The sequence below is a fragment of the Carassius auratus genome, chromosome 17 (assembly GCF_003368295.1).
Source record: "Carassius auratus strain Wakin chromosome 17, ASM336829v1, whole genome shotgun sequence".
Classification (NCBI taxonomy): Eukaryota; Metazoa; Chordata; class Actinopteri; order Cypriniformes; family Cyprinidae; genus Carassius; species Carassius auratus.
This window is the reverse complement of record NC_039259.1, coordinates 22,811,933-22,933,855: the sequence shown is the minus strand read 5'-3', so window position 1 is coordinate 22,933,855 and position 121,923 is coordinate 22,811,933. Positions and strand designations below refer to the sequence as shown.

Below are 121,923 nucleotides of genomic sequence, written 5' to 3'. Positions count from 1 at the left end.
ACTCCGTTTTTGTATTAATAATTAATATATTGTGCTTGTAAATGAAACATTAAGAAGCTGCTTAGTTAGTAGCTAACTGCTCCTCTTTGACCACTAGCTGTCAGTCTACACTAACATATCTCATCTGCAAACACATACCCTTTATGAAAATGTTGATGAAAATGAAAATTGTTTATGTTATTCATTAATTTTACAACAATAAATAATAATGAACATTAACGTAATTCACTATATAGCAAGTATCTTCTCCAATGCATATGTCTTTTTATTCTGCATTTATTGACCCTTTCTGCGTTTATTGACCTTTTTCGTGGTGGGAGGAGCTAAAGTGTAGTTTATTTTGGTACTGTGAATATAATTTGCACTTTGGAACCACGTATTTGCTCTTTGTACAAGTATCCTACATGGTTGTCCCAGTCATCCTGTTTCCACACCTCTGGTTGTAGCTTATTTAGAATTTTTCCACGTTTCAATATAAAGTTAAAGAGTAAATGGAGACTCTTTCCTTCTCCTCTTCCTCTTCTTAATGCTAAGACTGAGCTCGGAGGTTATGCAATTCACATTTCCCTTCCCCCACACATCCTCGCTCTTGCCCATACATCACTCGATTGTCAAAGTGAATAAATATGAACCCTGAAGAGATGAACTAACGTGTCCATCACAACAGTGTTTATAGTAAGCTTTACAAGTAGGGATACTATGTGTACAATATGTATTCAGATGATTATTCAAATAATATCTGATGTACAAATGCATTCAGACTATCACAAAAAGCCAGTGAGTCAGAGTTAGAGAGCCTTTGGAGCTGCTGTCAGTGTTTGTTAATGGGTTCTGGCTAAAGGACGCTGGAGACGGTGTGTGTACAGAAGCGTGAACAGAGGATGAGGAGGAGCTGGGTTGGGGATGAAGAAGAACAGGCCAGCAGAGGGCTGTGACTCAGAAGAGAGGGTGTGAGACTGAGAGTGGGTGTCAATCGCTGAATAATGATCCAGTTCAATCAGCACCTGCGCTGAAGAGCCAATTATGTATCAAAGAATTGTCACATCCCATCTGCTTCACAAGCTAAATAAGGTTATCGAGAACAGGTGGAAAAAAGGGAGCGGGAGCGTTAAAATAGGCTAGAAATCCCTGGCAGATACGCAATTAAGAATATTAAGAAAATGAATCTGCTAATGCATTTAAAGAGACTGTGAAATGCATTTCACGTGGAGTTTTGTGGCTTTTAGTCTTTGTGTGTAATTTTTGAGGCCATCTACCTCAGAATGTTCTGGAACGGTTGACTTAAAGGTCTGGTCAAACAATAGTAAGGTTTACAGAATGCTCATTCAAAGTTACTTAATATCTTTCTTAAAACATCAGCACAAAAACACTGTTTGTTGTTTAAAAAAATAATAATGTTTGCAAAAAATAAAATAAAACATTGCCCTTGTAACCAAGAAAAAATGTTCACAAACATCTATTATAAACTCCATGAGAACAATAAAGACGTAAAACATATTTTATGTAAGCTAAAAGTAAACCTTAAAAAAAGTAAAACTATATTGAGCACAAAATATGCAGATATGCAGTGATGGGAATAACGGCGTTATAAATAACGGCGTTACTAACGGCATTACTTTTCCCAGTAACGAGTAATCTAATGATTACTCTTCTCATCTTAATAACGCCGTTACGTTACTGCCAAAAAATGCGGCGCGTTACTATAACTGATGATGAAGCTGTTTTTTTTTTCATCAGACCAACTAGATCTCTGAGCGAGAGGCAAATACTTTTTTTTACTGTTCTTCCTTGGTTAGTGGGCAGAGCACGAGACAAGCGCATAAATGCTGACGATTGGCTGAGGTAGAGTAAAATTTCATTGTAAGCCAATCAGAGGTAGAGTTGGGCGGGTTTTCGAAAGCACGCATAGTAGTGATGGGAATTCGGCTCTTTTGACTCAGCTCACTGAAAAGAGCCGGCTCTTTGGCTCACAACGGCTCTTTAAATGACTTTGACTATAATATTTCAATTTTTATTACATAATATTTTAATTTCTATAGGCTAAAATTTGAAAAAATAGAGTTGGCTCTTCAGATATGCGAGCCAGCTCCCGAAGTTCAACTAAAAAAGCCGGCTCTTAGAGTCGGCTCATTCGCGAATCGCGAACGACTCATCAAAAGCTCATTCGCGAACGAGTCGATCCATCATCACTAACGCTCATTCGCGAACGACCCATCATCGGACAGGACAGGACACACAACGAACAACACAAGCCAGTCAGTCAACCAGAGACAGGTATGGCGACGAGCCCAAATAATCCAAAAGTAGCCTTCTCTAAATGGAAGTATATACATTACTTTTTCCTTCAAGAAATTAAAGAAACAATAAAGGAAATATCAAAAGTTCCCAAAAATCTATCGTGTTATTTGCATTGATCCACTATATAAACATAATATCTACATACATGCCATTTGATTGGAGGCTAGTCTCACTTTGTCCCACAGCAACTTTTTTTTTTAGATGTGTGTACAATGTTTCATGTTTCTGTTAATAATGTATTGTATTAAGTGTCCATTTCATTATAATATTCAGATTTATCATAAATAATTGAACATGCACATGTATTTTAAGTTCCTTTAAAGAGGGGTAGAGGTGGGGTCACGTTTGAGCATTTAAAATTTAATTTTACTTGAAAGTAACGCAATAGTTACTTTCTTAAGTAACTAGTTACTTTAAAAAATGTGTAACTGAGTTACTAATTTAGTTACTTTTTGGAAGAAGTAACTAGTAACTGTAACTAATTACTTTTTAAAAGTAACTTGCCCAACACTGCAGATATGCATTTAAAAATGATAAACTGCTTACTTTAATGAGAATATTTTTTTATGTAAACACTGCCTGCTTTTGATTAGAAAGTTACAAATAGCCTATCCAATGCATGTTTTATTTTGTTTTATTATATTATTAATAAAAATATTATTATTATTATTATTATTATTATTATTATTATTATACAATTATTAATATGTTATACATTTTTACTTGTTTTCCTGAAAAGAAATCAACAAAATAATTAAACTATAACATATAAAATACGATTTTATTATATAATATGAATATTAAAATTAATTATTAATATAAATAATTCTATTCATAGATTGTATGTTGAATTTAAGCATACAAAATGTATTTTTTTAAAATATACTAACAGTCTAGTTAATCATTAAGAATAAGATGTCTTTTGCGGAGTGGCTGTGACTTAAATTGACTATATAATAAACAACTATTTTCCAACGGAAATTTGTCAACACAAAGGAAGCTGTGCTTTTGTCAAGGGATTTCACAAGCTCTTTAGAGGCTTTTAATAATGTCCATTCAGTTTCCAGAAATGAAAATGGAACCTCTTGATTATTGTACTCATATGAACTCATTCAGCATCCTCTACTCACCGTTTTCTAACTCAGCAGTGTAAAATACTGTATCAGTGTACATCTAGAAGTCACTGATGCATATCTGCCAAATGCATTTCCACAAATGTGGCAGAAGAAAATCATCAAGAGATTGCCAGAGCAGTAAGAAGCACGTCTCAGATAAGAGCAGAAAGATATTGCAGTCTTGGCTGATGATGCTTTCTTGTGTGTTTTGCTTTTGAGGATGTGCGACAAGTGTGTCATGTGAAAGTCAGGACTCAGGCTACGCTTGAGAACATCTCTTTCAGCTTGGACAACAGAGGACATTATCTCCATCTGATGAGAGCAGCATTGTGCTTCTCCACAACAAAGAGAAAAACAAAAATGGATTCATATTTCTGGATTTATATTTTGGTTGATTTGCTTCTCAGCCTGGTTGTTTAATAGTATCAAAAGTGAGACCATGTTTCTGGACCACTGAACATTTTGAACTCTGTAACATGAATATGCTCTTGTTGTAAGAAGTATTTCTAGGGTGCTTTCAGAAAAGAACAGAAATGCAATATGTAATAAAATTTCTGAATAGGAATAAAATACAGAGCTGATATTAGTAATTTCTCAGTGAGGGACTGAAAATTGGTGTATAGGAGGGTAATTTAAAACATTTTTAAAAGCTTTGAAATTGAAAGAATGCAATTTTATCAAATGTTTTAATGTTTTCAGATGAGACAAACCATCTAATAGCCACAAAAATCAACAAAAATAATTAATCAAATCTAAAACTTACTGACCTTTGTGCTGTTTTCCAACCAAAAAGTTTGTCACTTCCTGGACAGTGATATTTTAATAATTTAAGGGAAATTGCAAAAAAGACTATACCAATTATTCTAAAACAAACAAAAAAACTTTTTTATTTCATTAATTCTATATAATTCATTCATACAATTGCAAAAACAACCAATCATTATATTTTCTTTGAAGATAGACTTGAATGTGCATGGTACAAACCTACATTTTTATAATTCATGACTGAAAACATTTTGTAACATGATATTGAGGTACCATTCACATAGTAATGCAATGTCTGATTTTAAAATGGGTTTTAAAGGATGAATTTTGCAATTTGAAGTTTTCAACTTCTGATGATTTCTAAAATGTGACAGAGAAAAAGGCAACGAATAAGTCTTTTTTTAAACAAAGGTCAAAACTCCTTTTATAATTTAGATTTTTTAGGGTGCACTCTTGTCATAAATGAATCTATTACTTTTCCTACATCATTTTTTAACAAAAAACATTGGTAAAATATATATTTGGGAGTCTTAGACCTTTCCAACGATATATAGTTTGTCAAGATTTGATTAGATTTGATTGTAATATAGTGAGGTAACCGTAGGTGTCCCGTATTCGGGACGGTGTGACAGATAAGGGGTTAATCACAGGCCAACATGTTAGGTCAATATAATATATATTTATTTAATTTGGCTTTAAACAACTTCATTTCACCATAAGCAAAAGCAAAATTAGCTGTAATATGACAGAATTTTTCATTTAGGATAATAGTAAAAACATTTTGTGAGTCAACGTTTAATTTAGTTTACTATAAATAAAAACTTAAAAAAGACCTTAATGTTAAATGTGATGGTTTTTGTTACGTACAAACCAGAAAAAAAATCACCATACCCATAACAATTAATGCAATCAGTAAAGCGAGCCAGAAAATACAAAAAATAAAATAAAAATAAAGAAATAAAGAAATATATATATATATATATATATATATATATATATATATATATATATATATATATATATATATATATATATACATACACGTTATTATTACTATTTTATTATTTAAATTATTTTTAGAGAAGTGTTTGTTGCTTTTAGAAAATGTGACCATATGAAAAGCAGATTTAAACTTTTTATTTATTTATTTATTTATTTTTTTTTTTAAATGTATAAGGGAAACCTTTTTTTTCAAGTATATTATATGGTTAGAAATTAGTGCACTACACAAGCAACATCTGTTCAAAATTCACCCCATGTGCACATAATTAAGCTGTTATATATAATTGTATACATAATTAATTAATTTGTAATATAACTAATTATTTAAAAATTTTTAGTTTAATGTTTTAACCAATATATTAAGCCTTGTTTACTATGACCTGTCCATTATGCTGTGTAATCTTCTCACATAATTGACATTTTTCCAGCCTGTTAATAATGTTGCTGTACATTATTGGCAGCTGACTTCAATAATCACGATTGGCCAGCCGTCCCCTAACACCCAGGTTTACATTTGTTTGTGTTTATCCATTTTGAATGTATTGCACCAGTGTGTGTGTATTTGTGTTATCAGCATTTGGAAGTACTTAGTGACGTTGCCAGGCATAATCCACGTAAAGCCCCTGGTTCAAAGAGGATCTGGGTTAGCACAGCACACAGCTACTCTAACACTCATGAATCAACAGCAAACACTTGCTATTGTCTCTGCATTGGGAAGATATTAAATCAGATACGAAACATCACACAAAAGAACCGATGCAGAAAACAATAGATTCAGGTTTATTTAGTTTTTATTGGCATTTAATTCCAATTTTACATCAACTGACACATTTTGCAGATGTATAGAAATAAAAAGTGGCACTATCGTGATGTTGCTTCAAACCGAATGCATATACATGCCCATGCTGTATGGTAATGTCTACACTTAGTGAACGACGCAGGTAAGAATACGTGAAAGTGACAAGCTGTTTACAGTACATATGTTGACCACTTTAGGTGGAATAATCATTGCTGAACACTGTCTAAAGGCGATTACAAAATGGCAGGCTAAGATAAGCAATCGGTCATGTGATCTCCTGCACCTCACAGTCTAATTCGTCTCCTGTCTCGCTACATCTGAATATGAAGCATGGCTTACATCGAGTAAAACACAGAGCATGGACACACAGATGACTGAAAACCTTTAAGAAACTTCATCCTAAAAATGTGTGTATATGTATATTTAATAAATATACACTTTAAAAAACATAAAGAAACCAACAAAAAGAAGAAGAAGAAACTTCACGTGAGCTCTAGCCATCAAATATGCAAAAATGTACATTTAACCTTTGGAGAGAAAGATACAGAGTAAATGTGACCATTTACTAGACTATCAGTCAAGACAGACGCACAACGACACTTCCTAGATAGAGCGTAGAGGGGCTGATAAGTGCATGAGTGCAAACCGGTCGGGTGAAAAGCACACGTGCACTGTTGCAGGTATACAGCGGGGAGGGGAGAGGAAGCCAAAGCACTTCTCGCAGGGGTTTAGCCGCTGCCCAACATCTTTGTGGCGCGCTGGTTGGCTTCGTCGATCCTGGTTTTGTTAGAATCGGCCTAGAAGACAAAAATAATAGATACAGATACAATAAGTGTTTTAATACAGTAATTTATCAAATATGTTTTTGTTAAAATTAGTAAAATATTACAACAAATATTACCTAGTTTATTACTTTAAAATGTAAACAATATATACATTTCTTATTGTATTATATTGTGATTGATTGTCATGAAAATAATGATTTGAATATATAAGAAAGTGCAACAAATGCTACCTGATATATTACTTTACAGGTTTTACTTTATAATATTGGAGTACTGTCAGATTAAATTAATAAGAAAAAAATAATGATGATTATTATTATTTATGATATATATATATGCTTTATAGTGCTGAAAATTGGTCATGCTTGATTGTCTTAATATTTATTAATAATTTAAAATGATTAATTTTGTGATTCCAGAACTTTTATACCTGTTATTCAATTAATGAATAATAAATATAATTTATTTTAATATCTTAACATATTATATTTTATTACTGATTCATAGTTATGTATTTATTTAAGCCCTGAAGGAGAATCACAATTCATTTGGTAATTTATGAAGCTTCATGAACTGCTGGTCAGTAAAATTAATATTTATTGAAAAGAAAACTAACTTGATTTTAGTTTTTTTAGTATTTTAATGGAGTTAGACTACTTTAATATATTAATATGAATAATAATATTAATTATGTTTATAGTAATATATTAACTGAAATCCTAGAATCAAGTTGAGAAGAAAAAATATTATTAATTTTTTCTTAGCATTATGTTACATTAGCATTAACATTAACAATTATATTTATTATATTCATTATAATATATTAATTGTAATTATTTAAATAAATAATTAATATATTAATTTAATCAATTTCATGCTGCAGCCCCCTTGGAAATTTGTTGAAGATACCAGATTGAAAACTAATCTTCTGAGTGAGAAATAGCAATAAAAATGCACAATAATGATGAATACAGATGCCCTTATAAAATGCATTTATGATCCAAAATTCATAATTGCTCTATTCCAAACAAATATTGATCTCAGAAGGTATTTTTGCAGTGGGATGTGACATTACAAGCACAATCAAGCATCTTGTGGTATGATTAGAAGCTCTTATCTCATGACAGAGTTTGCAGTCTCTATTGATGCTCTTGTGTTGAGGAATAATTTCTCCAATATTACAGTATCATGATCTTACCATGTCCATAATCCTGTCGATTTGACGGTTCTGGGTGTCGATCTCATTGCCCATGTCGAGAGCCATGTGGCGGAGGTTACCGATGATACTTCCCACCTGCTCCAAATTCTCATCCATTTCATTCTCTCGTGCGTCATTTGTTACCCTGAAGACAAAAAAACAAACAAAAGAAAAAAACAAAAAACAGACTGGGTTTATTGAGAGCACTGATTGAGATGGACACAATATCCTCAGGATGATTTTTACATCAAAGTCAACATAGAAATGCATTCACAACCCATTTTACTTCCATAATGTGACATAAAGCATTATGAAATAGACAGGAAAAGATTTTAAAACCCTTTTTTTTCCCTGTGAACTAACATGCACTAATGAATCACAAACGTAATAAAAAGTAATAAAAGTAATATTTGATTTCATAGTAATCCTAATCTGTCCAATATGGAAGCCTTGTCATAGATAGAAAAAAAAGAAGGTATTTTTGACTTTTTATTTTATGCTTTATACTATGCAATTATGATGGTTTTTTTATGTTATCTCAGAATTGTTTTAGAACTGAGTTAATTAAACTCAGTAATGAGAAAAAAATTGTGACATTTTATCGCACAATTCCAAGTTTTTATTTATTTTTTTATTTTTTTATTGCATGATATAAGGTCCGAATTGTGAGATAAAATTTCACAGTTAGCTCTTAAATTTTTTTTATTCTGTTGCGGAAACATGCATCCATAGTCTGAAAGGTTTTCAGGACAGAAAAAGGACATTAAGCACGTGATAATACAGTGGGCGATTCTGTTTACTCACATTACCTAAGCCAAGGATCTGTCTACACGAGAATGACTAGAACAACTGTCTAAAACAATTAAGTTGTATATGGACTCTAGCTAAACATTTCATTTTGTTTGCGGACTGACGGGATATTTTGAGACAGCAGACCAACAACAGCTCAGTGGTTTCATGACCATTCCTGACGTGCCTGAAGCTACAGTCTGGCACAGAGCGGACATTCGTCTTCAACAGACAATAACAGAGTTACTTACTGCTAATACACTAGACAGATGAAAACAACCGCAACATAATTAGCTTTCGCTCATACAGTCAGAGTTTGGAACTGACAAGGGTATTTAACATGTCGCTCAAATTGATCTGTCCACACAACAGCAGACAAGAGCTAATGATCGAAAAATGTCTGTACTAACAGGTAACTGAAGTCAATACACTGCTCTAATTGGCAGGTGATGCCTGTAACCATAGCAACAAATAGCAATAGTAAACACCAAGAATTTATATCACGATTTTATTTTGATACCAAATATTTTGGAATATTTCTGCTGCTTTCATCTTCTCTAAAACTCTTTAGTTTCATTTTTTTTCTTGCATTGTACCTAAAATAAACCTGAGAATTCTCAGAAGCTGATAGTAAATTTCATAATTAATGACAAGTCTGTATTGAATTAAATGAGAAAATCTGAGGTAGAAAAAAAAAGAAAAAGTATCTTCTTAAATCAAATACTCTGCAATAATCTTTGTTTTATTTACAACTTTGAAAAATCATTTTACAGTGTACACTACATATCACACTGATACAGTAATTAATACAATTATATGTTACAATTTAAAAATATATAATTATTTTTGGATTACATTAATGAACAAGATTTTACCAACATTACCATTAATAATAATAATAATAACAATAATAATAATAATAATAATAATAAAAATACAGTTTTGCATTACTGTAGCATACTACAAACTAGTGATTTGCTTAATTGTCTTGAAAATTATGTTGCAATGCAAAGAAGTCTTAATGAATTTTAATATATTATATAAGACAGTAACACTTCATATATAAGGCAGTACAACAAATATTACCTGATGTATTACTTTACAATTTAAATAATATCTGAGTATTTCGTCACATTAAATTAATGAATTAAAATATAATAATACATTTTAAATAATTAAATATTATAATTATATATGATTGTTGTTATTATTATGCATTTCCATACTAAAAACTGGTGTGACAACAGACTACATACATTGGTATACATTTTTCCCAGTTGGAATCAAATTCATGATGTTGGTTAACAACAAGGTTATAAAGTAAAATTTAAAATTTATATAATTTGTCAAAAGATAAGAAAAGGACAACCTCAAAAGTCTACTCACCAAAGTCCACCGAACTCTTCTGTATTTGCAGTAATCTCTCCTAAGTAACTGACCTGCGGATGAATCCTCCGCTGATGGCCATCTGCTCACGTTCATCAACCACACGGGCCGGCTGGCTGGACACCACCCCATCCTGGTTATTACCCCATGACTGGCCACCACCTTTCAGCCTGAACAACCACAGGAAGTGAGAAGGACAGTGTGAGAAGACGAACAGTGTTCAGTACCACTATAAAGCACTAAACATGCACTGACAGGAACTACATGCAGATAGAGAACACTTAAGACAGGAAACGGTGGTCAGGATTAACTGCATGTTATGGAATTACATGCATTAAAGGTGCTCATGAATAAATGAACAACACTTTCCTGGAACTAACGTACACATGTCACGTACAGTGGGGTGTGACAGACAATTACATTGACACTGATGGAGATGTGACAGTTAATTAGAGGAGGTTCACAACAATTATCAAGGTGAAGAGACAAAGAGAAGCATTCAGAAGTAACATGTTCTCAGTGAGAACATTCCAAATGTCTAAAGTCTGTTCGATTAAACATGTAGATACAGCATGTTATCATACAGCAGTTAGCATACAGTAAAGGTCTAAGACTTTGTTCACACTGCACCCACTTTTCAAATGCAATCTTTAGTAAGTGATTCTGTAAGTGATGAAATCGGGCCTGCTTGTTCAGATAGTCAATATCCAGTATGTAACAGTCACAATAGTAACTTAAAGACATACCATTTTTTTTAAATTCTGCCACCATTTACTCATCTTCATGTAATTTCAAACTTCTGTCTTCAGTGGAACACATAAGAATTTTTTTTTGTCCTTATAACTGCTGTTATTGTTCAATAAACAAAAATAAATAATTAAGATGAGACACTGCAGGCAAAAACACTTTTTTTTCAAGCACCTGTCAATTTTGAGATTTTGGGCTTTTTGGTTTTTCATAAAGTGCATTTTCAAACTAGTGGAAGGAAAACATCCAAAAGACACTGTTAAGTGTTTCTTTTATAGCACTTTATCTGTTTGTGTCAATAGATTTCAATTACAATACATATTTGCCTTCAACACTGAGCCATAAATCTCCACTTCAGTAGCACTTACACACACCAAACTTGACATTTTTATTCCTGTCTATATTCTGAAGGTTTTTACAGAGGGATTTGTTCATATATATTTTCCTTGATTATATACAACATTTTATTCCCCCCAAAATTGTGAAAATATATTGTTTTCTGGCTGTTCAAAGTATTTTCTGAATTATTGAGTGACAAAAAAAGATAACCAGAATCCCCTCTTTAAAAAGATTTGACTCTAATTGTCAAAAAAAATTTGATTGAAATTAGAATTTTGAAACTGACTTCATCTAGTGTTCAGATTTTTGTACTAGACATTTATGCAAATTAGCACATATTTCATTAAATAATGCCTCATTTGCATATTTAAACATAACATATTTGAAAACCTGTAATACAATTTTTTTTTTGCAATAATCAATGCAATCAATCAACTGGGTAAGTAAGGTGATAACTATTAGTTTTTTTTTTTTTTTTTTTTTTTTTGCCCTATTCACCTGCAGTGTCTCGCCTTAATAATCTTTAAATAAAATAAAGGCAAAATTAAAAAATAAATACTAATGAAAGGCTTATATTAAAATCAAATGTATAATATATATAAAATTATTATATATAAAATATTATAAGTAATAAGTTTAAGTACTAAAATAAAAACTGACATGAAAATAAATTAAAGCTTAATAAAAAAAATGACTAAAACTTAAAATTAGATAAATAAATAAAAGCTAATCAAATATATTGTAATACATACTATAACAGTACATAAATAATACTGCCACTGATTTAAAATGAATAGAAACAGTTTATTTTGTGTTCCACAGATGGAAACTCATACAGGTTTGAAACAACATGAGGGTGAGTATGACATAACATTCATGCTGGTGTGAACGATCCCTTTAACTGTTACATTATCTCAAGAGAATTTCTAACACTAAACTGAGAAATGTTGCAAAAATTCAAGAGGACCAGCATATATGTATGTTTTATTGGTGAGCCCACCCTCTCACAGGTTCTTTGAGAAGGCTGTACCATAATGGACCTTAGTAATTCCCCCTCACAGGGCCCAAAAACGTTTACCCACAACGACATCCCAATATTTTTTTGGAAAGTTTTGCTTCATCTCCTTTGGTACTCATGTGTACTAAACACATTTTAAAATCTGATTTGAAACAATATATGACTGTGATTTGAATGGGGCTTTTCAAAACTTGTTTTTAAAAGGTTTGAGGTCCAGATACAAACGTACCTAAAAAATAAGATTATTTTTCTGCTTGTCTGAACAAAGCTCACAGCAACTCTCTAAGCAATGCAGGTGATTTCCTATAAGCTATCACCTTTCATTTCAACCTTTTATGTAAGATAGGGCTGTTTCTACAGTATATGGATATTTTATGGTACTCATCGCCTTATGCCACTGCCATTGTGACTACAGGAGTTGATATTAAAAGCTCTGACCAGAGGCAGTGAGACTCAACCATGACCTTAATCCTTATGGACACAGGTGCGTGTTTTTAAAAAGAAACATTAATAAAAGTACTAAGGTTAGTCAAAATCTCCTTTACATTAATCTGCGCATGCTTTAAAGTCAACATGAAATCAAAATTGACCTTGTTTACCTTCTTAATACACGTTCTTGTAGTACTGTGCATGATAAATTATCTTTCATTAAATGTAATAACTTGCATCACCCTTGAAATGACATTTCTTTTCGGCTTACAAGCCCTCTAATCAAGTCACCTGTCATAAAAAGACCAGTTTCCCAACCTAATCAATTTCTGATGCATAAAATCAAGCTCCCACTCAACATTTTCCCACTGGATATTCATTACACACGCGTTCCTTTCATGTTGACTTTAAAAGTAAAAATAAATAAATAAAGCAATTTACTGTTTTGCTCCGTTACATTTTGATTACTTCAACCCCAAATACATAAAAGGAATAAGCATCTACCCAATAGTTAACATTCATAAATACTTGATCAAACAACTGGCGTTTGACGATGGCCTGCATTACCGTTGATGACGGTTCAACACTTTTCAGCCAGTGACAGTTGCTCACATGAGTATTTATGCAGTGCTTGCGCCATTATGCAAGAGTTGGTCACACAGAATATTATTAGCATAATATTTGCAACTCATGAAACAGAGAATAATAAGAACCAATGTCTGTGCCCACTTTGATACTGTTGAAAACTTGATTGAATGAGCTTGTACATTTACGAGGTTTAAGGGTACACAAAGTCATTTTTTCCTTTTAAATAACAAATCATTTTAAAGTTGATTACAAAATTCCCAGTGAAGATTGAATCCACCCATAATGAGCAAATATGTTAAACAGTGACCGTCTATTCCTAAATAAAGCATTACTTAATTAACTTATCTTCCTATACAAAGTATATAACCATGTAAACATTTAATAATTTATTCAAATAATCTTTGTATGCCATTTAAAAAAATAAGAAGTTCCTACACTAAATTCTGATTGGATGAGCCATACAGTATTTGAAGCCATACAGTGCTACAAGCTCATACTGTTGTTTTCTGCATCAGCAGTGGCTTTCTGATATTGGTAGTCAGTTTTTTCTTTTCTGATTAAATCAGTGTTTTTGAACGGATTGGTTGCTAAGTTAATTAGTTACTTAGCTAAATGATTCAAGGACTTACTCAAAAGCAGTCCCTAGTTTAGTTCCTGGATGAATCATTTTTTATTTTTTATGAACCAACAATTCAGTGACTCTTAAACCATTTCAGTAAATGATTCAGTGACTCAATGACAGAGAGTCACTTGTTTTGTTCCTGAATGAATCCGTGATTTTGAACAAATCTGTTGAGAAAATGATTCACTGACTCACTTTCGGTCAATTGTTTCCTTCCTGAACGAATCAATGAATTGTTTTTTTTTTAAATGAAGTGACTCACTCAAAGAGAGTCATTTTATTGTCCCTAAATGAATCAGTATTTTTGAACAAATCCATAAAAAATCATACAGTGACTCACACATTGTTAGTCTCTTGTTTCAAGAGTACATCAGTGCCTATGAATGAATCACTGAACAAATAACCAGCAGATGGAGTCACTGGAAAATCCTCACTGTCTGATTGTCTGTGTAACACACGAACATTGAGGATACAAACAAAGAAATGTCCCACTGCTGATGGACAGTTTATGCTCATTCTTGGAGTGCCACTTAACCAATCAAATTTCGTAGACTAGAACTAAATGACTTAGTCCACCTTTAAGGTATGAATAGCACAAAATTATCAATCAGCTGTACTATAATCAGTTACACAGACCACCATGTTACCCCAATGCAGTGACATGCTTTGCCTTTCAGGAAACCAGCTCTGCCAGCCTCAAGTAAATAAAGCGTGAATTTCTAATCTGCGGTCCACAAAGTTCGTTCATGCAGTGTGTAATGCTTGCATTTCAAAAAGTAGCACATGCATATTAAGCAGGCACTTAACATTTGCGAACAACAGTCCTTGACCAACGGATCAGTGAAGCATAGAGCCCAGCATATTTGCGCATTCAGCCGGCAGAGTGTAGGGCCTACAACTATAACTATGGGTTAAAGAGTGGCACCGCATACGGACTTAGCTCTAATACCATCCCCATGCACAGAGAAGTAGTCCAGGCAGAGTGCAGTGGGGGGAAATGGCAGCTACAGAGCGAGCAAGAGCGAGCGTGTAAACTGGCCACGTGCATTTTTTCCTATTTGTCGGGTTCAGGCAGGCAAGCAGGCAGGCAGGCGACAGGCATCACCTACTTGTTACATGGACATGGACATAGACCACAGAGATTTCCTAGATCCGTCAAATTCTTTTCTGCTTCTTTCATGTCCTTATTGATCTGATCCATTCCCTCTTCGATGCGCTCCAGTTGCTCTGATTTAAACATTAGTCAATTACGCCCCCAAAAGAAATAAAGAGTGCGGAAAAGCAACAAGGAGAGAAAGAGAAAGGGAAGGCAAGGAGGGAAAGAGGGACAAAAAGAAAGAGAGAGGCTTAAACATTCACAGTGACAAGAGACAGTCAGACAGCAGCAGACAGGTGAGAGCCTTGGACGCTTCACCAGTACCTACTTGTCGCAGGGACATACAAGTCCACAGCATTTGCCTACATCTTTTAAACTTTTCTCAGCTTCCGTCATGTCTTTGTTGATATGGTTCATGCCATCTTCAACACGCTCGAGTTGTTCTGGTCAGGACAAAGGGGTGACAGTAATGAAATGAGACTTTGCATTCTTGCAGACAAACGATGATGACAGATGACATCTAAGTTGTCCAGAAACACATCAACTCAAAACGTGAGACATTTGAATGATGCAGTGGGTGGCTAGGTAGGTTAGGTCATGCCAAGAACATGGGCTATGAGACGTAGAGCACATATACAAATAAAAAAAGACTTTTCAACCCACATGCATTTAACTGTTTAATACATGCTCAAATGACAATATGGATCAATTACAGCAATAATTAAATAAATAGTTCACCCAAAATTAAAAATCGTCGTTTACATTGTCCCAAACCAACACAAGTTCTTTGTCCTCCACAAAACACACACAAAAAATATTTTTTTCATCTATAGTTTCATGAAGAACCTTTCCATTCCATAAAAGGTCCTTTAGATTTTTTTTTTATATTCTTCATTCTAGGAAAACACTTTTTTTCCACACTTTTTTTAAAGAAGAAGAAGAAGAACCAAAACTTGTTCTTCTGTGGCATCGCTGTGGAAACCCCCTTTTGTAACCTTTATTTTTGAAAGTCAAAATAAAATTGAAAGGGGAAAGACTTGAGCTGTCAAGCTCTAAAATCAGCACTGTATAAGACATTATAATCAATCAGTGGAAGAAGGTTCAGGTTCAGAACAACATAAGAGTGACTTTATTTTTGGGTAAACTATCCCTTTAAAATCAAAAAGCATATGCTAATATTTTGTAACAGGGATGCTCTTCTGAGCCTTAAGGGAATCCAGTGGTTGTTGGCATGCATGCTTGGCATCACTGGGCACTTGCTCACTGTAACTGAGCCACCACTGTCTGAGCTAAACTGAAAAAAGAAACAGTCAGGATGATTATGAATGTGTGAACATCGTTAGCAAATGCCGAGAAAGAAAAAAGATGATTAGAAACAGAACAGAAATAAAAAGCAAAAGAAAATTTGGAGCAGAAATATTAGTTATTGCGTGGTAAAGGGAAGTAAACTGAAGAATTTCATGGTTGATCCTTTATGAACTGAAATGAACAACAGACTGAAGGGATATGCATTCCTGTAGGGCTTTAGAAAACTGTAAAATCCCTGGGGGAGCACAACAGATGTTGCAAGTTTATAAAAATGAGCAAATATGATACTATGATTCAAGTGTCTGTTCATCTGTCCTTAATTTAGCATAAAAGCTTTTATTCTTTATGCTATTTTAAGTACAACTGACAGGGTCTAGTGTGAGGTTTCCACCATTTACCGACAACAAGCCAAATGGCTAATTGGGTTATACTGCTAATCTCATGAGCAAGAGCCGCGTGACTGAAGAAAGAGGGGGAAGGAGGCAAGAAAGAGATGGTGGGGGCCTCGTCTCATCATTGGTTGACAGTGATATGAAGCATATCATCACTTTTTTGCATCTTGAGTAGAATAACACCAGGACTGACCTAGTGTGCATTGCATCCACTGAGCTATTTGAGTGCCTTTCCAAACTACTAACCAGGATGGCAGAGTGGTTAAGGTGTTGGATTTAAGATCCAGTAGACAAATGTCCTTGTGGGTTTAAATCCCCCTTCCCTGTAGCAGAATTATTTCTATATCAATTTAATTTTCTGCAAATGGTACTCAACATGAGAGCAGGTAGGTCAATTTGTCTGTCATGACAGGGATTCCGAAATTATTCTGATTATCATCAATATCTGAATTTATGACATTTAAGTAAGTGGCCAAGTGGTTAAAGCAATGGACTTATGATCCAGTGGACAAAGGTAATTTTGTTTGAGCCCCACTCCTGCTAAATAAATGTACAATTTATGTAGAACAGTAATGCAGCTGTATGTGGTTGTTACCAACAAACTGGTTTGTCAAAATTGATTATGAAGTTCTTCTAAAACTAATAAAGCGGGATTTGTCACGAGGATGGCTGATTAAGGCGTAATATACAATAATTACAACCAGAGATAGCAACCAGGATGGCCGAGTGGTTAAGGCGTTGGACTTAAGATCCAATGGACTAATGTCCTCGTGGGTTCGATCCCCACTCCTGGTAGATAAATGTGAATTTTAAGTAGAACAGTAATGCAGTTGTAGGGTTCATTATACCAGCTTTCTTAAAACTGATTGTGAAGTACTTCTAAAAGGAATAAAGAGGGTTTGACTTCCACAAAGTCACCAGGATGAATGAGTGGTTACGGTGTAGGGCATAAGCTCTAATTAACTAATTTTCTGGGGGGTAAAACCACACTTGTGGTAGTTAATGTCTATTCTAGCATGAATTGACAGAAAACAGACCTTTGCAACCATATTACAGGAGCAGTCACTTCAACTACCTCCTCGCAAAACAACCAGGATGGTTGAATGGTTAAGGTTTTGGACTTTAGATTTAATGGATGTATTGTCCTTATGGGTTCGAACCCCACTCCTGACAATTAAGCTTATTTCAAACATTACAATTTGTGCTTGGTTAATGTTTATGTCATGACATATTCTATCTGCAAATAAAACAGATGGAGTACCATGCCTTTTGGGACAGTTAACACTGTAGGCTGATACCCAGAGGTTGTTGGTTTGAAGTGCTGAAAATATGTTTAATGAGTTAGACAACTGACATTATGTAGTTATTTAGTTAAATAAGGTACATTCTTTATAAGTCTCTTTATATGTCTCCTGAAGTGGACTTCTAACTGGAAGTCTTCTGAGCTCTAGGAGACTATTACATCCAGCAATCAGAGCACAGCTTTACGAGACATGCTGTTGTTCTGCTCTAAAACTGGAGGCAAGAAAGGTAGCAAGATCATTTAAAGTAAGAAATGGATTGTCCTGAGGCAGTCTGAGAAACACAACATCCATAATTTAACACAACTATAAGAAGGACTGTGTGTTGTTTTGACAGACTAATTAAACATTCTCTTCCATGTGGAAAGGAACTCAAAATTTCTTATTATCCACATACAACCGTATAAAGCCTCAAGCATTATAAAGGCTTAATTTGTCGTTGTTATGTTATTACTATAGATAAATCAATTATAGTTTTACTTTTTTGATATATAAATGTCTAAGCTGTTTGTTTGTCTAATTATCCTAAAATAGCATTGAGTGTCAACTGGAAAGTCTTTCGCCCCAGGGATTGTACAGATATATTTCATCTGGTGAAGAGGAAAGCTGTTTGTCATTACCAGCAACATCGATCGTTCAATTTACCTCTTCACATGACTCTCAAAGCTTCACTTTTGACATGACTGCCTGACGTTTATAATTGTTTCAGATCATTTCTTTAATGAGTAGCCTATAGACAGTTAAGTTAAAATAAGCAAATACTGCATGACCTCATTAAATGATTCCATGAGTTTTACGCCGTAACTTACCTCCCTGTTCATCCAGCATAACCAAAGTTCTGATACCAGCATCTTTACTCTAATCCATCAAGAATGGAAAAGCAAGAGAAAAGAGGAAATAAACAAGTGAGAGAAGCCTACAGGTGAACAGAAAAGAGATTCACGCAGGTATAAGATGAGAAAAGCACAGTAGGGAATAAAATAGCTTTTCAGCAGAGGACAGATTAGCGCACAGCATTAATACAACTATTGAAATTCAAGAGTGCTTTATTCACCTGGCAGGTAATTATAAGAAGGCAATGAGGTGGCAGACAGTATGGAGCTAAAATTAACCCAGAATCGTAAACAGAGCACTGGATTGAACTCTGAAGGTATGAAAGCATGTGTGTGTGCAATATGGTGAGTAGTTCTCTGAGGCACGTGCAGGTTCTATTGACCTAGAACAGCTGATTATCTTATTCCGAATCCCACATCACCTCAGTATTTTAACTAGATGATTGAGCACTGCTGAGGTTTGTTATCACAGCACCAAGTACCTACAGGAATCTTTATATGTAATGAAAAACAAATATTAATACTCAATTTAGTAAAATATTCCCACTTATCAGCTTAATATATCAAAATGTCAAAATATTTTATACTAATAATGATAGGTATGTGCATTTGCTCAGCATTTAATCAAAGTGACATATGGCATAATGGAAACTGTAAACCTGATGGGAACATTATATTTGTTCAGCACCGCTAACCTTTGAAGTTCATTAGCAGCCCAAGTGTGCGATTTTCTTCCAGCAATGGCAAAAATGAAGCGGGAAAATGATTTGTTCATAACTTTGTATCACCAACTTCGAGATGTAATTCACAAAACTGGGTACTGATCCTATTTTTTTAAGAATCATTAAGATATAGAAATCCAAAAATATTATGCATCTTGGCTGCAATAACCCAAATGGAACTTTCATATTATACTAACAATACCATTCAAAAGTTGGGGTCTTTATTTTTTTTTAAATATATATATATATATATATATATATATATATATATATATACATATATAAGAAAAGATGCATTAAATGGATTTTAAATACAATAATTATTTTAACTTTGCTGCAAAAAAAAACAAACTATTTTTAAATAACTAATTAATGTAAAAAAATATTTTGTTGATCTCCAAATCAGCACATTAAAATGGTTTTTGAAGGATCATGTGACAATGAAGACTGGAGTAAAAAAACAATTACGATTATACATTGCTTTTCTGATCATGTAAATGTAACCTTGGTGAAGAAAACATTTAATAAAACAAAGAAAATAAATAAATAAATAAACAATATGATTTATACTCGCTATCATACTAAAACTAAAATGTAGGTTTCTAATCTTTATAATGCCAAAGCAAACACCATTTTTTCTCAACACCATCCTTCATCTCCACGTGTGGTCAAAGAGTGTTTGATCTCTATTAGACACTAGAAAGACTCGTTTTCTCTCCTTTGTCTCGCCGCTGCCCTATCAGTAACACATATAGATGGAGTTTCTCTGAAATCATTATTGATTTTTATCACAGAGCGGAAATTCGGTGCTATTTCACCGTCTCCATTTCTGACCTTCAGCGGGCCATGAAAACAAGCAGTGCACCGAACTCTGTGTAAATACGGCTTTTCATATACAGCCAAACCGATGAGCAAGAATTTCTCCTAGTGATCACAATGTATCATTTCCAGGTATATTACTTCAGTCTATATCTGGTTTCTCAATATGCGATATGTAACTGAAGATGTTGACAGAACAGCATGATGGTTTTCTGCTGTTTACTGAGTTAAATCGATATCTTACCTCTTCGACCAGCTGCAGCATGCGGCGAGTACTTTCCAAAGACTGTAAAAAGAAAAATACACTTCTTATTACTCACAATGCACTCAACAGCTAATATGTTCCTGCTTGTTGTTAGGTTCTTTGTGTTGTCATTTGAACGCTATGTGTCGAGCACCACAGTTGGCACGAGGCCATAATGTTCATAATGTCAGTTCCGACAGCATGTTACTAATGGCTGCCAAGTTCAGACTGAGCTGAATGTACAGCCATTTCTGTTCCCCCTCCTTTCCTTCCTGTTCCTTCAAAGAAAGCTCAAGATAGCATTATCCACTCATGAATATTTAAAGCTCTCCCATTCCAGTCCAGTGTATATATCTGAGCTGAAGAAATATGACTCAATAGCAGGCTAGGATTAAAGATCATTATTGAGATCATGATTTTCTTTTTAGAGAGCTATTACCAAGAGTCATACCATAGATCATGTGGAAGCATGCACCACCTCATCATTGTGAAACTATAATGAAGGTGAATAGTGTCATTTTTTTGTGTGTAAATATTGTCTCATGTGCCAATTTAATGCACTGACAAGTTGTCAAGACAAACAGTCAACTAGCTGGCAAGTACATTTTTATATTACACAATGATTAGCTTGTTTATCAATGCTATTTAATTGAGAGAAAATGTTGAAAACGCCTCTGGAAAATCTTTGTTTACTTTTGTAAGCATCCTGGCTTGTTTGTGAATGCTTCAAACTGACCAGACAATTTTAGAAGCCTGGTTATCAGTGTGCATATATTGTGAATGCGAGGTTCTCCAATTTTAGTCTATTTTCACATTTACATAACTTAAAATATATCAGTTGTGGCATGTCACCACACATTCTATAGACCATGGAAGCCCGTTTCCAGTACTGAATATAAAATAAAACCATTTTGTTCCCATTTGTTACCCCTCCCACATGCAGTTGTGTGTCAAAGTTCTGATTGTTCAGCAGGAGATCTGTGTGATTAGAGGTCTATCAAAGCCAGTGCAGAACCCCCACTGGGCAGGCGCTGTGAGGGAGGCTGTTTCTGTCTGAAATAAGTGGAGAACCTCTCACTCATCACCACTGCTTCTGCCTGGAGATATCCAAGCATCCTCCACCGCTCCATGACAAATAGATGAGAAGTCTTAATATAGAGCTGCTTCATTTTGCTCAAGTGAATTTATTAATTCAGAGATGCTCTTTAGAGTGGTTCTGTCTTCTACTGCACGTCTGGAAGTCATGGTGTGTTCATTCTCCTTCACGCTGGGACATGTCTAATTATAAACACAAGCTGTCGTATTTAGGGTTTATTTTTAGACGTTCATCTCCCATGCATGTTATAGGTGTACTTACCTCATCGCCCAGCTGATCAGCTCTGGCCTGCATGTCTGTCAGCTCATTGCGCATGTCGGCCTCGTCTGCCATGGCTGTTGGAGGGATGAGGTGCTCGCCTCTAAATGGGAAGTGTAGCTCTTGAAGGCTGGAAAGGAGAGGGAAAATGCTTTGTTTTAGGCTATGCCAAAGAAGACACACTAAAGCGAGCAATCCAGACAGATATGGTACAGAAATGCACAAAAAAATTTAAATAATATATTGTTTAATGAACAAACAGAATTCATAAGTGCATTGCATGTACGTCTCTGCATTTTATTTTATTTCCATTTGAAGGCAATAATCGACCGAGTATTGCATGGCAGTCAATATATCTAGACTCATTCTCAGGAACTGACTCATCAATTCAAGGACTCAGGTTACTCAAAGCTAAAAATGATAGAAAAATGATAGGCATAGAAGATGTGTACTGAGAATTTCTTTATGAATTCATTGTTACCTTTAAAAATAATGCAGGAAATGAAAAGGAATTGCTGAAAATTTACTCTCAGCCCATCCAAGAGTTTCCAAGAGAAATTTAGCATTACCACTTCAATTGCTCACCAATGGTTCCTCTGCAGTGAATGGGTGCCACAGAATGAGTGGAAACAGCTGATAAAAACATCATAATGATAATCCACATGATTCCAGTTCATAAATTAACATCTTGTGGAGTGAAAAGCAATTGTTGGAGTGCTTGTGGACTATTGTAGTGTTTTTATCAACTGTTTGGACTCTCATTTTGACGGCACCCATTCACTGCAGAGGACCCATTGGTGAACAATGATTTATTTTCTAAATGCAAAGGATAAAGTAAAGTACCATCCTACATATCTTCTAAAAATACATCTAAACACATAAGTAAAACGGTCATGAGCACCTTTTAATGTTGACTTCAAAGACAAATGCTCTTTCTAGACTGACCACAGGGTCATTTTAAAGAGAGTTCACTTAAATTATACATATGTCACATCCATCTGTATCGGGGTCTTGGATGCTTTCATAAAAGCCAGTGTGTCTCATGAACCTTGAGATCATTTATTCTTTTTACTGAAACTCAAGCACAAACATATAAAGATGCTTTTATAATCTAGTTTATCTCAAAGCATTGGACACAAGTGTGTCATGTAGGCTGAAGCATCATCTTGGCATCCGGGCACTGGCATGTTTCCCTTATATTCCTCATCTCCTGGCACAGAAAACACTTAATCTGCCCACTGTTGATCAACATAGGGACCAATCAGAGATTTTGTCAAAATCTACCCCTTTAGCACTACAGAATGTCTTTTAAACAGACTGTAGATTGTGTTTCTTTTATGCATTTAACATTTCTTTCCGAAACTGCTTACAATGCTTTCAAATTAGTCATTTTATCTGTTATCTGCGAACCAAAGCCATGTCCTTTGCATTGCTCGCACTGTGCCAGTTGAGCTAGAGACAAAAAGAGTCACCTTTTTTCCTGGTTGGATGGTGCCAGAATTACATGACCACCAGTCCATGCAATGTTACTTTAATCAAGTGTAAGTTGGCATCAAGTCATGTAAATATATTGGCAGAAATCTGCTGGAACTGCTGCCAGTGCTCCCTGTCATTAGCCATTTCATCTTACGCCAACTGCAAAAGGCAGCGGACCTCTGATACTCCATCTTCTCCCTGGCTGCTCTATCTATCTCTCTTTCAGCACTCCAGTGGTGAGAGGTCCAGAGAAAACATGAGTAATTCACTTATTCTCTTTTCTATTATAAGAAAATTTAATTAACTAAAGAACCACATTTATATAGAGCTGAAGATGAAAGCCTGCTGATCTGTGGCACACTTGTGACTTCTTGCTTTTATTATTGTGTTCTAATGTCTCTCGTTTGTTTTACTAATTAAAAAATCAATTAACTATCAACAGTTCTATTGTGTTTCTAAAATGCCATACTGTTTGATTCTATAATTGGGATTAATGGATGGGATTCTAAAAATGGCATATACAGTGACCAAGACATAGTGTAAAATGTACACTATTATGATTGTTAGTATTAAGATATAAAAAATGATATTAAATAAACAAAGGCAAACTGTGAGGTCATTTGTGAGGAAAGGCTAACAGAAGTTACATTCATATTTATCGAACCTAAAACAATTGGAGCAGGTTTTATGTTCATATATGTAGCCTACTGATAAATATTCCCCCATATACATATCTCCATGATATCTTAGTAAAGTCTGATTGTAAATAAAGCGTTAGAATATCTCTAATCACCAACACTATATTTAATATAGCAAACTGTGAAAACCAATACATATGACCTATATCAACATTTATATACACATAAATGGAGAGCTCCCATTCTATCTAACACATAATCACATATGCAGAGTAGTTGAACCTCAACCTTCATTGTGGCAGATTTATATTTATTACATATTCAGTTGTATTTCATCAACATTTTGCCTAAATTTAAAGTTTCTCTTTGATCTGTTTTCTTAATCGAACATGTAGCCTATTTGGTGATGCTCTAATGCGGTACTGAAATCTCTAACAATGATTGGTTATGCAAATTTAATATCCATCCTTGATTGGTCAGTTGGTAATAGGCAGAGCTTTTTAGCCACTTCTTGTAACATTCGTGTAGCGATAAAAGCTAGTGTGGGCTACTGCATATAAAAGAAAAAACAACAACAATATTTCACCATATTTATCAGAATTATGTCTATAGACTTGTAAATTAAAACAAAAGCTTCACTTATGAGGCTCAGTCTGCCCAATATGATATTTTGCTTGTGAAAGACTCGATGCTATTGAAAAGACTCGTTCATAATATTCATTTGCTTAAGTTATTCGTCGCCACCTAGTTTTGTAATAATGTAACATACAGAGGGATTCACCGAATTAAACGGCAAACAAGTCTGAACAAATCTCTTTGGTGAACTGAATCAACTGATTCAAAGTCATCGATGAATCAAAATCATTGCAACGTTCCAAGCCCTTCAGTAGAGTTGATTCCTTTATAGAGTCGACTCTTGATTCTCAACACCAAAAAAATCGACTCTTTTTGGAATCAACTCTCAGGTTTACTAAAAATGGACCACATATGGTATTAAGATTCCCACTCACTGCGTCATCCTTTATAGCTCTTTTTTTATTCCAGTTCTTTCTATAAAAGCTGTTATAAAAGAATCATGTTCTAAAAGAATCAAAGTGAGGATACCTCAGACTGCCATGTCTCACACTTTCACTATCACACTAGAAAAGCAATGCCTCAAAAGAAATTGTCAAGCCTCCTCGAGTGCCAGTTATGTTTAGAAAGAGCCGCATATCTTAAGGTGGAAAAAATAACATTTCTTAAGAAAATCTTAATAACTCAAAGCTTACAAAAGTACATAAAGATAAAGTGACAGCATGAGGTCACATATTCATGACAAATAGTATGTGTAAACGACGCTACACAAATTAATCTAAATGTAAAAGCAACCCAGAAGCCTTCAGCGAAGTTTGTCATTGCGATTTTATAATGTGTGAGGACTCTGAGGTCAAGCCCATGACGTGCTTTGCAGACTGATGTCAATGTAGCAGAAATCTACCGTGGGCAGAGGGTTCAGAACTATATTTGCTTCATGCCTCACCAGATATTTAATGTTTCATGTCCATAAAACATAGCATGGAGTGCAGTGCATGAAAAATAAATTACGCTTTTATTTTGTTCTTTTGTGAGTGCAGTGAACGCCAGCTGAAAATAATTGTGAGCACGTCGTTTGTGGATCTGTCAACATCTAACACAATATAATGAAACATTTTTCAGATGTTGGAGTAAAAATAATCACACACAATAATCACACACTCCCAAGAAAGTGTGGCCATCAGAGTGCGCAGTTCGAACACCTCGACTCAGTTGTAATGAACCAGTGAAGTTATATATTCATCTGTGACCTGTATCTGAAGGGCTGCTGTACATCTCTTCGAACCCTGGAGAGAACAACAGTACTTGTTAGTTATTTAAAGCACTCTTGTTGTAACTTGACATTTACTAATAGTAACAATTAAATTTGAAGGTCACAAATGACCTTGTCCAAGCACGTCAATGAAATGTGCTGTTTAGAATAGCGTGCTTCTTACTCTTTAGTGTCCTTTGCATAATATAATATAATATAATATAATATAATATAAAAATGAAATATTGTTATTTTATTTATTTTATCTATATATTGTGCTTGAAATCTTTACAAGGATCACAAAAAGACATAATTCCTTTAAATACACAACATAACTATGTATTTCATCTTAAAAATGCAATTATAAGAACATGGCAACCTAAAATATTAATTCTTAAAACATCCAACAGACGTGAGCTTGCATGGTCTTTAAGGAGGACAATAGCATGATTTATCTCATACAGTATAATGGAAACTGCATATCTTTCAGGTGATAAACAAGAAATTAGAGATCCAGTTACACTGTATATGATGTCAGTATCATCGACGTGCTTTCTCTCCATCTCTCTCTCCATTACTATCTCTCCTGAGCCAACCTAATTCAGTATTCCATTAATAATGGATGACGTGTCAGATAAGGAACAAGAGCAATGGCTTTCTCATTGGCGAGCATTTTCTTCTAGCCTTGTCTCTACGGTGCCATGGATGCACAGGTCATCTTGTAAATCATTGTTCTTCAAGGACGTGGATTATCTGCCGAACCAGAGTTACTCCACAAGCCAAGAGAAAAACTACATCGCCACCCAAACATGCCAGCTGTAGGCGTACTTTCCTTTTCCTGTCATGAAAAAAAATGGCCTGGACTGATATATCAGGGCCAATTTTGGCAGGTAGCATCACAAACTCTTCACAGATGCATTAGTCCAAAGCAACTTTCATTGCATTCAAACATTCAAGGAACAAAGTACAATGTTTTTGGTTTACCTGGGTATATGACCTTGTCAGCAGCAAGGGTTTTACTGTTTGAGTCACCGGGGCTTACTGCAATTTATTTTTTTATTTTTTGCATTCATCAACTTAAATTGCACTGAAAAAATGTTGCAAAAACAGTTTTGACTCAGAATTTGCTTGTAAATTAAAAAAATAATACAAACAAACAGCAAGAAACATATATTAAAAGTGAGATTTTAAAGTAGAAAAACTTCAAAATGTTTTCTTGTAAAACGTGCTCCAATAATTTAGATTATTACTTTCAATAATCTTTTTATTTACAACCTCAAAAACATAACTTTTACAGTGCACTGAAAAAAAAAGTAGTTTAATACTCAGAAATTGCTATTAAATTTCACAAATAATTGCAAAGAAACGGCAAGTAACACACTGAATTAAATGTGAAACTTTGAAGTATATAGAAAGTCTAAAATATTATTTTCTTGCCAAATGTACTCCAATAATCTTTTTTATTTACAGCTAAATTTGTGTGTGTGTGTGTGTGTGTGTGTGTGTGTGTGTGTGTGTGTTTACAAGGGCCTGTGCATTGCATTTTTCTCTTTAGCATGCAAAAGTTCATCTCGTTTAGCCCTTTGGCAAGTGTTGTGTTGTGCTGTGTTGTGTTGTGCAAACCACCTCTGACGTGAAGGAAAAGTACAAGGTTGATATATACTGTCTTGACATTGAAGAACAGGTTTGTTGAACTTTGATTACATAAAAAACAGGAACATGGCTTTATTACATACTTGATTATTAATTTGAGAGAAATTGCCTTTTTATATTCATGAGTGAAAACATGACATATTGTTGCACAAAATGACAAACTATGAATCCATTTATACAGTAATAGAAAAAAAGAAAAACCTTCTCTGAGTATGTTTCTTATTACTTTTGTGCTGTTGTCTCTAAACAATATTTGCCATCTCCATTTGTATTTAATGTGATGGTGATGCATCTTGATTATTATAAATAAAGAACTAGCGCAGAACAAAAACATGGGTCACGAGGCTTGGTTCTGAAATATTTTGATGAGCATAATCAGATCCATCTGGACTCAAAAGGACATAATTTCATTTCTGCATTAAAAAGTAACCCCCAGTTCAACGTTTTAGCAGATTTTCCATCTAGACACCTTTGATGAGAGCTAGCTGATGCAAAAACGACCCTCGCAATGTGATGCTTAATGTTAACGCCAAACCAAAACCACATTAATGACTCAGCTTCTATTGTGAATATAAAATAAGCAGAATAATTAACAGAGAACTGTGACATGTAGAGTGAACTGACATTTACACAGAACATTTACAATATGTGAAAAACAGCATCCAGCTGAGTCTGCCTTTGAGATATTTATGCAATTATATAACTAAAAAATAAATAAATCACACTAAAAAAGCAGCAGCATATGATGAATGAAATACAGTCGAAAACACTATTATTTAAAAAAATATTTTTATATGGAAATATTTCTGCTACTGCATATGAATATAATATGGCTGTTAAAGGGACAGTTTACCCAAAAATAAAAAATTCTGTCATTAATTATGCTCCCTCATGTCATTCAAAACCTGTGAGACTTTCGTTCATCTTCAGAAGACAAATTAAGATATTTTGGAAGAATTCTGAGAGCTCTCTGACCCTTCCAAAGACAGCAAGGATCCTTACACCATCAAGGCTCAGAAACGTGGAAAGGACATCGTTAAAAAAATAAAATTTGAATGACTGAAGTCATTATTTTAAAGATGTCCTTGCTATGTTTCTGAACCCTTTCTGCATTTCTTTAGACTTTATGCAAGATTTTATTTTAGCTTATGACAGATTAACCTCCAAAGAGCACATTTTAAGCAAATCTTCATGTTGCTAGCAATTTCAGGTAAGCGCTGACAAAGAAAAGAGCAGGTGCTTCTTTATAACACGTCCCAGTACAAATCCCAAAAGCACATTGCTCGGCAGGATTTGTCACCCAGCACATTTAAGAATAGCTGGCAATGGTGAAACATTGAATAAAGAGTCTGCCTTATAAATGGATGTTCATGGAAGTTCATTGAGCATTCAACACAATGTGAAGAAGAAGATGAATGTGACCCCAGTCATCTACGACCAGATGTTACCATGTCCTCCTCCACATCTCATGAAGAGAGCAATGAATTTTATATCAAAATGAAGTCCATAAAAAGAAAATGATCTTTTGGATAGAGGTCAGTGAGATAAACAGAGCAGTCACTCAACATTTCAGTGTATCCTTCAAAAGAGATCGAACTGCCTCCCCTCCAGAGACCTGCTGCCTGATGTGTGTTAAAACCGTCAGGCTGCGTCACATCGGCCATGCAGGGCGACATGGGGCTACGGATTAAACCCACTACTCAAAGAGGATTTATGGCCCACTGGCTCTCTTTACACCAAGCTTACTGGGTTGTCCCGCCTCTTCTCTTAAATTCATTAACAAGAAATCTCTCACACATTTATATGTCAATTCAACCGATTTATTTAGCTGAGTGCATGATTTTTTTCTTTATTTAATTTGGGACAAGGCCATGTTTACCACTGTGTGGCATCCCCTCTTCTTTTTATAACAGTTTGCAAACGTCTGGGGACTGAGGAGACAAGTTGCTCAAGTATAGGAATAGGAATGTTGTCCAAATTCTTTCTAATACAGGCTTCTAGTTGCTCAACCGTCTTAGGTCTTCTTTGTCACATCTTCCTCTTTATGATGTGGCAAATGTTTTCTATGGGGGAAAGATCTGGGCTGCAGGCTGGCCATTTCAGTACCTGGATCCTTCTTCTACGCAGCCGTGATGTTGTAATTGATGCAGTATGTGGTCTGGCATCGTCACGTTGGAAAATGCAAGGTCTTCCCTGAAAGAGACGACGTCTGGATGGGAGCATATGTTGTTCTAGAACTTGGATATACCTTTCAGCATTGATGGTGCCTTTGATGTGTAAGCTGCCCATGCCACACACACTCATGCAACCTTATACCATCAGAGATAACAACTTGGGTTATCTTTGTCTTCTTTAGTCCGGAAGACATGGTGTCCCAGTTTTCCAAAAAGAACTTCAAATTTTGATTCGTCTGACCACAGAACAGTTTTCCACTTTGCCACAGTACTTTTTAAATGGGCCTTGGCCTAGAGAAAATGCCTGCACTTCTAGATCATGTTTAGATATGGCTTCTTTTTGACTTTTAGAGTTTTAGCTGGCAACAGTGAATGGCACGGTGGATTGTGTTCACCGACAATGTTTTCTGTAAGTATTCCTGAGCCCATGTTGTGATTTCCATTACAGTAACATTCCTGTATTTGATGCAGTGCTGTCTAAGGGCCTGAAGATCACAGGCATCCAGTATGGTTTTCCAGCCTTGACCCTTACGGACAGAAATTGTTCCAGATTTTCTGAATCTTTGGATGATATTATCCACTGTAGATAATGATAACTTCAAACTCTCTGCAATTTTTCTCTGAAAAACTACTTTTTGATATTGCTCCACTATTTTTCGCCGCAGCATTGGGGGAAGTGGTGATCCTCTGCCCATCTTGACTTCTGAGAGACTCTGCCACTCTGAGAGGCTCTTTTCATACCCAGTCATGTTGCCAATTGACCTAAGAAGTTGCAAGTTGGTCCTCCAGCTGTTCCTTATATGTACATTTAACTTTTGCGGCCTCTTATTGCTACCTGTCCCAACTTTTTTGGAATGTGTAGCTCTCATGAAATCCAAAATGAGTCAATATTTGCATGACATTTCAAAATTTCTCACTTTCAACATTTGATATGTTATCTATATTATATTGTGAATAAAATATAAGTTTATGAGATTTGTAAATTATTACATTCCTTTTTTTTGGGTCACAATTTGTGTCCCAAAGTTTTTGGAATCAGGTTTGTGTATATGTATATATATATATGTACATGTATATGTATATATATATATATATATAACAAAAACGAATAAATTTTTTTATTAAGGTATTAATAAAAAAAACTATAATAGTCTCTCTCTCTCTCTCTCTCTCTCTCTCATATATATATATATATATATATATATATATATATATATATATATATATATATATATATATATATATATATATATATATATATATATTTACACACACATACGTATATATATATATATATATATATATATATATATATATATATACGTATACATATTTTTATACACACACACTAAAAATAAAAAATCTCAAAGACACCAAAATGACACTGAGAGACAGACAGACAGACAGATGGATAGATCGATAGTTAGATAGATAATCATAAAGGTCTAAGAATGAAGCAGCATGAATCTGTATTGGGATCGTGTATAATACAAAATAATTTAGTGTATTTTTACATAAATCTGTTCTGTAATATTGCAGTTATTGAATAAATGTGACCCCGTGGGGAAACTTTTACTAAAGATTTTACTCCCCAGAAAACACTTCCAGCACAGTCTTATCTGGCCCAGGTCTAATTATAGTCATATGTGATGTTTACTCTTGCAGAAGTGCCTTTATGCATGATTTAGTCTCTTGCCACACCAAATGTTCCCTTAATATGCAGCATAATCAGATCTCATTCTGCTCAAAGCCGTGTCTCTGGATATTCCAGCTGTGACCTCCATCCTGAAGCTGATACTTCCTTGTATATCAGAAAAAGCAAAGGTCTTTCCACTCCTCTACCATTACCTGGTCTCACATTCACTAGACAGCCATTAGAAAGCAAATCTCATTCAGTTTAAAGCTTGATAACCATGACAACCAGAAAAGAGGGAGAGAACGAGAGGAGAAACAAAGCAAAACCAACCTTGATTTCAAACATGACATTTCACTATCTATATGTTTACAAGCCAACTCAAATAACAGTAAGGCACAGTAAAGGACAGAAATAGAGAGAAAGAGAAAATGGTGGGACATCCAAACAGCACAGACAAGTGCTGGGTAATTTGCAAGTTACCAAGCAACCTGAAGAACCATACAATCACAGAAAGTAGATTTCCATCCAACCTATCCATCTTATTCCACATTGAATAAAGAGATCATCTGTTTTACATATTAAAGGAAAAGATCCCCTCAAAATGAAAATCTTCTTAAGATTTACTCACTCACAGATTACTCAAGATGTAGATGTGTTTGCTTCTTCGTCAGAACAGATTTGGAGAAATTCAGCATTTCACTTGCCCACCAGTGGATCCTCTGCAGTGAATGGGTGCCGTCCCCTGTTGTCCTCTCAAATCAAAATCCACCAACATATTTATTTAGGACTGTTTTTGATTGTTTTTTATTGTAATGGTGCTTGGTCTGTGCATATTTCCCTCCTGATTCAGATGAGATGGCCTTTTCAATCAAGCAATGGTTTATCTCCAATCTTAATAATGGATTTGTTTATTACAAACATGCACCTTTTTACGATAATATCTACTTAAGATATTAAAGGGGTCATATGATCTGATTTTAAGTTTTCCTTTCTCTTTGCAGTGTTACAAGCTGTTCGTGAATAGATAAGATCCCTAAAGTTGCAAAGACTAAAGTCTCAAACCCAACAGATATTCTATTTAAAAGCTAAGACTCGTCCACACCCTCCTAAAATCATTTAAACATGAACACTTGTCAAGCAGTTGCAACGCGTTTTACGGAGGAATTTTCCTAAACCTGGTGGAGAAGCTTACAATGCCGGCTGTTCTGACTCACAGACTGTAAGTATGTTTTCATATTTAAGCGATTTGCCACTGATGATTCAAATGCAAGTTTTTAGCAGTGTAGAGTAGCACTAGTTGTTTGTAAATTCTCTGATCACAAATGCAGACATATTTTTATGTTTAACGCGTAAAAACACAGTATAAGTCATTATGAAAAAAGTAATTTTGGTCCCCACTGGATGCAACAAATTCCTCGTTTATAATGGGTTTTATTGTTTTTGTATCATCACTGTATGGTAAGAGGCGTAACATTTCCATCACACTCTTGAGGTATTCGGCCAATCACAATGCACTAGATAGCTGGCCAATCAGAGTACACTTTGCTTTTCAGAACAATGAGCTTTATAAAAATCAACGCATTTCAGAAAGGCTGGGTATAGAGGAGAAATAATAATGTAGCTACAGTATGTGGAATAAATGTGTTTTTTAAACATAAACTGCATAAACACCTTTCATTACACCAAATACACAAAATAATGTTCTTTTTTAGCAACATCATATGATCCCTTTAATGTACTGGCACCATGTAGGTTTCCTTTGGATGTTTTATCAGCTGTTTGGATTCTCATTCTGATGGCACCCATTCACTCCCGAGGATCCTTCGGTAAGCAAGTGATAATGCTCAATTTCTCCAATGAATGTTCCAATGAAGCAACAAACTCATTTCCATTGCCTGGGGTTAAGTACATTTTCATTAAGTACATTTTCAGCAAACTTTCATTTTTAGATGAACTGTTCCTGTAAGAGTGCGAATGCATCTGCTTTTTTTTGTTCAACAGAAAAAAAGGAAGTCATATTGATTTGGAATGACATGAGGGGGGAATAAATGATACCAGGATTTTCATCTGTTAGGTGAACGATCTCTTTAAAAATAGACTGCATCAATTGCACCATGTAAGACTGTCAGAAGAAGAGAAAATCAACTCCATGTAACTCCCCCAAGAGCCCTTTTAACTTTAATAATCAACTATTAAATCCTGCTCATTACAAAAGCACAGCTCATCAAACCTAATCAACCATTCCAACACCTTCCAGAAGACAACAGTTCTCCAAGGTGTGATAAAAAACCGAGAGAGTGGGGTATAGTTAGCATGAGTCAGTGCTGTGAAGTGTGTGATTAAATATTTGAACATAACTGTCACGAAAACGACAGGTTCCATTCCGCACAACAAGGTTGAATGCACAGGTCAGCTACAACCGATCCCCAAATGTACACGTCTATAAAATTACGGAAATGTCAGGAGAACTGAATCCTGTAACTCCAGAGGAGGTATGTTAGCAGGAAGTGAGTTGACAGTGTTAATTTCCTAAAGTCAACAGAATTTCAGTTAAGGCTGATATAATACCTCTATTTGGAAAACACGCTGAAGCACATTAATCATGCTCGGCGTTGCACTTGAGGAGGCGTAGTCAACTCTGAAAGTAGGGCACACGATCATGATCTCAGCCCTGTGATGGAGAGGATGTCACGTACAGCTGCTCGTCTTTGTTTCAGTAAAAATGCATTGAAGCCAATATTTTTATACTTCTTCTAATATGATACTTCCCATGCTCATCTAAAACAGAGTTGATACAAAAATAAAGCTTGAATATTATTATATTCCTCATTATTTTGAGGCTTTTCCATCATTAACATCACAATGGTCTCCAATTTCTGATCCCGTTAAAATGAGTCTTTAATTCAAAATCTTTTGAAGACGCATAGCTTGGAGCATGTGCTATAAGATGGAGAATCCTTCAAAAGTGCATTGTGGCTTTCAGATGCAGCTGTTTCGGTCAAGGACAGTGGAAATGTCAGTGCTGCACACTGGCACATCTGTATCTGCCTTTATACTGCAGACATACATTATTTACTGAGATCTATGAGGTCAAGATTATTAATGCAACACTGTTGTTGTGTAGAGACACGGGGCTGAACATAGACATGATTGGATCTTATAAAATCCACAATGTACTAGGAATAAATAGGACCAGATTATGTTGTGTAATGATATTACATCTATCATAAAATGCATAGTTTTGAATCTAAAGTCTGTTTATTCATTTAAAGCTATTGTAATATCACTTTTTTCTTTTGTGGAAAAAAAATATTTTCATGTAATTAAAATGAATGGGAGCTAGTGCTTTCAAGCTTGAATTTCCATAATAATAGCTTAATTTTTTGGAGTTTCACAGTATCAGTCTTTATTCACTTTCATTATATTGAAAAGAGTGGCCGAGATTTATTATACCAAGATAATAATACAAATCCAGGTAAAGTAAATGACAGATTTTCATTTTTAAAAATCAATATTTCTTTAATGCAAGCTGAAATATATTTCAAAATGTAGACTATACTATGAATGCACTGTTTATGTCAGTTTCTAAAATTATTGATCCATATAGCTGCTTCTGCTTTTTTTTTCTTTACCTGTTGTAAAAGCAGTGTAACACACAGCCTCTCATAGCTTATCACTAGACATCTTACTTTTATAAGACTTCACCTCATATCATATGTCTTATGTCTTTACTTTTTAAATATGATGAGGTGACCATAATGAAGCTGATTGTTGAGAGGTTTTTTTCTCCTTTTATTAGTTTGTTTGAACCAAGGACATTGATAATACCTGGAGAGATCTATCTGTTAGTCCATTCATCTCAAACCTTCACTAGTCACTGTCCTCAGCTGTGACGTCAAAGACAGCAGACTTTATAAAAATATAAGTCCATTCCACGCTTTTAAGAGCCCTTCAATCTGCAAAATCAGCACTGCAAAAACATCTCATCTCATCTCTAACAAACTATTTACAATGTAAGTGCCATAGCTGGAAGCTAGTGTAGTTACAACAAAAAACAAAAACATTTTTTTGCTAATTAAAATAAAGTCACACACACACGCATATAAATAAATAAACAAACAATACTAAAAATAACCCTTTTCCTTTAGGGTGTATTGTTTTATGGCCATTGATCATTTAATTCAATTATATAACATGTTATATAAAACTAACCAAACGTCAAATAAAGCGGATGGATTGTAACTCAAAATCCCTGTGTTAACCTCATTGACCAAAATGTCTTTGTCAACATATTTAACCTGACCCTGTGCTTCCAAAGGTCCCTCCCTCCAATGCTATCCCATGATTCCTTCATATGACACAGTTCACAAGGGACCATCTGGTCACATATGACCATTCAACCCCCGGGATATACCTCCAACACTCCACAGGCTTATCTCCATTAAAACCCTTATCCCAGGATCAAGGAGAGTCCCTCGAGCAGCGGCCGGCCCTCTGCTGAGAAATGGTCTTCATCAGAGCGATCCAAACCAGCATGCTCCTATGTGTTGCTTTGGAGATATTGTGTATGTAATTCAAATCTGACATCAGTTTTGTATTTTTCTTGTTATGTTTGCAGACAGAATCCATGGGAGGGGAATTGGTCCTAAATCAGTGGCAAAATGGAGAGTTTAACCCAAGGCCATATTTGTGATATGAGTCTATTTCCTTTCTCCTTGCCAAAGGCAAAAATGGGGATGAGAAGCAAATGTGAGGTAGAAAGGTTTGAATTCATTTCTGACACAGCCTATTTGTGTTCGGTAATTCTTGTTTTTTACTATTTACATTTTTTCTTTGACTGTGCATCAAATAGCTTTACTAAAAGGAGGGAATGCATTCAATGTGCCAGAGGTGAGGAGATGAACTATTTCTCAGGTTTTCTGCATGGAATTCATGAATAAAGCTCAAAATGCAACAAGGGATCTGTATCTCAATGCATCACATTTTCTCTAAAATATATGAACATCTGACCTTTAAGCCTTTAGGAGGCACAACAACACATACTTAATGATACCCAGAGTGTGACTGGAGCTTCATATTTAAAACTCTACAGCAACACACATGCAAAAACTGTTCGAGTCTGTCAGACCATGGAAAAATCCATGGCAGGCATATTAAAAGTTAAGAAAGGTTGAATAAAACATGAAGCCAAATGTACAGCAGCAAAAATAGGCCAAAAAAGACTACTATAAGAAGCCATGCATGGGCCATAGCCTATATGGCATTAAAACAACAGAGCACTATTAAAATGTATCCTCTATGAATGTATGAATTAATAAATGCATGTAATGGACCTTTTTGAATTTCGGTGGTTCTCAGAAGTCATCATAGTTGGGTTAACAAATATAGCGGTGAAAAGAAACTACTGTCCAACAGCAAAAGAAAGAAGTTTTTACAGTATATACTCTTAATTTAAGATTAATTTAACTTAAAATGTTGCTTCTGTATTTTCATGGTAAAGTTCTGGCAATCACATCTGCTGTTTTTACAGTATATTTGAAAGTTGAAAATTGAAAATGTAGAACATTTAAATATTAAAAACCTCACTATTTGGATGTTAATAACTGTTTAAATGTGTCACAGTCTATGGAAATGGTCCACATAAAAAAAAAGGAGAAGAAGAAAATAAATATATGTATATTTACTTTGTCAAAGCACATTTCGGGTCTTATTGTGCACAATGCATCAGTGCACATTATATTAAATAAAAAAATGGCTTGTGTTTGTAATCTTTTATCAGAAAGTAATATCCTGTTCTACCTCTGCAACTATATTTCTTTTCGCCTGCTATCACAAAACCCCTCACCTCCGACTGCTTGGCTCCAAATGGGATATTTTTCACAAGCCAAACAATTCACAAAGGAAGGACACACGTTTCTTCTCATAGAAATGAGAAGTCATATTTAATTTAGAAATACATCAGTGTGCAGAAATAAAATGGGTTGTGACTGACATTCAAAGCATAAAAAAAAACGTAGTCCTCGGTCAAATTTTTTTCCAAAACTCTTTAAAAATGAAGTTTCCAAAAGGAGGTTTTGACAGCAATGCCATAAAATAAAAATTTTTAGGTTCTGCAAAGAACCTTTCAGTGAACAAATCTTAAAGGAACCACTTTTTCTTAGTGTGAAGAACAGTTTAATAACCTAAAGAACCTTTTTCCCCTATTGTGCAATTGATGGTCGTTCTTTATGGAACCATCAATGCCCTTGAAAAATCTTTATTTTTAACGGTTACTATTAAAAGATTCTTCTCAGCTGTAAGCCAGCATGGAATGACAACACAACATGACAAGAAGCAGCAGCTAAAACATTCATAAAAGCAAACCGCATATACTTTTCAAGGATGTTACCCGTGTTTTGCCCCGTGACAAGCAGAAGAGGCACAGCAGACATGATAGGGTTACAAAGAACAAGCCGTGAAATGTGCTGTGTTATCAAAGGCCACATGTCCTTTTTTGAAAAGAGGGAAAAAAGATGACAGTCTGCCCCTAGAAAATGTTGCTATTCTGGGTAAATGCCAGATTGCACACAGACAAGAGAAGCAACCATAAGGATGCCACAAAACCTGCTGGATACAGCCACCTTAAAAGCATATCAAGTTTGAAATGATTATTTGAAAACTTCAGGATTATATATTTGTCATATTTGTGTCAGAGCGTTGGCTGTGTAGTGCAGCAGCGTTCGGGAGGTTCAAAGCAATCATCTTTACCAGAGGGGATTACCGCTTTAAAACCAAAGTGAGTGTCCCATTCAGGAAGGGATAAAGCCCAGTGTACTAATCTGATGGAGCGGAGGTAGCTTGTACGAAGCCATCCATTAAAGCCACCAGCCATAGTCATTTCTGCGGGCTGCTAACTTTCTCTCTGACCCTACAGAGGAGCCTGAACATGTTAGCATTGCACGCCTAGAGCAGAACATGAGCCTGTCATCTGCACAGCCCATATGCACAGCATGGACGGCATTAGTCACCACCAGAGTCAACGAGAGAAGAGAACTTTACAGCAAACAGACAATTTGCATTCGACTGTTTGACATACGGCGCATCCACACAGCCAGTAAAGTCATATGCAGCCTAAGGAGCGTGTTATATCATAATCTCTGACTGATGTGATGTTTCTGTACGTCACAATGTAAAATCACTGCTGAATCACACAACATGAAGTGATTTAGAAACAAATTTCTGTCTCTCTCTCTCTCTCTCTCTCTCTCTCTCTCTCTCTATATATATATATATATATATATATATATATATATATATATTTATATAGTTGTAAATAAAACATCAATTATTGGATTAAGTTTAACAAGAAAAAGATTAGTTAATATTTCCTTTGAGGTCTGTAAATAATGCTCCAAATCCTTTTCAGACAAATGTATCACTGTTTTCATTAAATTTTTAAACACCATGTGTTAGGAAAAGCAGCGCTAGACTTCACACTGTGGAACACCCTTGGAACAAAATGCATACAGGTATAGGGTGTGCCCAACATATTCATTTCCACCTGCATCAAGCGCCTCAATTATGTTCTAAAACTGGATCATTTTGACACCAACCTAAAAATAAAGCAACAATACAACAATTTCCTCCAGCATCCACACATGAACCCCTAAACAAAGTGTCTTTCTGTTCAATGTCACTAGCCTCTCTGAGGGAAGAGTTCGGTGCCAACACCCCGTTAGAAAATATAAAGCTGTAAACAGACCTGATGACAACGAAAACACACCCTGGCCTAGATAAACAGTTATGCAATCTGCACTGGGCACTTCCCCCCAAAACAGAAGAGCAATGTCAACATTACAAGTCCCAAGGCTCTCCTTGAACATCGATGTCTGCTGGCTCACTGCACATGGAGAGGTGTGACAAACTTTTGGCAGTGTTAATTTATATAGAAAACAGCTATACCTTTAAATTCAATTATGGTCAGGGCCCAGCTGCCCTTCAATGTGACTTCAATCACATTTATCATCTATCAACAAGCTCATCTTACATTCAATCAATGTCTTATGATTTAGTATTGCATTAACATAAGAGCAAGTTAACATAACACCATGGAGGATAGGCTTATAAAGATTAAAAAAAAATATATATATATATATTTTTAATATTAATAAGAAAAATGTAAAGTAAAAAGGACAGCTATGATTGCCAGAGTTTTGTTGCAAAATTACCGTGACAATGTTTCTGGCATTATGAAATGGCATTATTTGACTATATATGTCATTAAATAATTTAACATTGATGAACCAACTTATAGGAACCTTTAAAATGCAACAAGATAATGAAAATTGGTCTCTTCATCAACTGTGGTCAATGATAACATGAAGACAAAGCACAACAATAAACCCCTTCATTAAAATCACAAAGTAAATAATGCAATAAATATCAATTAAATATACTAAATCTCATTAAAATGTGATTCCTCACGCAGGGAATTTTTGGAACGCCCCTTTTTTCTAAATAAAAGAAGATTTTATATTTCATAGATATATTTTACCTTAAAGGTATTTTGCTTTGTTATGTGTATTTGCATTTATGCATGCATTTTATATTTATATTTAACAAATGCATACTGAAGATCTTTAAATTTTTCTCCATAAATATAGAATAAAATGCATGTTTTTTTCTTTTAGAATATATTAATTTAACTTGCAGTTGATTATATAAGATAATTTTCCTATATTTCCATTACAGTCACTTACATTTTTAAAGTGCACTCAACCAATATATGGAAAAATATTTCACCCCTACGGTATATGGTTGCAAAATATAGTCCAGAATAACCTTAGTTGTTGTTTGAGTAAATATTCTTTTAATAATGAACGTCTTGCAGGTATATAAAAAATAAATAAAAAATTACCTGGAGATTCATTATTTCAATCTGCTCAAAAACTAGGACACATCTACGATTTATTCAAAAGAAAACGGGTTGTTTGTACCAGTGATGCTTGACTTTCACAAAAGCGTTAATTAAATGCTAAAATAAGTAGTTTTGTCTTTGTTCGGTGCATTTTTAATGTTTTGACGGGCGCGTCTCTTAATGAGCGCTGTCCGCGGTGCTGAAATACACACAACAGGCATGAGCACGAACCAACGCTTTGAATCGATCAGTTACAGTTCTGATATCTATTTGAAACTTCATCGAAGTAAAAACGCTAACTACACTATGATTTTTTTTTAAATAAATTAACGAAGTGAACCTGTGAGAGTTGAGCGCCTACAGCTCATGCAAAAAGCTGTGCAAACAAATCAAAACACCTACCTCGCACTCGATGAACCACGTTGGAGATGTTACTATCGCCTTGCCTCCTTCAGCACTGATTTGGGTCACCTAATGCGCGTGCACACAGCTCTGGAGTGAGTGAGTGAGTGAAAAAAACCTCATCCATCATCAAAGATGGCGTGCCCCTCTGACGTCATAATGAGCCTCAATAGGGCGTGCCCATACAGCCCCTGTGTGAGTGTAAATGTCCCCGCCCTAATCCAGGATGACGAGATGTTCTAGCGCTGATTTAGCGCTCATTGATCCCTGCTTTATGTTATATTGGAATGTATGGGTTATTTGACTCCATCTGATTTATTGTGATTGTGAAATTAAGCAGTTCTCCTTTACAATGCTAGGAAATGACCTTGGGAATCACCTAATAGACTGTGGCCTCAGAGTTGTTGAAATGCCAAATTAAAAGTTTGTCCATTTTGTTTGAATCTGACCATGTCATCAGTTTACAAGGCCTCATTAATGGATAATATATAAATAAACTTGTATAAGGAAGCGTCTGAAAATGGGGGGACAATTGTATTGGTAAAGGCATAGTACACCAATATATGAAAAGTATTAGAAAATGTACTTACCCTCAGGACATTCAAGATGAAGATGAGTTTGTTTGTTCATGGGAATACTATTGGAGAAATTTAGCATTACATCACTTGCTCATCAATGCATCCTCTGCCGTCAGAGTGAGAGCTGATAAAAACATAATAATGATCCACAAGTTATCCATTAATTAACATCTTGTGAAGTGAAAAGCCATCAAGGGATTTTAACTTTAAACCATCACTTCTGGCCAAAATACCAGTCTGTAAGTCATAATATCGCTTCCTCGAAAGATGGATTTGTTCACTACAAACATGCAGCTTTTTGGATGAAATACTCCGTTAATCTGTTCAAAATGCAAGAGTAAAATATCAAGTGGAACAGAAGTTTGCTGAAGTCCCTTGATTTTCCCCTTTTTCTACATATACATTGGGTTTTGAAATGGATGCCTTGTTTGTATTTCCAATATCATTATAAAAAAATAAACAAAAGAAAAACATTGCTTGTTTGTGTCTTGCCCCAAGCATCAAGTCAGCCTGATTTTCTAATGGGAGCAAGATCAGATAAAAGTGCTTTAGCTATATATACTTACAGATTCAGATAACGGGCACGGATCAATAGCACTTATTTCATTATTTAATGGCTTTTAGACTTCTAAAGGTTCTTGCTTACTGTTCTTTCGGTTTGTATTTGTAACTAGAGTGTGTTTCGAGGATGTGTTAGACAAGGTTATTGTGACTTTGGCGAAGGAGGACCTGAAAAAGAAAGCAACAGAAGGCTAGTAGTACAAAACAATCTGGCAAAGTGCTTCACTACATTAAAACAAATCAAGACATAAAATCTGGATACTTAACTCAGCAGGACAGATGAAGGTCAAGAATCTCCTGAGATAAAATACTGTCCGGCCAAGAGGCAAAAAACAGTTTGACTGTTTAAACATGCAATGTAAAACAAATCACACACACCCCATTAGACAGCAGAGGAGAAAATAACTGCTGGAGGGTATGGATATTGACTCAGCACATACAAATGAGACAGTAATGCTAGTCAGTGCAACATCCAACAAACAGAAAAACCCTGCTAAATATATTGATTTACACTTACAAGATTATTAGTCTTTAGCACCCAAGTCTTGTTTACTGTCTGAAGATGCCATTGTTATCTAGAATGAAGTCTGTCACACTGATGTATTGATAACATTTAAATTCAGATTAGGTTGTGAATTGGGTTTTTAATATGAGATGTGATTTACATATCATTGCAGCTCCTTTCTGTTCGTACCGGCAGAGCAAGTGCTGATTAATCCTGAATTCTTTGACACAAGTGCGCATTTACAGGACCCATACTGTTACCAATTAAAGCTCATTTATTTAAGCCAGATTCTCTTCAGTTTTTCTTGTCAATCAGCACTGCCAGAACCCACCCCCACAACATATCAGAAAGAGCCCTTGTTGCTCATGACAAAAAAAAAAAGGTGGGAAATCTGTCATTAACCTCATCATCTGCCTACCATCGATGATTGCATGCTGAACTGTGAATAAGCAGCAGAAACAATATCCCATCTTTGTGTAGGGTTAATGGCACTGCTGCAGATGCAGATAATTATATAGGAGAAAATACATGTGAAGTAATAAAAAGAGGCAGATTTAGAGAGAGCCACCTTTCTAAATATCATGTGCGCATCTTAATGATTCAAATACATATGACATTCAGCATATTTCAGCAGCATGGAACATCACAGTTTTTAAAGGACTCACTCTCAAATATCTGATGAGGTCAAACTGGATCCACTAACTTGAACATGCAAATTAACCATTAATTATGATCTTTTACAATTTGGTATTTTAGACCATAATTGGAATAAACACAAAAAATATGAAAGGCTGTCATATATTAAAGACAGAGAATGGAATACAAGCTTTACTGCACAGTACTATACACTGTGGAAGTCTGTTTTCACACACTTAAAAATAAAGGTTCAATATTTGATTCCATGGTACTGACCTGTTTCGACCGTAAACACATTTTGTCCTATTGAAAGTGTATTCTATACACTTAAAAATAAAGGACGCAAGAGTGGTTTTCACTCTGATTCCATAGAAGAACCATTTTTGGTTCCCCAAAGAACTTTTCAGAGAACAGTTCTTAAAAGAACATTTTGACAGCTTTGTACCATTTTTCTAACAGTGTAGATCTTTCTCTTTAGAGTCACTAGAATGCTGATTTGAGCAACTGGCATTCACTGGAATTATAAATACATTTCAATTTATTTAAAACTAATAGTGTCCTAAAAAACAGAATGTTATGTTATATTATGTTATGATAACATTTGGACTTGATACTTGTTTCACCTTCATTTATTGAATAACCTTCATCTGCTTTTCTACATATTTCTCCCTCCTCATTTGTGGGACACCTTTCTCCTTTCCCCCTCCTCTTCCTTTTTCCTTTGGAGCTATAGATTAGGAGCTGAGGTGAGTGTGTCTGTGAGTGCCACATCATCAAGGCAATTAACTTCAGCACTGGAGCCGATTATCATTTCCTCATCCTTTTAAGGCCTTGCGCTTTAACAGTCCTGGTGTACAGTATGAATTAATTATTTAATAATATCGAATCTAACATGTCTATTGATTGCCCTGCTTCTGTCTGTAGTGCAGAAGAATTTATATCTTCAGTGTCTTGTCCTTGCTGCAATGGCCACTTGAACTATCATCACATCCGGCTGCACAGATAGAGTTCCAGCTGACTCCTCTGTGTCTCCTTTCATGCGAACGTGCCGAGTCAGAGCCTGTGAACAACAATGTGCAGGTGTTCTGAATTTCTATTGAGCTTTGCAGAATTTACATTCAATGGAGACGAACAGCATTTAAAAGTACATTTTAGACATAGAGTGAGCTGTCTGGTTTTTAGGGTCTTGTAAAAGAAATAGTTAATCCAAAAAGGAAGATTTGCTTAAAATTGACTTACCTTCAGGCCATCCATAAAAAAAATAAAAAAAATAAATAATAAAAAAAGATGGATTTGTTGCAATTTGAAATAGATTTGGAGAAATTTAGCATTGCATCACTTTCTCACCAGTGGATCCTCTGTAGTGAATGGGTGCCGTCAGAATGAAAGCAGCTGATAAAAAAAGAAAAATCACAATAATCCACAAATAAACCACACCACTCCAGTCCATCATTCTTGTGAATTGAGAAACTGTGTTTGTAATATACAAATCCATTAAATAATTTTAACTCCAAACCATTGCTTCTAAAATATGATTAATACATATTCAATATCCAAATTTTTCAATCAGAAGAGAAATATGCACAGATCAAACACTGTGACAAAAGACCAAAACAGCTCTCTCTCTCTCTCTCTCTCTATATATATATATATATAAACTTTGCACTAGAGGAAGTGTTATTATGATTTATCAACTCATTCTGATGGCACCCATTCACTGCAAAGGATCCATTGTTGGTCAAGTAACGGAATGCTAAATTTCTATTCTGATGAAGACACAAACTCACCTACATCTTTAATGGCCAGGGGTTGAATACATATTAGTTTTCAGGAGAATTATTTATTTAAACACCTCTAAACAGAGTCATAGTACAACACCTATGTGCTGTGCAAATTATTTCTTGTACACAATATTTTATATCTGGCCTACATTAATAAAATTAACTTTTCAGTGTTTCTTCCTTTAACATATCCAGACAAAATTCTAATTTTAATCTTTAAATACATAAGCAGACCTATTATTAATGTCTTGTTGTCAACCAAAATGTTGTCCCAAGTTAAAATGGTGCATTAAATTATGCATTATTGTGTCTGATTGCCCCCTACTGGCCAATGTGATGATTTAAATCATGCACGTGTTCATGCATATTTCAATCAGAATGACACAATCACTTACAATGATTAATGTGTTACCTTGAAACATATGACTGACATCTCCTTTTCCTGTGTTCAGTGGGGGTTGGTGATTAGAGCCAAAGTCACAGGAGAAGCGCAAAGGAAAAAGGCTTATAGAGCAGGTGGTGCTCTCAGTCAGGGGTTTGTACAGCAGTATACCAAATGGCAGAACACTAAGGTGACCACTGTGCATCTCAGTGACTGATTTTGAAAGGTTATTTTTATCCACTGTCAAGAAAAGGGATTTACATGGTTTTTCTGTGGTCCTTCTTTCATTTTTTTCTCAAATGACAAAAGACGAACAAGTCTTGGAAAGACACATTTTTCAGAAATAAAAGAAAGACAGTAGCTCTGAATGCAAAGCAGGTTTTGCACAGAGACATTTAATTTATTCCACCCCAGTCATTCAATCCCATTCAGCTCTGGGATGCTCTGTTGAAGTGTATGAAGTCCTTGAGAAGCGTCTTTTTGTCAAAGTGTTCCCTTCGACTTCTCAGTGTGTTGCGAACTGTTGGTAAGATGTTTCCCCCAAAGCTAGAATGCAGAAAACATCAGAAATTCTCAGTGTCTATCGAACATTAGAAATTTTATTTTTATATTATATTTATATTATCTTACGGCTTTGGGAACAAAGCTGATGTCAGACTTGTTGGTGCCACTTCTAATCTTGAACTTTGGGTTCTTAACTATGATATTGTCTCTCAGGTCTTTTTTCACAGCTGCTGAAACCAATGGTGCTGGTGACCGAATACGCATCTGCAAAAACAGAATATAACTCATTAAACATCCAAACTATAGCTATAGAAAGAAGGGCATTTCCCCTTTTACCTTTTCTTGTGCTGAAGAGGCTGTTTTTAAAGTTGGTTTTTCTTTGTCCTTTCTGCTGAATTTGGCCATGAGCAAAGCAATGATTCTCGCATCGCCATAATTTATAGCAATGTCCAAGCAATTCTGGTCTGTGTATAAAAAAATATTGAATTGTTTTTTAAATAAATGAAGAAAAATATACAAATAGTAGACTACTGTTACAAAAGTTTTCTATTTCAAATTAAATTTGAACTTTCAATTCTTCAAAGAATCCAGATTTTTTTTAAATATGGACTCCACAAAATTAATCAGCATATTAGATTTCTGAAGGATCATGTGACACTAAAGACTAGATTAAAGGCTGCTGAAAAGGTTTTTCACCCTATATCACATGAATAAATTACATTTAAAAAATATTTACATAATATATATATATTATGTAACATTTAATTTATTCCTATATATAGACTTTTTCAAATATCCTTAAAATTCTTAATTTAAGTCTTAATGACATTAAACTTTCGAAAAATAATATAATGTAGAAAAAATAGAGGCATTTCAATATCAAACCCAGCACCTCTCTTGTTTTTTGCCATGACATTGGCTCCAGCTTTGATGAGATACTCTACACAGCTGAATCGACAGCTTTCAATAGCTCTCATGAGTGGAGTTGCTCCATTCATTGCCACTGCATCCACCACGGCTCCAGATTGCACCAGCATGATGGTAATGTCTACATGACCTGCATGGCAAGCATGGTGGAGGGGCGTCCAGTTAAACTGGTCAGCTGCATTGACATCAGCCCTACAGAGGAGTCAAATAAACAATGTTTTTTTTTTTTTTTTTTAATTACACAGTCTAATGGTCCTCCAATTACATTAAATCTGCAGTTTTCTTTTAGCATTACCTCAGTGAAATGAGGAATTTAGCTACTTGGTAGTTGCCACAGCTGCATGCTGTCATGAGTGGCGTCTTAAAGAACTGATCCTTGACATCAACAGGCACTTGTTGGGTAAACGCCAGGCTGAGAGATTCTAGATCTCCAGTCTTCACACAATAATGGATGTTGGTATAGGTCTTTTCAGACTCATCGATATACCAAGCCGAATCATTCTCAATGGGGTGAATTGGTGGCCGGTCTGGGTTGAACCGGTTGCTGTCAGTAAATGGCTGGTAGATCTCGATCAGGTAGTAAGGTAGTCCACTGTCCTCTCTTATTGAGATTTGCTCAGGTGGCATTATGCATATGGGTAACGATGGGGCAGATTTGCCACTCTTCTTTTCCTTGCTACCCTTTTCCTTCTTAGCCTGCTTCGGAGCGTAGGATGAGATGACAAAGGCCTTCTGGAGGTACTTGAGGCCTTTGAAAAAGTCATTTATGTTGACGACACTTTCACGGTTTTTGTCATGTTCCATGATGATCCTTTGTAGGTTCTCATTACTTACAGGAGCTTGATGCGCTTGAAGCGAAGACACAAAATTTTCAACAGAAATGTTTTCAACACGTTTGTCGAGTCCCTCAGCCATTTCAAAGGCTTTGCGCAAGGTTGTCTCGTGCTCACAGGACCAGTCGTGAAGGGTGACGGCCCAGAGTTCATTGGGGTTTATAGCATCGGGTGCAGAAAGCTTCACATGCATCTTCTCTGCTTTTTTGAGCTCCTTCAGGGCAGCTTTGTGGCCATTGCTTTTGGCGACTTGGCTTGGAAGTTGACCTTCCAGATTCTTCAGTTTAGGATTACATCCTGTTGTAGACAAAAGAGAGCACTCCCATGAATAAAGGTGCGGTCACATTTACCATTGTTCTGCAAGATTTTGTTGGTAAAATCCAGACATTCCAATAGAAATTTGATGTGATGTGAAACAAGTTCATTTCACTGATAAGCAGCTCTACTGAAGACAGTAGTGTGTCGGTATTCAGCTTGAATCAGGTCAATGTTTATTTAATTTAGACAGTAATTGTTTTGGGGAAAATGGAAAGACATTAGACCCAGCCTACCTCTTTGGGCCAGGAATCTACAGCACTCATTAAAGCCGCCAGCCGCAGCGAAGTGCAGTGGTGTGTTACCCTTAGTCGAGCTGATACCCAAGTCAGCAGAGTATGCAGACAGCACCTGTAAAACCTGAACAAAGCAGAGACAGTAATAGTCTCCAAAGTGAAACAAAGGTGAATGTGCTATTGTGCTATTCAGAATGCCATGGCATAACCTCAAGGAAACCTCCTTCTGCGGCAAAGTGGGCAGCACATCGTCCTTCCTGATCAAGCATGTCAGGATTCCCTCCTTTTTGTAAAATGGCTCTGACAAGCTTCACAGCACCAGCCTTAGATGCCTCCATGAGCGCAGAGCATCCTGTCAACTTTGGAGAGCCAAAACATAACAAATATACTGATTCAACTCAAAATCCACATTTTCATGCTGACCTATTAAACAGACTGTCTCATATTTTATATGGAAAATTAGAAAGACTCCAAATTACCAATATGATCAAAACTTTGCTGAAAAAACATAACTTTTGTCATCTGATCGATAGTTACTACTTTTTTTAGCAATTAAAAGGCCTTTTAGTATTATTCTAAAAACGTAGTCTTTTTGATATATAAATCTTTATTGATTTAAGAATAACCTTACATTGTAAGCAATATTTCTAAATCATGTTAAAATGATATATTAGGCTTCTGGGGAACTTTTTTTTTCATCTCTCAGTCATCATTGTATTGCATTGTATTATATATTTTACCTGCCACAATAAAGTCTAATCTACAGAACTTTAATCATAAAGCTAAATATTTAATCTTACTAAGACAAATTATTGAAAGAGAGAGTGACAATTAATATTTATATGCATTTTATGTAAGTAGCCTATGAAACCGTTATAAAGATCTCATTGACCTACATTACAAGCTATGATGCTATCAGATTTTTTGGCCATATAAATAATAATTTATGGCCATTAGCAACTGCGAAATATTGCTCAGTTTGGACATCTAAATAAAGCTTCAAAGTCCTAATATGAGCTCCATGTTGTCACTATATCATACTATATGAGCTATAAAAGTAGTTGTAATATTATGTATTTGTAAAAGAGAACTTTGAATCATCTATGCATACAATTTTGGATTCTTGCTGTGTCAAACATATAAGGGAACATTAATCTGATTCTGTGCTATGATTTGAGGACAGATCTCCAACCTGATTCACTGCATTTGGATCAGCTCCTTTCTCCAAAATGTTTATGCACAGATTTTCACAGTCCTTCGCATGCTCACAGGCGAACACAAGCAGTGGCTTCCCTGAGTTAGAAACATTGTTGACATCTGCGTTGCAGCCGAGCGCCATCTGCAGGCAGAGAGCATGTTCTTTAGCTGGAGAGATGCAGTAGAACAGCACCCCTACAAATGAAGAGGATAATTAGTAAAAGCAATACTAAATATAACCGAGGAAATTACAATAAAAAAATATTTCAAAGAACAAAAGCATTACCTTTTTTTTGTACCTATATAATAATTTTAACGTATCGGTATAGGTAAATACACTGTAAACAAGTTCGATTAAAATTGTAGAGAACATAAAAAGATGTTCTTGCCTTTTCCCTCTTCATCTGTGAGATTCACATTTGCATGATTTGTGATTAAAAGAAACACAATATTGAAGTAGCCCAACTGTGCAGCCAGCATCAGTGGTGTGCGGCCCTTCTTGTCCTGTATGTCAGGGTGGGCTCCCAGTGACAGAAGGAACCGTACCAAGTCTTCATCACGGTCCAGAGAGGCTTGGTACAAAGCACCGAGTCCTTGTTTGGGTTCGGTCAGATTTAGCAGATTGGATACACCCACGTCGACCATCTTATTTATCTGTGCTTTGTTTTTCTCCCGCACATATTGCAGGAGTTTATAGATCTGGAGGACCTCGAGGGTGCCTTCCGCCACCCAGTTTACCACACTTGCTGAAGTCTCCTCCATTCTCTTATCTATTAGTCTTCAAAAATAATAAATCATATTAAAAACATGGCAGTGGGGCAACTGAAAGCCTGTCAGATCATGTGTACATTCAAATATTTAAACAACAAATGCGTTTTTAGAACTTACTACAAAAACGTAACTGACAGCAAAGTCTCGGCTGCACTCGGTAAAAATCGGAAATCATCGTGTTCAGCTCGCGCTGACACTTTCGGCCACACTCGGTAAAAGCCGTTAGACTTCGTGTCATGTTTACGCTCTCCAGTTCACTGAAAGATAAACGTTCTCCCGTTCCTGTGTGGAACAGTGTAACGTCATGACCTTTCGTCTCGTGTCCATAGTTCAGGATTTCGTTCTGCAGGAAGAATATGGGAGACAAAAAGATACTCAGCATTGGTTTGGTGTGTCTAGATATCATCAATGTTGTTGATAAATACCCGGAAGAAGATACTGATACCAGGTAAGAAATTCTGATAATAATGTAGGCCTATGATAGCTAATTATTTATTTTAATGCACTTTTAGCGTTAGCGTTCCGAACGCATAATCAGACCATAAAGAGCATGTATATAAGTGTTATACAATAACGTGCAGCTGGTTGTTAGGTGTTTGTCTCAGAGATGGCAGAGGGGAGGAAATGCATCAAACACGTGCACAGTTTTGTCTCTTCTTGGGGCCCCGTGTGCTTTTATGGGGTCCTTGGCTCCTGGACCAGTAGCTGAGTAAGTGTTTTTATACCTACTATTATGCAACAACATTTTAAAAATATTATGTATACTTTATATATACATGCATGATTATTAGGAGTTCCTTATTTTCAGCAATGACGTGTATTTGGTCAAAATACAACACATAAAGTCATGTTGAAAAATATTGTTACAGTTTAATATAACTATTTTTTTCTATTATTAATTATTATATGTTATTGTATGTACTTGATATATGCATTGTAATTTATCCCCATGATAGCAAAGCTGAATTTCATCATGATCCTTCAAAATTCATTCAAATATGCTGATTTTGCACTTAAGAGATATTTATTATCAATGTTGAAAACAGTTGCACTGTTAATTTTTTTTGCCAAAACCATACTTTTTTTTCTCCAGAATTCTTTGAATCTTGCATTTATTTGAAAAAAGAAAATCTTTTGTAATAGCAAATTATATTTACTGTAACATTTGATCAATTTAATGCATCCTTGCTAAATAAAACTATTAATTTATTTGAAAATAATCTTACTTTTCCCAGACTTTTGAATGGTAATACATTGGTTTTCCCAAAATATTATGTAAATCAACTGTTTTCAACATTGATAATAAGAAATGTCCCGAGCATCAAATTATTATATTAGAATGATTTCTGAAAGGTCATGTGACACACTCAAATTTTCTTACTCCTGCAATTTCCTGCCCGACACACAACTTAAGTTTATATACACTGCACACATGTATTCTTTATAGATATACTTTTCCTTGGTAATTTGTTCTTCTAGCTTCATCTTGAATGACTTTCAAATGTACAAGATTGACATCTCTCTTCTTCTGGAGCATGCTGAATGCTCCTTTCCAGCTTCTGTAGTAATCAGCAGTGTGACGACAGGAAGCCGTACAATTCTGCATATGAACAGGTTTGTGTGCGAGTTTGTGTGTACTGTAAGTACTATGAAGCTCTTTCCTCACAGGATGGCTGTCACAGCAGATCACATCAAAACAAGGAAAATATGCTAACTGCTCAAAGTGGTAATGCTTTTTCCCTTTAAAGGGTGCACTAAAGGTGAATGGTTCAAAGTTCTGGCACGCTTTGTGAGCCTGTTGTATGTTTTTCTTCGCAAATCACTCAGTAGTGCATATGGGTCACTGCAATGCCTCTCTATTTGCTGCACTAGTTTCATCGTGGGGGATTTTGCACGGCGTGGGGTGGACATATCTGGTGTGGCTTGGCAGCCGTGGGGTGAGACCCCGTGTGCCTGTTGTGTGGTGTGTCCCACCAAGGGCTCGCGCACTGTCGTGCTCTCGGACACGTAAGAGTAGCATCCAAAGTTACAACAATCATAACATAGCCAAAGTTAGATGGGCACCTGGTAAATTACCATTTCCCATTCTCTAACATAATCTAAGAAAGTATTTCCGCAATGGCACTGCTGTAATTGACAATAATTTAGACTTAAAGTAGCTGCCATTAACAAATCATGACAATTTGACATTGCATGCATTAATTTGAGTGCTTAATTTTTGTCGGGAATTTGTTATTTTCAGTTAATTTATGTTTTACTATTAAATGTCTGTTTTATACAAGATTATTAAACAACACACAACAGCACACAATGTCAAAGCTTACTAACTAACTAGCTTATTCCACAGCTTTCTGACTTTTCAGAATTACATGATTCTGAAAGATCAGTTGCTACATTCTATGGCCAAATATTTAAAATGGAATATGTATATGTTAACCACTAAACTATATAAATGAATTTTTATATCATTATGAAGCTCACATCATCATGTAAATTTATTTGATAAGCACCCGTGTAATAAGTTGTGTAACGTCCAGTCATTCAGTGAGCTTGTTTCTTTAAAAAAGGTCATTGTGACTTATCTCACAGTTTTGGCATTTTCATCAGAATTGAAAAATATAATATAATCTCAGTTAAAGATATAAATATCTTGCAATTCTGACTTTATATGTAAACGCATGACTTTATAGATACAGTATAAACGCACAATTCTGAAAAGAAAAGTTTGAATTGTGTGATAAACCAGCAATTGTGAGAAAAAGTTGCGAATAGCTTTTTATTTGGAATTCTGTAAAAAAAAAAAAAAAAAAAAAAAGAATTGTGATTCAGAATTTTGAGAAAAAGTCAGAATTCTGAGGGGAAAAAATCTGAATGGTGATATTTTTTTCACAGAATTTTTGATTTGTGAAGAAAAAATATCACCTGGTTAAGGTTTATCTCCGTGGTTAAGAATGTATATTGTCCTCACTTTCAATTGCTTTGTTTGTTTTTTAATATATAAAACAACACTTATTTTTACCTAGGCCTTGAATAATATCTCTAGTCTAAAACCTTTTCTTTTTCTTTTTTTTTTGAGAACTTCCAAAATATTTTCCGCCTTTGGTTTAGTATATAATCACAATTATCTTGTAATCACAGCACAAAGCTGACTATTTGTACTGATGATTGTTATCAAATGCTTACCGTATACAAACCGACAGGCATCCGGTCTAGGGCAATAATCTTGGGTTTTTCCACTATACAGACCTTTCACTGATTCAGTTTGTGACTGTAAACAGTTTTTAATAATATGATTATAGCAGATCATGTCAAAATAATGGATAGTGACCTATCATGTACACAAAGTACAATTTTTATTTACTGATCGTTCTTTAAACACTGATTGCTGTAGTCTGAAATACAAGAGAACTTTCATCAGCTATTCTCTCTGCTTAATCAGAAACTTACCAGATGTTTCTGTAGAAGATTTTTCAAAGGTGGACCTGAGCCAGTACAAGTGGATCCACTGGGAGGTGAGAGTGTCTGCCAAATATCTTTCACTTGCTTCATAGTAACACTCCAAGTTCACACTACTCACACTGAAACACTATTTAGGTTATATATATATAATATAATAGCTTTATTCCAGAGAATAATGAGAAAACTAAAGCTGATTGTTTTATGAATGCATTTTCAGGGCCGTAACGCTGACGAACAAGTGAAGATGATTGAGAGGGTGAGAGAGTATAACAGCAAACAGGAAGAGAAGAACAGAATCACCATCTCTGTGGAAATAGAGAAGACCAGGGAACCCCTCTATCAGCTCTTCCCTCTTGGTGATTTGGTATGATTTTTTACATGATTTAAACAAGCTTCACATGAATAAAACACATTTTGTTAACGTGGATTAACCACATCGTCAAATGTTCTTTGTAAACTGGTTTTGGACTGTCAGATCACTCTAAATATTTACATTTTGAACATTTATTCAAAATATTTTGTGTATATTATAATGTATGTATACTACCGTTCAAATGTTTGGGGTGAGAATGATTATTTTATGATTATTGTTTTATTATTATGATCATTTAAGGAAGCATTAAATTGATCAGAATTTATAATTTTATAAAAGATTTTGATTTCAAATTGTTTAAAATTCAGCTTTGTGACCGTATGAAAAAAATACATTTAAAATGTTAATAATATTGCTTAATAGTATTGTTTTTATTGTATTAAATATATTACATAAATATATTTAAATAAGACTATTTTAAATATATTTAAAAATGTCAAAATATATGACTTATAAGTAGGTCCTATACACAATCTGGATTCCACAAATATTTCTTTTTTTTTTTTGCTTTGATTTTTAAAAAACTGGGAGCTGAAGTCCTACTATATGATAATAACAAAATTCAACAAAATATTTAATAAATGAACATGCAATCAGCAGAAGATTTAAAGGAGCAGTGCATTTAAATTCTGTGGAAATCTGAGTGTGCCGATTATATATGCAGGTCAGGTAAAACATTTGTGATATGTTTGTACACTACACAGCTTGTTTATCAGTGGCTGCTTTCACTCAGGTCTTTGTCAGTAAGGATGTGGCCCAGCACTTTGGGTTTACCTCAGCCGCTGCTGCATTGAAGGGTATCTACGGTCGTCTGAGAAAGGGGTGAGTCAGTTTTAAAACCTCCACTAGATGTCATTAGTGATCCAAAAATTCTGGCCATGTCTATTCATAATCACTGCTTAAGTTTGTGCTTTTTTAAAATATTAGCTGTTCCATTTGTTTAGATGAGTTTTCTTGTGTGTCTAGAGCTACCCTAATTTGTGCCTGGGCAGAAAAGGGAGCGGATGCTATGGGTCCCGATGGTGTAATTATACATTCAGATGCATTCCCGCCTGAGAAGCTTGTAGACACTCTTGGAGCAGGAGATACGTTTAATGCCTCTGTGTTATATTCCCTTTCAAACGGTAAGGATGAAGGTCTGATTCTGAAACACAAAGAAGTAAGGGGTTATTGTAAGTTGTGGATTTAAACCAAACTGGATCCTTTTTCTTTTCTGCAGGGGGCAGCCTGCAGGATGCTCTCACATTTGGCTGCCAGATTGCGGGTAAAAAATGCGGCATCCACGGATATGATGGAATTTTACACTGAACATGGCGGAGAGGTGCACAGCTGGAATGTAGTACAGACATGAAGCATGATGATAAACTTAACTAGCGTTGTAAAACAGTAGTCATTGTCAAGGCATGATGAGGTACTGGAAAATGGTGCTTCACATAGAAAAGACTAATGTTTATGCAAAGAATAAGTCTAAATTATGGTGGTACAGTATATCCTACTGATGTTCCTCTGTATTAAGAATCAATAAATTGAAGAAAACAACTTGCAACCCTTCACTTCCGCTTAAAAAACAAAACAAAAAAAAACTGTAAAATTGCGATATCAAAAAGAAAATAAATTTCATTTTAGAATTTTTGTGTACACTACCAGTCAAATATTAGGAATAATATTTTTTATACATATACATATTTTCTTTAAAAAAATGCATTTGATCAAAAATACTAAAATATTACAAATATTAATCCTGTGACATATTATTACAGTTTAAAATGACTGTTAAAATGTTTTCTTTTTTAATATACTTTAAAGTGTAATTAATTTACTCCTGTGATACCAAAAACTGAGTTTTCAGCATTATTACTTTAGTCTTCACTGTCACATGATCCTTTAGAAATCTTTCTAATATGCTGATTTGCAGCTCTAGAAGCATTTTTTGTTATTATCAATGTTGAATACAGTGATACAATTTCTTTCAGAAGTTTTGGGTAAGAAATGAATACTGTTATTTGTAAAGGATGCAATAAGTTGATCAAAAGTGACAGTGAAAACATTCATAATGCAACAAAAAACTATTTGCTTCAATTTACATTCAAGTATTAAAAAGCAAAAGCAGTTTCAACATTGATAATAAAAATAACTATTATTAATAAGAGCACCAAATGAATATCTAAATAAAATAATATTTCACAGTATTACTTTTTTACTGTACTTTTTATCAAATAAATGCAGCTTTGATGAGCATAAGAGCCTTTTATGAACACATTAGTCTAAACTTTTAACCTAAACCTGTACTAAAGAAAAAATATTGTGAGCATACTATCCTACAGTGCTTTGATAATACTTATGAGTTATGAGAAGGAGTTCAGGGATATTGTTCCCTGATTGATACTGAAGTGTTGGCAAGCATTTCTACTGCAGTAGGGAGCACATGCCTGAGTGTTTGCACTGTATGCAGAGAAAAAGAGACAAGGGAAGACAAAGATGTGAAGTGAACATAAATGAAAGACAAACAGGATACGTGACATTTTCCCACCCAGTCCCATTTAGACACAGCTGGCCAGAACTACACGGATTCTTTTACCACACCCAATGTGCATTAATGACACCCTGTCTGTCTGATAATATATGTCTGACATTTACTTAGGGGAAAATTATACAAACCGAATTCCTTTAAGCCTACGTTTTTGATATACTGTAAAATGCACTCTTCTCAAATTTGTGGAAATACTGTGTCACATGCCTAGAAATCTGTAGCAATCTATGTCAAATGTAAGTAACTTTTGTGACTGTAGGTACAGTAGTTCTTACTTTTAAACTGTACAACTGTAAACATACTTAGCATGAAATTAACCACATTTATCAGTGCACATTATTCCAAAGAACAAATAACTTCATAATATGTCATCGAAATGTAAATGTAACTTACTGGACCTCAGAACCAACTTTTCTTTTCAGCCACAAACATGAATACATGAACATGAATATGATTTGAGAAGAGAAGGTAACCAGTAGCCAAATAGCAATTTATTATCATGGGCTATGTAGCCTAGTAGTTAAAAGTTATGCATGACTTAGTTGTTGCAGTAATATACAACTGATTTGAAAAAAAGTGAAAAAGCTTGTCTTTTTGGATATGTCGAGACTTTCTCAAAGGGGAAGTTAGGCATCAGTCTCCTCATCCTGATTAAAAAGACTCCTTAATGTGCATGCCAATGTTGATTCCTCTCAATCCACTGAAATTTCATGTTCAGCTCATCTCCATTTTACACTTTGGATGATCCAATCCAACCCTGATGAATAAAATAATGTTTCATCCTACTTACATTGACTATTCTGTTTAATTTGGAAATGTGTTTCATTACAAAACTAAAAAGGATTTTGAATGCCATTTCATGCTGACTTTATCAAAGAAAAGAGCAAAACAATAGATTTTTGATTTTCCCTATGTACTGTATTTAGAGTTCTCAACGTTATAAAAGCAATGCAATATGAAGAAATGAAAAAACAAACAAACATAAAAACTCCCAATGGTGGCCCATATCAGAAAGAGGGCAGGAGGTTCACTTACCAACACTTTGTCTAGACACCAGTGACTTGACAAGCAGAGGTCATTATTCATCATAAACTACATCCCCATATGACTATGGATGGACACCCAGAAATGTTTTTCTTTCCATTAAAACACAAGCCAATCTCCAAACGACTTCTCTGGCTTGCGACATGGAAAATTAAATGTATTGTGCACTCCTCTCCTTCACAGCGTTTCTGTGCATAAGCCTCTAAAAACCAGAAACAGCGGGTCTTTTCTATTTTTTGAACATGCTTTCAATCACATTTTGCTTTGACATTTTGCTTAGCAACTCCAGTATGGACTTTTTACATGTTGAATGGAGAAGTCATAGACAGTGGCAAAACTTTCACCATCAGTCACTGACTGGAATTCTATTCAACAGACTCACGGTTCTTGAGTACCAGAACACTCCTCATTGTGTTTGAGACAATGAACAGTATAGTCTGCTTAGTGTTTTGAACAATGCCAGTGGAAAATTAAATGGAATGTCTTCCAGTAATCCAATATACTTGACAAAATCCCATAAAACTAACTTCAGCAGAGAGTAAAATGTGTAAAATTAAATATCTTTATTTGAAACACACGTGTTGCCAATGTACACATTCAAGGTAACAGGTTAAACTGTGAGAGGGAACTATAAAATCTTAGATCTGGTCTCTTTTACATGTAAATAGATGTTTTAATGCTTACGTTGCTGCCATAGTTTCAATTTTATGAGCTGGGAACTCTCTTTATAACTAAACATAATAAATGAAATAACACATAAAAGATAGCAGCCTTAATTTTCAACATTCTTGACCATACGAAGTCTGAAAATGATAGCGTTACACAGAGATCTTTTCTCTCAACGTGCTGTGAAATTGCACAAGCATGTTTTAAACAAGAAAAAGCAAAAGTCACATGGTTCAAAATTCTTTGGGCTGTTGTACAGTAAACATTCAAGCGAGACCACACAGCAAGAAACGGTGGATGAAGGACACCCTCTGAATCCTAAGCGTTGTTATTCTTCAAAGGCACTTTGTTGAACCACATTAAGGACAGACTCTGTTTGATAATAATCTCCATTGAGCGCTCAGGCTATGATATTATGATTATGGAGCGAAATGCAATGGTCCTCCACTCCAGTAGAATTGATGCCTTTGTAAATGTTTCAACAGGATCACAAAATGCAGGATGATGCATGTACAAAAAGCCCATTTTTGTTGGTTAGATAAGCTGCTGTGGGAACCATGTGCCTGAGCAATGAAGATTTCACTGCATGCATCTCTTTTCCAGAGGCAGAGTTTGCATGGAAAGCAGTGATGTACAGTACATCACTTATTGTCATGTTGGATAATATATTGAAAGCTTCCTGAAATCATTACCAACCACATATTTAATTAAGTAAATCGTCTTTGGCAAAAGCAGGATGTTACTCCTGGAAAACTTGGCACTTGCAATATAAAAAATTGAAAAAAAAAATCAAAATTAAGGCACATACTATAATTTTAAAGATCATCCCTTGACTCAAAACAAAAAAGAAGCACTGGATTTAAACATTCACAGCAAAAATATGAATTCCTTTCATCAAATCTCCCAAATTCCACACTCATCAGCCTAACCTATATAACCCTGACTGTGAGTCAAGCTCTTTGGCAGAAGAGTACTTTTCTGTGCAGTGACAAACATGGGAAGTCAAACAGACCTCACGGTCGTCTTCGGTGCATGAGAGATTATTCATAACTCATGCCTGTGATTCATATAAAATGGAAATATTTCAACAAGAACATTGTCAACAATGGTCGCACAAACCTGCAGTAGTATTTGTTACAACACTTCTCCAAAATTCGGGTTAGGATTACATTTCAAGGATTTCAAGGGCAACAGTTCCTCCAATTAAAACTATATTCTCTGTTCAAAGAGTTCATAGGAGGTCTAACAACATCCGTAGATTTGGAAATGATACTGAAGGAAAATCAATGCACAGCATGTGCACCCCAGGTGGATAAGTGTCATTTAGAGTGTCTCTTTCTAGCCCCGTCGTTTTGCTGGTCTTCTGATTAGTCTCAGTGCTAATCAGACCGCTACATATCTTCATATAGAAGCATACCACTGAAGATAGTTAAAGGCTCCACTGAATGAGCCAGTTTGCCCATAACCAGGTCTATGCAGACTGTGTCGCCCACCTGAAGGGGCAGGATGATGTTGAAGACAGCAAGAGAACCTGGTGTAGGTTTGGCCTCGGCCATGGGTTTGTTTTCCAAACCTTCTGGTTGGTAACCCGCTGAGTCCACCCGAGCCATGCCATAGTTAGACTTGGAGAGCACGGCTTCAATCTTCACATTTTTGTGACCGGTCAGGATAGCGCTGAAGAAGTAGCGTCCATCTAGTGGTGCAGTAAAGATGCCTGTATTCAATAGAAAAAAGATGGATACAGTTTTCCATGACTCCATCTTTCCTCATATTTTGGGAAGCAGAAATGCAAATAGACTGTTTATAGTCAGTGGCAAGATTATATTACCTGTTCGTGGATTATAATAGCCTCCTTCATTTACAAAGATCTTATCAAAAATGATCGTTCCGGATGTAACCATTGGATTTGTGAGAGCTGCTGAGAAGGAAAGACGTTGTATATTGGCATCTGCACCGGCCAGACCTGAAATGAGAATCACAACAGTGTTTTTTAAAGCCCTTTTGTTGACATCACCAGTTCCTAACCCTAAATTCATACCTATATTATAATATGCACAACCAGTTTTAGTTATCAGCTGCTGGCCTTTGGCTCAACTACTGACCCAGTACTGCCAAATAACAACTGAACACATGCCACAACACTTAAGACAGAAAAATTGCTGACTCTCATGCAAACAGACACTTAACACATATCTCACTGAATTCTTGCCTTCATTCCAGTCATTGGCACACATCAAAATAACCTCAGTGTTTGACTAAGATATGGCTGCTTAAAAAAAAGAAAAGCAAATTAAATACATACCTCGCTCTCCTCTGAGACCTGAAAATAGGAGAACGCAAAATGTGAGTAATTTTAAAATATGGGACAAGTGTCAAATAATACAAAATATCTAGTTCACCCAAAAATTTTAATTGTCATTATGAAATTTTCTCATCCTCATGTCATTCCAATCATCTCCAATTTTTTTAATCCATGCTAAGCCAAGCTCCAAAGGGCCCCATGAATAAGTTAATATTGACAAAATATTTCTGGGTGTAAATTTCCACCATTACTTTAACCAACATGACAAAATGAATGAACAGAAACAAGTTTTCTCACCAGGAGGTCCTTTTGGCCCAGGTAAGCCCTGAATACCTGGGGGTCCATCATTACCTGGAGGTCCCTTTGGACCTGGGGGCCCTGTTTCTCCTTGTGGACCTGGTGGTCCTGGTAAACCTATAATCAGTTGAAAAAGTTGAATTGAATGGGCACACCCCAAAGGTAGTTAAATGGAATGAAAGCAAGAGAGGTTTGCTGAATTGTAATTCAAAGACATTCAACAACGTAATTGCTTTATGAATCAAATAACTAGTATCAATTTCATTTCAAAATGGTGTACAACCCTGATACCCATTAAAATATAAGAGCTATATTAGTTATGGTTGCTGGACATTTAGAATATGTTCTTACAGGCTGCAATGTTAGTAAGTTAAAAACTTAAACTTTCACTCAGACCTGTCAGGTCGTTCTCAGTTAAGCTCTGGAACTCCTTGAGGATGTGGACCATTGAGGAATTGAGTCTCTTGATTGTGCCGTGGATATCATCCAGATGTGTGTTCTGGAAGATCTCAATGAACTCACTGTGTGAGATCACTGTGTTGTTTAGCCCACTGACACAGTTCCACAGGCTAGACACGTGTTTGTTCAGGCCTTCTTTGATCTTCTGGAGATTGTCTGAGACAGAGTCAAGCCGACCACAAACCACTTCGAGTTTAGAGAGCCTCTTATCCAGACCGTCGCCAGTCCTCTTGCAGTCACCCATCTCGACAACAAAGTTGTTCCCAAAGCGGCGTACATCTCGGTCGATGTTGTCAAAGCGTATCTTGCTATCCTCTATGTGCTCTGTCATTTCCTGCTGGATCTTGTCAATTTCAGAAATGATTTTGTCTTTGGTGTTTCCAAGGTCGGTGATAACACTGTCGTGTTTCTGAACCACATGCTCCAGACCTTTTAGGGTGTCATTGATGGAGCTGAAGGTTAAGATAACTTCAGACAGTTCTCCCTGAATTGACCTGAGGTCACCTGTATTACTACTGATGACACTGTGTCCATCCAGTGGTTTCTGTGGGTCATCCAGGTGACCTGTTCCTGATTCCGTTCCTGTAGGAGTATTCAGGGTGATCTTGCATTGACCACTGCATTTCTGTACCTCCTTTCTCAACTGATCCATCTCATCCTGCAAACTGGAGCAAATGTCTACACAACCCGAGTCAATTTTACCTTTAATGTAATTCATTTCCTTCTGCCATCTGTCCATGGAGTGGTTTGTGATGTTCTTCAGTTTCTTTACATCATCTTCCACTGTGCTGCACACGTTGCAGCTCTCAATCTCCATGACAATTCTGTTAAAGTGTTCCCCATTGTCTCCAGTCAGTGCTTTGATCTTGCGAACATCATGGCTGAGGTTAATGACCCTATCTTCAAGAGAATCACCAGACACTGAGAGATCCTTGAGTCGTGTGTCAAACCTCTTGATTTCATCTTCATTTGCAAGGACTCTCCACTCCAAAGACTTCACCGTCTCGCCAGGGCTCAGACTCTCACCGGTTGGACTAGACCCAGAACTTGAGCTTGAGCTTGAGCATCCAGAGCATTCACTTAACCTTCTGTCTATAAAGGATGTTGTGTTCTCAAGCCGAGACAGGCGCTTATCAAGATCAAATACAGTTTCTTTAACAAGTCCAATATCAAGGTCCATGTCATTAATTTTGTATTCCTGGTCCATAATACGATTATTGATTTCATAGCGAATATTTCTGAGCTCTTGTTGGAATGAGTCCCGTATGTTAGTCTCCATATAAGCACAGTTTTCCTCTGCCTTCTGGACAGTGTTGTTGAGTCGTCTCTCCAGTTCTTTTAGATTATCATTGAAAAAGTCTTCTGGCATTAAAGGAACTTGTCCTTGTCCACCTGTTCCTCCAAAATTTCCACCACCTCCAGTTCCTCCTAGTTCTTTATTCAGACGGTCCTGAAGCTTGTCATAGGCCTCTGACGTTGAGCTTATTTTCCTGTCCATGTCATTAAGTCGTCTACTGAGGTTTGTCACAGTGTCGCAGCAGCCTTGAGACCGGCTGAGGTCTCGGCGTAAACCATCTAAAGTCTGGCGGTGACGCTGATCCATAGCATTAATCTGCTTTTCCAGAGCAAAGATCCTCTCCCGATCTTGTTGCTGTTGCTGTTTCAAGTCTTCCACTCCAGACTGACAGGCAGAACAGGAAAGAGTCACTCGACGTTCAAGCTCTCTGAGGATTTCCTCCTTCAAGGTGTTGAATCTGCTTCCTCCAACTCCCCCACTGTCTAGATCGTTGTCTCCACCCTTTCCATTCACAAGGTGGTTATTGATGCTCACTAAAGTCTTGTCATGAGCTTGTGTACGGTTGTCCAACTGATCAAGCTTGGTCTGTATGTTATGGATGGTCTCATTCATTTCAGGCTGGGCTGCATCAGCCGGTGCTTTGCCACTATTAAAACCTGGTTTACGCATTTCTTCTTGGAATTTTTCATTCATGCCACGCAGAGTTGACTGCAGGTCAGTTAGGTCTTTGGTCAACTTCTGGATTTTGTCCTCCAGTTGTTTCATCTTGTCATTGTCACCTCTCCCTAGGCAAAGATCAAACACAATGGTAATTTCAAAGGGCTAGTTCACCCAAAAATTAAAATTCTGTCATTAATTACTCACCCTCATGTCGTTCCAAACCCATAAGACCTTTGTTCATCTTCAAAACACAAATTAAGATATTTGTTATGAAATACGAGAGCTTTCTGACCCTGCATAGAAATGCAACTTCCATGTTTAAGGACCAGAAGTGTAGTAAGGACATTGTTAAAATAGTCCATATGACATCAGTGGTTCAACCTTAATTTTATGAAGCTATGAGAACACTTTTTGTTAGCAAAGAAAACAAAAATAATGACTTTATTCAACAATTTCTTCTCTTCTGTGTCTGTCTTGGCAAGCATTCATGAAAGTACCATGATGCATGTGCACATTGTGGACAAAAAGTATTCTCATAGCTTCATAAAATTATGATTGATCAGTGATATGACAAGAACACTGTTGTTTCTGGGTCTTGAATATGGTAGTTCTATTGCTGTCTATGCAGGGTCAGACAACTCTCGGATTTCATAAAAAATATCTTAATTTGTGTTCTGAAGAAGAACGAACGGTCTTACGGGTTCGGAATGTAAAGGAGGTGCGTAGTTACTGACAGAATTTAAGTTTAAAGTTTAGCAATAGTTTGGCAGACACAGAATTCACAGTCTTGTCAACTCATGACAATGAAAACATTGCTCCAGTGGCCCGTTTTAATATTTCAGAGGATTTCTACAATGCCTCAGTTATATTTGAATATTTAACAGTGCTTGAAAGATGTAGAAGATGCAGATATAGCAGTATCAAGAACATCAACAAGGCCAGACATCTTTAGACAACTGTGTGAGCAACTACAGCCAACAAAGACATCCAAATATAACCAATGGGTTTTGGTATCCTCCAAAATTAAAAACAGTCAGTGAGAGACTTTTTGGTCCAACATACTGTTAAAATTTTATTGAGAAGATTTGCAGTACAGTCTGAGGACTATGAGAATACATTGGCTTACCATTTCCTCCGCTCTGTCCATGCCCGTTATTAGTTCCAGTTTGTCCTGGTTGTGGTCTAGGCCAAGGTCTACTTGTTGAGATCTGAGTATCGGATCCCCCGTTTGGTCCCTCATTACAGTCTTCTCCACTGTATCCATGGCAACACTTCCACTCCATTTCTGTTACCATTTTGTAAGCCACCTTGTATCTGGGCCTCATATAGGTCCTATACCTATAAAACACACAAAAAAACATTTGAATGAAATCTTGAAATGTACTAGTTTGGACACTATTGCAATAAATCTTGCCAAGAATTTCCTAACTTTCAACGTTTCGTTTGAATTGTGAAATACATGGGACTGAGACAATGAGACAATCAATCAATACAATCAATACAAACAACTAAAACTATCCAGGCCTGATACATGCACTACCTTACAATTCATCATTCTGTATATCGTCTAATATATTCAAACAGTCTCTCACTTTAAACAAACTGATCCCTTCTGAGAACAATGTTGTGTTGTAACACTCTTTAGTCAACAAAGTAGTTTTCTGCTCATCGCTGCCAGAGCGAGACTAACACATACTGAAATATGCGTGAAAAACAAACGCTGGATTGAGCTTTAGGTCTAAGAAAGGATGAAGACATACATACCATATATGTTTCACAATTAATTCTCAGCACATTCATGTGACTTTTGCTAGTTGCCACACAGACATATGCTCGCCAGCTGTATAAACTTGTTTCATGAAAGGCAGGATTATGGTATAAACAGTGCACATACTTAGACATGGCATGCAATGTATGAGATCTTTTTCTATGTTTTATCATTCAGAAACAATAAATCTATCTGATGAAGTTTAATACTTATGGTTAAAGGTTTTGAAAACTATAAATATATAGTAAAACATCCTTGAAAACAGCCTTAAAACTATACATCAGCACCATTAAAAGGTGGAATAGGAAAATTTCAGCATTTCTTTTTTCCCCAGGACTTCTGGTTACAGTTCTTAAGCCATTTAATTCTTGTCTCTACGCTCTGTTTGTTCCATGACCCCCGTGAGAAGAAAAAGAGGGGAAAAAGGGGTCACCATTCTCTACCAAGTGAGTGTAAAAATAAGTGGTGGTATTTTAGTAGGTTTTAAGCCTAATTCCTGTGGTTCCTGCTGGTTGTAGAGCTTGGAATGGTGTGCCACCTCATTCCATACATTTTGGTGTGTGTGTGTATGTGTGTGCTGAATCTAAAGGAGTTGGATTAAGCTTTTCCAGCTGGAGTTCAGTACGTTTCCAGCAACTGGAAACCACCTCACAAATGCACACACTTACTAATCCCGGTATCCTCAAACTACATTCTGTTTATCTCCATTTGTTGACATTAGGTTTACTTTGTAAACACAATGTTTTTAGTATGTCTTAGACTTTATTGACTCATAATTCCAGTAAAATGTGATGTGGTATATGTTCTAGTGTCTATGAATGTTATGATGATATGATAGCTTTCAACATCTGTTTCCTGGCTGAAGTTAGTTGGTGTAGTACATAATGGTTCCCCTTATTTAAAGTGCACTAAATAAAGACCAGAAAAACTGACTTGCTTTTACCTCAAGTGCTCTGACTGATTTGAAGTCCGATAGGTGCATGTTTATATCAACAAACAGATACATAATATAGATGTACTTAGATGACATGGTAAAGTAATATACAACCAGCATTTAGCTAAATAATATACAGCAAATGGTACACAACTTCTTAGGCCTGTTTCAGGTCACAAGCAAAAACAGACTTTGTTTATTGTGCTGCCTATGTTAGCAAGTTACATCATTTATACTGTTTGTGTAAACATTACGGTTGGGTTGCACCAGCCGTTCGTAAGTTCTTAAACTGGAACACAAAATCCACATTAGAGACGTAGTGACTACTAAGATAGTGTTTGTAAGCTCTGTACTAAATTTTATTTTGTAGCAGGGATGTATTTAGAAAATGATTATGTGATTCCATTTGCCATGACCATATTTGGGGTTTCCTGCCACCCTGCTGACTTTGGGGGTTGGCGCACTTTGCAGTGATTCAGTTAGGGCTGTATTTCGTGTTACAGATTTATTCGCATGATATATTTGTATGATTGTGATTTAGAGCCCATCTGTGATGCATCTTATTTTTCTTCACTTTATTTTTTATATCTGTCATTTTCTCTCCTTCTCAGTGTCGTGCATTGCTGCCGCACACTGGTTTATATGCTGCACAAGTCATCATATCTTTCCGTTTGTGCTATCTAGAATAAATGAGGATCTGATGGAATATTTGCAGTCTGTCTTACGTTTCGATACAACGCAGAAAACACACCACTACAGACCCGGGCTCTAGGCCCACTCTTAAGTGTCCCTCTATGTTGCAACTTTGCAACACAACTGATGCAACTGACCAATAGAGACAACAATTTCGCAACTATTTTGTTTTGACTAAGCTAGCTGGCTTCTAAGTAGCCCAGGCTGGTAATTAGCTGGTCTTAGCCACCTGTTACAGAGAAATACTGCTTTAGGTAGCTGGTGTGTTGCTGGACCAAAATGGTGTACCAGCTTGAAGCACTGAATAGCATTTTGGACCAGCTACCATTTGACCATGCTACCATGATACAATTTCCAGCAGTGCTATAGCCTTTTATGAAGCAACATAAAATAGAAGATTACTCAATGTTTTGAAGAAGACATCTGTTGGGCTTGATGCTCTGACAGGCACACAAACAACACTTTTTATTCAGTAAATCTACTGTATACTGAATATACTGATAACTGTTGTATAATTTATGGAAGGTATGATAAATCAGAGATTTAACATTTTAGAGAGAGAAAACAACAGTCCAACATGGATAAAAGGGAAACACTTACACTACAACACGGGCGCACTGAGCACCCCAGGAACAAGGCTGATAGTCAGGCTTCACATAAGTCTCCACTCCATCTTCCACCACACAGCTCACAGTCTTGGTCACCACATACGCACACCAGTTTCTGTAAAAAGAAATGAACATATAGTTAGCATACTTGTTTGGTCGTTCAATGCTAATTGAATTTAGCATGGCATTTGGATATTGTAGATTTTATAACAAAGCATCAAAAACCAGTCTGACCTGTTGAAAAGTCCAATGTTACTACAATTATAGTATTTTCCAGTTTACAACTTTCTATTACAATTCAAAATTGTTTTCATATAATTAGCACTCATTTGACCTTGAATGAACTTTATAAAATTAAATACAAAAAATGACACCACTGAGACACACAGGTGTTCCGTTTTAAAAACATGAACTCCAATCCAGAGGCGGTGCAAATTTAGAGAGCTTATTCCCCCTTATGTGTGCTCAAACTAGCATCTCTGTTAGATTTACAGTGATTCCCCGTCAGTTTGAGAAGTCCTCATGTCCCCTGGCCTTATAAATTAGCAATGGAAAATTCTTGATTCTCTTAGTGAGCACAGTCTCTCACACCAACATCAACAAGCTCTGAAATCAGGCCGCTATGATCTCTCTGCTGCATGCACTGGGAATTCAAAAATCTGCTGGGTTTCATGCTGACTACAGTCAGAGTAAGTTGGATACATCACTTATCTCATCATAGTTTTCGTCCCTGTTATATTTTAGTCTACTAGTAAGAGCAACAAACTACGTGATTGTCAGCTGTGTACTGTATGATACAGATGCGGTTTGTCTTCTCTTCTGCAGTTGTTCGCTCATGAATTAAGCTTAAGTTACACTTCACACTGTTGCAATAAAGATTGCCATCAATGCACATTTGACTCATGCTGCGTTTCTTCAGAATAAGCCCACATATTTCTTCTCAGAGGCCTCATGTGATCTCCAATACATCTGAATCATGTTAAACCAGACAACCACGTGTGCAGCTGCCAAAAAGACAATGAATATCAGTTATTCTCATTAGGATTAAACTCAGTATGGATTGCAACAAATGTGGCCCCATGCAAAAGTTTTGGTTTCTCGGTTTATCAGAAATAACAATCAAAGGTTTTTGAGATGACATCAACCATTTTAATAGACAGAAATATTACCCTTGAATGCTTTTTCTGTGTTTTTTTCCTACTGCTTTCGCTCAAAATCAGACATGACTGCAACAAGTAACAAGCAACAGGGCATTTTTTCCATCTCTTCATTACTACTTTAGAGGCGCCTCCCACTGTGAAATCTCATTAGTCAAAAATCCCGCCCTTATGACTCTAACCCAAAGCAAGTTTATTTAAATAGCATATTACATACAGAGTGGTAGTTCAAAGACACACACACACACACACACAAAATACAGTGAGTATATTATAAATGATATTTTTTGTAACTTATAAATAATAATGATAACGATGATGACATAATGATAATATTAATGATAATGATAATAATGATGACATAATATTAATATTATATATAAATTATTTATTGGTTATATACAATTATAATTAAAAATATTATATAAAATCAATATTATATATTATATACATTTTTTATTAATATTGAAATATATTAATATAAATAAAAGAAGAACACATTAATGTTTGTTAAATTATTCTTTAAATAAATGAAAAATAATAATGCATTAAAAATATCTTCAACATCACACCTTGTCTTATGAATTAAAATGATAAATACTAAAGAGTTCTCATTCACTGATAACAGCTGTACATCTTGATATTCTTCAGAGCATTACAAATTGGTTTTATATGCATATTATCCTACTTTTTGTTTTTGACAATTGCCTCTAAAAGGTCACAGCCAAGAAGTAACCAACAGATGACCCATTCCTTTTGCAAATGCATTATGTAACAGAAGTAAGCTAGCCAACAAATGGCTTGTCATGGAAAAACCACTTAATTCTCCCATGACATCTTCCATGTGTACGCTCTTGACCATTACCACCTGACTCCTGCTTTGATTGCACATGGTTCATCAGTAACCTACGGTGGATTTCCTGCCTCCACAGCTGCTCGAGATGCTTGCACATCTTGCCAGCACAATTTCATGTTTTGGTCTTCAATATTAAACACAGATGGTGCTAGATCAGAGTCATGACATCATGATATAATCCATGCTGGCTAAACGAAAGGATGTTTATAATGGATTACAAAAGAAAATGCAGTGTTTTGTCCAACAAGTACAAATCAGAATCACCTTTCAAATAACTAAAGGAGAGGTTTGTAGCTTTTAGTCCATACTGTATCTGTTTTGAGTTCATCTATATGCTAGTGTGCTACTAAACATTGACAAAATTAACTTTTAGTAGGAAAAACTGATCATAAATACTCATGACACATATCAAACTTACATATGTTTATCCAATCAAATGATCTGTAGAATGAGAAAGACCCTCCTCCTAAAATATCACCCATAAATCAAGTAGCTTATCCTAAAAGCCAATTGGCTATTTTTTATAAAATGGCATGATCTCTTCAATTTCCCATTCAACAGGCAATACATTAAAATGCTCACTAAATGATTTCCCTTTGTCTTTTACTACAGCTAATAACTTCCACTGTATGTCCAGTAAAATCTGCTTCCATTCATAATCGTAACCCAACAAGGTTTTGATTTCAATGACCTGTATCTCATTTATGGTGTTAAGTGGTGGGCAATCCATTACTCAATACGTAGCCCACATAACAATACCGCATGTAATGTTAGCTATTTATGCAAGCAGCTTTCTAGGTTTAAAGATTTAGCAAAGTTGCTCTAGCCCACCAGTATTTGTTTTTCAACTGTTGATTGGAGTGAACCAGACCACAGTATTTCCAGGCCGCTACAGCCAGCCGTGAATGATCCACATTCTTAGCAGATTTGTCATGCAGAATTTTCATTTCAGGCTCGCTTCTATCGAACACTCATGCTGCTCTTGACTTTACAGAGACTCTCAACATGTTTCAGCTCCAAAAAGAATGGAAAATATGAGAGAAGACAGGAAAAGCGGACAAAAAAAGTGCATTTGGAAGCTTTACACGTATCCCGGTGTGTGTAGCCTCTCTTTGAACCAATGAGAGCTGATTCTAATATACAAAAAGTAATATTAATCCATGTGATGAGGATGTTTTCATGGTTTTCCATTACATAATTTCTTTTTCGAAAAATAAATGAAAGGGGTCGTCGCATGCCCACTTTCCACAAGTTGATATGATTTTTTAGGGTCTTAATGAAAACTCTGTAATGTAGTTTGGTTAAAATTTCTCAATGGTAGTGTAAAACAACCATTTTTAAGCCTGTCAAAAACAGCCCTTTTCAGAGCATGCAGTTTTGTAGCATTTTCCTTTAAATGTTAATGAGCTCTGCTGACCCCGCCCCTCTCTTCCAAGCCGCTCACTGAGGGACTGTTTACTTTAATTTACTTTAGCTCTCATCTGATGTCATGAGAGATTGGCTCGAGATTTTGCTCGATTTGAGAAAGTAAAGATTTTAGTAGATTAAAAAAAACGCTGGGTGGATTTTTAGCATTATAGGGTTGTTGTGTACACACACTGCCAACACACATTTCAGTTCAAACTACTTGTAAAAGTGCATGTAGCATCCGATGACCCCTTTAAAAAATCATCTGCATTATCGCCTAAGATTAAAAACATGACAAAATAAATTAAATATGTTGAAACAGGAGCACATCTCAGAGTAAGAAAGTAACGTTACCATTTGCACCTTCTTAGATCAAAAGACTCTTTGCAACAGTAAAAACACTCAAAAGTGTTGAAATATCAGAATTAGAAGAAGTCTTGAAGAAAATAAAGATAAATAATGGACCCACTATGCAGTTTAATGCATCTTTTAAAAAAAAATATGAGTTGTTAGAATTTGTGCACATGATGATAAACTATGTTAGAAAAATTTCAATTCAAATTTGTTACTGTGGGATGTTTGCATAAAAAGATTAAAAAAAGAAGAACATTGTAAGGTTTTAAATGAATAGATTTCCATCACGTGATCTTGAATGGCACAATGACTCCCTTAAGCACCAATAATCTGTAATCTTACACTGTTTTCTGAGAAGTTTTTTGAGAATTGCAAGAATGCTGTAGCTCAAACAGTACGGCATGGTGCTAGCAACATCAATGTCATGGGTTTGATTCTCCAGGAATTGCTTCTCCCAAGACAGAAATTATGTCAGATGAATGTAGCATTATGGAGAAACATTCAATCAAATAATATCAGCCTTCCTACTCGCAATCGTTGAACCTCCCAAGAGAATCACTATATGGACAAATTTGTCCAACTGCACATTTGCCACGTTCAACCATGTCCTATTGCACTCATGTGTTGATAAACCTGTCTGAAATTAAGTACATGAATATGCACATATGTAACAGACTCCAGAATTCTATGATATCACTTCCTGGACTTTCTCCAGTAAACCTCAAACAATAGAGCAGAACAGACTGCAGAAATGGTCAAATAGCTAGGGAGCCATTCAATGTGGAAGAAACTAATTTAACTCATTTAAAATGTATTTTAACTATAAAAAAAACCTAGCTATAGTATCACCATATGTTAATAATCATATGGATCTTACATAATGCAGACGGATGGATATCTTCTTCATGTTTTTGTCGTTGAAGTTTGTTCATAAATCATGATATTCAATCTGTTAATCTGTCTTTGACAAACGTAATTGATATCAATCTAGGCTGGTCAAATTTCTTTTCATGTATTTGATAAAAAATACAGTAAAACAGTAATATTGTGAAATATGAAAACCAATAAAAAAAATTCTTTATGTATTTAAACGTGTAATTTATTCCTGATGTCTTCAGTGTCACATGATCCTTAAAAATCATTCTAATATGCTGATTTGAGAAACATTTCTTTTGATTTGTTTGACAGTTGTGCTGCCTAATATTTTTATGGAAACCGTGCTATCATTTGTTTCAGGATTCTTTGATGAATAGTAGCTTCAAAAGAACAGCATTAATTTGAAATAGAAATAGAAAAAAAACTACAACAAAAAAACGCTGACCCCAAACTTTAAAATGGTATTACAAACTAGTGTACAATAACTTTCCAAACTCTGTATGAGTGCTGCTGTATATGATCACCTTCAGTTTTGGCCTGTTTCATGGAAACTCTTATATACTCATGTCACCTCAGATATTCCTCAATTCAGGGTCTTAAGGGTTCTTATGTGAACTGTAATACTGCAGCTAGTGCCAAGATGATGTCCCCCACCCATTTAGAGGTTTCTTCTCCCACCCGGTCTAATGATTAACACTGATATGTTTACACAGAGTCATAGAGCAAAACGTCAATGGTTACCACATGTAAAGGCTACTAACAGCGGATGGACGGTTCTTATTCTTATGGTGTGACCATGTGAGAGATGCAGTAGGTGACATCATGCAAAACTAGCTGCCTCATGTTTTCAGAAATGACTTCAGCTTCTGATTGTCCTCACATGCTTGGAATCTCTCCAAACAAACCACCTTTTGGCTTCATGGAAAAGTCACAACAACTAGCCTATATAGCAGTCTGAAATATGACTTTTTCAACTAACTTAAGTGCTATATTTCATGTCTTCTTCAACACTTACAGATTTTGTGTGAGAATCAGACCTCACAGAAGCAGTTTTTCCAACCCAGGCTCATTGGAAAAAAACATGCCTCTACTGTACCAACATTTTTGCTAAATTCCAAAAACATACCAATACATACATTTCACTGGGGTATCCATTTGAAATGACCACAAGTGGCAGTAAAACACTAACAATTTTGATTCATTTTCTCACAAATGATCATTGGGGTTATTTTTACCAGAGTGCATGATTTGTTAACTAATACATTTTGTTGTTTGCATCACATAATCAGCTCCATACGGTGTATGGCTTTTCTGAGATAGTAAACTTGCTCATTAGCGCACCTGGAACAGCACTGCACTTGTGATGTGGAGCATCTGTGAAATACAAGTCATGATGAAAGAGAGCTCAAAGACTACAATAAAGTTTGCATAAGCAAATGTGTTTTTCATCTCCATACTACTGTTGTTAACACTTTAGATTCATTAGATTTATTTAGAGCCATTTATTAGATTTATTGTAGGCAGTATTTTATTTTCAAACTCGATCGAACATTAACCTTTTATTGGCACTCCCTGGACATTTAATTTCAACAACTAACATAATAAAAAGTTGCAAGATTGCTCTTCACCCATTTTGGATAAAAAAACTTAACACACTTTTGGTGCCACTCACTGGACATCTCACTTTGAAAGTGTCGTAAAACGTACAAGAAACAATGTCAACACAATTTGCAGAAATGCTGCCTCAGTCACTTTTTGACAATCTTCCATTCCATTGTAGCTCTGTAATGTTTGCATTCAGATGGGAAGATTTTTTGTAAAAACAATTTATATTTCAGTCTATTTTTCACTCAAAGCTATCATTTGACTTCAGAAGACTTAATATAGCACACAAGCCATATAAACTACTTTTGTTTTGTTTTTGTCCTTTTTGGGGCTCAACAGACACTATGAATTGTCATTAGAGTTTGGAACAACATGAGGGTGAGAAAATGATGACAATTTCCATTTGTAGGTGAACTACTACACTGTAAAAAATTTCTTGTTGTTTTTACAAAAACTTTTTGGCAGCTGTGGTTGCCAGAATAATTTTGTAAAAATACAGAAAACTGTAAACACATTTACGTCAAAAACTGTTAATTTTACAATATAAAGCTGTAATTTACAAACAAGAAAATGTGAATATAAACCAGTAAATTCAACAACACACAAAATTAAATCTGTTTTGTACCTTGAAAATACTGACAACCACCATAATAATAAAGATGGTACTGTATAAGAGAAAGCCACATGAAGTATCAAAGCTCATCACAAGTAGCTTCACCACAAGCAGAAGTATATATTAACATATAGAAGGTGCACATTTATGGAAACACAAAACACCATCATGGTAACACACGTGATACTTAAATAATGCAAAAAACTTTCATTAAGCAACAGAAGATGTAACATAAAGCTCAAATGTACATAACTGATAACAAGAACTATTTAAAAACATGATTATTTAAACAAAATACTTTCAAACGTGGAGTGTCACGCAGGGAATTCTGGGAATATCAGTTTACAGTTTTAGACTGTAAATTATACATTGATTTGTTCTTTTTTTACTTCTAAAAGCTGTATAATTAACAGAATTTTACTGTAAATTTACATTAAATGCTTTGTTAGATCTTTTACAGTTTTTCCCTGTATATAGTACGGGAACTTACTGTTAACCTATTATCAGTTTTTTTCCGTAGCGTTTTTACAAAATTTTACAGTTAAAATTACACTTATTTTTTACAGTGTACTTTAAGAAGGCACAGAAATTATAATTGTGGTTTTGGAGATTATACAAAGTAATTTTTCCTCCATCAATATCGTGCCTCTGCATACTTGAGATTGAATGAATAATGAAACACACTATCAAGTTACACAAATAAAGAAAGAGTGAAAGAGATGACCGAAAACGAAAGAGATCAAGAGATAATGATTCTCAGTGAAGGAATTCTTTTGATACTGAACTCCGTAAAAACACACAATGACATAAAACTCCCTCTTGTTTTACTTAATAGCCTGGCAATTTTCATTTCCTGCACTCAGTGCTGAACACAAAGGCACAATCATCATGCGCTTTGCTTTTTCTTCTTTCCTGTCTCTACCCGCACATCTTCCCCTCTGAGTGACCCTGCATGCTGCCCAGGCAGTGCAACGCACACGTGACCTTTGACCTCTGCAATAGGAAGTGGTCAGAGCAGCTGTGGCTGCATGGGCAGCCTGTTTTTACAGCCTTGCTTATTTGTCTCTCCCCAGGAGGGGACACATGCTTGTCTGACTGTCCGAGAAGGCACCGGGCCGGAACGCATGTCCACTCCCAGTTCCACCCCAACTGTGTCCACACTAAAACTGATACAGAGATACAATATCAAAACTGACCCACAGGCACAATACTGATATTGTTAGGCACTGCATGAATTGTACCGTGTTGTTGTTGCCAACAGTTTCCAGCTCCGTTTACAAACACCACCAAAATGCAATCATGCCGTATCATGTGGAAACAGCCCTCATTACGGCTGTTTTTGCAAACGGTGAGGCATTTCTTTCCAGCACAGCAATTTAAGATTACACTGCTGCCTGTACACAAACTCACTCATCTGTTAGCAAACACTCTGTTATGCAACATCTCAACTCTCTGCTTTTGCAACATTAAAAACTAATAATGTCTTTTATACTTTCTTGAAAGAGCAAAAATTCATAATATTCACTTGAAAAAACATACTCTAATCACATCTGAGTTATACTCAAGGTAGAGCCTTGAACTGAATAATTTTCATTGAAAGCTTAATAGTAATAATGTTTTATTAGTAGTAGTAGTAGTAGTAGTAACATTATTATTAAATCTTTATTATTTAGCAGTGTTGAAGCAATATATATAATATTTTTTTACTGTTTTGTGCTCATCAAGACTGCATTTATACAGCTTTATACAAAACTGTAATATTTTAAAATATTTCATATAATGCTTTTTAATTTAATATTTTTTATGTTTATTTATATTTGTATATTATACATTATATTATAAAATTGAAACAAAAATTTAAATTAAACATTTAAAATATTTATTATAATATTATGTTGGAAATGGTTGATTAATATTTTAGTGAAAATTGTAATATATATATATTGTAACATTATAACTGTCACTTTTGATGTCCTTTCTGAATAAAAGTATTAATTTCTTTCAAAATTAAAAATAAAAATCTTACTGATCCCAGACTTTAGAGCAATAGTATTCACATCAAAATAATAAAGAAAAATCAAATAAAAGCCATGTATTGAGATAAGAAGTTATCTTCACAAATAGAGCAAAACACTGATGAGGCGTGTAGCTCAAATCACAAAGCCACTTTTTGGGGAAATGCACCTTGAAATTACTTAGCTGTCTCTGCATATTAAGCTGCGATAAAATAAAGCATGAGAGGTTAAACACAAAAAAAACCTTCAGCTTTAAGAAACAGCTATAATAGCCATAATCATGTGTAATAGGAGGGAAAGGAAAAATCAACTTTTATTTGATCAGGAGTGCATAAAGAAGACTGATGTCTACAAGTTCCCTTTGCGACTCAAATCTTCCAGAATGTATTAAATATCTGGAGCTAAATGCTTTTTCATGACCTCCTTAAATAAAGCAGAGGTAGGAAAAGTCACACACTGTGCCAGAATAAGCAACGAAACTTCAGCCTTCACAACATCCAACAACACCACTAATAGATGTCCTCTTAACCCCACTCTTATCTGCTCAGGGCAATATTTAGATATTCTTGGTGTTCACATCCAATTTTATTTCTCATACTGATTTCCAGATAAGCCACACTGTTGTGATTACCCTTATAAGTAATGCACCAGCAAATGTCAGGTCACTCTTTTAACAAACAAGCCACATATTTGATGCTGGAAGGGCAAGCTCGTGGGAAAAATGTTTCCCTATGGTTATACTGTAACTCGCTCCCGTTACAGGAAAGTGGTTTCTGCAGGGGTTTGACCGCAGCGGCACATCTGAGGCGTCTCAGCTTGGAACTCCACTAAAGCAAAAGGAGAAGGAACGATGCTTATGAGCAGACGCACCACAGATGTGGTTTACACAAGCCAGGAGAGAAGCCTCGTCTAAAGACTTTTACTGTAGACATCCATGTTTGGATTTAGTCTGTCCTCTGGGCTCTGAAACATTTTAGATACGCTCTTATTTTTTAGGGTTAGCTAAGCTAACTTCAATCACATTTAAGCTATATCTGTAGTCAAAGTTTTCATACAGCAGTTTTTGAACTCATTATTCCTTGTCAGAATTGACTGTGCAGTCAGATTTTCACACATAAATGAATTCCACTGAGGATATGGGGATAAAAACAATTATCTGTAAGCTTTCTCAGAAAGTACATGATATCAGATAAAATTCTATTTTATCCAGTACTCAGTGAAATTAATGACCCGTTTTGGTTAATTATATATATATATATATACAAACACCTACACTGCAGAAAATCACTTCTTGAGTTTTTAATTAGTCTAAATACAGTCCTTATTAAACATAACTACTTTTTTTTACATTCCCATAATGTTTGCAAAATGATAAAATGGTATATTCCCTTAATGTGTCCTGCAATGTTGGGATAACCAATAAAATTTTGGCTGTTCAGATCATATTTAGAAGTAATGTTTCTGTAACTTTACAGGAACATTTGCAACACATTCTTATAACATATTTTTGTTAGCTGGGACATAGTAGTCAAAATAAATTTTAAAAGAGAACTGAACTGGAATCGTTGCTTTAAACCTAACCACTCAAAGGATATGCTACGATCCCATTCAAGCTTGTCGTCCAGAAGCAATCATTCATAACAGACTTTTTGGCATGTCTAAACATCCATTAACATTCACTAACTGCTTCCCTTGTCAAACACAAACTTGTTCACAGGAAGCACTTTGCATATCAGAGGTGTTTTTTCTTTTTTTTTTCTGAACGAGGCCAGAGTTCTGATTATCCACTACAGGAAGTTCCTCTAGTGTGAGGAGGCCGCTGTTTGAGGGAGGGCTTCCTGTCTGCGTGTGGTGGTATGGGGTGGTCTGGATGAGTCCGAGACTGACAGGCAGCGCCACAGGCAGCTCTTGGCCTCACAACCACTGCCACATCTTAAAAAGCCCAGGTCAAGGGTCAGGAACTTTCCATTCACAGAGGGCTTCGCTTAAACCCTCTTGACATACCAGGACAAGAGGCAAAAAGAAACAACTACTAAATACTAAGGACGAAACTGCATCAAATAAGACATGACAGAATAAAAAGGGACAAATGGATCCATGAATGAGATCTACAGACAACAAAGAGGTATTGAATGGGTTTGAATTTTGACTAAGAACAATTAACCCATTCAAATGCAGTTACGTTACAAGAAAAGTAGATGGGTGACAAAGATTAGATCTTACAAATTAAGCCCAAATGTTAATTTAAACTCATAAAAAGACTAATAAACAATCTTTCATTTACAGCCCCCTTAAAGCTGCAGTAGGGAACTTTTGACGCTCTAGCGGTTAATAAACAGAACTGCTTGCGTCTTGCGGAAGAACATTGTAGCCGGAACTACTTCTCTCTGTTTATGTCTATGAAGAATCACAAAGGTACTGGGTTACTCCGCCGCGGTACCCCTGAAGCAATCTAAAATAGTCCCAATATAAACACTTATTATAGGTGCACCCTAGTGATTCAGGACAAGCTAAAACACGGTTTGGAAAATGGATTCATGCTGTACTCGCTTATTATGTTCATTTTTCTACATTTTGAACACAAACAAAGTTACGGGCCGCAGCTCTGATTGGTTGTTTTTTACCGGGAGCGCATGACTTTCTGCAAATGGCAATAGGAGCACTGGGAGGAGCCAGAGGAGCTTGATTTTATTCACAGATTATCTGTCTCATATTCTACTGTCAGGACATAATGACAGGTTTAACAAATATGTAAAAAATATTTTTTACAGAAGTTCCCTACAGCACCTTTAAGTCTATTATTTAGCAAAAATAGATCAAACGAAAAACCACTTTTCCATTAAGCAGTTAAGAGAGCTCTTCTGTCAGTATCTTATCAGGCCTTTGGGTATGGTGATACTAGCAGAGCTTTGAACACTGTCCCTCTACAGAGGTGTTCTGCCTGGGAAATAAACTGACAATGGTAAACCTCAACCACAGTATCATCATTAGATGAGACGCCCACAAACTGTCTGATGTAGATTGCATGGTCAAATATCAGCAGTACTAATCGCAAACTAATTGGCCGGCTTCTTGCAACTTCTATGAGTGAGTGTGCAGGGTTTTTTTTTTTTTTTTTTTGTGAATCTCATGAAAAATGTCCTGGTTAAGAAATTACATTTTGCATAAAAACAAAAAATGTTTAGAAAATAAAATGAAATAAATAGTCTAAAACTATTTTTTCTTCCCTATTGATTTTTTTTTTCATTATGACATTTTCATTACAATAAAATAAAATAAAACTACAATAGACTTATTATTACTTATTTTGAATTATTATATTTATAGTTAAATAAATATTCTAATTTGAATTCTAATTCTAGTTAATCCAATACAATGCAAAGATAAAATAAAATAACTATAACAGACTTAATTTTACCTTTTTACTTTATCTATTAGGCATACAGTAAATACTATTTTCATTATAGTTACTTCCTTTCTCAATAAATGCAAAAATATAATATATATATATATATATATATATATATATATATATATATATATATATATATATATATATATATATATATATATATATACATATTATATTATATCATATTTTTGCATTTTTACAGTTGAATCTCACAATCAGAAGTAAAAGAAAAATCTATTATAGTTTATATATATATATATATATATATATATATATATATATATATATATACATATATATATATATATATATATATATATATATATATATATATATATATATATAACTATATATATATAAACTATAATAGATTAATTTTTTCTTTATGCCATTTTCCTCTTTTCTTTTCCTTCTGATTGTGAGATTCAACTGTGAGATTTATAAATGCAGTATTAAAAGTTTGATACTGTGAATGAACATACAGTCGATGTAGAAATTTATGAATGATGGCTAGTCTAATTTTGAGGAAATCTGAGGAGTTTTCTGCCAAGTTTTGTGGGCACAGATTGCTTACTGCCCAGATATTGAGGAATTACTGGAATACACTGGACCTTACCCTCATTAGAGGGAAACTATTTCTAATAAGTCACATATAATGGAGCCAATCCAAGACTATGCCATTTTTTTATTATTCTGGCACCATTCAGATTAATAGTCACCCTCTGGAGAGCTGCATGCCAGCACTGTCTGTTTGTCTGTCAGCATAAATGTTTTTAAGAAATATATGAAAGATGGCAAACATGAACGTAGGCGTCCAGTCTTCAGGGCATTCATCAAAGCTTGTCCAGCATGATTTCCTGAATAGCAGCGGACACAACATTCAGGCGTGGACTTTTGACTTCTGGTTTGGCAGAAAAGGGCTCAATTTTAGTTCATTTCTATAATGCTGTGACACCACAGAACAACCCAAACCATTTCAATATATCTCCCTATGGTTATAAGACACGGACAGTATTTATTACACAAACTATATATACATCTTAAAAAAATGGTTTATTCAATAATAGTTTAAAAAAAGGTCACCCATTTTCCATCCAAGATGTTCTCTAAATGAATTTGTTTCTTCTTCAGAACAGATTTGGAGAAATTTAGCATTGCATCACTTTCTCACCAATGGATCCTCTGCAGTGAATGGGTGCCGTCAGAATGAATCAGTGATTGATAAAAAATAACTACAATCTTACCTAAAAACCTTAGTTGGAGTCAAGACCACACCCTCTAAGAACCAGACCAAAACTAGACCCCTCAAGGCTCAGATCCAGACCAAAACTGGTCTAATCCAGTTGAGCTAATCCAAATTTGATGCATTAATTTATACTGACACCATATTTTCCAAATATTAGCCGGCATTTCCGTTTCATTTTCTTATGGCAATGACTAGAATTTCATAGATGCTGTTTCCTCTTAAAGTGTTAGATTTTGTAGATAAACACACCGCAAAGAAATCATATAGGATCATAAGGAGATGTATTCCAACACGCAAAAACCTGGCAGCGTTCCTTACCAAATGCCTACAATTTAGAGGAAAGAGATGATTTAGGTGCTCGCATATTTGGCAGCTGCAGATCCAGTTCTCGCAAAGTTCATCTTTCAGAATCTTTTAGCATAAAAATTCTGCTAAATTTGAGGCATACATTCCTTAATAGATTTGATTAGGGTTGCGGTTTTCCCTGGAAATGCACATTCGATGCAAGCAACACGAGTGAAAATCTATCAGTCCGTTCATTTAGAAGCCCAGAGGAGAAAAAGTCACAAGACTGAAGATGAGTTCTCCGCATAAAAAGAAAAAGAACAACTTCTTCCCTTGATTTCAATCGCACACTTCTTCATCCTCCCTCCCGCTCTTTCACTTTCCATAAAATAAATACACAAGACGCAGAATACTTTTTACATCTGTTGCAACTCAAAGTTCAAACAGGCTGCTAATCCCCAGTAACTCGACTCAGATTTCTCAAGCAGGCAGTACATACTTCACTAAATACTTCATGACGCTGGCACTTAGGGTTCTCACATCATAGACATCACCCTTCACTTCCTCACGACTCTTGACAGAATATATTTGAGAGCTATTCATATGTCCAAACGTATTTATATGGACTCAATTGGTTGTATATTAATTTCTATTACGAATCTTTATTTACTAGTTGTTTAAATGGATTTCAGGACGTAATTCATGACTGCAAACTCTGACCATTAGCGTCTGGCCTGCGTGTCTGTCCACCCTTACGAGATCATTGCGTCAGAAGAAGGGGGAAGCCCCGGTCTGCACGTCAGAGCTGGGACAACCGCTCCCGTTCACACCTCAACAATCACAGTCAAAACAACAATGTCAGAGAGGGTGTGTGTGGCTGTGTGTGAGAGAGCACTGAACTGAAGAAACAACAGATTGACAGATAAAGAGGTAAAGGAAGGTGGTTTTAGTGTAATTACTACCAAGGCGGTGACACGTATAACCATGTTCTGAAAGGCTTTGGAAATCCCAGGGGTCCCACAAAATTACAACCTTGCATTCAGTAAGCAATAATTAGCTGTTTGGATGGACAGCAATGCACCTCCTGTCGTTTCACTGTCGGATAAAGGGAGGCTTTTGCTTTCATGTAGTCATCTGTGCCACACATTTAAAAGCACATTTGCTTTTTAAAGCCCCCCCCCCCCCACCCCACACACACACTCCCCAGGTTATGTTTCCGTCAATAAATGGATAACAGAAAAATGCATAACATCTGTAACTTCCCTGACGGGACTTGTAAAGTATTCTGTCTGTCTATTTGTCTTTCTGTCAGCTGTTACTCCCTCTGTGTAATGCAGACAGAGAACAAAGTTTGATTTGTCTGAAAAAATCATCTAATTTAAATAAACTGGATTTTACAGTATCTAGCTAGTCCAAGGTAATACTTTTTTTGGGAGGTGGAGTGGGTTGGGGGTGGGGGTTAAACTTTTTTTTACATCACGGTAATAAAAATGATCATTATTAATATATATGTACACACACACACACACATGCATCTTTTTATCAATTGTATTCATCAGTCAATATGTTAATCTATCTATCAATCTATTAAAGTGGATTCAATGTAAGGGTATCATAAACTAATAACGTGGTACTTTATAGCGACATTGCTCATCTTACTTATTTCCCAATACAGACTTCTCACTATTTCTTTCTGTTGTCATATTAAGAATATTAAGGTACAGACTGATTGGATGAAGTGAAAGTGTCATTACCTGTGTCTGCTCGCTGCTCTCGCCCCGTTTAAAGGCTGAGTTTGAGTCTGGGTCCCTGCGTACAGGTTATACCGCTGAGGATACGACGCGCTCCACACATCTCCAGAGAAAACCAACACCAGCATCGATATCAAGAGGACTGCTCCATCCATCACAGCGCACGTCGTTCTGAAACGGTGTCTAACACGATATAACTGATGAATTCTCTGTAACGAGCCTTTATTCCACCAAGAATTGCGCGTTCGCGTTGTCTAGATGGAGCTTCTTTACACTCCCAGAAGTTCGCACTATCGATCCATTACGCGCGTCCTGAGCTCTGCTTCCAAAAGTGTCGATAAATTTTCTCAAATCGACGCGAAACGGCGCTTTCCCTCCTTTTGCGCTGATATAGCAATCTAAAATCCCTCTATATTTCTTTTGAATGGTTTGTAATATTTGTCGGTACATCCAAACAAAGCAATCAAGAGGCTTCCTGAAATCTGGAGGAGTTTTCTTGGAAAGGAGATGCAGTGAATTTGGAGCTAGGGGAGCCAGTGCGTTCTGACGCACTCCAACGTCCCCTACAAACTCTCTCTCTCTCTCTCTCTCTCTCTCTCTCTCTCTCTCTCTCTCTCTCTCTCTCTCTCTCCTCACTTGAAACCCTCCCTCCAGTACACTGATGACAGAATCACAGCCATCTGTGCTTAAAAACCAACAGTACCACGTGTGTGAATACTAGGGTTGATTATGAAATCTCAGTGTCATACAATGGTAAGCAGCAGTGATTGAAACCATATGGCCTCTTGATAGTATGGCTGATGTCCCACATCTGATCTTTATTGTGGTTACTTTAGGTGAAGAGAGCCGTTTTTGTACTTTTGAGAGCTCTCTTCACAGAGTTCGGCTTCTTTGTGCAATTGTTCTTGTAATGATTCTAAATGATTTTAAACAATAATTCTAATTATTCAAAAAATTAGGTTCAGTTAGATTACAGCTATATTATTAAATCTACGCATACATTTACTCATAAAATCTCAGAAGGAAAGTATCTCACAGAAAATCTCTTAAAGTCTGTAAAGAACATGTCCAGGTATCATTTTAATCTAAATACATACATTTTCAATCATTTATTGTGTTTTATTAATGTTTTAAATGAACTTTTCTATTTATTTCTGTATAATATTTAATTTTGCTATGGTAATATTTTAATGACAATTAAAATTAAACACTTCACCCCATAATTCACATTAGTGTAAAGCAAGGGATAATACATTTATATTACAAATTATTTATATATCAAAGTTTATCAGTTAAAGTCAGAATTGTGAGATAAAAGTTGTAACTGCAACATAAAGTCACAATTGCCTTTAAAAAAATTGTATTATGTGGTGAAAACAAATCAATTGCAAGAATTCAATATTCGATATTTAATCTTACACATATATAAGTGTTTTTTGTCATGGCAGAAACAGGCTAACATTAGGTTTTTTTTTTTCAAGATCAAAATCATTTAAAAAATCACAATAACTTCCAAACATATAACTTTCAAGATCAAAATCAATTAAAAAATCACAATAACTTCCTAACATATCACTTTATATATATATATATATATATACAAACACACACACACACACACACACACACACACACACACACACACACACACACATAAAACACAATGGTCATGATTTATTAACATTACACAATGCAATATATTTGTGTAAACAATGTTCTTAATTGTCATGAAAGTATTGTTACAGTAAAAATATTACCAGAAGGTAAGGTTCACCTAGTTATGCAGCTCAGTTTTAATTTTTTTCACCTATCTTACCCTCCTTTTTAGACTTATCTGTAATGTTTATGCTGATTAGAGGATTTGTGTAGAAAATTCAAAAATAGTTCTCATTTGCCGTAAATGTCAGCCAACTGTGTGCTATTTTAAAAAATGTAAATGGCCTCTATTTTAAAACAGATCTCAGATGAATGTTTAAAGAATGTTTCTCACAGGTTTATCTCAGAGAGATCTATCTTTTCCACTCCTTTGAAGCCCTACAGCTGTGAAAAACTATTTGTTACACTTTCCAAAAGTGGGATGGCTTTGGGCGAAAAAAGGAGAGAGAAAATAGCAAAGCAGCCTGCTGTTCTTCAATAGAGGAATGTAAACCAAACATCTGTGGTTTTGAAGACCATGACAAATTGCATCAAAAATCAGGAAAGTGAATGTACCCACATAGAGGAGTGAAATGTAAGGTCTGTATCCGTATGTGTGAAAGAAACAGACAGGCAGATGGAGGTAAGCGTAGCCGGCCGTGAGCAGATCTTTTCTGCTGTCACTCACAGATTGTGGGGGCAGAATAAGGCGGAGATGTGAAGCATTTCAGTAATGTTCTCCGTTCCACCACAACCACCTGTAACGGTGCCCTGAGTTGACCTCAGGCACCAAACAGACCCCCGACTTGCCTAATTTACCACCTCCCAGCTCATTCATGCATGTTCATACAAGAACTCAACATCGGGAGCTTTATATGCAAGGCATCAGCTGTAACAGATATTCATAGAGTTATGACTATGGCATGCAGAGCTAGTGGATCTAGTCTCATTAGACAAATAAACTATTCAAACTGCATTTGGGAAACCCTGACCATCTCTGTGTCAGCGTTACATCCGTTTCACCCTTAATCCACAGTCAGTCTTTTGTCCTCGTCTGTCAGAACAATTTGACAGGCTTCTCACCAATAAAAAGCCCTGTTGTGCCTGAGGCCGGAGCTGCAGTATGGCAGAGGAGCTTTGAAGGGTCACCGAGGACAGGCTCAGCTGATGATATAGCCGGTTAATCTTAGTCAGTGAGCTCTGGTGCACGAGAGATGAGATGCTATGTGGTGGAAGAACGCACTTAAAGACTGTAATCATTAAACAGAAACACATGTTTCTTAAAGGGCAAATTATACTCGCTGGGCTCTTTTATTTTCTCAATAAAAGTAGATGCATGGCTGTTCAATTAAAAAAAATAAAAAAATATTAACACCTCCAGCAGCCATACTAAAGTTTATTAGGAATATTAAATATACAAGTATACAAATATAATATAATATAATATAATATAATATAATATAATATAATATAATATAATATAATATAATATAATATAATATAATATAATATAATATATATATAATTATTTAGAATGATACACACATTTTTAAATAATATATATTATTTTGATCAATCATATATACAATTATTAATAATTATTATGTATTAATATAAAAGGTATCTAATATACTTATTAATTGTTTTATTTCAAAATTACGCATAATTTATATAAATGTATATTTATAAACATTTTATAGGATTTTATATATAACAAATTATACACACACAAACACACACACACAGACACACACACACACACACACACACACACATTTATACATATATATATATATATATATATATACATAAACACATGAATGTATAGATTTAAGAAAAATGCTACATTTACATATTTAATATATTTATATTTAATATAAATTATGTTAATATAAATATATAGGTAAATACATGTAAATATTTTCAAAATATATGCTCTATGTGTGTTTATTTAAATATATAATGACTATACACAGTACAAATATATACAGTATATTATGTAAACAAAAAGTTTTAATTTGGGATCCACTTTTAATATAATATAATATAATATAATATAATATAATATAATATAATATAATATAATATAATATAATATAATATAATATAATATAATATAATATAATATAATATAATAATTTAAATTATATACTGAAATTTATTGATTGACTTACTATTATTAACAACAAAAACTATAAATTATATAATTTCCATTTTACATATACATTTATATTCCATATATAGATTAAGATGCCTTTAATTTATATATTTAATATCTATTTATATTATGTTTAAATAATGTAAAATAATAAGTACCAGGGTTGCACATTAATACTGGCATAATATTAATAGCATACTAATATTTATACAGACATTTTTATGGATTGAAAATTGCTGAGCTGATTAAACATCTTAAAACCTAAGCTACAAACAACCTGCCACTTGCACCAGTTATCGACAGTTACACCACCAAAACCTCAAGCATGCCTGTAACTACCAAGAACTCCTCCAACTTCCAGCCAGCAGTGTGTCGACCAAACTTCCTCACACCAGAACACTTGACCAAACCATTTCTGAGCGCTGCCAGCTGTGCTACACGACCAGGCACATGTGGAAAACCATAGCTGCCCTACACTTACGGTCCCATCAACAGCTGTGTTTACAGTGTAATTAGGGGGTCTCCCTCCCCTCCACCATCATCCCCTGCACCCTACCATTCCCTCTGGTTCCCCAGTCCTTAACCGCTGTGGGCTGTTCATCTGGCGGCTGCCTCTGCTCTCCTCCACGGCCAGTCACCACACAACCCAGCATTGCTTGATACGCTAACCCCCAGATGGGGATGAGTGCCTGCTCTACTGTAATCGCTATCACATATGATTCTCAGTTCTGCTATTTAAATCAGACTTCGCAGTCTAGAAGAAAATAACTGGCTTCTGTTGGAGCAATGTTCTGAGTGCACTGCTGAGATATTGAACCGTGATGCTTATTCAGGCTCACACAACACAAAACAAACGCGAGAGATTTTTCTGAAACACATGGTTACTCAATAGTATCCTCAGCTCTACGTTTTGTTTTCCATTGTTCCAAATATGAGGCGTCTCTGGTTTTCATGAGCTTCATCCAGTTATTGAAGGCTGAAAGAGGTGTCCTGGAGGACCTAAAATAACATGTCACCTTCCTAGAATCATTTTCTCTTTTTTTTTTTGTATGATGCTTCTAATACATTTTCTTTAAGAGGAATATAAATTGACACAAATGAAACTGTTGTTAGTATTTTTTTTTGTTTTTGTTTTACATCTCTTATGCTCACCAAGACTGCATTTATTTGATTAAAAATACAGCAAAAACTGTAATATTGTGAAATATTATTGCAATTTAAAGTAACTGTTTTCTATTTTAATATATTTTTAAATATAATTTCTGTATTTTATCCAAAGCTGATTTGTTATCAGCTATTTCTCCAGTCTTTAGAGTCACATGATCCATCAGAAATTTATGTAATGCTTCCTTGGAACTTAAAATTACTTTTTTCTTTCAAAAATATCTTAATGACACCCCAAACATTTAAAATGTACAATATAGTACAGTAATGTTACATAGTAATGTCGTAGATTAATATTAGAAAATTGTTAAGGGTTGCAAAGCCCAGATATTTTGGTCTGATTTGATGAGAAATGTTTCATATCAAATCAAATATAAGCACATTTTAGACATTGTTGAAGAATCTTCTGAAACTACAGTATATATACCTACTGTATACAGAAGAAAATGTATGTATATATTTATAATATAATGTAGTATCCTTTTTCTCCTGCGGAAGTTAATCATCCCTCTGTATATTATACATTTGTAAATGTGTAAAATACTGTAACTTCTTAAACTATGTGTAAAGGATTTGAGAGTTTGCATTGATTCAGTTCCTGTATATTATAAAATATGAGTAAAAGACCTCAGAATTAATTTAATCTAGCCAGAATGCACTGAATCATTTTAATTTATTAGATTCTCCCAAACGTGTAAAACCACCATAAACTGCAGTGTGTCACAAACACTGAGTTGCTTTCCCCCCCTTGTGAATCATCCATTACCCTGTAAAGTAATATTAAAATTCTTAGAAATCACTGTAATATGCAGAAGTGTGTATGGAAACTGTATCTTGTGTACTGTATGTGAGGTTGACACACCACAAAAGCACCACAGCGACAACCCAGAAGGAGAACCATAAAAGGGAAAATACAAAACAGATCAGTGCAAAATGATGACAATGAGATTTTTTTCTTCTTGGACAAGTGAAACCAAATAACTGTACTTCCTCAGAACTTCCTAGAAAACACAGATAAGCTTACAGTGCAAAACTATGCAGATTCTCTCTGCTGGGCTTCTGCTTAATCTCAGCTTATTTCACAGACACGAAATACAGACTACATATATGACCAAAAGTAATATTTAGTTTAGATAACAACAATAATCAGCACATACATTTATCAGGAGTGCATTTTAAGGTGCAGAAAGAAACATGTCCAAAAACATGTCGAATAAATAAATAAAATCAAGTAGAATTTAGGCTTAGTAAGTTTTGTTAATTATAATAATAATAATAAAATAATATAATTTTTTAAGCACCAAAAGAATCTTCTCAAAGTGCTTTACATAGTAAAAACAGATTTTGCAATAAAATTGAATAAAAATACATAAAATTCATACAAGTATATGTTGTAAATGTAACCTGAAAAAAAATAAAAATAAATGAAAAACAAACAACAACAAAAACTAAATAGGTAAATGTGAGTGTGTGTGTTATATTATCTAGAAATAGCACACATACACATGCTAATATAGAGCACAGTAAAATATTTTTGTAAACAAATAACACAAATAACATAACCACAACTGAAACCCTCATGAATTCAAGCATACACAAACAGATTTCTTTCTGTATTAATTTTGGGAAAAAATGCAGAAAATAACAAATACTTCAACTATTACTCTTTTTATTCACTCATATCAAAGCATTCCGGGGGAAATCAGATTCCCCTTTCTTTGTGCACGATTGTTAATGGAGTCAAACATACTCAATTACTTAAATTGCTGCTAAAGATCAAGAACACTGAAATGAGAATATATTTATGAAATGAGTAAGAAACGTCTTTATTCTTTGTAGGGGGAAAAAATGCTAATTGAGTACACTCATAATATACGCTTTTAAAGTATAGGAGTTTAATTTGAGAAAGCCAGTGATTTTTCAACATGTTGTATCAACTACAAGAAGACCATGAAGGGAGGAATAAAGATTGAGTATACCATGTTAAAAGATAAGATACTGGAATACCTTGTTAAACACAATATTTCAAAACTATTGGCATTAATAGACAGTCAGTCCTCTCTAACAGCTTCCATCCTTTTAGGAAGGCTTTCCTCTAGATATTGGAACATGTCTGTATGGGATTTGCTCTCATTCGGGCACAAGCTAGTGTGTAATTTCTGCCATAACATCACCAAACAGAAATGCAACCTAGTTTATTTACTCTGCACTTTAAGCCTTATTTAAAAATTACATACTCTAGCTTTAAGTGCCGAAATACCTTCATGATCTGTTAATTCACTCTTCAGTTACAAGCAACACAATTTTGGCCATCTTTTGAATAACACTTTCATCACATACTTCCTACAACAGCAAAACATGGGATGAAAGATCCCAAAACAGCAGCGTCAACAACTCATACTCCACGTGGACCAGTTTAGAGCCACACAAAAATATGTTCCAGAGCAGCTGGGAATGTTACAGAAGGTTCAGATTTAGGTTTTAGTACACAGACAGCATGAGATTCGCAAAACAGTTAGCCATGTGCTCGCTTGCTTTCTCTGTCTCTCAATCTCTAATGTGCATTTGTGAAATTATAATGAAGGCCCACCCATGCATTGCAATTAAAGCTAACCATTGTTTTATAGCTGCGCCTCTAGGATCAGGCCACACATTTACCAGTGTGTGTCACTTCCACACAAGCTGTGCCCAGGTAAATAAAAGACTAAATCCTTGGAAACTGATTATAGAGCACAAATTACAGACAATAAGCAGCATGCAGTAGCCAAGACATATTGTGGATCCCAGAAGAAAATGTTTTCATTCAAGCATTTGCATCGTTTCATATCTCGTTCCTAAAAGGGAGACTTAAATATAGATACAAAAGAGACATACAGTAAAATTATAGAGCTACAAAATTAAAGTGGATAACATGGTCCATAGCATGTTTTTTTTTTTTTTTGCTTCAAAGTGAAATCTCTGACTTTTGTTTGAACACTTTGGTATCCTGGAAATTCTGAGAACAGCTCTTTTTGGAGATAAAATATCACTAAATGAAAAATAACGTGCAAAGTATTACAAACAAACTGTATGTGTATAATTTGTTCTAAATAAAACAAACAAAAAAGAGAACATGCAGATTTCAGAAAACTTCCTGAAGTAAAACTCTCTATTTAATCTCAACTAAATCTCAAACTGTTTTCATTTCAACAGCAAAATTCTGCAAAAAAAAAAAAAAAAATACTGGTAAAAAACTTTTTTTTTTTGCATGCCAGATTTTATATTCTAATACAGTTTTGTCTGTAATGGAATCTAAAAATATCAGCTTGTGTTGCCAAGAATTTTACGACTTCCAAATACATGTTTATGCCTCACACAATACTTTAACCTGCGATTTTCCCAAAGACTTTCTTACTCCAATTACAGGGAAGTGTCTTTACCCTGAGGGCTCTGTGATAAAATCCATGGAGGGCTGGCCACCACGACCTCACGGTCACAGGTCACTTGTGTGTGCCAGACTAAGCATGAACAAGATTAAGTTCCTCACAAACACCTACAAAACTGCTGACAATTTTTCTAAATCCTCTAATTCATTATCGGTATACGATACATGTCCACCTGAAGCCAAAATAAATTACGCTTCAAAACTATTTTCAGACTTTTAATCCCACATATAAATCACCAAAACACGATCACAGGAATTTGCTTCTTTATTCCCAGAATTTCTCGAAACTCGCTTTTTACAGGTTACAATAATCTTGACTATAATTAATCGCAGACAACCTGCATTTCCCTCAAAATACAAGCTCTAATAGCAAATTGGTGTGTGCAACACAATCACAAGACTTGAAGATACATGATTTGTGTGCTGATTATTCAGACACCACATCCACAAGTGTGCTACGTTCCAGTAATTCTCATGTTGGGGTAAATATCCTGCTCATGATGACCAACAGATGTCTTAAATTATAACGGAATGTTTTGGTCGACAGTATGGAAAATGGAAGCACTTTTAAAATCAAATCCAGTTGAATTTTTTTACCATTCCTATTTTGCCACCAAAGGTGTTGGCTAAAATTTGTACAGTATACTGTATATAATGACCAAGGATATATTTTAATGCCCTTTTCTGTTCTGCAAGTGAACAAAACTAGTGATTAATTGATTTGTAACCACATACTAACTGCACAAATCATTTTTAAACGCTTACACACAACTATAGCCTTTGATGTTGGTGCTGCAATCTCAATTTTCTAGGCTCCATTTTTATGAATTCCCAGTGACGCTACCTCTACTATGTCAACCGTGTAACCGAAGAGTAATGGGACCTCAGCTGCACGTTCCAGAAACCTAAAACAAATATAGTTAATCAATCCAATGTGACAAGCTAGACCTGATGCAAAATATTACCCCGTCTTATTATTCAACATTTTTTGAAGTCCATCCCATATTAGGGTTAACCCTTAGTTGTTTTAGGCTTTCTGACAGCACATATGAATTTCAGCAGAGCGGCTTGCTAGGCTTAAATGATTGAACTTAGATGTGCGTGTCATATTCAGTGGCGCATTTGCAAGACGTTATCAGCGGAAAACCTGCAACCAGAGAGGGCAGAGGAGTTATGGAGCTGATTTATAGGTCTCTTACCTGCTCCCTGTCACAAGCCTTTAGGGATTTAGGTTAACAATGCAGATGCAGGGAATGGAAATTCATCACATTCTTCTACAAGTTACTCCCAATTGACTTCTGGAGGAAAGAAAGTTGGAAAGCCCTGTTAAATAAGGTCCTCATTTCCCCTTTAAAAACACTTATTAATTCAACTTTGCATCACATGAATAAATTGCACTTACAGTATACATATTATAATAACAAATGTATTTTAATATTTCACAGTATTGTTGTTTTACTGTTTGTAAATTGGTGAGTATAAGAGACATCTTTCAAAAACATAAAAAAAAATGGTTTAATCCAAACTTTTGACAATAGTGTAGTAAACAGAGCAGCTCTGTCATCTAATTTACACAACAAGTGGGTCAACTGAGTCAAATTTGAATATCGAGAATATTGAACAAATTAACCTAGTTCTCAAAACGATTTAACTAATTCATCTGTGAAAAGCCCAAAAGTGTGTTCCTAATTTCCACTGCAAGTACATCAAAGAAACAAAGAGAAATGAGGCAAAAAGCCTGGAAAGTCTCTCTGTCTTCTGATAGTTGAATGTTTCAGTTTTCGGGATGTTTATTTTCCTGTCTCTGACGTTCTGCCCAGCAGATTCAGTCAGTCAGAGCGGTTGTGAAGGATGAGGAACGCGTCTCTCTTTCTGCTTACGTGTTCAATTTGAAGGTAAAAGCTTCGGTTCAGCAGATCCCTGGAATGGGCCTGGAGAATCTCATTTTGGAAGACAGTATGAGGATTAAATAGAAAGTCATAGGTGCTAATATGAGTTGTATTGTCTGAGGAGGCCCACAGCCAAATACTAAGTATAACTTCACCGTTTCCTGTGTGTTTATACAGGCTAAGAGTCAGCAGAGAGAACCAGCTGCTTCCGTAGGAGCGTCATTACTCTTATACAGTATACACTTATGTTCACAAGCCTTTTCTTGTTTGAACGATATGAATACTTTCACTGAAGCAGAAAAAATGTCAAACAAATGCTGCTATTAGAGTGCATCAAATGCAGAAAAATGCATCATGGGTTCCACAAAAATATCGACCAGTCATAGCAGAAATATACACATTAAAATAAATATTATATTGTATTATAATATTATAAATGTTTAATTCATTGCTGTGACAGAAAATGTTCTTAATATTACCCTTTTCACTGCATTTTTTATTAAAATACATGCAGCTATAGTGAGATTTCTTTAAAAAAAAATGAGAAAATCAATCTTAACAACCACAAACTTTTAAACAGTACAATAGTGTATACAATAACGGTTAAAAAAAATGCTTATGCTGTAAAAATGTGTACCGGATAATCTGAAATACACTAAATCTCAGATATACTCCAACTATATTCATTATGAGCTAATTATTTACACAATGGCAAGAAAATAAATAAATTAATTAATTATATATATATATATATATATATATATATATATATATATATATATATATATATATAATATATATATATATATATATATATATATATATATATATATAAACAGAATGGAAGAATTTACCAGATATTATTTTTAGTATTGTTGTTTTGCCATCTCAAAAATGATGTCACTTCCTGGAGGTTTCTTTTGACACTTTTACAGCATTTTCACATTCAAAACTCACAAAACACATATACACAAAATAATTTTCACCACAAAAACTGTAAGTGTTTAATCTAGATTGACAATAAGAGGCTCAAAAAAAAAAAAAAAAAAAACACTCTAGAAGTTGTCAGCCATATTTCAGTAAGCAACTTTTTGCACAATATGCATCAGACGGTCAGTGAACGGACTGTGGGTGGTCCGTTATTTAAGCCAAGACTGTTTATTGCCAAAAATATCAATAATTATGTAGAGTTATGATTCAAGGATTCTAAAGTATTACATCAGCTGATGTCTCAACAAAGGTGATTTATCCAAATGCATTATCATTCATTATCCACCTCATTCAGTGTGATGCAAACCCTCCATGACAGAATTAATTTCCATAAACAAACTCCTCGACCTCATCTGTTTGTTTTGCCAATATCAGAATAACATCATGACGATGTGAACTAGATCAGGATAAATATACAAGGGCACAAGAGTCTGGCCTTTCATGACTGACAGTGCATATACTGTGGCATGTTTTAATAAAGGCTTTCTTTATATGCCCATTACAGAAGACCACAGCTGGAGTTCTGGAGGCAGTGCCGCTTTATTGGACATCTCCAAGCATGTTTCAACTCAGCAGCCCTGCTTCAACATGCAGCAGTTCTCTAATAAGACGCTGGTCTAATTCAACAGGACCATTTTCTTCAGCGCATTATATCGGCAATCTGCTGTGTGGCTTGTTTTTATGACACCCTTTAAGATGGTTTCTGTGCAGTAGGTGGCCCTCATACTTTTCTGGGTTTGTAGAGGCTCAGTATGAAGAAGAATAAATGAAAACACAGATTAATAACCCTAAAAGTGGAACAGACAGAGCGGGCCTAGTTTTACTTCAAAGTGAAACATGCTTTACATGTCACTGTCAGTGTATTTCATAGGCAAGGATCATATTTCATTCCAAAATAAGAGGAAGTAAGAAATTTTAAATAATTTATAGAAAATCTTAATAGTACTAAAACATTCTTTACTTTTATGTATGATGTATTGCTTTTTCTTTTGCGTCAAATGCATATGCACTGTAAATAATTTTTCATATAAACACTTTAGCATTGTCACTCTATTTAAATGACAGTTAGGCAATTTTTATTGTTGTTCAAAAATAAAATAATTTGTAAAGCATAATCATGTAAAAATATTATCATTTGTAATACTGATTTTAATTTACATTTTTTTATAATATTTGTTGTACATTGACAATTGATGACAATGTAATTAATTATGACAAAATGATAATAATAAAATAAAAATAGAAAAAGAAAATTACAAACATCTGCACTGTTAACATATAAACACTTTTGCATTGACACTCTATTTTAAAGAAAGTTAGGCAAAATAAAATAAAATAAAATGTACTTACACATAATTTTATTTGTTGTACTGATTTTAATTTAAATAGACAAATTATTCAAAACCCTTTGTATAATTAATTATGAAAAACGACAATAAAATAAAAATAGGAAAATAAAATGGTGCTAAAATATGCGTCATTTATTTATGCAAAATATTATATACTATTTGTAATAGTTCTGATAATTTATGTGTATGTAATCAATAATGAATAATAATATAACTACAAAAGAAAATTTGAAAAAGAAAATGGTCCTAAAATATGCTTTAGTTATTTATGCAAAATATTATGGATAATTTTTTTATTTTGATTTTGGGGTGATCTATAATGTGAACATATTTTAAATGTTCATTTAGTGCAACATGTCATTTTATTATAGATGCCTCTACCTCTGTAGCTGTAAATATAACGAGTGTATGTTTTACACAAAAATTCTATTTCAGTCTTTTCTAAACTTCACGCTTAATTCGATGTGTTATTTCTTTGTAGTTACTTGTGAAACTTCTATTAATTCCTGAGTAAAAATGGTGTACATCCAGTGTGCTGATTGGGTAACTGCCTGGTGTCAGCAGAATAAATATATAATAAAATAATTATATTTGAGTGAGAGATGACCTACAAACTGCTCCTTCAATCCCGTGATTAATTACAGGATGTGTTTCCAAGGTAATTGATTTCTAAAGCAAACAAGCAAACACGGCGGCCATGGCCAGCGTCCAGCACAGAATCAGAGCACGTTTCTTGGCCTGACTCAGCGGATCTGACAAAGATGAGAGGAGGATCTTATGGATATGGAATAAACAAAACAAGCACGTTCTCTGCTTTTTCACTACCCAGAATACCCACAAACATGTCGTTTCTGTTGGTCGCCTGTAGCCCAGAGGGGGTCCATGTCCTTACTGCAAGCGTTATACCAAACTGTTGTGAAAATGCAAATAGCAGACCCTCGCTATGTCCTCTAGGGAACTTTCCATGTTGACCGCTCTGCTATTCAGCTCTGACCTGCTGCAACAGGAACATCGCTGGTGTTATTGCAATTTCAGATGAAGCAAGAAAGCTCCAAAGTACTGTTTCTATTTGAGTCCGGCTCTGTGAACTATGTCGTCTGTCAATATCAGTTCTATTGCAACCACCTGGTTTGCAAGTGGAGTGAGTTATGATTTTCAAGGCTATCACCAATTTTCCCTTGGCATTTGAAAGCAACAGGCAAACAAGTGCTCCCAATGGATTGTGCCTCAATTAAACTAAAATATAGCCATGAGAAGTTCAACCTGATGCTTTCTGGGAGTTAATGTTCGTACTACAGCTCACTAAAATATGAGGCGCCGTGTAGGATTTAAATCAAACTTCGCTTATCAATACATACATAAAACACGTGCATATACACCTATAAATTACTCGCATACATGCATACTACTGAATGTTCAAAAATACATATATAAAATACACGTGAACACTAATATGAAATCGATACCAATACATATAATGTTAGCAATGTATGCATACACACTTGTGAATAACTTGCGTATACATATAAACTTGACACGTGCATACACCTACAGACACTCACATATACATATAAACTTGATCCATGCATATACACCTATTAAACACTCGCACATACATATAAACTCGCTGCATACAAACACAACTGCACATACTCGCACATACATATAAACTTGATCAGTGCATATACACCTATTAAACACTCGCACATACATATAAACTCGATGAGCGCATACACATCCATAAAACACTCGTGCATACATAAACAATAACATTTACTAACGTATACAGTTCAGATGAGAAAAACATGTGTACATGTATATATGCGAGTGATTTCATATGTGGATGTGCGTGAATTTTCAGTATAAACGGAAGGCGTTTAAGTGTGAACGGAAGTAACCAAATTTGCAATTATGGACAGGGATCTGTGTCATTCCTAATCGTTTGCTCAGTCATTCAAAAAAAAAAAAGTTTTTAATAACAAAACGAAATCGGAGTGTTATATATATATCACACACACATGAACTGGAAGATTCTTGATCAAATTTTTTTTTCTTCCCAAAACTGATACATTTAGTAGATAAAATGTACTCTATAGTTAAAAAAAGGTTGTAAAATGTCTTTATACACTTTGTTTTTGTCTTTAATCATATACTGCATTGTGGTGCACTTTGAGATGAATTGTCCACAGACCATGCTCTTTTTTTTTTTTTTTTTTTACAATACCCTTTATTCACGAAACATGTTTTATTAGGTTGTGCTTGATTTGATTACCTTTGATTATCTTGATTTAAAAATTGTGGATTTCAGGAACAGAATGTAGTAAAACTGGTTAATAATACAAAATTTGTATCAAACAAGGTTTTTTTTTTTTTGCATATGATGTTTAACTATTACACTGATAAAGTACACATCCACCATCCCCTGCATCAGATAATAAAAAACTTAAGTTAATTCTGAGAAGGTTGGGTTTACCCATGTCTTCATGTATGTGTGCAGTAGTGGCTCATATATAACTTGAGAATGAGTCTCCCCCATTAGAAGAGCTTCTGCAAACTAGGAACAAAATAACAGGCAGAAGTGCAAGTATCAAACTCTGCTGATTTGTAACATACATTAATTACAAACAAACATTCTCCACATGAACTGTAGGCTCTCATGCACTTCCATGTGAAACCTTTTTTTAAGGAGAAAAAAAAAGTTAAATAGTTGTTACTGCATATGAGTCTTTATATATAGTCCTTTATTCTCAATGACACCAAATATCTCAGACACTGAACATTTCATAACACCGGCGAGTTCAAGGACCATAATATCACACTCGTCAGCAGTAAGTTAATTGGCAGTTTCGATCTAGAAAAAGGTGAGAATTTCACAATTTAACTTCTATGCAATCTTCACGAAATAGTCCCAGTCCCACTTGAGCTTAGCCATTTTCAGAAATAAAACCCTTTCGCACATGAGTTTAAAATATTCTAGCTGAGCCCCAGCGTGAGTTTCTTTAGGAGACCGTTATTTTAGAATGTACCGCCTTAATGTTTCCATGGCGACGCGTCATGCTTGTCATGTGACACAACACAGCCACGATAGATCTGTATGACACATGGATCGCTTTTATTTTATTTGTTTTGTTCAAAATATTTGCAAACATACTCACTATATTATGAAGTTTTGATATTCCGATTCTGTGCAAATAGCTTAAACACTTAATTCTGAAAATGGCTAAGTTCACTAGTGGGACTTAGTTGGGAACACATTTTATATTTTTTAACTAGAGGAAAAACTGTCTCTCTCCCTCTCCCTCTCTGTATGTGTATGTGTAACGTTAACTTGCATAGCGTTTGTAAGTTATTTCGTTTCGTGAAGACTGCATAAAAGTGAAATTCTCACCTTTTTCTAGATCGAAACTGCCAGTTACTTTACCACTGACAAGTGTGATATCACGGTCCGTGACCTTCGCCGGCGGATGATCGCATCGTTTGCGGGGTTATTGATGCTTTGTATGCCACCAGGGCTTGAAGTCCGAAACAAAGTGCGCGATTCAGATTGTGTTTCTGACTGCAGGCAGAGACTGCAGGTGAGCAGGCAACACAAACTGATGGTAATTGATCTTATAATAGTGGACGAAAAAAGAACATTCCGCAAAATGCTTCAGGTTTAGCACAATCCCGGTCCATGATTGCAAATGCGGTATTTAGACAGGTTACTTCCGTACACGCTTAAACGACTTCCTTTTAAACTGAAACGCCTTCCGTTTACACTGAAATGCCTTCCGTTTACACTGAAATGCCTTCCGTTTATACTGAAAATTCACGCACATCCACATATGAAATCACTCGCATATATACATGTACACATGTTTTTCTCATCTGAACTGTATACGTTAGTAAATGTTATTGTTTATGTATGCACGAGTGTTTTATGGATGTGTATGCGCTCATCGAGTTTATATGTATGTGCGAGTGTTTAATAGGTGTATATGCACTGATCAAGTTTATATGTATGTGCGAGTATGTGCAGTTGTGTTTGTATGCAGCGAGTTTATATGTATGTGCGAGTGTTTAATAGGTGTATATGCATGGATCAAGTTTATATGTATATGTGAGTGTCTGTAGGTGTATGCACGTGTCAAGTTTATATGTATACGCAAGTTATTCACAAGTGTGTATGCATGCATTGATAACATTATATGTATTGGTATCGATTTTATATTAGTGTTCACGTGTATTTTATATATGTATTTTTGAACATTCAGTAGTATGCATGTATATGCGAGTAATTTATAGGTGTATATGCACGTGTTTTATGTATGTATTGATAAGCGAAGTTTGATTTAAATCCTACACGGCGCCTCATACTAAAACCCCAGTTTATTGAGTCCACACAGTCAGTCATTGATGCCCTTACTTCTCTTTTGGTTACTGCAAATACCATTAGTTTGGTTTTGACGTGTTATATTCATACCCACATGGTATATGAACAAATTAATGAGGTTTTTAACATGGGAAAACACAACACATGCTTAGATAAAATTTGTTGTATGACCATATAATGTTTCCCAGCTGTTCTGCTGGAGTCTCAGTGGAGCAGGGAAGGGTAATGGCCATGTTGGTTGGTCTGGTGGTTTTAACTCTGGTTTGAGTTGTGGTCCTGTGGGATTCTGAACAAAGACATTGAGAAAATGGTCTATAGTTCAAAATCTTTGTTTTGTTTGATGTTAAAGGATGACAAATGGTACATTTTACTGACTTCAATGGTATTTGAAAGAAATAACGACTTAAAAGAGTATTTCGTACTGTTTCTAAAATAATTCTGCCTTCACAATATACTGAACTGTCCATGTTTTCTTCATCTTTGATTTGGCCTTTTATTTTACTTCAGTCATGTGGACTATGTTAACAACATAACAGCCACATGAACAAATCAAATAAAACCAACAATGTATAAATACAAATTAAAATAATAAATCAATAAATAAACATGCTAAATATGAACAAATTAATTAATGAATACATAAAGCATATAAAAACGTGAAATATAAATAATAAATAAACAAATGAATAATTTAGTTAATACATGAAAAAGTTAAATGAATAAAATGAGTACACAAAGCATAAAACAAAATAAATAAATTCCACCAGCAAAAACAAAAACAAAAAACAAATCTAACCAGCAAACAAAAAAACAAATAAACCCAACCAGCAAACAAACAAACTAATCCAACCAGCAAACAAGCAAACAAATAAATCTAACCAGCAAACAAACAAACAAATAAATCCAATCAGCAAACAAAAAAACTAATCAAACCAGTAAACAAACAAAAAAATAACCAGAAAAAAAACATAGAAATCCAGTAAGCAAACATACAAACGAATCCAGTCACCAAACAAACAAACAAGCACAATCAATCAATTGACCAAACAAAATAAATCCCTGATTCTTAAACTGGACTTTTTTTGCTTATTTTATAATCAACCAAAAATTTGAGATATGATTCATAGGTAACACTTTATAATAAAGTTCCAACTAACATTAGTTTATAAACAAAGTAACTATGAAAAATACTTCTAAAGCTTTTATTCATTTTGGTCAATGTCAATTTCAGCATTTACTAATGCATTTTTTAAATCAAAAGATAGATCTATTAATGCAATTCAATGAACCTGGGTTAACATGAACTAACAACAGATGCATGTTTATTAACTAATATTAAGTTATTATAATGTTGCGCGTTCTTAGTTAATGCATCAACTGATGTTAACTAATGGGACCTTACTCTAAATTGTTACCCATTCATGTCATAACACAAATAATAGAGTCTTGTTGAAGTTTAATATTTAGTTTTAGGTGATTGCTCAAATCACCATCCCTAAAAGCAGCAATCCACCAATCACAGCATGCTGAAAACTCTAGTCTTCAAAACTGCTCTGACATCTTTAATGACCCAGCAAAAATCATTCAAGAGGTCTGACTGGGCAGAAACAGAAATACAGACGAGAATAAACTACATGTTTAAGAGAGCTCATGCTCTGCCGACCGTGGAAAAGTTTACAGAAAAACAGTGCAATGTCCATAAATAGCACCAAGGTGCAGAGTTACCACATAAAATACAACACAGCTGAAGCTTTTATGAAGAAATAAGGCAAAGTGTTGATATAAATATCAAATTTATTGCTTTTTCTGAAACGTGCATGTGGATCCTGACTAAAACGGCATGATAAATACATCTATGGCTCGTGATTGATTACGCTCCACCACTGTTATAAGTCTCTCATCTGCAGATGTTGCTGACGCAGCACTTGTTTATGTCAGATTTACCTAGCGAGCATGTGCGAGTTTCCCTCTGCAGTAGCTTCGCCTCCTGACCGACTCCAAGGGTCCTTGCTGATTTGTGCCGGGGAGGAGAGAGTCGGTTTAATAGGCGAAAGAGTAAAGAAAGCAAGAGGCTTGGAAGAAAGCTTTTCTTTGTGTTTGAGTGCGTTTGGCCTCAATGATTCCCCATCCACCTCCTCCCCTCTGCCTCCTCTACAACTCAGCTCCTGACCACAGGGTCCACTGGGACACCAGCACTGTAATTCCATACAAGTCAAACATGCTCAACTTCTGTTTCCATTTTGAGGCAAAGGTAAAAGCACCCCTCCCCCATGAAAAAGGCTTTGTCTGACAAGCATCTCTCTCGGTATATGAAAAGGGGGCACCAGGCTCGGCTGTCCATGTTTGTATCTTTTCAGTGGTTCATTTGTAATTCACTGCAGGGGGTGTGAGGCAAATCTTGAAACCATGTCAGATGTTATTCATTTAAGTGTGATGAGTTATTGAGAACATGTCAAGAACATGTCCAGGTCACATTTCACCCCAAAATCAAAAGAAAACAAAAAACAAAACAGAAGTTGTATAGATAGGTAGATGATGCATAACATGACCATAAGCCTTTTTTCCCCTCATTTAACAATTATAATCACATCTTGGTCATTTTGCATAGTCTTGTGGTGTGATTAATTATTTTTCTTAAAAAAAAAAAAAAAAAAAAAAAGTGCAAAAATAAAGAAAACCAATAGTTTAATAAACCCTTTAAACGAATCTAAAAAGAATTATGAATAAATTTAAACAAGAAAGAAGAAAACATTATAACAATAGAAAACAGTTTAAAAAAAATTTAATATATAATAATTAAATGAATTAATGAATGAATGAGAAAGAAGCTAAATCTATGTATATAAAAAGCAAAGTATTCATTAAGAAGATGAATAAATTAATAAATAAATGAATAAGAAGCATTTTAAATGGTCTAAATAATAATAATATAATATGTAAAATATAATAATATTCCATTTATACAAACACATAAAAATATGTATCAGAAATAAAATAAAGAAAAAAATAGGTCCGTTTCACAATCATTATCCATTTTGTATTGTAATATTTTATGACAATTAAGCACATTTCTTTGATCAGTTGTTTACAATTCCTTGCCAATACCAATTCTTATTATATATATATTTTTAAATAAATAAATTCATAAATAATATTGATTTATTAATTTATTATCATCTTGAAGGGCAGTTCACAGCACAACTTTTTTTAATTTATTTAATTAATCACTGTAATAACAATTTGTCAGAATAACATGCTTCGTTGTGAAAAAATGGCACAATGCACATAAAAATGCACATTCATTCATTAATTCATTCATGCATTCATTCTGCAGTGAAATATGACCCAAACATGTTCTTTTCTGGTTTTGTGAGATTCACCTTATCACCATCTGGTCCATGTTTCCATTGGTCTATGTGCAATGCAGGGGGGGCCAGAGGTCCACTGCCAAAATTCAGAGAACCTGTGTCGCTCACAACAAAACCTGTCCACAGAAAATCAATCATTGCAGTCAGCATCCGGTTAATTACAAGTCCACATACCACAGTCCTGACAGAATGAAGAAGAGGAGGTCTGAAACCATTACACTGCTCCCTCATCGCTCCAAAACACGGTTCACTGTGTAAATAAACTTTGACTGTTTATGCATTCACTCAATGGTAAAGAGTTTGGGTGCACTTGTTGTATTCCATTGTGTTTTATATTTATTTTCATATGCAGTAGATACGTTTAATCTTAAATACTATAATTAGTGGTGCTTGCTAGGTGAGCCATTTCTTTTTTTAGTCATCAGACTTGGCAGATGAAAAGCTGGTAAAAATTAAAAAATAAAGATAGGGACCTGACCTGTTTCAGAGACTTGGGCCAAACCCCCTAACAAAATTCCAGCAATCGCTCAAGCAGAAGACCTTAGCAAACACATAGCAACCCCCCACAGCATCCTAAGATTGTATACAGAAGTGGTCCACTAGCAGCATTCGATCCCCGAACACACCGATTAATTTCAAGATGAACTCTCTACTATCTGGCACTGGATCTTGACTGATTATTACAGATTCCAGCCACTTCTGGCATATCTTTCCCTTGGCATTCATATGGAAATGAAAATAAGTAGCACATAGATCTAAGGCCAAAATACACATATAAGAAATGTGATGCCAGTTTGCAAAGATGAACATCAATTTAGAGGGTTTTTTACATATCGGAACTACAAATTGCTCTCAATACAGCCAAGGGAAAAAGAAAAAAAAAACTGTTCATGCTATATATAATATTTAATATTTTTGAATGCACTGTCTTTGCTCAACTTGTGATATCAAATTTTTACTGTTTACTTGACTATTTGACTAAAACAAGTCTCATGTGAATTTTGCGTTTTTTTATTGCAGTTTTCTAATTTATTAAATTAACACCTACAACTGTAAAATTGGAATATTTAGTAAATACACTAAAACTATTAATAAGAAATGCATTTATTTATTTTACTGTACTATAATTGTATCTTACTTTTTAATATTAAATACAACTAGGCACTAATATACTTTAAATGTGAAGCTTTGCAAATGTTAATGTTGATGTTTACTTTAGAGGTTAACACCCAGATCCAAAAAACAGTGATCGTGCCAAACCTATATAAACTAACCTGAATAAAGTATTCTGCTATTACCAATGTTCCCCCTGTTTAGTCCGGTCTACCAAACATCCATCTGTGGGAGTTTACGGCTGAGTTACATTGTTGTCAACAGGCTAATAAGTAACACGAACAAGCCAACTGAGAATTGTGCACTAGTATTTAACAGAAACAGTGAAGAAAACAGTATTGCCCAACTTTTTACTTGGTAATCAGAAGTCATGACCTCTCTAAAATCACCATCACGCAAGGAAGGACTGGATTGCTTGATTGTAAAATATATCTAACAAAGTGTGAAAAAAATGCTTTTAAATAAAAAAAGTAATTCCACATGTATGTCATCATCCGTCTTTTCAAATTAAAATATGAAACAGCATAGTTTTGGTCTAGAATACAGATGCTTATAATTGTCTTCTAAAATGAAATAATGCAAACAATGTGTCAAAGGGGCAAGGAAATGGTTGGAAAACGTAACTGATAGCTAGGTTTAGCCGTTGTTCAGCAGGTTTCTATCCCAGACCCACAGCGGACCCCCAGCTGAATGTAAACAGGACAGAGGTTCTGCTGCATAAAAATGTCCAGACACAGAGTGAGACTCAAGCACTATTTCCCCATTTGTACAAATCATAGGGTTTAAGAGATAAGACAGTGTAAACCAGACATAACTCAATCCTAGAAAGCTGTTGCCACTGTACTTTATTGTACAGCAGTACCATGCGACTAATAATTAATCATGAAATGTTTCAATTATCATTTTAACATCTTGCAATTTAAATTTCACTTCTTTGAAAATTAGTAATGTAACTGGGGACAGTAATCATACCATTTAACACTTCTGGTTCCATTCAAAATTCTTTCAGTACTTTAAAGCGATAACTCAAAAATAGTAATATGTGAATCAAACTACTCATGCTGAATTTTTTGGTGTGTGTAACCAGTGAGGACAACAAAATGAAGATTACAGGCAGCTCTTCAACACCTACTGTATAGACGTCTCTATTGAAGCTAAAAAGAAAGGCCATCTGTGAATAGTTAAGTCTGCTCACCTTGAGGTGAAAAGTAGGTCTAAGACTAAACACTGAAGGAAATAATATACAGTTTCAAATGTGTTTGAAGAACTGTAGTACAAATAGTAGGCCACACTGCCAACGCTTCGAAAAACTGGCTCAAAAAGCAAAAATATTGCTAAGGATGGACATTCTGTTCCAAGGAGGCATATGCAACATATTTAGACAACATATAGCCAACATATTTGATCACAAACTCTTGCATTAGCGATGCAAAATGCATGCAAACCATGTAAGACTTCAGTACAATATAGGCTTTTTATTAGCATCTATGGTTCTATGAAGAACTTTCAACATCTATGAAACTTTTCAATTGCACAAAAGGTTCTTTACACTCCTAAAAATAAGGATTCTAAAAGGTTGTTTTTACCCAGGAATGCCACAGAAAACCTCTTTTGGCTTCCCAAAGAACCATGATGTTTTTCTTAGTATGAAGAAAATTCTGAATACGTTTTTTTTTTCCTTTTGTCTAATTGAAATGTTCCATGGACGTTAAAGGCTCTTCATTGAACCATCAATGCCAATAAATAACCTTTTTTTTCAAGAGTTTACTGTGAGAAATGGTTCTTCATACTGAGACAACTTCTATTCTATTGAATCACTGCAAAAAACAAAACCATTTTGGAATCTTTAGTTTTAAGAGCATGAGCCTGTCTGAACTGAAATTTGTGATGTTTCTCATATTTGGAGAGAGCTTCCTAAGCTGCGCTCATTAGGCAAGTAGAACTACCAAGAAGACCTTCAGTAAACCAGCAGGGACCAAACCAAACAATTTCCACTTGCACAGGTCTGGAAACCAGACCCCCATGGCTTCCGGCCCTCAGTCGGACTCAAAGTTAATAACGCAGTCGTCTGTTTGATCCAAGTTCAGAATAAAAGCTGACAAAAAGCTTTGCTCACGGGGAGCCAATTCTCCACCTTAATTAGAAACACAGGAGAGCAGCATCAGCGACATCACTCTTCAGCCTAGCAACCATGTTGGGTGGTTGGCAGGTGATTGTAAACGAATTACTTTTTATTTAAAACAAATCATGCCTCTTCCTCTGCTGTCCCTCTTCTCTGTGGAGGAAAAGGGTGGAAGAGATCTGGCATCCAAGACTGTTTCACATCGAGTCACGTGATCTACAGACCTGAAAAGAGGCTTTGTCGACTTCCTCCAGCATTAAAGCAGATGTTTGGCTTGGGTTTGGACCAGAGTGGCAAAGTCGTACAGTGGGAAAACTGAAGCAAAAATGCAGGGTAGGAAGTCACTGTATAATAGGCAAACACAAAAAGTTAACTTGGTTAGCAGAGATCTACCAGATTCAAGCTTTGTAAACACAGTCTACAAACAGTTGTTAATGTTAGCACCATCAAAACTAGGTTTTTAAAAACTACCTTTAAACCAAGCTATCATTTTCCAGCTTAAATGCATGCTGCTGTCATGCAATGAGCTATTTTCCATTTAGTCTAAAATAAGAGCTCTGGCCCTAATCTAGAACAAAACCTTATCTGGTTTTATCAGCTAGTTTGGGCTTCACGCCAAAAGCGGCGCACAACCTCAGAAGGCTTTGTATTAGAGGCACCTCAGGGCTACGATTGGATCCAGATGGAGTTTCTGCTGCCTTGTGAAAACAAGCTGGCCTGCGTTGGCCTTGATCTCCAACTACCATCAGCAAAGAGTAGTGTCCTAACTAGACAAGTGAAGATACACTCTAGCGACAAAGTGCCATTCCAACAAAAGCTAAATGAAACTAAATAACAAAGAACATTTACATTTATTTATTTAGCAGATGCTTTTATCTAAAACAACTTTTTTTAAAAAGTGCAATAAAGTACATCTGCCTGTTGAATCCATGCATGCTAACTTACTTATATGCATAAAAAGCCTGGGGCTCCCGAATCAGCTACAAAATATACAGGAGAAACTCTCAATGTAGAAGAGTGGTGGAATGGCGTTTCCTATTATTCTGTGTCCTGTCACAGCTAATTGACTCAGGATGTTGGCTGATGATTACCTTTAGAGGGTTTTCTTCTGTCCATAAGAGATAAAGGCTGTACTTATGAAGAAAAGATGGCATTAACACAGAGCTGATTAGTTATGAATTGGAAAGATGTGGTTAAGTAATTGACGAGGCACTGTTTAGTTGTAAAACATGGGATAATGTACAGTCAGTGGGTTTTGAATCACCCTGAAGGAGTTTATTTTGTGATAATGATCACTGACTCTCACTTATTACATGGCTACTTACAAAATAAATAAATAAACAGACATAAAATACTAATTTGAGTTGAAGTTATTTGTGAGAAGACAAAGACTGGGGAGACTGGGGAGACAAGTAACTGGGGAGCGTTTAATCTAGAGTTATCATCCAAATATATTTGACTGAAGCAATTAGATTAACCAATCAGATTCCAGTATTCTACAGAGATTGTGTTCCGTTGCACAAATTGAGATGCATAACCAGTTGTCTCTTTAAACGCCTTCCAGAGGTGAAGAGGTTCAGAGGAAGGACTTTACAAGGAAACCTGACACCCATTTTGACAAGGAACCTTCTTTTACTGACTCAACAGATGTTTTCTTTTTTCACTGATTCTTAAGCTGTGCAGGAGCACAACAGGATAAAAGGTCCTACAGGCAAGTAAAACAAGGTAGAGAATTGTGGGACAATTGCCTACATCATGGAGCAGAATTCGCAAAATAGGGACCTAATTTTTTAGCATTCAGCATTCAGCAGAGCATCAGTGCATCAGTGCACACACACACAAAAATGCATTACACATTTACTTACTTACTTAGGAATACAAACAAAGCCTGTCATTTACTTCTTATGAAAAAATAAGGTCTTAATATCTGAGAACTGCTTAAAAAACTTAGGGACAATGGAATAATTTGTATCTTTTTTTTTAACTTAGCTTAGATTTTCATGAATTGGCTCTTGGTCTCAAAATACATCTGCATTTGTTTCTGCTGAAGCAAAAGAATAAGTGATTCTATTTTAACAATTCCAATCAAACAGTGACTCATAAAAAGTATCAATATGTGTAAGCGGATCCACTGCCATGAGTCCCCAGCAATAGTAACTTCTCTGTTTTCATTATGACAATTGTGACTGTACAAAGAATTCATCAGCTAAGACTTAAAATGACTAAACTTGAGAAATGAAAGAGTCATTTATTAATACTCAGAAGTTTTATAGGATGATCAGTTGTGAAAATGGAACAGGACGAGTGATTCATTCTTGCTAAATATTTCTTCTGAAAATCATAACGTACACTTGATTGCAGACTGTGTCAGAGTTTGGCGGGAAACGACTTTTGTAGTGCATTCAGAAGACTGACGAAAATAATCACTAACAGCTGATCTTACATTGTACAGTTTGGTGTCAGAAAGTGCACATTATCAAATACTACATGGAAATGCACACGCAGACTCCCAATACTGCCTCAAAGCCAGTGATGCAGTCACGAAGAAAACACAGTCTTTAAAATGACTAAATGTCTCTTATGTATAACCAATCTTCTTCTCTGAATTTAACATGAAATCAAAACTTTCTTAACACATGTTCCTGGCCTTATTGTTAAAGACTCGTTGATGCATATTATTTTATTTAATCTTACCTCATGGAATTGACTTTCTCTTTTGAATGGCATTTTCCACTTCTCTCCAATCACTTATTAGCAACAATGCTAGCTTTTTTTTTTTTTTTTTTACAAAAAAATTATTTATTCAATTTCTGACAGAAAAAAATCAAGTCCAGCTTATTTTGTAGTATGTTCAGTATACATATTATACCCACTGCTTAATACTGTACAATATGTAAAGTGGTATATAGTGAACCTTATTTGTTTATTCTGTAGGTAATTATAGGTTATATTTTGTTGTAGGGGGCTTCAAAGTTGCAAAAATAACTCCATACAGTTGCTTTAAATGCAAATTTATAACCTCACACATAAAATAGAATAGTTGATTAAAAATTTTAATTTATTGAAATATGTAGTGTATCAACAAAAATGCCAGAAACTTCCTTGGGTTTGCTGTACCATGCTTAAACTCTAAACAGTCCAACTGTGATTTAATCTTAAGAGACGGTGAGGCAGTCCTCTGAGCATGCATTAATTTCACCCTTGGTAACCACCAAAACACAGGCTCATGTTCATCAGGCCACAGCTGCTTCTTATTGACCAAAGCAGATCCAGCACTTCAGTTGGGTGACTGCTCCACTGTGCCACTTATACTGTATATGATTTCATTTCCTCTATACTAGACTGGCTGCCTAGAACTTTGACAACAACACTTGACAATCCCCCCATCCCCCAGTGAAAGCCACGAGTTAGGCCGGGTTCACACCGCAAGCTGCAGCAGAGCAGAAGCAGCGCGTATTTTTTTCGGTGCCCATGTTAACAGATGAGAGCGTTCACACCGCACGCAGAAGCTGCGCGGCAGAGCGTTGCAGAAGCAGAGCAGAAGCAGCAGTGCCGCGATCGTTTCGGCGCTGGGTCTATTTTTGCAGCGCTGCTGACGCTCAGTTAAAGTGAAAGTACACCTTTGATGGACAAAATAAATATGATTTCACACAAAAAGTGCTCTAACTGCACAAAAAAAGCACATCTAGGGTGTTTTAACAAGAACTAGAGTATGTTACGAAAAGGAAATTAATATAAAAAAATATGTATAGAAGATAAAGTGACCATGGCCAAAATGATCATGATCATGGCCAAAATACACATGTACTTAAACGAAAATTTGCCCAAAATTTGCATTAATGATATCTACTGTGTTCTTAGCAAATGACATAAAAAATGTATGATATTTAAAACCACATATTTTTCTATTTTTTATTATAATTTTATTTTTAATATATATATATATATATATATATATATATATATATATATATATATATATATATATATATATTTTTTTTTTTTTTTTTTTTTTTTCTTTTTACAAAATCTGTTAAAGTACTTACAGTTCTATCCAAAAATATACTTTTTTTGCCGAAATACAAAAACAACTTTAAATAATTTATATTGCTAGCTTAGCCTTGGAGATTTATTTATTATTAGTAGTATTCTTTTAATAACTAGGCCTATGTATTGGCAGAAGAACGGATGTCGTGCTAACAATCATAAACAACAGCACGTGGTGTCACAGGCGGTGGTCTTCAGAGTGCACCTGGAAAGACAATGATGGACGACACTCGTCTCATTGTGGAAGTTGAGAAATGTCAAGTTCTTTATGATCCACACAATGTACTTTATAAAGACTTGCAGGAGAAGGAAAAAGCATAGGATGAAGTTGCAGCGGCTCTTATTGCAGATGGTAATTAATTTTATAGTGTTTTTGACGCTTTCGCTGGCACACGAGCAAACAACTCAATATTTGATTCAAAATTGATTCAATTGGAACCATTTATTTACAATTTCTAAATTACACATAAGCACACAAATAACAAAAGCAGGTGATACATGCATATATAATAAACAAGTAAATGCTGATTTCAAGATGAGCAGGAAGTCAAGGCTGTGAACCATCTACAATACACATAATTTAAAACCGTTTATTAAATTGGTTTTCAGGGTGTTTTTTGGTAAATTTGATTGCAAACAAACCCAGTGACAAGATGGTAATATGCACCATGTTCTCTCCTACGTCGGTTAATGGGATGAACCCAAAGTCTGGGTCTTTTTAGTCTCCTTAATAACAAATATAGCGCGATGGCCTTTCTGCGAACGTACCCATTATAGAGCACTCTGACCAAAATCTGCTGTTCAGTTGCGCGCTGCCTCCGCTGCCGGTGTGAAAGCAAAATAGGCGCGCGCTGCTTCTGCTCTGCCTACCTGCTGCTAACGCGCTGCTTCTGCTCTGCTGAAACTTGCGGTGTGAACCCGGCCGTTACACTTTACACATGCACACCAGCACAGCATCAATCACCACGGCAAACCTTCACCAGAACTGCACCTGCACTCCTTGAGCTCACCTACACTCGCACCTCTGGAAAACATGTAAACATGTTCACATTTAAAACTGGCTACACCTCATTCATTCCAACACAGAGACAAAAAAGTGTAGTCAAAGAACAATATGGTGTTGTTGTTATCGCTTTTTTCCCCTCTCAGTTTAATGGGAAGCAGCTATTTGTCATTTAGCAAATGGATTGCAAATATATACATATATATATATATATATATATATATATATATATATATATATATATATATATATATATATATATATATATATATATATATATATACATATATATATATATATATATATACATATATATATATATATATATATATATGTATATATACATATATATATATATATATATACATATATATATATATATATATATATATATATATATATATATATATATATATATACATATATATATATATATATATATATATATATATATATATATATATATATATATATATATATATATATATATATATATATATATATATATATATATATATACATATATATATATATATATATATATATATATATATATACATATATATATATATATATATATATATATATACATATATATATATATATATATATATATATATATATATATATATATATATATATACATATATATATATATATATATATATATATATATATATTATTTTATTTATTTTTTATACATAACCTTACATTCTGTCTGTCTGTCTGTCTATTATTATTATTATTATTATTATTATTATTATTATTATTATTATTATTATTATTATTAATAAACCTGTTTCATTTAACAAAATATAATTGTATATTTATAAAAATAAATAAATCTATAATTCTTTAATTCTATATAATATATATTTGTATATATAAAGTGGGTTAATATAATATAATTACTATTTAAAGTGAGTTACGTAATATGATTTGTTTTATAACATAACAAAACATATCATAACATACTATAATATAGCATAAAAAAAATATTTTTCAGAAAAATAAACAAACAAAATGATTTATAATAAATGTTTATTCGCTAACAGCAAAAAAATACAAACCAATTTTTTCTAGAAAAATAATAATGATAGATAGATAGATAGATAGATAGATAGATAGATAGATAGATAGACAGATAGACAGATAGATAGATAGATAGATAGATAGACAGACAGACAGACAGACAGACAGACAGACAGACAGACAGACAGATAGATAGATAGATAGATAGATAGATAGATAGATAGATAGATAGATAGATAGATTCATTTATTATTATAATTGTTTTTATATATGAAAAATGAAAGCCTTTCAGGTCATAACAGATTTTTCAAGCCTTACTGGATCTGAACAACGTGTTCCATTATCTTGGCTTTTTATCTTGAATAAGGCCTATCCAAAACACTCTGTTAGAATCGGATAGGCACCACATAAGTTATTCTAGCTGGGTTGGTTAAACCACTCCAAATGTTTGGCATCCATCACAAGGACGCCCATCTGTGTTAGAATGACTGAGATCTTAAATGCTGGGGCTTCTCTTTGGAGCAAATGAGATTTAGGTCAGTCTGACTCAGTGGTGTAAACGTGTTTAATTCCACATATGCTGATCAGGTTCAAATCTATTCATTAAGGAATTCTTAATTGAGCTCAGTTTGTGGAAGACCAGTAGATAAGTATGAACTCAAGAGCTGGGGTTAATAGTAGTCGCATCAAACTCTTGCTTTGGGAAGTTTTGCTGGTTACACATTCTGAACTCTGTCCACATGGCTACTATCTTTATTCCATATCCACAGTTGCTCGGAGTGTTTTTGTCTGGAAAAGTTGGCCAATGTCAGTTATTTAACTGAGGGGCAGCTACACAACTCTGAATTTATCACCCACACCAAGAAAGATGTTTAGATTGGATGAGTTGCCTTTATTTTCACTGACATACATTTTTTCTGAATGTTCAGATAAAGATAACTGAGAGAACTTCACATTAAACCAAAGTTCTCTGTTTTGTACATGGCCTTTAAGTACAAAAAAATTACAGTAACAATAAGAATGCATTGCAACTCATAATAGTCATTTACTGTAAATGCACCTAATTCACTTAAAAAATCATGCAAATTAGGTAATAAAATTAAACAAATAAAATGACCAAAACCCCCCTTTATTATACCCGCCCTCATTTTAGTGTTTTTTAACTAATGTATAATAACACTGTCATACACTGTAAAAGTAAAAAAAAAAAAAAAAAAAAAAATGGGTAGCACTTTATTTTACAGTCCTGTTCCTCATGTACATACTATGTACTTATTATAGTAATTACAATAACTATGTAATAACTAGGTACTAACCCTTAACCTACTCCTAAACCTAACCCTACCCCATGTAGTTACCTTGTATTACCAGAACTTTCTTAGATAAATACACTGTAAGTACACTATAAGTACATGTAAGTACACGTACTGTAAAATAAAGGTCAACCAAAAAATCTGTATGTCAGAAATTCACTGTAATAATATTTCCAGTATTACAGGATGACATTTTGTTCACCTTATAACTGTTTATTTTATTAAGTGATATAATGTTAATAAACCAAACTGTAGTACCAAATTCTGTTTTTACCTTAAAATTTGCTAATAAACACCATCAAAGTGTAACATTAAAGTAATGCTATAAATGTTACCTAAATGACAAGTAACGTAACACAAAATGCACTAATTTACTCTACTGATATAAAAGAAAAGAGAATAAATTTACTTATATAAAATATAGTATGAAGGGCCTCGCAGGGATTTCCTTTTACAATTTTGAATTATACATTATACAGTAATCCACCATTTTATTTCCCAAAACCATACATTTATCAGTGTTTACAGTAAGATTATACATATTATGCAATGTTAAACCATTTATAGCTTTATGATTTACATGCCAAGGTAACTTACAGTTAACCAATGACTACAGTCCAATGTAAAAAAAAAATATATGATCAGTAAGTCATGGCATATGACATATACTAAAGCAATTTCAACTTCAACATTTTATATAATATTCAAGTTAAATAAGATTCAACTCAATTAGAAGTTGTAAGGTTATACTTATTTTATGGTGGCAAACGAACTAGGTGGAAGTGGATGCTGGTAAGTGGACATTTTTCACAGTGTAGTGCATTTTTCTGTAAACATTACTCACATTTTTACAGTGTATACATTATTTTCAAGGCTGAACATGATACATAGTGTGCTGAAAATGTTTTATGAATCCTATTTGCTTTTTTAAAATGTCTCAGAATATCTCCTCTGCTCCGCTACAACCATCTCAGTGAGCGGCAGCAACATAAAAGCTGACAGATTCATGCCAAAACAGACTCATCCCCACACCCCCCTGCTCTTTGTCATTCAACGACACTCACCATCCCAGCGACGTGACATGGGCGCCTGGAACATTAACCTGAAATGCTGTCACATTCCCAGCTGTCATCAGGCCTGGCTAATAGCACAAGCATGCCAGCGCTATAATTCAGAGAGGAGGATTAGCTACACAACATGTTTCAGCTCAACGGTGGGCCCAAGCCGCAATCAGAGGGCCGTCGTATTTATGTGCGCTTACACTGGCGTCTCTCGAGTATGCTGAAGAGTGCAAAGCCAGAACAGAGGGGGCCGCTATGTGTCGAGGGGGCCAGGCTCTATTAGCAACTGTCCTGCCAAGGTATGCTTAAATTCCATCATGAAGCAGGACTTGTGTGGTTTCTTCTCTGGCAAGAGAGCATAATTTTTCTGGTTTCTTTCATTGTGCCTTTTTTCAATGGTTTATGAATGTGCATTTATAGTAAATGGTGCTCAGAACGTTTAAGGACACCAAAGTCTGGATTAATATCTCCTGGGAAAAATTGCTTGCTCTTGATGATCCCAACTCATTCAAAGCATGTCGTGACGATGGCGGAATCTCAGACCTCATGTTTGTTTTTGGTGAAAATGAAAAGCAGAAAAGAAACACCTAGCCAAGATTGAGAAAGCTGAAAGCAGTACACAACATATTTCATTTAAAGACAGAAAATATTTCATCTTTATCTTAATCAGTCAATTTTGCCTAAAGGGGGCTGTTGAATAAACCTTGCATTTATGCAAGGAATGTGATTTTGTTGCCAAGAAGCGTTTAGAATGTTTCTGTTACCTCAAATTAAATCTGTCAAGCAATGGTGCATGCATTTCATTTCTTCAGATAATAGAAAATAGTTCTATATTTTTTATATTTTTTACAGCTCTCCTCAAAAAGCGCTGGTTTTAAATGCAAAACAAGGACCACATCTAGAGAAAAGAAACTATTTTAATAAGCCTACCTAGAGTGATAGGCAACTGTGAAAGCATAACAGATTAAGCAAATATTGAATTCTTTTGAAAAGTGCCAGTGATAATGTTTAAATGGCAAATACTGCTCCTATGCACTGCTTCACTGCACAAGCACTGAATATTGTTTCCTTTTTTATAGGGATAGTTTATTCTTCTGTTATAGAGAGACATGTAATGAGAGCCAAATATTCATGTAAACTGATAATGAAATTAATACCAGGGTTATTGTTGTTAACATAAACTAAAACCGTAAAAAAAAACCTTCTCATTTAAAACAACATAGACTACATAAAATGAATAAATAAATAAAAACACACAACAAAATCACTAAACCCCCAAAATTTTAATTTAAATGTAAAACTATAATACTACTATAATAATACTACTAATAGTAGTATTGCAATGATACCAAATAACACTGTTGCTTGTCTTTCATAAAATGTCTTTCAGTAACACACCTTTTTACATATTTAGTGAAATAAATAATGAAATAATGCATAATACATAATTTTTTGCAGCAAGTTAAGTTGCATATTCTCAACTGTTAAGACTTAAAAACTAACTTTATAATCATGCATAAATGGCAAGAATAAATAAAAATAGGTGAATGTCAACATGGACAGGTTGCATGGCATGCCCTCATCCTCATCCAAAACAAAGAACAAATCTTTGCAAAGTAAAAGAAAATCAGACCTAGACTACACTAAATATGGGTTCACGTCAGCAAGGATAAACATGGTTTGAGCCGACCGCAATGTTAAATTATTGTCTGCTGAGAGCACTAAAAATTCAGTTTAGAAAGACGTCATTTTAGATTTTTAAACAGACATTTAGAAAAATGTTCTTAGTGATGGTAATACTTTTGCGTATTGTTAGGGCTTGTCAGGTCAAATTGATACATTTGTAATTCTAAGGAGATTTTTGTTTGCTTTTGTAGGTTTTTAACTGGTGAGACATGCCCCCCCCCCCCCCCAAAAAAAAACACATCCATCCAACTGTATTATCAATGTATGGATGGCCAAAAATGTAATAGCTAATTAAATAAGCTAATAGAAAGAAGAAAGCCTTGCACTCCATGTCTTATGTTAGTTGGTGACATCAAATGCCAGTCAATCTCTGTGGTTTTGAGTGCATATTCATCTGAAATGCCCTTCTCCACTAAAAGCATGAACAAAACTACTCAAAATAAAAGAAAATATGACCTAGGCTCTATTAAATAGGGGTTAACTCCAGCCAGGATAAACCTGGTTTGGGCAGACCGCAATGTGTTTTGTGAAGTGAATTATTGACTTTCGAGAGTATGATACCATCATGAGACATTTAGAAAACTAAGTTTCTTAAAGAAAACTTTCTTTCTTAGCATATGCCATATTAATGATTTTGCATATTATTGGGCCTATATGGAGTTTGTGTTATTATATAAAAAAGAAAGTTTTTGTATTCTTAATAATCTTAGTAGGCTACTGTGTTGTCACTTAATTTTCTGAAGTTCTGAGACAAAACCAACTGGGAACTACTGATCTACTTTAAATTTTTTACTCAGAAATTGCTAGCAAATTTCACAGAATTACATAGAAACTGTAACAACATGACATTTTGAAGTAGAAAGCCTGAAATAATAAACGCACTGCAATTATGATTTAACAGTGTTTTCAGAAAGTTGTCATGTAACAATAATGAGATATCCTCGTAGCGACATTTGAACTACAAAAAAAAATAAAAAAATAAAAATGTGTTGGTGCGAATTCTCACGTTCTCCCAAACAGCAGGCCTATAAAACTGTTCTGCTGGCAGGAGACTTCAGACTGTTTCTGTTGGCACAGACACTCATAGTTTTACAGAAGAAAGGTTTATGCCTGCCCTGCACAGAGAGTCAGATATCAAACTTACCCAGCCTGACATGCTTTACCCAACATTCTCCTAAACAGGCTGTATGATTTGAATTATCATGACTGTCTATAGCAAGACGAGTTACAGGCCAAGCACAGAGTCATGCGATGTTTGGCCAAACACGTTAAGTACAGCATATAGAAGTCATAATACTTTTCAAACTGAGCGAGTCCAGTAAACGGCCTTTTAATACTACAAAAACTCCTCAAACACACCCCTGAGAAAGAGAGAGTTAAAAATCATCCAGAGAGGAAATGAATGAGTCATCGCTTTGATCCGTTTCATAAGTCGCTATGGGAAGGTTATATCGATTCAGACCCGGTTTCATCCCAACGATCCCTCTGCCACAACTCATCACTAAACTGCCCCACCGGCTGTCAATCCAAATGCAAAGCCACAGTTTCTGACTTAATCCCACGTACCCCCCCAGTAAAAACCAAGGGAAGGCAGCTAGCCTGGAACAAAGTTTCACAACATTTACTTGAGTTTCAGTTACTTTCTGAGAAATAAATTAATCCCATTTTTAATTCCAATACATTTGGTAGTACAGTCAAATTATCAGAGTAATGTAGTTAAAAATGGTGGTTGATAAATGTCTAATACAAGTTGAGTGCACTGTATGATGGGAAGCAGTCATTTATTTTGGCAAATGACAGCGTGCCACTTAGTGCAAACTGCACAGTGTAGACTATTTTTAACTATTACTATTTTCATAGAAAAAACATGCAGTTGTTTCAACAGTTATTTTTTCAAAGAGTTAAATAGATTATTATTTTTTCTTTTAAATGTTGGTAGTTCAGTCAAATAATTACCGTAGTCAAAAAACGGTGCCAGCAAACACTTCTTTTTTTTTTTTGCATTCAACATAACTGAATAAAGGGTAAAATTTGGAAGCAAGCATTGCATTATGACAAGCAGTGGCCATTCTGAACTTACTAAACTGGTAAATCCATGGAGAATTGATGTTTACTGATCTACCGTACATGGAGAGCATGAAGAAATTCGAGTAAAGTTGAACACATTTGCCAAGTAGATTAGTGCCAAGGCATTATTTCACTGAAAGAAAGAGAAGTCTTAATGTGAAAAGCATGAAAGTTATGACTTTTAGTACCCTTAACCCAGCAAAGTATAATCAACATTTTTTTGAAAATAGAGTTTTGTGCCTTTGAGTAAATGTCTGCTGATGCTGTGATCATCTGTATGTTAGCATGCTCCTAAATCACAGAAAAATATGTCAGGACACAGGATAGAAAACTTAAAAAGCCATTTCACAGAAAAAAGAAAAAAAAATATGCAGGCTGATGACAAAATATATTTTTGCATTAAACCAAAATAATCATAATTAATGTGTCAAGGAATCTGTAAAGAAACACATTCCCCTCTAAGAGCATAATGTTTTATTTTTCTAACTTTTCTAATGGATTTGTTCCAGTTTACAGCTAAAATATCCCAACCTTTCTGCCAAAGTCTCTGCCAAATAGTAAAGTTCTCCTAAATTCATTTCCAAGACTTTATTTAGAATGCCCTTCAAAAAAGGATCAGCTATAGTTCAGTTCTGATAAACAATGGTAAAATATTAGCAGCCTATATGGGAATTTGGAACTGGTCTGTAGAAAATAATTCACTGAGAGCCTAAATGTGACTCTGGGGGTCAAGCCAGCTTTCCTTTTTTTTTACATTGTGGTCGATTTCACTGCACTACATCCAGGAAACTCTTCAGTCCATTAGTCAGTTTTTCACACTCCAAAGGCCGTCCTCCATGTGGCATCCTCTACTCTGTTATAGTATGCAACTCTAAAGCTAAAGACTTTAATAAAGCACATTGTTGCAACAAAGCTGATGCAACTTGGATGCAACACTTAAATATGCATTTCAAAACATGTTGTGACTTTAAGACGGTACAACCCATTGAAATAATTCCATTTGCAAAACTGTATATGTCAACTTCCCTGTCTAAAGTCTATTGAAAAGGTATTTTTAGAAAACAAGATTCATCAAAGCACATTCTTTTGTAAAAACAGATTTTACCAGCAATGGTACAAAGTATCCAGTCACAGTCAATAATGTAAATGTCTAAATGAAAGTCTGCCCAAGGATGAGAACTGGACCTTGGATAATGGTGTTTCTCGCCTCATATTTGAGAGATTCCTACAAGCTCAAACTAAATCTGTCACACATGTGGGTGGCCGCCAGCCCTCACCATGAGACTATCCAGAATAAACAGAAACTGATCTCAGGTCATCTCAGAGCTACCTTAAATCACACTACAAACATCTCAACCATCGATTTTCTCTCCAGTTCTTCAACCGTGTAGAGGCAGTGAAATATATAGTTAACTAGTTTAATATTAAAACACTGGGCTGGAAAAGGACTGTCTTTATAGCATTAAAAGCCCCAAAACAGAAAATAATTTCCTTTAGTTTGAACAAAGTGACTGAGTCATTGTTGGGCTGGGTTGGGTTGTGTGAACGCCTTTCTTATGTTTCCCAAAAAATATGGTTTACTTCATTTTAAGTGTCTTTTGATTCTAGAGGAGTTGGTTATGAAATCAAAATCTGGATAAAACTCAAGCAATAGGTTCCCCAGCAACTTTGGATTTATAAGGTCAGTTTATGATGTCCATATGGTTATCACAAAAAATAATGAACATATGGACACAAGATATGAAGTTACTGAAACTCTTATGCAAATAAAAAAAATAATCCACTCAAATTTTCTGAAAATGTATTCAACCTCAGTCAGGCCATCCAAGATGTAGATGAGTTTGTTTCTTCATCGGAACAGATTTGGAGAAATGTAGCATTTTATAATTTGCTCACAGTCACCAATGCACCACAGTTAATCACTTAACCTTTTATGAAACTTTTGCAAGAAACAAATCAGCATTTAGGTTTTTAATTTGAAACCATTGCTTCTGGACAAAATATGAGTCCATGATCAAGAATAATGCTTAACCTCCAGTGAAAGGGTCCTCCCCCTCTGTTTTCCTCTCACATCAAAATCCAATGACATATTTTAAAACTATTTTTGACCATTTTTTCAAATGTTTTTTTCAACATTTTTTCATCTGTGCATATTTCTCTCCTATTTCAGACAAGACCAATTTTTCATCCAACATCCCAATGACGGATTTGTTGAAGATTTTTACTTCATAAGATATTAATTGATAGACTGGAGTTGTGTGGATTATTGTGATGTTTTTATTAGATGTTTGGACTCTCATTCTGACGGCACCCATCCACTGCAGAGGATCCATTGGTGAGCAAGTGATGGAATGCTAAACTCCTCCAAATCTCTGATGAAGAAACAAACTCATCTACATCTTGGAGTGCATGAGGGTGAGTACATGTGCAGCAAATTTTGGCTGGAACAATTCAATGAGATGCTTTTTAAAAGTGCAACACTACTTGGCAGACTGGTGGCATCACAGACACACACACCACCCGTTAGCCACTCATAGGTGACGTCATGGGAACCGCTGGTCACTTTAAGCTGACAGGGTGGAGATGAATGAAAAATCGTAAAAGTGTAGTACCCTTCAGGGATGTTTTCCATGCTAAAAATAGCCACTCGAGAATTGAGTTTCAGAGCTCAGAGTTAAAGCACTACATGAGAACAGTAGCAGCTTTGTGCAGTAAAAAAAAGAGAAGGCCATAAAAAAATGCTACTGTTTATGAAAGGTTTACAATTTTAACAGGTGGTTAATAATTATCAATATTATTCTGCCTCAAAATATGAGTTTTATCCATCATTTTTTACAGATTTGTGACCTTAAAGGTGAAGTGTGATTTTTTTTCAGTTAAAATACTTTTTAGTTTGCAGCTTAAATGTGCAGAGAGATAAACGTAAGTAAGCCATTTTAGGTTAATTTCCATAAAAAGTGCAAATACTATGGCACTTTTACAATTTTGCTATTGTATGAGTGGTTCAATGTCAAATTATTTGTTAGAATAATGAAAGTTTGTTGGGGTTTGGAGCTTTTGAAAACTGATTGGAAACAATGATTTTTTATTATATTTTTTTTATCCAATTATTTAAAAATATTAAAATAAATAAAGTGTCCTGTAAATTCAGCATGAAAAGTCAACATTTCATTGGGTTGACAATTTTTATAAATACATACATAGACAAATAAAAGTAAAATAAATAAATAAATAAAAATGGCCACATATTATTAAACACAACTAATATTTAATAATACAAATAATAATAATAATAATTATATTTACAGGTCCATGTAGTCCAGTTATTTCCAAAAGATATTTGCAAAGATTCTGCACTTGACCTTTTTTAATGCACAAAATGGTAATACATACATAGACAACTAAATAAACACAGTATAAAATAAATATTGACAAATAGACGAATAAATACATACAGTACATGTAAACATTGTTGTGTTCATCTTTGAAATACAAACCAAACAATATATAGAAGAAAACTCACAAAAACAATCTCTCTTTTCTTTGTTTGTTTTTTTGCAGTACTGATCCAAGTATGATTTAAATAAT

At 35.0% G+C, this 121,923-nt stretch overlaps 4 protein-coding genes and 1 non-coding gene across 10 annotated transcripts; 2 read left to right on the top strand and 3 right to left on the bottom strand.

The window, feature by feature from the left end:
• Positions 1-5,953: 5,953 nt before the first annotated feature.
• On the bottom strand, positions 5,954-40,779 carry LOC113117638 (synaptosomal-associated protein 25-B). 2 transcript variants are annotated; one of them, XM_026286440.1, is made up of 8 exons: positions 40,650-40,779; positions 21,953-22,079; positions 20,596-20,637; positions 18,787-18,835; positions 15,305-15,419; positions 10,191-10,307; positions 7,963-8,107; positions 5,954-6,776 (listed from the first exon to the last, which is right to left on the bottom strand). In XM_026286440.1, the coding sequence occupies exons 2-8, from the start codon at positions 22,022-22,024 to the stop codon at positions 6,708-6,710; spliced, it is 609 nt and encodes a 202-aa protein (XP_026142225.1). In that variant the 5' UTR covers positions 22,025-22,079; positions 40,650-40,779; the 3' UTR covers positions 5,954-6,707. The 2 variants fall into 2 exon arrangements, with proteins under 2 accessions (XP_026142225.1, XP_026142224.1); XM_026286439.1 differs by lacking the exon at positions 15,305-15,419 and adding an exon at positions 14,990-15,107 and having other exon boundaries at positions 40,650-40,772.
• trnal-uaa (transfer RNA leucine (anticodon UAA)) lies at positions 17,389-17,471 on the top strand. Its single transcript has one exon. It is a non-coding gene; the product is annotated as a tRNA-Leu (tRNA).
• A 4,690-nt stretch (positions 40,780-45,469) lies between the features above and the next one.
• On the bottom strand, positions 45,470-50,125 carry LOC113117636 (ankyrin repeat and EF-hand domain-containing protein 1-like). Of its 2 annotated transcripts, XM_026286433.1 has the most exons (10): positions 49,993-50,125; positions 49,494-49,882; positions 49,100-49,299; positions 48,117-48,266; positions 47,908-48,031; positions 46,819-47,653; positions 46,489-46,715; positions 45,933-46,060; positions 45,723-45,860; positions 45,470-45,638 (listed from the first exon to the last, which is right to left on the bottom strand). In XM_026286433.1, the coding sequence occupies exons 2-10, from the start codon at positions 49,864-49,866 to the stop codon at positions 45,576-45,578; spliced, it is 2,238 nt and encodes a 745-aa protein (XP_026142218.1). In that variant the 5' UTR covers positions 49,867-49,882; positions 49,993-50,125; the 3' UTR covers positions 45,470-45,575. The 2 variants fall into 2 exon arrangements, with proteins under 2 accessions (XP_026142218.1, XP_026142217.1); XM_026286432.1 differs by lacking the exon at positions 49,993-50,125 and having other exon boundaries at positions 49,494-49,968.
• Positions 50,105-55,246, top strand: LOC113117637 (ketohexokinase-like). 4 transcript variants are annotated; one of them, XM_026286434.1, is made up of 9 exons: positions 50,105-50,323; positions 50,468-50,584; positions 51,355-51,489; positions 51,748-51,882; positions 53,315-53,387; positions 53,552-53,698; positions 54,441-54,529; positions 54,674-54,831; positions 54,927-55,246. In XM_026286434.1, the coding sequence occupies exons 1-9, from the start codon at positions 50,232-50,234 to the stop codon at positions 55,013-55,015; spliced, it is 1,035 nt and encodes a 344-aa protein (XP_026142219.1). In that variant the 5' UTR covers positions 50,105-50,231; the 3' UTR covers positions 55,016-55,246. The 4 variants fall into 4 exon arrangements, with proteins under 4 accessions (XP_026142219.1, XP_026142222.1, XP_026142221.1 ...); XM_026286437.1 differs by lacking the exon at positions 51,355-51,489; XM_026286436.1 differs by lacking the exon at positions 51,748-51,882.
• A 2,578-nt stretch (positions 55,247-57,824) lies between these two features.
• On the bottom strand, positions 57,825-83,094 carry LOC113117635 (EMILIN-1-like). Its single transcript, XM_026286431.1, has 8 exons — positions 82,546-83,094; positions 66,958-67,080; positions 64,089-64,300; positions 60,943-63,087; positions 60,547-60,663; positions 60,250-60,267; positions 59,776-59,910; positions 57,825-59,661 (listed from the first exon to the last, which is right to left on the bottom strand). Exons 1-8 carry the CDS (start codon positions 82,695-82,697, stop codon positions 59,339-59,341), a joined length of 3,225 nt encoding a protein of 1,074 aa, XP_026142216.1. The 5' UTR covers positions 82,698-83,094; the 3' UTR covers positions 57,825-59,338.
• Positions 83,095-121,923: the final 38,829 nt, after the last annotated feature.

Excerpts from the sequence above, each read along its gene's own strand:
- LOC113117638 (XM_026286439.1), bottom strand. The coding sequence starts at position 22,024 with ATGGCAGACGAGGCCGACATGCGCAATGAGCTGACAGACATGCAGGCC. Across the intron at positions 20,638-21,952 it reads CTGATCAGCTGGGCGATGAG|TCTTTGGAAAGTACTCGCCG; the intron begins GTAAGTACACCT and ends TTCTTTTTACAG. Across the intron at positions 10,308-14,989 it reads TGTCCATGTCCATGTAACAA|GCTGAAAGGTGGTGGCCAGT; the intron begins GTAGGTGATGCC and ends GTGGTTGTTCAG.
- LOC113117636 (XM_026286433.1), bottom strand. The coding sequence starts at position 49,866 with ATGGAGGAGACTTCAGCAAGTGTGGTAAACTGGGTGGCGGAAGGCACC. Across the intron at positions 48,032-48,116 it reads CAGAAGGAGGTTTCCTTGAG|GTTTTACAGGTGCTGTCTGC; the intron begins GTTATGCCATGG and ends TGCTTTGTTCAG. Across the intron at positions 47,654-47,907 it reads TAGATTCCTGGCCCAAAGAG|GATGTAATCCTAAACTGAAG; the intron begins GTAGGCTGGGTC and ends TGTCTACAACAG.
- LOC113117635 (XM_026286431.1), bottom strand. The coding sequence starts at position 82,697 with ATGGATGGAGCAGTCCTCTTGATATCGATGCTGGTGTTGGTTTTCTCT. Across the intron at positions 64,301-66,957 it reads CAGTGCGCCCGTGTTGTAGT|GTATAGGACCTATATGAGGC; the intron begins GTAAGTGTTTCC and ends TGTGTTTTATAG. Across the intron at positions 60,664-60,942 it reads AACTGAGAACGACCTGACAG|GTTTACCAGGACCACCAGGT; the intron begins GTCTGAGTGAAA and ends AACTGATTATAG.
- LOC113117637 (XM_026286434.1), top strand. The coding sequence starts at position 50,232 with ATGGGAGACAAAAAGATACTCAGCATTGGTTTGGTGTGTCTAGATATC. Across the intron at positions 51,883-53,314 it reads ACTGTCGTGCTCTCGGACAC|AAACTTACCAGATGTTTCTG; the intron begins GTAAGAGTAGCA and ends CTGCTTAATCAG. Across the intron at positions 53,388-53,551 it reads ACAAGTGGATCCACTGGGAG|GGCCGTAACGCTGACGAACA; the intron begins GTGAGAGTGTCT and ends ATGCATTTTCAG.